The sequence below is a fragment of the Bombyx mori genome, chromosome 22 (genome assembly GCF_030269925.1).
Source record: "Bombyx mori chromosome 22, ASM3026992v2".
Taxonomy (NCBI): Eukaryota; Metazoa; Arthropoda; class Insecta; order Lepidoptera; family Bombycidae; genus Bombyx; species Bombyx mori.
In genome coordinates, this window is record NC_085128.1 from 8,993,786 (window position 1) to 9,137,964 (window position 144,179).

The 144,179-nt window shown below is 38.5% G+C and overlaps 12 protein-coding genes and 3 long non-coding RNA genes across 21 annotated transcripts in view; 12 read left to right on the forward strand and 3 right to left on the reverse strand.

Moving 5' to 3' along the window:
- LOC101744866 (origin recognition complex subunit 3) overlaps positions 1-6,410 on the forward strand; it is a 16,058-nt gene extending 9,648 nt beyond the window's left edge. For both annotated transcript variants that reach the window (XM_004931832.5, XM_021351771.3), the window contains 4 exons: positions 1,105-1,494; positions 2,146-2,379; positions 4,013-4,197; positions 6,240-6,410. In XM_004931832.5, coding sequence (XP_004931889.1) covers positions 1,105-1,494; positions 2,146-2,379; positions 4,013-4,197; positions 6,240-6,336 — 906 coding nt within the window. In that variant the 3' untranslated portion in view covers positions 6,337-6,410. The remainder of the gene's footprint in view (positions 1-1,104; positions 1,495-2,145; positions 2,380-4,012; positions 4,198-6,239) is intronic.
- A 5,578-nt stretch (positions 6,411-11,988) lies between these two features.
- On the forward strand, positions 11,989-13,782 carry CPR46 (cuticular protein RR-1 motif 46). Its single transcript, NM_001043536.1, has 3 exons — positions 11,989-12,026; positions 12,129-12,247; positions 13,391-13,782. The coding sequence occupies exons 1-3, from the start codon at positions 12,018-12,020 to the stop codon at positions 13,605-13,607; spliced, it is 345 nt and encodes a 114-aa protein (NP_001037001.1). The 5' UTR covers positions 11,989-12,017; the 3' UTR covers positions 13,608-13,782.
- A 13,062-nt stretch (positions 13,783-26,844) lies between these two features.
- On the forward strand, positions 26,845-29,002 carry CPR53 (cuticular protein RR-1 motif 53). Its single transcript, NM_001173233.1, has 4 exons — positions 26,845-27,098; positions 27,307-27,397; positions 28,501-28,576; positions 28,683-29,002. Exons 1-4 carry the CDS (start codon positions 26,845-26,847, stop codon positions 29,000-29,002), a joined length of 741 nt encoding a protein of 246 aa, NP_001166704.1.
- Positions 29,003-31,266: 2,264 nt separating this feature from the next.
- On the reverse strand, positions 31,267-32,463 carry LOC134200982 (uncharacterized). The gene is made up of 2 exons (XR_009976121.1): positions 32,275-32,463; positions 31,267-32,203 (listed from the first exon to the last, which is right to left on the reverse strand). It is a non-coding gene; the product is annotated as an uncharacterized LOC134200982 (long non-coding RNA).
- On the forward strand, positions 32,204-39,878 carry CPR45 (cuticular protein RR-1 motif 45). Its single transcript, NM_001043404.1, is given in 4 exon segments — positions 32,204-32,231; positions 33,602-33,828; positions 36,307-36,427; positions 39,541-39,878. Coding segments are annotated over 4 exon segments (525 nt in total). The 5' UTR covers positions 32,204-32,219; the 3' UTR covers positions 39,706-39,878.
- Positions 39,879-43,473: 3,595 nt separating this feature from the next.
- On the forward strand, positions 43,474-45,031 carry CPR44 (cuticular protein RR-1 motif 44). Of its 2 annotated transcripts, XM_038018687.2 has the most exons (3): positions 43,474-43,950; positions 44,067-44,139; positions 44,356-44,843. In XM_038018687.2, the coding sequence occupies exons 2-3, from the start codon at positions 44,128-44,130 to the stop codon at positions 44,737-44,739; spliced, it is 396 nt and encodes a 131-aa protein (XP_037874615.1). In that variant the 5' UTR covers positions 43,474-43,950; positions 44,067-44,127; the 3' UTR covers positions 44,740-44,843. The 2 variants fall into 2 exon arrangements, with proteins under 2 accessions (XP_037874615.1, NP_001166710.1); NM_001173239.1 differs by lacking the exon at positions 43,474-43,950 and having other exon boundaries at positions 44,086-44,139; positions 44,356-45,031.
- Positions 45,032-54,540: 9,509 nt separating this feature from the next.
- Positions 54,541-55,729, forward strand: CPR43 (cuticular protein RR-1 motif 43). The gene is made up of 2 exons (NM_001173240.1): positions 54,541-54,590; positions 55,184-55,729. The coding sequence occupies exons 1-2, from the start codon at positions 54,576-54,578 to the stop codon at positions 55,562-55,564; spliced, it is 396 nt and encodes a 131-aa protein (NP_001166711.1). The 5' UTR covers positions 54,541-54,575; the 3' UTR covers positions 55,565-55,729.
- Positions 55,730-58,435: 2,706 nt separating this feature from the next.
- On the reverse strand, positions 58,436-62,236 carry LOC134200984 (uncharacterized). Its single transcript, XR_009976123.1, has 3 exons — positions 61,433-62,236; positions 59,959-60,740; positions 58,436-58,907 (listed from the first exon to the last, which is right to left on the reverse strand). It is a non-coding gene; the product is annotated as an uncharacterized LOC134200984 (long non-coding RNA).
- Positions 62,237-67,628: 5,392 nt separating this feature from the next.
- CPR42 (cuticular protein RR-1 motif 42) lies at positions 67,629-71,311 on the forward strand. The gene is made up of 5 exons (NM_001173241.1): positions 67,629-67,679; positions 67,964-68,163; positions 69,400-69,472; positions 70,745-70,834; positions 71,071-71,311. The coding sequence occupies exons 1-5, from the start codon at positions 67,668-67,670 to the stop codon at positions 71,173-71,175; spliced, it is 480 nt and encodes a 159-aa protein (NP_001166712.1). The 5' UTR covers positions 67,629-67,667; the 3' UTR covers positions 71,176-71,311.
- LOC134200985 (uncharacterized) lies at positions 70,958-74,299 on the reverse strand. Its single transcript, XR_009976124.1, has 2 exons — positions 73,886-74,299; positions 70,958-72,607 (listed from the first exon to the last, which is right to left on the reverse strand). It is a non-coding gene; the product is annotated as an uncharacterized LOC134200985 (long non-coding RNA).
- A 13,872-nt stretch (positions 74,300-88,171) lies between these two features.
- On the forward strand, positions 88,172-90,993 carry CPR41 (cuticular protein RR-1 motif 41). Its single transcript, NM_001044025.1, is given in 5 exon segments — positions 88,172-88,207; positions 88,517-88,563; positions 89,017-89,163; positions 89,731-89,841; positions 90,423-90,993. Coding segments are annotated over 5 exon segments (720 nt in total). The 5' UTR covers positions 88,172-88,192; the 3' UTR covers positions 90,823-90,993.
- A 7,909-nt stretch (positions 90,994-98,902) lies between these two features.
- CPG21 (cuticular protein glycine-rich 21) lies at positions 98,903-101,465 on the forward strand. Of its 2 annotated transcripts, XM_012695237.4 has the most exons (4): positions 98,903-99,268; positions 99,404-99,505; positions 100,124-100,752; positions 101,214-101,465. In XM_012695237.4, the coding sequence occupies exons 2-4, from the start codon at positions 99,485-99,487 to the stop codon at positions 101,368-101,370; spliced, it is 807 nt and encodes a 268-aa protein (XP_012550691.1). In that variant the 5' UTR covers positions 98,903-99,268; positions 99,404-99,484; the 3' UTR covers positions 101,371-101,465. The 2 variants fall into 2 exon arrangements, with proteins under 2 accessions (XP_012550691.1, NP_001128676.2); NM_001135204.2 differs by lacking the exon at positions 98,903-99,268 and having other exon boundaries at positions 99,488-99,505; positions 101,214-101,370.
- Positions 101,466-109,851: 8,386 nt separating this feature from the next.
- On the forward strand, positions 109,852-119,712 carry CPR40 (cuticular protein RR-1 motif 40). The gene is made up of 3 exons (NM_001173242.1): positions 109,852-109,900; positions 118,508-118,764; positions 119,339-119,712. Exons 1-3 carry the CDS (start codon positions 109,886-109,888, stop codon positions 119,706-119,708), a joined length of 642 nt encoding a protein of 213 aa, NP_001166713.1. The 5' UTR covers positions 109,852-109,885; the 3' UTR covers positions 119,709-119,712.
- A 9,453-nt stretch (positions 119,713-129,165) lies between these two features.
- Positions 129,166-130,567, forward strand: CPR39 (cuticular protein RR-1 motif 39). Its single transcript, NM_001173243.1, has 4 exons — positions 129,166-129,209; positions 129,298-129,518; positions 129,785-129,956; positions 130,235-130,567. Exons 1-4 carry the CDS (start codon positions 129,198-129,200, stop codon positions 130,328-130,330), a joined length of 501 nt encoding a protein of 166 aa, NP_001166714.1. The 5' UTR covers positions 129,166-129,197; the 3' UTR covers positions 130,331-130,567.
- Positions 130,568-137,907: 7,340 nt separating this feature from the next.
- CPR38 (cuticular protein RR-1 motif 38) lies at positions 137,908-139,577 on the forward strand. Of its 4 annotated transcripts, none has more exons than XR_009976031.1 (4): positions 137,908-138,031; positions 138,176-138,426; positions 138,508-139,015; positions 139,222-139,577. XR_009976031.1 is itself a non-coding variant. In NM_001043363.1 (4 exons), exons 1-4 carry the CDS (start codon positions 138,020-138,022, stop codon positions 139,385-139,387), a joined length of 525 nt encoding a protein of 174 aa, NP_001036828.1. In that variant the 5' UTR covers positions 137,976-138,019; the 3' UTR covers positions 139,388-139,573. The 4 variants fall into 4 exon arrangements, 2 of the variants coding, with proteins under 2 accessions (XP_062530812.1, NP_001036828.1); XR_009976030.1 differs by having other exon boundaries at positions 138,508-139,003; positions 139,210-139,577; NM_001043363.1 differs by having other exon boundaries at positions 137,976-138,031; positions 138,508-138,679; positions 139,298-139,573.
- The last annotated feature ends 4,602 nt before the right edge of the window (positions 139,578-144,179 follow it).

Genomic DNA, 144,179 nt, shown 5'->3' on the forward strand with positions numbered 1-144,179 from the left:
TCGAGTAGTTCCGATTGCTAACTGCCTCCGTGCCATCGCTGCAACGCTTTTGTAGTCGATACGACATCCCTAGAATTATCGAGAACAGTCTCGATAAGGCCAGATATGTATTTCCGCTATTTGATAATAGATGGCGTTGTACTTCTCGAACGTTCTCGATTTTACTAGTTCTTTTGATATTCGTTTCTGTTATTCGACGATACATGGCTTGCTCTTACAATATCAAATAAATTAGAATTTCGTTTCACATGGAAAACGAAATTTATTTTCCTTTCATCATAAACATACGCGCTAAAGCTCATCAGCCAATAGTTTACGATATTCCCTATAAAAATTCAAGAAGTAATTTCTAATTAGTTGAATTAGATTATCAATTGGAAAAAATAGCCTTACACATAGTATTTTTAGATATATGTATATACAGTCAAACCTGGATAAGTGAGAGTTCAAGGGAGCACAATCTCATTCTCGCTTATAGAGGTTTCTCACTAACCCGAGTTTCTCGCTAATGCTCCCTCTAAAATTCATTTCGCGATTTTCCGGATTCAAACGCAATAACTATTTTAAGTTTATCACTTAAAGACAGTACTTCAATTTTCCGTTTTGACATGATGCAGAATAGAATTTTCCTTCACAATTGATTAACGATAAACTGAGTAAGTCCGACAAACAGGACGCGTGTCCATTCGAAAATAATGCAACAAAATAACAACGTTATTTAGTTCCACGAAATAGAATAGGTTCAATATTGACGAGAAAACAATACAAAAACAATGGTAGGAAGTTCCATGAAAGTTAAGAATGAGTCATAAAATAGAAGATGTTAAATTTGTAATTTGTTTTGTCATTTGTTCCTCCTAATAATATAAATAAATAAAGCTCGACTGTCGCTTATAGAGGTATAGATAAGTAGCAGTCTCACTTACGGAGGTCCATAAGAGAAAAACGACTCTCTCTTACAGAGGTTTCTGTTTCTCGCTAATAGAGGTTTTGGGAGCTTAAAATGAAGGGTCCTGGTTATTACTCTCACTTATAGAGTTTTCTCACTTATCCAGTTCTCACTTACCCAGGTTTGACTGTATGTATTTTTTTATTAAATTTTAGGTACGCGAAGTCTACACGAAATGTGCCACCGAATGCATCACAGACACGCCCTCGTTTAAGGAATGCATGCAGTTACTCAGTTTCCAGTCTCAAATTAAAATCGTCGATACCATCACTGGTGCGTTGAAGTTGCTCAATTCTCATTTACAATCAGTTTCGCCGATCAAACCCCTTCAGGCGACACCGAAGAAGAATAATAATAACACGGATAAAGTGTTTGCACACCGCGAACTGGGCGAAAGCTTCGCGAAGACAGTTCGCGTTCATTTGATGACATTCTTGAGGCAACTCGAAAATGCGAACACTGAAGCTAGTATTAGCACCGCAATGGATACCGACACGAATGACAACGTTGAAAATGTACCGGGAAGTAGATATAAACTGAAAGAGGTGTGTTTGTGTATATATTTATGTATCATAGTTGAACTCGTCGTGGCCTAAAGGCTAAGACGTTCGGTGCGTTCGTGTTGAGCGATGCACCGGTGTTCGAATCCGGGTACCAATTTATATAATGAAATACATACTTAACAAATGTACACGATTGACTTCTACGGCGAAGGAATAGCATCGTGTAATACAAATCAAAAAGCTATAATTTGCGTAATTATCTATTGGTAGGACATCTTGAAGGGTGGGGCAGCCGTTGTAACTATACTGAGGTCTTAGAACTCATATCTCAAGGTGGGTGGCGGCATTTACGTTATAGATGTCGATGGGCTCCAGTAACCACTTAAAACCAAGCGGGCTGTGAGCTCGTCATCTGAGTGAATCAGTCAGTCAGTGAGGCACCCTCATCTAAGCAATAAAGAAAAATAAAAAGAAATCAAAGTGGAAAAAAAATCACTAAAGTAAACCTAACATGTATGTGGTGTTTCCTTTGTCATTGACTCTAAAATTAATTTCAGTGACATTTTTTGTTGACTTATTTTCATGAAAGGTCAAGTAAATGTTAATACCATAATAATTTCAATAAATTACTAAAAATCACAATGATACGTACTTAAGATCGAGAGATATAATTAATGTGTAACTTTTTTTCAGAAATTGTTAAAAGCGACTCGAGTTGAAAAAATTCAATCGGAATTCGAGATGATACGTTGCAGGTTTATAAGTTACCTCGAAGAAATGTTCGCCAAGGGACTCCAGCCTCCGCACACGCAGACGTTTCACGAAATAATGTTCTTTAGTGACATATCGAATGTTAAAAAACACATAGTAGGGGCTCCGCGGGGCGCCCTGCACACCGCGCTCAGCGACCCCGCGCACTATCTGCAGGTGAGCGAAACACGGAAGTGACGACGCGGTCCGTGGACAGCACTATTATATACTACTAGCTGTATCCAGCCGCTTCCCTGGGCATTTAAAATTAACATTATTATTTCTCACTCCACCACAAACATTATCATCATTAACACCCCCGCAACTGGTGCAGGGAGTCCAACACTCATATAAATATTAGCATATCCATTAAGTACAGGTATGTTCTATATGGATACCAAGTTTCAAGTCAATCGGATGCATGGTTCAGTAGTTATAACGGAACATCCGTAAAAACCACTTTAGATTTATATATTAGTATAGATTACATTATTATTACTACACTATTATATAAAGACAGTAATGTCAAAGATATTTACTTTTTCTCCACCTTATCCAACTAGGTGGGGTTCGCACAGCTAATTTTTCTCTACCATTCTCTTCTATCAGCTGTCATCTCAACACTCACTCCTCTTTCTCTCTCATATCGTCATTCACACATTCCATCCATATCTTCTTTGGTCGACTTCTTCCCCTTCTACATTTTACTACCATTTCCATACATCTCCTAGTCACATGCATCTTCTCTCTACGTATCACATCTCCATACCACGTTAAGCTAATGACAAAGATATATCAGGCACAAAGATTCTTGAGTGGAGACCACGCACTGGCAAGTGCAGTGTGGGTCGACCATCTACCAGATGAACCGACGATCTAATGAAAATCGCTGGGTGACGTTGGATGCAGGTGGCAACGGACCGGCCGCACTGCAGATCGATTGGAGAGGCCTATGGTCAGCAGTGGACACCTATGGGCTGAGATAATGATGATTAAAATAAGTCAAATCACGTATAAAGATTTTTTTGTGAAGTCGCTGAAAAATGTGTAGTGGTGTGTAGGTCCGTGTGTAGGTCACAACGATCTTCAATAATTTGAAGAGTTGAATACTTTATCACTGATTTATTAATTTATTAATAATATATTACGTACCTAGTTTAAATACTGTTACGTGCTGGGGTTCGGGATAAATAAAATTCCACCAAAGTACAACTAAAACTGTATTCAACACTTAGAACACTTCACAAACACTTTAGAATTCTCAATTCGTTTCTTCCGCTTCGCTTCAGGTGATCCGCTCGCTGTTTTGCTTCGAGTAATCCCGATTACTGACTGACTGCGTGCCATGTCTGTAACGCTTTTATAGCCGGTACCACATCCCTAGAATTATCGAGAATATTCCACATATATCTAGTATTGTGTTTTCTCTATCTGACAATAGATGGCGTTGTACTTCTCGAGCGTTCTAGGTGCTACTAGATCCTCCAATATTCGTTCGACTATTTGGCGATAGATGGCGATGCTCTTACCGGCGTAACAATACGATACAAAACTAACAATTAATTTCACGTCTTTTTTTGTCCTGTTGCTACTGGTCCGAATATTAGACAAAAGTTATATATTATTGTGGATATTATCGGTTTCAGACGCGTGTGCAAAATTCCAAGTTAACCGGATGTCTTGAAGTCTTTGAAAATACATGATACAATGATACGTACTAATTTAGCTAATTGAATTTGTATATATAAACATTGTAATCCTCAATCGAAACTACTTTTGTCTAATTGAAGTGACGTCTGTTTATTCTCAGTGCTCGTGCTGTCGGCTTCCGTCGCCGGAGAGCGTGGCCGGAACGCTGCCGGACGTGTGCCTCGCTTACAAGCTGCACCGGGAGTGCGGGAAGCACATCAACCTGTACGACTGGCTGCAAGCCTTCGCAGCCGTCGTCAAGCCCGGGGAAAACGACGAACAACGACATCACGATCCGATCATACAGTAACGTTTTATATATAATTTTAATATTTGTAACCGTCGTGGCTTAAAGGATTAGACGTCCGGTGCATTCGTGTTGAGCGATGCACCGGTGCTCGAATCCGGGTATCAAATTTTACAATGAAATACGTACTTAACAAATGTTCACGATTAGCGTCTACGGTGAAGGAATAACATAGTGTAATAAAAATGAAACCCGCAAAATTATAGTTTGCGTAATTACTGGTGGTAGGACCTCTTGTGGGTCCGCGCGGGTAGGTACCACCACCCTGCCTATTTCTGCCGTGAAGCAGTAATGCGTTTCGGTTTGAAGGGCGGGGCAGCCATTGTAACTATATTGAGACCCTTAGAACTTATATCTCAAGATGGGTGGCGGCATTTACGTTGTAGATGTCTATGGGCTCCACTTAACACCAGGTGGGCTGTGAGCTCGTCCAACCATCTACGCAATAAAAAAAAGAAATTAAAAATAATTTTCGCCAAAAAATGCTGCACGGATTGCGCTGTTCTATTTATGACGCCTACTTGAAGACATAGACTTGTAACAGCTCTGGTAGCCGCTTAACTTCACCAGGTGAATCGTGACCCCATGAACATTCGCGAATGCAACTCACGTTGTTTTATGTATAAACAATATAACAGAGCTTTCTCGCGTAGGTAAAAAAAAACAACCCCGACTCGAGCCGCCTCTAATACACTACCCAGGGGAATTCTCATGATAGGGCCAAACTCTGCTATTTACAAAAGAAATACTTAAAAAAAAGAGCTTTAAAAAGACGTCCAGATTCGAACATACACGACCTTTCGATTGGAATATCATTCATTTAATTCGAATGTTCTCGAACTCGTATCGCAAGGGCTATGCCGATGAACACGGACATAAATAAGTGATGTGTTAGCAAGAAACTAGGAACACGAAACTACTAAGAGCTCATAAATAAAACAAGTCTAGATTTAGATTGAGTTCGTTTTAACAATTTTGCTTAGGAACAGTTAGCAAAAGATTCGATGTTCCCTCTGCATCGTGATCTAACAATGACTAGGGGTCCCCCAGCAGTTGAAATTCCACTATAATTATTTGTAATTATAAGTTTGTCCACTATTATGATTCTATTGTCAAAAACTTATCTATACTAATAATAATAATAATAATAATATAATAATAATATTATAAAGAGGAAAGATTTGTTTGTTTGTTTCGAATAGTCTCTGAAACTACTGGACCGATTTGAAAAATTCTTTTTCCATTAGAAGCCGACATTGTCCCTGATGAACATAGGCTACTTTTGGAATTTTTTTTAATTTTTTTTTTTTTGCTTTCATGTGTGTTTTGATGTTTCCGAAGCGAAGCGAGGGCGGGTCGCTAGTACTTCTATAATCACAGATTTCGCCAAGACTACACTATAGACAAATATTAATAAAGACAAACATTAAATCTTTTTTTAAGGGGTTTTATGACCTGGTAACTAAGACCTTTAGGTCATTTTAATTTTAATAAAAACTTTTGACTTATATGAAAAATGTTATTATGAAATGAAATGAAGTTGATTATTATGAAACATGGCATAAAATGAAAATAAAATGAAATGAGTTGAGTTGAGATGAGATGAGGGTAGTTGATGTAGTGTAGACCGCGGGATCCTCCAACCATCTTGTTCTATGTCGGGCTTCGGGAGAGAGTTATCGATGAGGTTTTTTTTTATTGCTTAGGTTTGTGGACGAGCTCACAGCCCACCTGGTGTTAAGTGGTTACTGGAGCCCATAGACATCTACAACGTAAATGCGCCACCCACCTTGAGATATAAGGTCTCAAGTATAGTTACAACGGCTGCCTTACCCTTCAAACCGAAACGCATTACTGCTTTACGGCAGAAGTAGGCGGGGTGGTGGTGTCTACCCGCGCGGACTCATAAGTGGTCCTACCACTAGTAAATACAACTAGACATATAATACAACTATATAACACACCTAGATATTATGCCTCATGGTTTTGTGGCGGTACCTACCTACCCTTGCGGTGTGTAATGTAATCGTTGGTTTTTCAGGTCGAGGTTCACCCGCGCGGTGGCCGAATTGCAATTTCTCGGATTTATTAAATCATCAAAGCGAAAGACTGATCACGTAATGCGTTTGACTTGGTAATGTTGAATGTACGAAATGTTTTTTTTAAGTGTCATTGTATGTTTTATTTATTTTGATTAAAAGTCTTGTGTTTTTTTGCTTTTCTTTTTTTTTTCTTATAGTTTCGATTAGTTTCATACCTATTTGTGTTTTATTTCCAAGAAATTAGTAATCACTGGGGCGAAATAAAGTAAGTTCTTTTAAATTTACTATTAGTTTATGCGCTCGTGGTGAGGCAGAATGGCATTTGCAGACAAATTAATCTCGAGTAGTTTTTATAGTATCCGAGAATTTCAACACTTAAGATATTTTTTTATTCCTCATGAGAATGATAGCAAGATTAACCGTGACACTGCTTTGATCATAATTAAAGGAGCAGGGTCATGCTTAGCTTCGGTCATTCATCGCTTAATGTAAATGCACCCTGTGACACAGGTTAACTATAGATCGGCTTAGAATATAAAAAAAACAACGTCCAGAAAGTTCTAAGAAGTACCAAAAACCTCATAGGGAAATTTGAAATTATGTAATCGAAAAATCTGATAAAACACTTGGGATACGAACAAACAAATGGTAGGTAATGGTGGTAGGACGGGTCTGTGGTAGTCTGCACGGGTAGGCACCACCTGCCTGCCTATTCCTACCGTGAAGCAGTAATGCGTTTCATTTTGAAAGTTGGGGCAACCGTTGTACTGTAAAAATGGAGCCCTCAGAATTTATGTCTCGAAGTGAGTGGCTGCAGTTAAGTTGATGCCTATGGGCTCTGATAACCAACGAACACCAGGTGGGCTGTGAGCTTGTCCACACATTTAAGCAATAAAATATATATTTTTTTCTAATCGAAGAGATTTCTTCTTCTTAATTTCACATGATTATGTGGCCTTAAAGGGTGCAGATTTAACGCGTCTTACGATGCCCCGCCATTTCTCCATGCTCGAGATGCCATTTTGCTGCATTCATCTAAGGGGCCTGTCTGCCACTATAGTCAATATGGTAGGCTTACCGCATCCCGACCCACTTAGAGGATCCGGCGAAAAACTCAGCGGATTGTGCCTATGGGTTAATTTGTATGTCGACGAGTTCGGCGAGAAAAAACGAAACTGCATTCGGAAATCTAGTTATGAATATCTAATAAATAACTAAAAAGAAGGCTTTTTCCTAAGAGTTGTTACTTCGTTCTCATTCGTAGCTCTGGTTTGAGTGTATTTTGTATGTTGATATGTCTTCCTTATTTTTTTAATGTTTAGTTGTTAATCACGGATCACCTGGTGTTAAGTGGTTAAAAACGTAAATGCCGTCACCCACCTAGAGACATTCTAAGTTTCTGTTCTAAAGTACAGCGGCTGCTTGCCCTTAAAAGCGGCATGAATTACTTGCTCAAGATAGAAACAGGCAGGGTCATGGTATCTTTTTTTTCCCGACGACTTTTGAATGCCGAAACGACTCCCTTAGGGGTGGTGGTAGTACCTATCTATTTTTACGGCGAAGCAGTTAGGCGTTCCGGTTTGAAGAGATTTCGATTTCATGGGCGGGCTGCGTCCAGTCAGTCCTCGCCTTCGCGTTGGCCTCAAAAACTGTTTCACTGAATGTAAACTTATTAAATCTACGAGTATACGTATAACATTTATTGATAACTTAGCTAATGAAGATTGCTATTCTATCAACGTTAAGTAAGTACACTATTTCCTTTTCAAGTATGTTTAATTTCAAATTCGTATAGTTTTAATTACAATCTGAAATATATAGGTATAATTAAAATGGCGAGTCGCGCGATCAATGCGACCGCTGATTACTTACTACAGCAAATCAGCGAACAAGTTAACGGCCCGATGTTGTGTCAATACGAACGTGGACGCTAAAATTCGAACGACCAATCTGGTGTTTGCTTTTTTTTTACTTTTTAGGTCAAGAATGTAGCGTCAAGGTTGTGTCGTTGGTAGTGCCTGCGCTGGGTAATTAAGATATTAGAACCAGGGCTAGATAAAAAAAATACGTTAGGGAATTGCGAACCCGGCCGCGGAGACCAGCGTCGTTGGTTTTCGACGATCGTTTCGACTACCCGTCGGGTCAATCCTCGGGGTGGCGCCGCAAATTTTGTTGTAGTGTTGACCGCGGAGTTTTTGCTCTGCTCGGTTTCTGACCTCAGGCGGAGATCAGACGACGAGTGAGAGATTGCAAGGGGAGTCGTTTGGGTAGGGTCCTAGCAATATTTGCGGACCGTCAAGACCCACACACCTCGCGTGCCCCCTAGGCACGGGAACCTCATATTAGAGGACGAGAGTTCCGCCATCTGATCGAAAAAATAAAATAAAACTACGAATCCGTCTACTTCTTCGATAGTAACTTCCATCCGACCTCTTAAGATAGGTCGGGGCGTTTATATAATATAAAATAAAACCCGCTAGATGGTGAACCAGTCAGCCCGTCAGCCCGTACCGCGTTTTTTAGATTTTAATTAGCTGTTAATAAAACTGCGAGACTTAAACATGCACCCACATAAAAAACACGTTAGCCTTGAATTACAAAACACACACAATTTCACGATGTACAGTACCGAGGTGACCCCTGCAAAGGTTAAGAGCACATCATTTTTATTTGTGTCTTGCATACCGATTCGAGACACGCTTAGCCTACCTGTTTTTTCCCCCGGTTCTATCATACCTGATGCTTTTGTTTTTTGAACAAGATACTTCTTGACCTTTTGAGATCCAATTTTAATGATTTAATAACATTCGTTATATAATTAAGGTTTGAAGGGTGGGATGACCTTCATACAACATCAATGATACTTTGACCTTATGTTTTAAGATGGATGGCGACGTTCACTTTATGATTACTACGAGCTCCGTTGATGAGCTATCATCAGATAGGCCGTGAGCCAATTTATCAACCCATATTGTGTAATAAAAAATATTAAGTGCTCCATATTTTAATGGAGTATTTAATATACTGGGTAAAATAAAGTAATGACAGGAAAAACATTTTCAGGTTGAGATAACTAGATAATGAAATTATGTATTTTAAGAAAAAAAAAAGTTAAAATTACTCTTACAATACATACATAAAAACACTCGGGAGTAAGGTATTTGATAAGTATAAGTACAAATTTCGTAACCGGATTTGAACCCTGGCCCGGCGCATCACTCGGTACAAGTACAGCGGCGTCTTATACTTTGAGCCATTACGACTTTAGCATTATTTTAGAATATTTTTATTTCTTTTCTTCTTATCCATACATCTTCCCGCTGAGTTCCTCGCCGGGTCTTCTCAGCGGGTCGCGATTCCGATCGCTGCTGCCCTAGAGTTGATAGGTTTCCTCCGGAGGCGCACGGGCTGTTGTTAGCAAATCCCAACCCTTCTGGCTGAGAATTTTCTCGCCCACCTGTTCTGATGAAATTCGTAATGCCATAAGGCCACCAGTAATCCTTCCTTCCTATAAAAATATCATTTTTCGTTTCAATAATATTAATATTATATTAACGTGTACGTAACAACGTAAATGCTTAATAAATTTATATATGATAATATACGTACTAAACCAACTATTATAATATGATAATAGGTATTTAAAATTGTCGGTTTAAATAGAACAAATAAGATCACGGATACAATCTGTATTCTCCGCAAATACACACCAAATTGAAATAAGGCTGATTAGTATGTGCACCAACTCATAAGTTGTAGGAATGTAGTAGGTATACCTACATAATGGCTGGTTATAACGATTAGAATTTTTAAATACGAGATTCAAAGTTCATAGTTTAAAATCATTAAAATTCAAAGGATTGCGTTATGCATGTAAAAAATTGCATTTTTGTCAATTTCTCAGCATGAAAACTAGTAGCCGTGATATTTCGTTGATGCTTTGACTTATACTACGAGTATACAAATTTGTATAACTTAAATACAATTTTTCTTCACTAATAATTGAATGATTTTACAGCCGTCTGGTGTAGTGGTAAGTGACATGGTCACTACACAAGGGTGTCGCGGGTTCGAATCCCGCCAAGGGAAGATATTTGTATGATAAATATAAATGTCTTTTCCAGGGTTATGGATGTATATTAAATATATGTATGTGTATAATATAAAAATCTTACATTTATTTCCGTTATCTGGTACCTGTAACACAAGTTCTTTACGAACTTATCACGGGACCAGTTAACGTGGTGTGATTGTTAGTAAATATTTATTTATTTATTTATTTATACGATGTTAAATTGACATTTAAAAGACCAGCTTCAGTTGTTTTCTTAGATCGTTTCTAGATACTATAATTTGACTTGTTACTTTAGATGCAGCGATGTTGACAGAATTCATTTTTAATTGCTCTTAGATTGGAAACAAAACCACAGCTCGCCTGGTATTGAGTAGTTACCGGATGCCGTAGACATTACAACGTTTATGACATCATCCAGCTTGACACATGAAGTCGTTCTCTCCATTTAATTATACAATGGCAGTTTCAAGTAAGCTGGAAGGCATGACTACTTCGCGGGAGAGACCAGCAGGATAATGCGGGTTCTAAATATTTCAAAACTTTAGTAAATACGCAAATTTGTAAAGTTTGGCGAGTTTAATTTTATTAAATGATGTTTGTTTTGTTATTGTGGAAGTCGTACAGGCGAAGTCGCATCACTCGATGTGGGTAAGCCGGCCGGCAAGCTGGAAGGTGCGACTACTCCGCGGGAGAGACCAGCAGGATAATGCGGGTTCTAAATATATAATAACTTTAGTAAATATGCATATTTGTAAATTTTGTCGAGTTTCATTTTATTAGATGATGTTTGTTTTGTTATTGTTGAAGTCGTACAGGCGAAGCCGCATCACTCGATGTGGGTAAGCCGGCCGTCCTTTAGGCCACGGATGTTTTTAAAGTACATAATAGAAATGGTAAATTTTTAAATCTCAAATTCAGCACGTTCAAAGATATTGAGAAGCAATGGGATCACCTAGTACTTGAAAATGCATCCAGTCATCTGTTACAAATTAGTTTTTATTATTGCAATTACATCGAGTGACTGACAGCAGGTTTTACTATGGGCCCGTCAAGCTATTTTCCACCATCATGACAAATTTTTTCAAAACAATCCTACATTTTCGTTGGAAAGGATAGGTTGGTTATCTTAGCACTTAGTTGAGACTACAACCACATACGCCAAGCTAGAGTGGTAAAATTTTTTTTTACATACATTTCCATTGGTACCAGCTTTACACAAGTAGGCCGTAAGAGCGCCTTTACATACAAAGTATAAAATAAACAATAAACTTATTTCAAATGTTGGTTTTGTAAGTTTCCGAAAAAATACCAATATTTTAGGAATTTCCACTAAGTCGTATGCTTAAGTATTAAATATGCAATCAACAATAAAAAATGGCATGATATTTTAAACCAATCATTTCATTAAATTTATAAAAACAAATGAAATTACCATTTAATTATTTATCCTTCACATAATACCAGCATGCAATGGGTACACACACACACACTACACTCCAACGATCAAATATAGTTGTGGTCAATGTGTACACATGTAAGCGTGTGATCATCGGTGACCGAATCCGGTATATCGACATCATATGTTTGCAGACGTTTGACATTACGATAGATCTGCAGTGAAATGTATAAAAGATTTTGTCACAAGCATGCAGGCATCAGTCTGTCATCGGGTACCAGCAGGAACGAACCAAAACTATTAAAAATGAAATTGGTAGGTCCCTAGTTTTAAGCTTTTAGTTCGCGATGCGAATATTTAATTGTTTTTGTTTTAACAATGTAATTGGTATTTAATTTTTAAATATTTTTGCCGCAGATCATCGTTGTAGCTCTCGCCCTTGTGGCTACCGTCATCGCTGCCCCCCCTACAGAGGACTACCCTAAGATCGTTCGGTCTGAATTCGACGCCAGCCCCGATGGAGCTTACAACTACAAGTAAATATTTTAAAATATATTTTTAATAGTACTTATATTTGCAGTTTAGTCATAATAGCTTAATATCTATCTAGCACAAAGCGATTCGGTAACCGCTTAATATCAGTTATCTTCATTTCAAACATGAATATTGACACCTGAATGAAGTTCGGAATCCAAAATTCTCAATATGGTTGTAATAAAGGCTTATACTCTTTAAATCGGAAAACATTACTTCTTTATCAGTGATAAAGAGTTAAAACTATTTACTTTCATAGTTTAATCTCATTTTTAGTGGTCACGGACGACAGCCCTGGGAATTAATGTAATGACAATAAAAATCGCGAGCTTAAACCGTTTAAGTACATAATTTTAATAATATCTACGACTCGCAATTATTATAATGAAAAATACGTTCAGCTTACCTGTCTACCTAATTTACTTAATATCATTTTATTTACCTAATTTCATTATCCAGTAGTCATTCAAGGGCGACGCGGAAAAGATCGTACGTGCATAGGTAATCAAATGGGCGGAATATACACCGTTTTATCTACGGGGCCCGATTGCCACTTAGCACCTGATGTAATGTTAAGTAACCTAAAGCCGTATAAAATTTCAATCTTATCACCAGTAGTGTTTTGTATTTAAGACTGTTATTGTATGATGAATCCGATGAAAGCTATCAATAATTTTTTTGTGTCTTAAAAACCAAAATTGAAGCAGAGGATCCTTCTAGTTCCTTGCTTCTTACACACTTATAAATGGCGTGGCCTACAATAATAATATAAATTAAAAGAACTATTTTTTTATTAGCGGTAGGACCTCTTTGAGCCCGCACGGGTAGGTATCATCTCCCTGCCAATTTCAGCCGTGAAGCAGTAAAACGTTTCGGTTTGAAGGGTGGGGCAGCCGTTGTAACTATACTGAGACCTTAGAACTCATATTTCAAGGTGAGTGGCGGCATTTACGTTGTAGATGTCTATGAGCTCCACTAACCATTTAACAACAGGTGAGCTGTGAGCTCGTTAACCAATGTAAGCAATAAAAAAAACCTACTTATAAATGGCGTATTTGACTCATGCGAAATCACGAGATTTGTGACCTAGAATAATGATATAATAAATTAAAAGAACTATTTTAATACGTTCTTTTTTATTATAGTTTCGAGACTTCCAACGGCATCGTGCGTAGCGAAACTGGTGAGCTGAAGGAGGCTCTCGACGACGACAACAAGCCTCACGTTATTGTTGCTGTGCGTGGAAGCTACAGTTACACGAACACTGACGGCAAACCTGAAACCATTACGTACTTCGCTGACGAGACTGGATACCATGCTCAGGGTGAATCTATTCCTCAGGTCGCCTCCGCCACGAGCTAAACTTCTAAATTCCCTGGATAGATTTAAGTAATGAAGCCTTAATACAGGATTGTGTGGCGAAGCATCCACCACATTCTCTTGTTACTCGTTATTAATTTGATGCTCACTGCCATATTTTTTTGTACGTTTTTTTTTACTATTTGTTGTGTTTTCAATATGTCATGCACAAAGACAATAAAGTTCATTTGATATAAAATGCGTGTGATTTTATTTTATATTCTATATTTGTCATGTAGACTTGTTTTAAATATTGCGATGCGTCCCATTGAGTCGGAAAAGCCTTATCTTAAAAGCTCTTAAAAGTTTAAGGCTATTTGAATGTGGATATTTGAAAATTTGCCTAGCAATAATCGAATTCGATGATTGTTAATAAAATGTATAGTGTCATTACCTTGTTTGTACATTGTGTCGCAATAAGATATGCCTGTTCATATTATAATTTAAGACTGGTAAGTGACATAATAATATATTGATTTAATACGACATGATAATTCAGTAAAATTCTATCAAATTGACACAACCCGTAATCACAGATAATACTATTCTTCTTCTTCTCCATCGCTCCCTCATTGCTGAGGATCGTGACTCCGTTTCAGCTTGTCGACTGCCAGCCTCCATTCCGCTCAGTTTCCTGGTGTAATGCAGCGCTAAGTGGTCCGCTGGTTTGCTCGGAGATCTGGTATATAGATAATACTATATTTAAACTATTATTATTAATGATTAAACTATATGATTAAACTAATACTATATTTATTTATTAAATTAATTATCTTAAACGTTAATATTATAATCATACCTATGCCCGACTACCGGGCTCAAATTCAAGGGTTTCTTAGTTAATATGAATAAGTTTGATAATAAGAAGCTTACAAATGACTTCCACGATGAAGAAAGAATATACATATTTTTATTTTTATTTTTATTTTTTTTATTGCCTTTGTAGGCAGACGAGCATACGGCCCACCTGATGGTGAGTGGTTACCGTCGCCCATGGACTTCAGCAATGCCAAGGGCAGAGCCAAGCCGCTGCCTATGGCAAAATAATTAAAATGAAATAGATATTATGGTACGAGCTCCCAGACTTTGATATTGAGCTCAAATGATGTTGTTGACAATCGTATTCAGGATATTCGTTATAAATCTGTGATCCATTTTCCTCAAGCTACTGCTATATTATTATAAATTTACATATCATCTTCTTCAAAGGCTAGAAAAAAGTCCTCAGTGGTAGGCTGCAGCTAGGTATTATTGCTGATGTCCATAAGCGACGGTGACCACTCATCATCAACTTTGAAGTCATAATGACCTAAAGGATAAGACGCCTGGCGCCCTCGTGTCGAGCGATGTGATTCTCTTAGAATCCCGCAAGCAGGTAACAATTCTTCTAATGAAATACGCACTTGACATAAAATATGTATGCTTACGATTCACTTCCACGATGAAAGAATAACATCGTATAATAAAATCAAGCCCACAAAAAATATAATTTCTGTAATAGCTGGTGGTAGGCGTCCTCTGGGTTCGCTCGGATTATTACCACCACCCCGCCTATTTCTGCCGCAAAGCTCATTACTGCTGAGTAATGAGCAGAAATGCGTTTCGGTTACAAAGCGGGGCAGCCGTTCTACTATGGAACTTAGATTTAAAACTCATGTCTCAAGATGTGTGGCGTCATTTATGTTTTTGATGTCTATCCTCTCCGGTAATGATTTAACACCAGGTGAGGCCGTGAGCTTGTTCATCCGCCTAAACAATGCAATAAATTAAGGAATTAGGGCGTATACCTTCGAAGGTATAAACATAATCAAGTAAACTAGGAAGCTTACCGCAAGGCTTGACTTCAAAACAAGCTTTACGATCAGTATTCCTACTAGAAAAATCTAGTAGGGTACATTATGAAGTGATAATACTGCGATGACTATTTTAGTCCCGAAAATAATTTAGTATAATATATTTTACTTCTTCTTCTTCCAGTGCCTCTTCAATCCTGAAGGTTGGCCGTTAGCTTCCTGTATTCCTTTCTGTCAGCAGCCAGCCGGAACAGCTATTCGACGGAGGCAAATCCGGTCCACTCCCGGATATTCCGGAGCCATGACTTTTTTCTTCGCCCAGCACGTCTCTTTCCGTCCACTTTGCCCATAATTATCAGCTGCAGCAGCATGTATCGATATATATATATATATATATTTTACTAGCAAGTTTATTATTAAACTTAGTTTAGAAAAACTTAGTTTAGATCTTATAAAATTTAGTTTTAGCTTAGGGTAATCCGTAACTTTCTTTAGACAAAACAAAGGGGTGCCGGCTTCCATCTTGATTGATGCCGAAAATAATAAATACTTACGATGGTATCATATGCAGGCGATGAACATGTCATAATATTCTCTGCCTGTGAACGTGTTTCCGAAACGTGTGTCACATCACTGTGTTACTAGCATATATTTTGGCTTACCTTTAGTTAATTTGAAGAGGAAGAAACTGCTCGAGGATTCCAGCATCTTGATTTAATTATTAGATATAGATATCTGTCTACGTTTCCCGCTTAAAATGCATATTACATCATTTTCAAACAATTGTTGTTTGGAATTGTCAGAATTAGGGAGTCATTGTTATTTTAATGATGTCATCGCAACGATTCTTGGTTTATTAAAATTCTGGTACTTTGCAGCTAGTTCACACGAGACTGCGAATATTTAAATATTTTTTATTCTAATGGGTAGAATAACCTAACGGTCAGTCAGGTGTTCATTATGGTTCATTACGTCATTAACGTGAATACCGATGTCCACCCTGACATGAGGTAGGTAGATAGGACCACACACAGTCTAATTGTGATGTTTATGTTCTCCGGTAACTTCTGGATTAAATATGTAAATAGCGAACCCCTATTGACGGGAAGTATTTCTTCAGCAAATAAGCTTCCTTTGCACTAGTTGGGAAGACTAGCTAACGTGCTCAAATGTCCAGGAAGGAATCTAAGTCGGAATCTCAATTGCACTAAAACGACGACTTCTTCTTCATATATCCATAAGCACGATCGCTTTCAAGGTCATGACATATCTATTGCGCAGACGGGTCGACGAGTCTTATCCTTTAGGTCAAAACGATTAGTCCATAAAAGTAGTCATAAAGATAACTATAACATATTGATATTCTGTGCTATAATATTTTACATAGACAAGTACTAGATAAGGAGGCGATAGCATTATAATTTATTTTTCTACGATTTCCTGACGGCAGACATTACATGAACTCGTCTTTACAATTTTTAATTATTTATTTCTTACAGTTATTGTCATTTCAATAGTAAGAGTATTCAAGGAAATTTTGATCGCTTATTACTTTTATTTTGTTTATAATATATGTAATTATTTTTGGATGTTATTGGCAGTCATTCAGAGGACGATTCCGATAGTAATTTTGATATGCGAGTGGCCCCTGCAAACATCAATAGCTCATTTTTTGTCGATCTGTTATCCTATTAGACACAAAAAGATGAATAAAAATACATTCCAAAAACATCATGCTGTAATTTTTGAGATCAATTTGTGGATCTTAAGTGTTTTTTCCTACCTATTATATTAATCTCGAGGGATTATTCTAGATTCACTGAACTATTAGGTGAGCTCACGGGGTCCAAACCGGGAGTGTTGCTGAGACTGGCACTGGGAAGGGCAGTACTTCGTAGAATCTACCACCGGATCGGAAACACGATCCACTGAGAAGATCCGTCGAGAAATTCAGTAAGCTGTGTCTATGGGTTAATTTACTCGTCGAGCCCTTCGTCGCAAGCGACGGGTTTGGCGAGGACGGTGACTGGTGCTTGAGGTACCTAAAAGCACCGTTAATGGATCGGGAGGATCCGTAATGACGTGCTTAGAGCCACGTCGACTGTTTACCGTTCGGTCCACAGGATCGGGTATGTAATTACCGGCGGCCACGACAAGCCGGTTTTCATGTCGTGCCGCCTTCTCAAAGTGGTGCAGTGATGCCGACTGTAAATACTTACTGACTGAGTCAAGCTCCAGGTCGTCATGGAGATTCACACAAAGTTACGGTTGATAAATAATATTTCGCTGAAAATGTTTTATACAAAAATTAAGTTGTATGAAGACATTGTGGCCCAAAGGATAAGACACCCGGTGGATGATTTCGAGCGAGTGTTCAAATCTCGCAAGCAGGTACCAAATTTTTCTAATTAACTTTGTACTTAACACACTTCCATGAAGAAGAAATAGCATCATATTATAAAAAGTAAAACCCGCAAGAACTATAATCTAATTAACATATTATCAAGTTGATTGAAGTTGCGTATATTTATAGTACAGTAACGGTTATAATATTGTTTAAATTTATGTGATGTGATGTGATTATGTGTTAATTCTCTAATCTGTACGATTGCGCTTACGTGGATCTCACACTCATTATTGTCTATAGCATTTTCTTAGCTTTTCGCTGGTTCTAATTAAAACCATTTAACTGTTATTCAACATTAGATGCGATATACGCGACCTCTGAATTTCCAATCGTAATTCGTTCTAATGTATTATAAAAATCCATGAAATGATAGTGGAATATTTTTTGAATAATTTATGCAATCGTCTTTTTTTCCTACCTATGCTTGCCTTGAGAGGCTATATCAGCTTCGCCCTAACGTGTAGGTGAGCTCGCGGAGCTCAAACCGGAGTGGTGCTAATACTGGCCCTAGCAAGAGCCCAATCGTATAATTATCGTTGGATGCAGGTGACAACGGGTCGGCCGCACTGGAACATCAATTGGAGAGGCCTATGTTTATTAGTGGACAGTAGACAGGCTGAGACGATGATAGTTAAGAGGTCGAGATTCTATGATTCTAAGGTGCGCATATGTGAAATGTATTTTTACTAAAATAAATCTTTCTGTTCATTTGTGATACACACATTGTATTGTATGATATGATCAGAAAAAAATCATTATTGTTTTATTGCTTACAAGGTTGGACGAGCTCACGACTCACCTGGAGTTAAGTGGTTACCGGAACTTATAGATAGAACAACGTAAATGCCGCTACCGACCTTGTGACCTGAGTTGTAACTCTCGGTTTTTACAGTACAACAGCTGCCCCACCCTTCACTCTGGAACGCATTACTGCTTCACGACAGAAATAGGCAGGTTGGTCGTTCCTAACCGTGTGAGTTCACAAGGCATCCTATGTATGACCAGAACGACTACCCAAGCATCTCAGAAGGAGGTCTAACAGCTCAGTACAAATTGCTTTGCGAGTAAATATTCCACTGGCTTGGAACTGCGAAGTATTAGTTTGTCTATATCTGTCGAGGCTCTTAAGGTGAATAGCTGGGCAATATTGTTGTGAATCTCTTTATAGTATCAAGATGACTAATAAACTTCCGGGCGCGTGAATTAAATTAAAATAAATTATGATTGAATATTTTAAAATGAGTTTCAACCCGGATCTATTAGAATTTCATTTTTTTAAGTTCGCTAGTAAATCTTAATTTAATAACTACTTATATGTATATATTTAATAATTTGCAAAGTACAATGAAATATTTCGACGGCTACTAAATTTATTTGAAAATTAATTATTATTATTGATTACCATGTTTATAAGGCTGTTCTTCTACATTTTCATCAGTTTTAGTTAAATTATTTTGAGATAGATTTTAATTTTATCGTAAGTATGCTGAAAGACTGCTGCTTTTTTACTGGTGGTAGGACCTCTTGTGAGTCCGCCCTGGTAGGTACCACCACCCCGCCTATTTCTGCCGTGAAGCAGTTACGTGTTTCGGTTTGAAGGGTGGGGCAGCCGTTGTAACTATACTTGAGACCTTAGAACTTATATCTCAAGGTGGGTGGCGTATTTACGTTGTAGATGTCTATGGGCTCCAGTAACCACTTAAAACCAGGTGGGCTATGAGCTCTTCCACCCATCTAAGCAATAAAAAACAAAAAGATTTCTTGAAAAAATAATGAGGGCAATTTTTTCTTATTGCCATATTTTATCATACTGCGTGTACTTATTGATGATTAATAAAGTGAACGAAATGCTGATTGAATTAATTTCGCTTATAGCGTTAGGTGTCTTTAAATCGTAAGATGCGATAAATATACATATATGTATATATGTACATTTATATACTCATATATACATATATGTATATATATGTATATTTATATACTGGGGGCATCCTGTGGTAGTCGCTAACATTGAGTGAGCTGTGAACAAATTTTGCAGCGGATGATTTTGTAACATTTTGTTTCTTACTATATATTTATTATACATACTCGCACTACTAGTACTAGCGACCCGACCTCGCATCGCTTCGGGAACTGTAATGTATTATTGATCTTATTGAATTTTCTTTTATACAAATCTGGCCCTGACAGTAACACAAACAATAAAATGAGGTAACAAATAAAAAATTTAATCTTCCCTCTTCTTATATGCCTAGTTCACTATTTTGGCGATAATGACATACACATAAAACATATATATATATATATATATGCTGTCACGGGCTTTTATGTAGGATTGTTTAAGATAAACATTCCCATAATACATTGTGTAACTCAAAACACTGCGTGCCAGATTAGTTCGCAGATGGCAGATTTTTTCCTACTTACTTGACACTTATCGTTATATTTTGTAATTCACACTATATCTTTATAAATTATAGCCCATGTGTTATTCTGATACGTAAGCTATATTATTATAAAGTTTCATCAAAATCCATTCAGTAGTTTTTGCGTGAAATAGTAACAAACATATATCCATACCTACATACTTACAAACTTTCAGGTTTGTAATAGTAGTAGGAAGGATTTATGTATGTCTTATATCTTTTAACAAACATAACCACGACCACTCCGCCCGGAGTGTACGACTGAGAAGAAGAATGTTTTTTAAACGAAACGTACGACTGTCTTCCGTATCCTCGTTGTTGCAAGTCGAAGATCAGCCCGAAGCGTTGAACTGACTACGTCTGAAAATTACACTTAACATGGTACTAGATAAAGCACAGATCAAGCAATTTTTTTTTTGTTATTTTTTTTTTATTGCCCTTGTAGGCAGACGAGCATACGGCCCACCTGATGGTGAGTGGTTACCGTCGCCCATGGACTTCAGCAATGCCAGGGGCAGAGCCAAGCCGCTGCCTACCGTATAACCATAAATACATAGATACAAGCATCTCAGCAGACGGAAATCGCTCCGAAGTGGTGTTTTGTATGTATTAAGGGTGTTCAAGAAAAGTAATTATACGAGTAGGTATAACGCATTTATATTAACTGTTTTTCTAATTTTTAACGTAGTCTCCTTTCAGGTTTATATATCACATTTTGTATATACTTTTTATAAAGCTAAAATTTCCTTTAAAAAAATTAATCTCCTGATCCCTTAAGAAATCCTATTCCGCGACGATTACTGCGATAATCATTGAAATAATTTTTGAAGTCGTCGTGGCCTAAAGGATAAGATTCCGGTGCATTCGTGTTGAGCGATGCACCAGTGTTCGAATCTCAGGCGGCATATATTGTAGTCGTCGTGGCCTAACGGATAAGACGTCCGGTGCATTCGTGTTGAAGCGATGCACCGGTGTTCGAATCCCGCAGGCGGGTACCAATTTTTCAAATGAAATACGTACTCAACAAATGTTCACGATTGACTTCCACGGTGAAGGAATAACATCGTGTAATAAAAATGAAACCCGCAAAATTATAATTTGCGTAATTACTGGTGGTAGGACCTCTTGTGAGTCCGCGCGGGTGGGTACCACCACCCTGCCTATTTCTGCCGTGAAGCAGTAATGCGTTTCGGTTTGAAGGGTGGGGCAGCCGTTATAACTCTACTTGAGACCTTAGAAGTTGTGTCTCAGGGTGGGTGGCGCATTTACGTTGTGGATGTCTATGGGCTCCAGTAACCACTTAACACCAGGTGGGCTGTGAGCTCATCCACCCATCTAAGCAATAAAAAAAAAAAAAAAGGCGGGTACCAATTGGAGTCGTCGTGGCCTAAAGGATAAGACGTCCGTTGCATTCGTGTTGAGCGATGCACCGGTGTTCGAATCTCAGGCGGGTACCAATTTTTCTAATGAAATACGTACTCAACAACTGTTCACGATCGACTTTCACGGTGAAGGAATAACATCGTGTAATAAAAACCAAACCCGCAAAATTATAATTTGCGTAATTACTGGTGGTAGGACCTCTTGTGGGTCCGCACGGGTAGGTACCACCACCCTGTCTATTTCTGCCGTGAAGCAGTAATGCGTTTCGTTTTCAAGGGTGGGGCAGCCGTTGTAACTATACTTGAGACTTTAGAACTTATATCTCAAGGTGGGTGGCGCATTTACGTTGTAGACGTCTATGAGCTCCGGTAAACACTTAACATCAGGTGGGCTGTGAGCTCGTCCACCTATCTATACATTAAAAAAAAAACATCTTCAAATTTATGGCCCCTGATATGTTCTTTTTACCGCGGAAATGGGTAGAAATCACTAGGAGCTAGGTTCGGTAAATATGGAGGATGTTCTTTCAATTCGAAGCCAGCTTCTTGAATAACAGCCATCGCAACTCTGGACTGGTGCGCGGGAGAGTTATTTGCGCATTTCCTCCCGCAACTTTGTTTTATGTCCTGCGTACTAAGTCCCTGTAATAGTGGCCCCATGATTTAAATGTTCGGTAATTTCTACCCCTTGGCTGTACCAGAAAAAACAACGCATGATCTTACCGGTGGATGGAATCGCCTTTAACATCTTCGGAGTTTGAGATGACGGTCTCTTCCAAGTAAGTCATGGACTTCCAAGTCATGTTATTTCGTTTCCAGGTCATAATGGTGAAGCCATGTTTCGTCCATAGTTTTGAATTGAGCCAAAAGTTAGTCAAAATCTTGTTGTAACAAACCCAAACAGATTTGTGGAATCCCAGTCCCTTTTGTTTCTGCGCGTCAGAAAGCATTCTGAGCATTCAGTACCCTGACACTTTTTGCATACCCACAAGGTTATGTATAACATTATGGAGATTTCCTATAAATATCTTCATTTCCTGTGCCACAAAACAAACAGTAAGATTCGCCAAGAGAATATTTTCAACTTTATTAATAATTTGTTCAGTTACTACTGATGTAGGGCTTTCCGTGCGGGGGTCGTCGTTATTGGAAGTTCTTCCTCACTTGAACTCAGCACACCAACGTACAACCATAGAATATAGGGAGCATGAACTACTAATGTTGCTCTCAAGTTTTGATTTACCAGTTACGTAGTAAAAACTCTTAATTAGGGATATTATACCGCGCGAACTTCAATTTTATCTATTTTTTAGAACACGTTCCGTCACCACGCAAGAAAAATATTTCCACTTAAAAAAACAAAAGGGAATTGGTTGTTTTTTTTATTATATCTAATGTCTTTCCAAGTAGAATGCACCGCATTATTACTATTTATTGTACACCTCTCTTATAGGCAATAGGATATTAGAAATGAAAACAATCCTTAATTTTTTTTAATACTTTCATAAACATGACCTTGAAATGTCTATATTGAAATATTATAGTGAAGATCAACCGAATCACCTTATATTTTATTATCAATTTACTGAGATGAACTCCAGCTAGCCTTGCCAAGTTAATTGTAAATTAAAACAATTAAACCGAGTTCAAACTTCCGTAGAACCATAAATCTGCCATGTAAATAGCCCCTTATTGTGAAACTTACATTACGTATTTATCGAGTTCATTGTAAAAAATGTCTAAAAAACACTCAAGACGTGTAATTTGCTTCGTTAAATTTGATGTAACAGTGGCAATTAAAATTTGATTAGATTTATATCTTTTTGTATGGTATGATAGAAACAAAACATTTAGTATTATTTTGGGAATGATGTCAGTGTTACGATTTCTTTAATTATATTAATGTTTGGTTGATTATGAAAAGTCTTGAGATCCCACGGAACTGCGTTTGGAATGCATCTACATACCCAGAGTACTGCTACTTTTATTAAAATGCGTCGAATTTATTTTGTTTGGAATCTAGTTTGTTCAATTAATTTTCACATGTTGAATATTTTAAATATTTTTTTTAGTTTTGTTCTATTTGTTTTGCACCCTTTGTTGCAAAGCCTTTATGCCTTATTATTATGTTATTTATCGATTTGAGGGTTGGGGCAGCCGTTGTACTGTTACAGCTGAGAACTTAGAACTATTGTCTCGTAGCGGCTCTAGTAGCGGCATTTACGCTGTAGTTGTCTATGGGTTCCGGTAACCACTAAACACCAGGTGAGCCGTGAGCTCGTTAACCTATCTAAGCAATAAATAAATAAAAGCTGCTTAGACAATTCACGGCCCTCCTGGTTTTAATTGATTACCAGAGCCGTACGCAAATGCCGCCACCTTGAAACTTGAAACATGATTGCTGAATCTCAGTTCTAGAGTACAACGGATGCCCTACCGTTCAAACCGGAACGTATTATTGGTTCGCCGCAGAAACAGACAGAGGGTGTTAATACCTAAGCGGGCTCACAACACGCTCTGCGAACAATTATTTTACTAACAGATTTCGGATTTTAGGCGTAATTTCAGTATCAGACGATCTAAATAATCCAAAGACGTTTTGTCTCCTTATAGGACGAAGGTGCAAAGCCCACGGCTTTTTGGCCGAGAGACTTACACTAAAAATGATTCCGTGAAATCTAAATAAATTGACACATTATTGATACTTTCTTACACACCTCTTTTAATTGAAAGATAAATTATTAATACAGGATATTCAGCTAGTTAAGTTATGGCTTACTGAATAGTATGTCTAAGTCCTATGCTGCATAATTTATTTGAAATCGGTAAATGGTAAGCGTTAGTCTTCGAATATGTAAATACGGCCTATTTTGTTCGCGGGGATGCTTGCAGCTAATACACTTCATCAGTTCTAAACTCATTTGCTCATAGTATATTATAGCAAAAAAATTCAACGATTTTATGAATGTTTAACACGTTTTGCAAATTAATTGCAAAAGAAAGCAAAAATATAAAAATGTTTTTTTTAATGCTCACTGACTGACGGTACGTCACCGCCATCCTGCCTATTTTAGCCGCAATGCAATCTTTCGCTATGGTTCGAGAGGTAAAATACTATTATTCCTATAAAAGTCCTATGCTGCCGGCCGCTTCGTTGATCTAGTGGTTAATGACCTTAATTATAACACCATGGAGTCCTATTTCCGGAGCCTTTGTGAAATACATTCGTATTCTACGACATCTACGACATTAATTAAAATAGTTAAAACTATTTACCTTTACAATTTAATCTTTCTTTAATTTTTCCATTTCACTCTGTTCCATGTCCCGGAAACCTTACGATTTTCGTTATCGTAAACGCAAATTAAGTGGTTGAAAGTATGTACCTACAATTATAACTACGACTCGCTAAAGACGAAAAAAAAACTAGGAATCATAAGCTTCAGTAGGGAAATATTCACTAATCAATTCTCGCGTACAACATGCTTTATTTTATGTTTTTTTTCTGTAAGTTTCACTGGTGGTAGGACCTCTTGTGAGTCCGCGCGGGTAGGTACCACCGCCTTGCCTATTTCTGCCGTGAAGCAGTAATGCGTTTCGGTTTGAAGGGTGGGGCAGCCGTTGTAACTATACTGAGATCTTAGAACTTATATCTCAAGGTGGGTGGCGCATTTACGTTGTAGATGTCCATGGGCTCCAGTAACCACTTAACACCAGGTGGGCTGTGAGCTCGTCCATCCATGTAAGCAATAAAAAAAAAGTTTCTCGCCAGATATCTTCAGAGGGTTGCGATATCGATCCGGTGCTCTTAGTTTAGGCCTAGTTAGCAAATTCTCTCAGGTTGAACCCGTGAGCTCACTTACCCGTCCGGACTTCATTGGAATAGCCCCTTAGACTACCAACGAATAGGTAAGGATAAAAAATACATTTGGTGCTGATTGATGCAAATTTTGGGCACTGAACACACGTGAACGAGCTGAACACAGCTGATCTTAGAAAAGCGTGGCATTGGCACGTTTTTTGGAATGTTAGTTATTTTATTTTCGTCTATCTTTCCTGTCTTTTTGTAATACAGACACCATGTAACAATAGGGCGAGTTGGGTACCGATGTCTGACGTCTAAAAATTATCTTTAATACTTCGGGAATAACACTTTTTTTGTTAAAGTGACTATACGTCCTTTTGAGTCACCTGTGAAAAAAGTAAGTAAAATTTTATATGTAGGTATCGGTTGAGTGGTTAAGACGATAAAACGATGAAAATAAAGTTTGTATTTGTTTTGTTTTTATTGAGAAATATATAAATTAACATGAAATTAGGTTATTAATTAAGCCGACAACTTCAGTGGTGACTTTAGAAATTTTCTTGCACTGTTTATAATATTTTCATATTCGTTAATACGATTTAATAATTTGACTATCTATATATTACTAGAATATTTTTAAAACAGTCTATATTTTTTTCACGTTTTGACAAAGTATATTACGATTTGTTTTTGAAAATATCACATAAAAATAATAATAACGATACAACCTTAACGGTTAATGATGTGATCTGATTAATATTATACTATTCTATAATTAAGGCGTCCATATAAAACCAGAAAACTAAAATACTAATCAAATCAAATATAATAAATTAAATTTATTATGAAACCTTGAACTAATGATGAGTAAAAAAAAATCAATCATGGATGATCGAGTTCTAAATTTTAAATTCAAATGAAATCAACGATATTTTCTGTTTTTTAGGCGCAGCGCAATAGGGCAGCTTGTTAGGTTTGCAACATAATTCAGTTGAAATAGTTAAGATATTAACTATAATTTTAGTTCAAAATTGCTAAACAATTTCATCTGGCCGCGTTCGTGTCTTTCGAGCTTTTGAATAACTCCCACTGTCGGTTAATAGGTGTTTGTAGGCGAAAAGGCGTATGTGAGGCTCACGATTGTGCGATAGTATAATCAAAAAATTGAGTTGTAAGCAACCCTACTGGCTATATATAGATTATATATAAACGGTGAGGCAGCAGTAGCAGTTTGAGAACGTATTCCGTTGGATAGCTTTAGGTAAAACTTAAAACTGTATTTTTTTTTTAAATTCAATATTATATTCCATTAAAAGTGATTTTTTTTTAAATTAAATGTTCTTAGTTCTTGAGCTGACTTTTGATGTTGATGGAAATTAGTGCTGGAATTGAAGTACGAGATTTTTTAATATGGCAATTTTTGCAGAATGTTGCGGCTTATTACATTAGCGGTTGTCTGCTGTAGCTTCGCGTGGGGCGAGCCGGAAACCCTGCCCGTTCCAGAAGCAAGTCCTTCAACTGCACCCGTTGTACCGGTTGTGTCTACACCAGTCCCGACTTACGACCCTTACTACAATAACCAGTATTACAATAAAGGATACTATAATGAATATAATGGTGTGAATGTGCCAATATTAACGTACTCCAGCGAGAATGCCGGAGACGGAACTTATTCTTTCAGGTGGGTGTTTGTGAGATTTTTTCTGTGAAGTACTGCTATGATCGAAAACGAATCATAATTTAAAGTTCACATGAAATTCACAATTTTTAACCGCGTGTTTTTAACCGATGCCAAATTCAGAAAATATTATTTAATTACAATCTTTAGCTGTCGTATAAAAATATACAACGGTTATAGCAAACAAGCATTAATGAATTGAAAATTACAGTTTTACTACCGGCGATGGCAAGCAAGTTCAGGAAAACGGATTTTTGAAAGACACATACGTCGACAACGCTGGTGAACCCCAAGGAACGCAGGTAACGTATAATTTTAAAATAGTCTCGAGAAACATTATTTCATGAATGATTCATTAAAAAATTACGTAGATTATTCAATTTATTATAATTTTCTATTAGAATTTGCGAGTGCAACGATTTCAAGTAATTTAGAAGATAAAAAATAATAATAAAGTCTGGTTTAATTTGCTTTAGAAACTCAGACAAGCCCTTCGCCTACCTAGTATTAAATGGTTAGCCACCGCGAGACTTCTGCTGGCTTCGTTTTGATTTATTAGTACAAAATTAAATGAATGTGACCGTGTTTATATGTTATTTGCTTTAAAACGCTGGACTTGTTTATTTACGACTTAATACCACGTGAGCTCATCTGGGCATCTAGAGCAATAGCAAGACTCCTTCAAAACGCTTGACTGGCTTTACGGCGTAAAGCAGTAATTCAAGTCCGTGAGCTATTGTGGTACACAAATAACTCTGAACTAGATGATATCTGAGATTTGCTCGTTTTTTTTTTGATAACGCCATCTTGTTGTGTCTTTAAAGCGGTTAGTTGCCCTCAATTAAGAAAAATGGTATTATTATTCGCCAATAGATGTCGGGAAGAGTCATAAAGTTGATTATCGATAAAGCTGATTATTGAAAACACGAATAAAACAACATTTTCTGAAAATAAATCGTAGCTAGATCGATTTATCGCCCCCGAAATCTCCTGTATACTAAATTTTATGAAAGTCGTTGGAGCCGTTTCCGAGATTCAGATTATCAGATACAAGAATTGCTCGTTTAAAGGTATAAGATATCTCCAATATTTTGTCATCGCGAAAACAATAGTCGCTTTCGCATCGTTGGATACATTTTTTATACAGAAGCGGCGATGCTTTCCTTGTATTTTTCGGATATCGGAGCTCGTAAAGATTTTGGTTGCATTGCAATAACGTTTGTCATGTTCTTATTGGAACCGGGACTAACTCGCGACAGAAATAGGATGGTTACTATAGCCATGTTTTTAGAATTTTGAATTCTTGAATTCTGAATTCACTGATTTTTGAATTCTGCTCTATGATTTTTTTAAATAATATGATTATTAAATTATTATTATTGTTATTATTACATTGTTATTACAGGTTGTCCAAGGAAGTTATTCGTACGTCGCTCCTGATGGCACGCCAGTCCAAGTTTCCTATGTTGCTGATGAAAACGGTACGAATTTTTTGTCCGGTTTTGGTCTGCATGGAAAATCTGACGTCATATTTTCCGTCATTGAAATTGTTTCATTGATATTTTATTTACCCTTTCAATTTCACAGGTTTTAGACCGACCGGTCCCCACATTCCCAGTGATGGTAAAGCACCCGTTGTTGCACCGGTTGTTGTAGACAAGGTTAACGCGGTCTACGAGCCAAACTACAACCGGTACAACCCGACGGACTACCGCAACCAATACAACAACCAATTTGGACAGTACAACCGGCCTTACAACACCAGATACCCTTACGATTCAAGAAATCCCTACAATTCTGGAAGATACAATCCTTACAACAACTACAACAACCAATATTACAACAATTTCAACCCATTCTCTACAGCAGTACCTAGTACCATCCAACCGAAGAGCGAATCCTCGTAATTGATTTTCAACATTGGCCATTGACGAAGCTCCATACAAACCCGTGTTACATAATTTTGTGTATTCAATTATGTATGTTTTGATGAATAAACATTAAGCCTAAAATTTCGATTTGAGAGTTTCAATTATCATTTACCGTTTATCTCTGATTTTGCAAACAGCTTTTGTTTGATGTAGATAATTTAACCGTCATCCAAAGTAAAATATAAAACTGCGAATGACGTTTGATTTAATTATGATTTAAATGAATTTCTTCATTTACGTTTTACATTGTGCACATTGGTGGACTTAATAAACATTCAATTGTTTATGAATTTTCAAATATAGTGAAGCAATCTTATGATTAACTAGAAATGCTACGACAAAAAATACTATTAAAAATAACACCTAAGAAGTTCTACTAAGCTGTTATAAACAATAAAAAGTTTCAATGCATTCATGAATTAGGGAATTTGTTAGGTAATTTAAGGTAAAACAGAGAAGAAGAAATGATTTTATGATTAAAATACTTTAATTTAACTCAAACTATAAATTAATAACGCCATTGAATTTCTTCAATTTAGAGTTTTAATTCTGGTCTCAGTGTCGTTCTTGAAGTGCTAAACTCAATATTAATTAGTCAGTAGGTGAGTAGGACTAATCTTGGTTGTTTTTTCTGAATCTTTTTTGAAATCGGTTATTTAAATAAAAATTTGTGGAAATAGCTCGGTAGTGCAATAGTTAGCGCTCCTGACTATTACGCCGAGGGTCAAGGGTTCGATTTCCACATCGGGCAAAGGTTCGTGTGATGAACAGGTTTGTTTGCTTCTCCGTCAGGGTGTTTATTATTTATATAGCTATGTATATTTTTAAACGTATATATAAATATATGTTTACCAGTCTTTGGTACCCATAACACAGGGAATCCCACTTTAGGGTCGAATGACCATGCTTGATTTGTAAAAAAAAAAACTTGCATCCTACTCTAGAAATGCTGACGAAGATGTACGGTCTTGGAAAATCAGATTTATGCGACTATGAAAGTTCAAAGCTTTACAATCAAATATACTACTATTTACTTACTTTTAATATTTTTGTTGTGGTTATTTATTGCATACACGGGCAAACTTATTACCCTCTTGGTTGGTCATCTCACTTATTAAACCAGAACGCATAACTGCTTAAACGAAGGAAGGAAGGAGAGGGGAAGGTAACACACCCTGTATTTACTCATCATAGACTTTACCTTCAGTAAAACGCAAATTTATTTATTTTACTGTCTGATTTTTATAGCATGGCCTTATTCTACAATCGTGGAAGTCGGTTGTGAACAACGTTTGTAACACACTCGAACACCCTATTAAGGATAGAGGTACTCACGCGTGTTCACTTTGTGCCTTTGTCTACCGTAATATGTTTTTAAATCTAATTTAATAAAATATGGTAAGACGACCTCTAAGACGTAAACATTAAATTTTCAAACGCAAAATCATAATTGTCTCACTGATGTTTAATTAAAATTAATTTTATGTAAATGTCTCAGCAATTAAGATCTGTTTTTCCACTTCATAAAAGGTAAATTTGAATATTTATAATACTGATGATATAATAAACGACAGAAATTTTCATAACTCAAGTTCGGCAGGTGGCTAAAGCATGACTAAGCGTGTGAAATTACATGATTTAAAATCAGTTGCGACATGACACTGCGTGTGAAGCCTTGATGAGAAATTTCTGTATATGTATATATATATATTTTTTCAAGTACCTCGTTGAAGTATGTCACGAGAACATTACTGCAACTGGTTTTGTTCAGATCTGCATGCAGATACCCAACCTTAAGTTTTATAGGGTTATTGTTTATCGGATAACTTGCTCTTTTCACAGTACAATCAAAGAATTCTTTCTTTCGCTAAAAGCTAATCATTAATTTGATCTGTTCGTGTTTTTTTTTAAGTCATACTTTAGCAATTCTGATAACTGCAAGCTAGGATTATAGTTATTATAGATAACGGAAACGATACATATTCCGGGAAAGAAACAAAACACTTCGAATAGTAAATTTCCTTAATAAATTTACGAAACTCTTTCGACCCTGATATTTTTTAATTTAAATAAATCTGTATCTTCAAATTCGTCAATATTTTTAACTTAAAATATGGCTTTGAAAATCTTGGCATGTCATCAATTATATCAAAATTTCAAAACAGATTTCAATCAGTACAAACCATACGTGTACTGTTTAGAGTTATTCGTTTTGATAAATGCGTAATAAAAACAATATATCGTCTTCTCGCATTAAAACTGTATTATCTCAAAACTTACTAATATTACAGGAGAGTGTTTTAAAGGTTTAACATGTGATATTTTTTAATATTAATCATCTTTGCAACATTTATTTTTTATTTTTTACCAGTTACATTATCTGTCTCTTTTAAAGTAAGATAAAATTATGTATTAATTTTGTTATAGTAGTCAAAACATAGAAAAACAAAAAAAACTAAAAGTATACAATTCTTTTTTCTTTTTTTTTTTCCCCTACCTATGCTGATAGCCTTGATAGCTGATAGTCTTGAGAAAAGACGATATCACAAACCCCATTATGACAGCTATTGAATTTCATATCCTCTTCGACGAATCAAATAAAGAACATAATATTATGTATAATTTAATATGTACATATTTACTATTATAGTTATGTTCTCTATTGATTAGAATTTAAAGTTGATCGGTCGCATACTAGTTCCATTAATCGATTTTTGAAGGTAGGGACGAGTCATTTGGACGTAAAATTTTCCATTTAGGTGTATTTATGTATCGGATTTCTAAGATTATGATCAAAATTTATAAATAAGATAGAGTATAAATTGCTTTGATTCGTGTATAAAAATATTTTTGTCACTCAAAATTCTATAAAACCATGTTTGAGAGGCTCACGTAATAGTTAATTTATATTATTGTTCATATTATCATTTTAACTTCAGATTTATAATCTTATACCGTCCTTATGTGTAGAAACATAAAGCACATATTTAATTGTAGTTTGGTTGGCATCGCAATTCAGTAACTGAATAAGGGACATACCACATTGTCCTTGCATAAGTATATACTCATAAAATATGAACAGAATCTGCAACGATGCGTAATTGTCCACAAAAAGCTTTCGTATAAATACCGGGGGTGAATCCGAAATGCATCATTGTGTACTTCGGAATCCTGCAACTGCAGTTGAATCAACATGAAGTACATCGTGAGTTAAAATACCAATTTTTTTGTTGGCACATTCAACAAACCTTTACATAATATGAGTAGTTTTTTCCGGTGGCCGGGCGTATTATAAGCCAGCATGATTGGTTGCCGCCGTTATACCTATTTCTGTCTCGAAATAGTCATAGACTAGTGGTCCCCCAGTAGTCGATATTCGACTATAATTACTAATTTAAACTATAAGTTTGAACAATATTATGGTTCTATTGACAAAACCTATTATACTTCTATAATCACAGATGTCGCCAAGACTACACTATAAACAAATAATATTATAGACAAAAAATACTAATCTATTCTCAATTTGACCACAGATATTAAACAATAAACAAAACAGTTTATAGTATATATGCGTGTCTGTGTCAAATACATGGTACTGTGCGTAATGTTTTTTTTATTGATTTCATGTATTTTTTGCATAATTGTAAAAAAATATTAGCATTGTGCACTCCTCTATATTTTCTATAAGTAGGGGAAATTTCATACTCCTCCGTCCGCACGATATTCGTAAAAAGGGATACAAAGTTTTTACTTCACGTATTAATATATAGATTCTGACTTCAAGGGTGGGACAGTTGTGTAATGAACCAACCCACTGAGTTTCTCGTCGAATCTCTCAGTAAGTCGCGATTGCGATCCAGTAATAGAATCAGCGAAGCAATGTTCTTGCTAGGACTAGAGTTAGCAATTCTCTCAGGTTGAGACTATGAGCTCACCTACCGGTCCGCGCGAAGTTGGAATAACCCCTTAGGCTACCAACTATTAGGTAAGGGAATGTAAAATAAAAATGAAACCCGTAAAATTATAATTTGCGTAATTATTGGTGGTAGGAAGTCTTGCGAGTCCGCACAGGTAGGTACCACCACCCTGCCTGTTTCTGCCGTGAAGTAGTAATGCGTTTCAGTTTGAAGGGCGGGGCAGCCGTAGTTAAAAGTGAGACCTTAGAACTCATGTCTCGAGGTGAGTCGCGGTATTTACTTTGTAGATGTCTATGGCCTCCGGCTACTTAACATCTGGTGGGCCGTGAGCTCATTCACATATCTGAGCAATAAAAAATAAAAATAAAACTTATTTATGATGTAAATATGAAACGAAATAGTGCCTAGCGCTTGAAATAAGCATGAGGTTCCGCTTGTTTTTCCATTACTAATATGATTTCTATCGAGTTCTAAGATGTTTAAGCTTTTCCAAAAGCCATTGTTTGTATAATATGTAATTTGATAGTGTGCACGGCAATCTGGAAGTAATTTACATTGGATAGTTCGAGTAACGGTTTTTAAACGGCTTGTCAATAAGCGTAGGTTAAAAAATCGAAACGTTTGCCATAAACAGTAAAAACAACCCTGTTCTTAGATTATTGTAGCTACCCTGGTGTCCGTGGGCTTAGCTGATGTAAGCAGCTTCCAGCAGTTTCAACATCAACCGAATTATCTACAACAAGTTCAGCCAATCAATTCATTATATGCAAAACAACAACAACTACAGCCAACCTACCAACAACAAACAGTGCATAATACCGAACCTATTCCCATAGTTAATCAGGAACAGGTCATCAACCCCGATGGATCATATAAGTGGAGGTAAGTGTTTTAATATTTCGTGTTTTATTTTTCAGTTTTAAATAATATATAGGTATGTATTTATATGTATAAATATATGTTTGTAAATGTATTTTTTAATTTTAAATTGTAAAAAAATGTATTATTAAATGTCTCGTCGGTCAAGTATTTATACTACGTAGTAGCACGGGAGTCGGGTCCGATTTCCGGTCAGAAGTAGTTCCTTTGTGAACGGTTTTATTACGGATCCTCCTGATCCATTAACGGCGCTTTTAGGTATCTCAAGCACCGGTCACCGTCCTTGCCGAACCTCGACGAAGGGCTCGACGAGTAAATTAACCCATAGACACAGCCCACTGAGTTTCTTGTCGGATCTTCTCAGTGGGTCGCGTTTCTGATCCGATGGTAGATTCTGCGACGCACTGCTCTTGCTAGGGCCAATGCTAGCAACACTCGCGGTTTGAGCACCGTGAGCTCACCTACACGTTAAGGAAAAGCTGAAATAGCCTCTCAAGGCTAGGTAGCATAGGTAGGGAAAAAAACGTGAACGGTGTATGGTGTTTGAGGACTGAGCGAGTTTATATATGTGTTTTAGGCATTTATGACGTAAAAAAATCCCGGATTTTGGACGTCGAATATGGAAAGTTAATTTGCTCTAGGTTTTTTATATTCTAAATTAAAAAAAAACTCCATTTTACTTTAGCACTTTGTTTTGCACTTTACGTATCAATTTTTAAATAGGTAAAGACAAACAGTGAAGTACCATTTCATCTTCTGTTTGTCTATCGATTTACTTTTTAGTAGGCACCAGCTTTAGTGTTATCAAGAAAAACGTTTTTGTATAATAATATTAATTTTTTTTTTTTTCAAATGTAGGTTTCTAATCAAAATCGTAGTAACCTTAATACATAAATTAATATTAGGATGTATTAAAGTATTCTCAAGTATTCTCTTAAATAGTATAAGAGATTATCGAAAATATGGCCGAATTTCGATCATTCGGCGAGCACTGGTGCTTGTTAAATAATAATTGTGATGACAAATTTAATTACGTAATTCAATTAGGTTAAAATAGAATGTAGATAAAGTTTTTTCGAAATATACTTAATTTAAAGTTAGTGTTCTAAAAAAGTATCCGTGCGAATAAAATCTAAACTCCACCAAAATACACAGTCGAAATATGTAGAATATATGTACAAATGCATGTATAGAATATTTATGTTCCAAGTAATATACTAAGTTTTGCCTGACTTAGTTAACATATCACGTGATATGTTAACTGAGTTAACACGCTTTTGTGTTCAATTTATTTAAAATACACGAAGGCAAAATACTTCTGTAAAAATTTCAAAGTGTGCCGCACAACTAATTAATTATTTTTCGGCCGCTGTATGAGAATGCGTTCATGATTAATCGAACGATGTAACATTGAAGTAGCGTTCAATTTATGATTTAGAGACTTTTAATATTTGTTCACCCCATTTACAAATATTTACCATTATAAAATGGTTGCATATAGGCAGCGGCTTGGCTCTGCCCCTGGCATTGCTGACGTTCATGAGCGACGGTGACCACTTACCATCAGGTGGGCCGTATGCTCGTCTGCCTACAAAAGCAATAAAAAAAAGATATATAAATATGTTAACTTAAAATAAATGATATGAAGTAGACGACTTTACTACGCACATACGAGTATACAGTCATTGATAAATTAAAAATCGGTTATTCTGTTCGACAATTTCTTAACATCCTTTTTCATTTTCTTTTATTATGTATGTATTGAGTTTTTTTATTTTCATGCCTGATATATTAATATTCTTCAAGTAATCTTTTGTGTCCCTTTTTGAATCCGTCGCATGATTTGAATTTTTCGCACTCTTCATAGATACTAAGCTTGATTGGCTGGTAGAGAGTGCTTTATGCATTATGTTCACCAGTGTCTTGAAATAGATAAAGTCCAGCTGATATAAAAATAAAACTTGAAAAAAGCTAAACTAAGGTATTATACTTTAGTTGTAGGCAATGGCTTGTCTCTGCCCCTGGCATTGCTGAAGTCCATGGGCGACGTTAACCACTCACCACTGGGTTGGCTGTATGCTCGTCTGCCTACAAGGGCAATAAAAAAAAAGATGGTCATACGTTTGACAAAAAAAAATCATCTAATTTGATGTATTGAAACCAGTATTACATTTTTAATATTAAATTAACATAAATCAACGTGATGATCTAAGAATTATTATAGTTCTACCCATAAACGAGAAAATCCGGTATAAATATTCCATTTTTATGGGATATTGACGTTTCTGTAGTAAATCAATACTTTACTATTAATATTATTTTGCGAATCTCTTTAAACACCTACATAAACTAATATATTTTTAAAATTTTAAATCATCACATTAAGTTAATTGTTGGAATTGAAACAAGGAAAGAATTATTGAATTAATTATTTTCAATCAATCATTATACATACGTTGTGTTTTTGCTCTAAATTTTTAGTTACGAGACAGGAAACGGAATTTCAGCTGAAGAGCAGGGCTACATAAAAAACCAGGGAATACCTGAACAAGAGGCGCAGACGGCACAGGGCCAATATCAATATACTGCGCCTGACGGTCAAGTAAGTTGTTGTCTTAACGAAGCTTTGCAGTATTTATTTGGATAGATCTTTGGACTTTTAGTGTTTTTTTATTCGAAGTTATTATTTTCCTACTTCGGTTTATAGATCAAAGTGTACTAGATAAAAATATGCGGCTACTAACAAATAAGTCGTCGTGACCCAAAGGATAATACGTCCGGTGTATTCGAATCTAGCGATGCAACAGTGTTCGAATACCCGCAGGCGGGACCAAATTTTCTAATGAAATACGTACTTAACAAATGTTCATGACTGACTTCCACGGTGAAGGAATAACATCGTGTAATAAAAATCAAACCCGCAAAATTATAATTTGCGTAATTACTGGTCCTAGGACCTCTTGTGAGTCCGCGCGGGTAGGTACCACCACCCCGCCTATTTCTGCCGCGAAGCAGTATTGGGTTTCGGTTTGAAGGAGGGGGTAGCCGTTGTAACTATACTGAGGTGGGTGGTGCATTTACGTAGTGGATGTCTATAGGCTCCAGTAACCAATTAACACCAGGTGGGCTGTGAGTTCGTCCACCCATATAAGCAAAAAAAAAACAATATCCCGGAAGAGACATAATTCCTTATTTTTTTGCGATAGGATACATTATCCAGCCTAACCAGATGGTGCTACCATTATCCATCCTATCGCGAAGGAGTCATACGTTTTAATTCTTCAGGGATATCTGATTTTGACAGTTGGTTAGGACAGCCATTGCACAATTGAAATGACACTTCAATCTCATTTCTCAATGTGGGTGGTCGTATTTAACATCAGGTCATGCCTCGTTTGCTATCAGAGCAGTAAAAATAAAGAAAGAGGTCAGTCTCTACAATCCTTAGTTCTGTTTATCCGGCTATGAGCTTCCAGTTGAAGGGTGGGGCAGCCGTTGTAACTGGCTATACTGAAACCTAGACTAGACTAGACCTAGACCTTACACTTATATCTCAAGGTGGGTGGTGCATTTATGTTATAGATGTCTATGGGCTCCAGTAACCACTTAATACCGGTGGGCTGTGTGCTCGTCCAACCATCTAAGCAATAAAAAAAAGTTTGGGTAGTTAGTCTGCATTGCAGCAACAATGCCGAAAAAAATAAAAAAATGATCAGGAAAATGAATAAGATCATTTTGCAGACTAGGTTAACTCATTTTACTAGTCATGGGCTTCAAATTTCAAATTGGATGCCGGTATCCACGCTAGGTTGCCTATGGTAGGTTTTATGGCTTCGGCTTAAAAGCTTACAAATATACTCTATATGGGTTGTCGTGTCGGTTCATAATTACATCACGCACACGATTATTGTTTGTTCGAAGTAAATAATGTGTCAACATTTTTCGAATAACATCCTCGGAGCGATCAAGACGAGTAAACTGCTTTATATGCGTCTAGCGAAAGTGCAATCGGGTGACGGAAGATCCCGATCGGTGAGCCACGTTATTTCTGATCCAGCGGCCTATCCCGAAGGTAAAAGTGACGGCATCGACTAGGCGGGCTTTAGATAGTTCGATGACCGAGAGGCCCAGTGTCCTTGGCGGGATATATGGGCTATGGCCCTCATTTTCACACTGCAGAACTTCAAAGTAACTGCTCAAAGGATATTGTGCCGTATTTAATCTCTATAAGAACACATTTTAGTTAGTGTTTTAGAACAGAAGTTAGTAGACCCGTCGTGTATGCCATTTTGTATGGTGAACTATCTTGAACTTAATCTAGCGGACGCCTGCATTATATTGTTGTCAAATTCAAATTCAAAATTCAAATTCAAAATCATTTATTTCAACTTAGATGTCAGTATAACACACTTGTTGAATGTCAAAATATAAATAACAATGTTAACTCTACCACCGGTTCCAAAAAAAGCCACAGTCCTGAAACAAAATCAGCGGGCTTTTTTTTTGTATTTTCTCAATTTTTTTTCTTTTTGTTGTCTTCATATTGTTTTGCAAATCCATGAAACATCTGTTAAACAGGCATCGAAGTGTAAACTAGCATGCCATAATTAAGAATAGTCATATCGTAATTATTAAGAACAACTTATGTATTTAAAACGCAATAGACCAAACTTTGTCAGTCTATGGTAGCATTGAAATCAGGTCTCAACGACTCGAATCGACAATTTAAGATGTAAATATTGTCTGTGTTTTATAATCTACGTATTTATTCTATATGTTGTTGTTTTGTTTCCTTTGTTGACCTTTCGGATTGGTATATTGATATAACCTTTATCTCTGTTAGGTTTTACTAATTAAAGTGTTTATTTTTATAAAGCAATCTTTAGCGTGTTCACTAATCGCGTTTGCCATTGGTTTCGAAACGCTTGCGTTTGAATTCCATTGAACTTGTGAAAGTATATGTTTCAGACCATGATATGCTAATTCAATTTGCGAGATGCAGTAAATTTTACGATTCGACTGGAATTTCTAACATCTGTGCCTTTTTTCCTTTTTCGTATATACATATTATTTAGCACTTCTTTGTTTTAATATGATTGACCTTTAAAGAATTACTATTGTAGTTTGTAAGTAAGATTTCTTAATGCGAAATATAAAAAGCGGTCTCATATTCAAGTTTTTTTTTTTTTTTTATACTTAGCTAAGAATTATTAGCTTTAGTATTGCAGAATATTGAGGAAAATATAAAACTTTAATGTTGGCTTCGCAAAACTACGTCATATCGAAATAAAAATAGTACTTGAAAAATGTATCTCAAAAAAGTAGTTGTGGTCTAAAGGATAAGTCCAGTTTATCAAACGATGCGGCGATTTTATTTGTATCCCGCAGGCAGGTACCATTTTTTCTAAGGAAATACCATATTTAACGCGTTATCACGAATAACCTTAATGGGGAAAAAATACAATATCGTGTAATAAAAATCCAATTTGCCATGTTTTGGAATTTGTTTATTAGTAGCCTATTGGCTATAAGGCATATTACAAACTGATATTATGTCTAGCCTATTTTTATCGCGAAGCATGCATGCATTCCGGATTAAAGGGTGGGTCAGTTATACAGTTACTGAAGATACTGCATACATAAGGTCTTGCCACAGATGAAAGACGTAACGTTATGTATGAATAGAATCGTATCTAAAAATGACTCCTTTTACAGGTTATACACGTCCAATATCTGGCGGATGAAAATGGGTTCCAGCCACAAGGTGCCCACTTGCCAACAGCACCGCCGGTCCCAGCCGAGATACAAAAAGCTCTAGACTTCTTGGCCACGCTACCACCTCCGGCACATGACACTAGAGAATACATCAGACATCCTTGATGAAATACGGATTGTACCTAAACAATTTAAAATATGGCATATTTAAAAATGACGAGAAAAAAAAAAGATTTTACTTTTATTATATTATTATATTTCTTATGACATGTTTTTTTTTAATGTTAGTTGAGTGAGTGTACATTTTAATATTGAATATAAGTTTTTTTACTATTAAACTTGGACTTTGCTTTTATTGAAACTGTTTTTAGACTGAAAAATTATTCACAACGAAATTTTACGTGAAACGAAAAATTTTTATTTTAAAATAATTATATTAATTTAAAAAACGGGAATAAAAAAAATTTAAAGCTATAAAACAGGCTTCAAATTAGCTTCGATGCATCATATTGGATATTTTCTTCCTACCTTCCTACGAGTGGTTTGTGTTCGGAATAGACGTGACGGTGAAATTAATTTGTGGAGGCAGACAATGCATCAGTAATTCAAGAATTATGAGCTATCATTTAAAGCTCGATCACACAAGAACGTCTGATTCGAGATTATTTTTAACAATTATTTGCAACAAATAAAATCTACTAATCTCATTATAAACTATCCTCAACATTATAATAAAAAAATAAAAAAACTTAATTTAAAAAAAAACATTGGAAGATTTTCTGGATAATTACTTTTTACATACGTTTTAAATAGGGTCCTAAGAGTATGAATTACGCACTGCATTTAACAATGACGGATCGGACGTGTGTGAAAGAAGTCGCGTAAATCTTTAGGCCGTACAGACGCTCCACTCCTTGCCTAATATCTTGTCGGTTCACTTTCCCCACCACCCACGTGTCAAGGTTACATTTTACCGCTTTTAATTTTTTCTGTGAATTTATCCTTGTAACACAAAAGGCTACAACGTTTTTTCTATTAATTATTGAAACTAATATCTATCTTAAGAGGCGAGTCCTCTATCTATCTTGTTTATCAATATTTTGCACTTAATTTGCAAATATTGTGATCTGTATTAATGCAAATAAGATATATAACAAATTTTCAGCTTTCATTTTGTTTTATTGTTCGATGTTTGACTTTATACCTCCGCGGTACGGTCAATTGATTTAAATAATTTATTATCATGATAGTGCAGTCATAAACTTTGATAATGGCTGAACATCTAATTTAATTCGACATTTATTTGTTTCTACAAAAAATTTAGCTATTTTTATATTATTTCTTTAACACTACTTGCGTGTTCAATTTGCAATCCTGAGATACTTTGAATCTAATTAAGAATTAATAAACAAATAATTTTAATGTGATTTCAAATCGAATGTTTTTAAGTCTCTTAATGCCCCAATTGACAGATATATAATTATGTGTACTTGTATATATATGCCAGTTATATGTACACACACAGATGTTATACCAAATTTTGCCCGCAGACATTCTATTGAATTAAACTGCTTACAATTTGCCTTACATAACGGACACGAGTGAAATCCTTTGTTGTATGAATACGTATTCATAAAGAAGGCTATTATAACAATTGTGAAACATCAATGACAGTAACGCATATTATTATGTTCGTGTAATAGAATAGACAATTTAACACAAAGGATTTCATCGGTTTCTTCAGCTCAAATATGATTGCTGTCTTGAGTCGTAACAATAGTCTGTAAGTTATCTTCGGCATGTTGCATATAAAAGCAAAAATCTAGAACAACATAAACTTTCGCCTATTAATTTACCAAATCAAAATTATTTTCATCTAATCTAATAAACGATAGAATTTGGTCTAGCCTCGATTTTAATTGTTAATTGGCATGAGCCTAATGAATGTTTTAAAGGGCTTCGTAGTCAGATGCGGTAGGCAGCGGCTTGGCTCTGCCCCTGGCATTGCTAAAGTCCATGGGCAACGGTAACCACTCACCATCAGTTGGGCCGTATGCTCGTCTGCCTACAAGGGCAATAAAAAAAAAGATGGGAAAACTCCAAAAAATATTTTGGACGTGTCTTGATACGGTAGCCGGGTGATGAAGTATCGAACCCTATCCAACATTGGTCCTGACCCAAGGGTGATCCCAGAAGTTTGAGTGAGCAGCCCCGTCTTCGCGTGATTTCGAGAACAGGGGAGACTGGATTACTAGTGGTAGGACCTCTTGTGAGTCCGCACGGGTAGGTACCACCACCCCACCTATTTGTGCCGTGAAGTAGTAATGCGTTTCAGATTGAATGGTGGGGCAGCCGTAGTAACTATAGTGAGACCTTAGAACTTATATCTCAAGGTGGGTGGCGCGTTTACGTTGTAGATGTCTATGGGTTCCAGTAACCACTTAACACTAGGTGGGCTGTGAGCTCGTTCACCCATCTAAGCAGTAAAAACAAAAAACAAAGAAAAAAGATACGGTATGCGTATCTCCCCTGGCCTGGCGTTCTTTAGAGCAATTTTGTGAGAAGAGATGCGTACCAATTCAAGCGCTTCGCCTGACTACTTAAACCGGCTTTGCTTATGGTGGCGATGGAATGCGGGTCCGAGTTCGAAGTTCGGTCTATTAAAAAATAAATTGTTCGTTTATATATTATGTTGTTTAATTTTTAGAATTTAATCCATGGAAGAAATAGTGTCTGTTACTATTTGTGATTTGTAACATTTCGACAAAATGTATTTAAAAAAGCATTTTTAATCAAAACTAATAAAAAATTAAAGTAAAAATAGTTAGTTTAAAGGTTTCATGAGTTTCAAAGAGCAATTGTAAGTTTGCCGAAGTCGAATTCTATTTCTATTTCAAAAAAATATAATTTTTATTTAGTGCTTAGATGGGTGGACGAGCTCACAGCCTACCGGGTGTTAAGTGGTTACGGGAGTCCATAGACATCTACAACGTGAAACGAAACGTGACCCACCTTGAGATATAAGTCCTAAGGTCTCGGTATGGTTACAACGGCTGCTCCGCCCTTCAAACCGAAACGCATTACTGCTCACGGCTCAAAAGTTCCTACCACCAAGCACCAGTAAAAATTATTATTTCTACCGAGAAGACTTGAAGAATCTTTTTTTATTTACAAAAAGTTTACTTGAATCTTCGTTTATTCTGAATTGGTATTATTATAGAATTTATTTTATGGACAATTTCTTAATATATATTACATACGACATAAGCTGGTCGGCACATTCATGCTAATTTTGCTCGTAATATAATTCGTAGTTTAAAATGAAATTCAATGTTTAGGTGATGGTGTTCCCTATGAAGCACGTGAAACGTTCTTGCCGGGTTAGGCAGGGAGATCAAATCAAGTATAGGCGACTATAAGCTCGCTCCGGAGGATATAAGGGGCACGATGATTCGACGGTTAGGTGATGATTCGCGATCAGCTTGTGTTTACATTCATGGTTGAACTTTTTTTTAGGAGAGCATTGAAATAGGACAATGGTGAACCCACATTCATCCCGAGAAAAAAATAGCTCAGTGTGGTTAAGCTTCGTTTGAAACCATATTACTACGCGTCTAAATATCATTGTTTACGTTATATCTAATTATCGACAATCTTAATTCTCCCGTCAATTCATCAATGGATAATATAATTTTTAGCATATTCAGCTGAATGTTTAATTTGAATTAATGCGATTTATATGCGACATTTATATGTAAAAGAATGTATTGTGTATTTCAATTTCAAGATTACACTGATCTTTCTTTACAAACACGCTAATTTAAAAGGTGTTCATAGGAATATTTTTGGCAAGGTGAAAAAAGGCATTATATGTTTTATAAAAATCTTCATTGCGGTGTAGTGTGTAATCGAAAGAATTATGCTGTCACGACTAATACTCGCGAACTTGTCCTCGAAAACACAAAAATACATGTAAATTGCGACGTGATGAAATTTTAATATATTACTATAATAAAATAAAGATTTTAGATAATTGTTTTGAGTCGGTACGGCAAGGATGTACGAATTTGTTTCGGTACTCGTTTTGTTTACAAAATAATCAAGATTAACAATTTTTGTTTTGTTTTAATGTAAATAAAGTAGTGACCTTTGAATTTTCAATATAATATTAATTGAGATTGTCGTCAGATCTAGTTTTATTTCATCCAGTCAATCGAGGTTAGAAAATTCGTGATCAAAAACAGATCATTTTTAAATTGCATTCAGAAGTTTAAAACGCATGCCGAATGAATAAAATGTGTAGTGTAAATACGAATGCTTGTGTTAAGGCCAATAACGGACAAATGGAAAATCCGTTAGGTTTGTTGACAAGCGTTACGTCGCCTGGCAACTTAGCATACACGCGCCGAGGTAATGCATCAAATGTTTACTTATTTCATCGATTTTGCGACATCGCGATGAATTGTGAAATTGGCATTGCAGGGAGATAGTCAAATAGAGCTACCTATAAATACTTAAAATTTCAGGATGTAAAGCATCATTCGACAACAGTCTTCAGCTGTTCCACAACCACCAAACATTGCAAAGATGAAATCTATTGTAAGTGTCAAGTGTATTTTGTGTCTTTTTTTTTCCTCAAACGTGAAACAGTCTATTGATCAGCATTAGTGTACAAGTTCACTTATTTAATTCTAACTATGTGGAGTTATACGTGAAACGTAACATGTACACTGCGTTCTCTATCTAGCTGTAATAATATAAATAATTAATCAATCAATAATCATTTTATAAAAATAAATTTGCTTCGATTCACAGGTGTTGGTTTCTATGCTGGTCGCAGTGGCCTTGGCCGCGCCTCAGGGGCCCACCGAGCCTATCCCAATTGTTCGTGACGACAGCCAAATCAACGGCGACGGGTCATACCAGTACGCTTTCGAAACCGGCAACGGTATTAGCGCTGACCAGAAGGGTGAACTGAAGAAGGTTGGCGACGTTGAGGCTCTCGAAGTTCAGGGCGAATTCAAATATCCCGGAGAAAACGGTCAGGACATCTCTCTGACCTACACGGCTGATGAGAATGGCTTCCATCCATCCGGCAGCCACTTGCCAACCAGTCCCCCAATCCCGGAAGCCATCCAGCGCGCTCTCGACTTCATCGCCACCGCCCCTCCTGCCCCTGCAGCCGCTGCCGCACAATAGATTCAATCTAGTCTAACTTTACAAATAGTTATTGTTTTGTTAATAGTTTTTTTTTTAATTTTGTACCACAGATAAACATTTTAATATAATACTAATTCAATTTATGGCTGATTTTATTGATTAACAACCTTCGGAGTTTGAATACCAAAAAAACACATTTAAAGAATATATGTACCTAAAAGTTTCTAAAATATTATTATGTATTTCTAAATGTTTGTACTGTGGACATTAATTATTAAAAAGAATTATAACAAATCAATCAATATAACTACAAAGTACTCTCTTATACAACAATAAAATGACGGTCCAAAAAAATTTTATCACACGGATACCAGTTTTTCATTTAGGCCTTTAATTATCATCAAAACGTCACTATTAAATGACAAATTAATCACAACATTAAATTGCATTTTGAGCCTATTTTAATACATGCAATAAGTACATTTCAATGAAAGAATTTACAACACAGCACAAACCTATTATTATACAATTTGTATAAACGCATAAGTATCATTCGGTGTAATAATAATTGATAGATTCATGCGTTAACTGACATTTAAATGTAAAATAACAACACAGTTGTTCGTTGTGATTAGCCGACAGTAATGTCCAAGGGCACACCGAATGAACTTTCAAAGGCGTTCGGTTAAAAAAATAATTTAATGACCAAGAGATGGCTAATGAATATGCAGATTATAAATATTAAAATAACAAAATCGTCGATGATACACAGTATTTTTTTTTAAAATATCAGTTGCGACTTGTATGCTAAGCGCATGTTTCATTTTTGGTTCTAGAAATTTTATATTCGCCCTAACCGTCGCACTTTTTCTATGTGAATAGGTTGACTACGTAAAATGAAGTGAATTCGAATAGTCTCAGTTGAGATTTTGACGTCATGTTTCAATTTCAACATCGGCGTTCACAATTCGACTTTGATAAGTTCCGGGAGCCACGTAATACAAACCTGGTTTATGCCCTCGTCTGCTTATCTTATAAAATTCATACGCATGCACGAGATCGACTGATTTACGATTTCCAAGAACATAGAACTGTTTTCGATGCTAATTCTGAAACGTGACGAGCGAGTTCAATGGCTTGATTGCATAGAACTATTCAATTTTTAGATGAAACCATTCATCCTTCGTCTAGTTGGCCTTGAAATTATCCTTTACTGATAGTATCGAGTATGTAATTGTCAAGTAACGTAACTAGGTAGACGAGCGTTCTTTAATGTCATGCATGATTGTCGTTGTAAGTAATGTTGTGTTTTCAAATGTCAAACACATTAGTACATCTGCAGCCTCAATCTTATTGCTTAGCGGTTGTTCGTTTGCTGACCGTTGCACCATTAGGCCAAAACGGTTACGGCTGGTAAAATTCAATGATGAAAAAAACCGCATTAAGAATTTACATGTACTGGTAATAGTAAATTAGTAATAGTAAATAGTAGTACTGTTGGTAGGCATGGGGTGGTCGCTAGGATAAGTACCACCGTCCTGTTAGGGGGTCTACTGATTCTATCTGCGGAGCTAACTCCGAGAATTAGGTGTGTCGAAACATTTCACCGATTACCCCTTTCTTGCCTGTTTTTGTGGCAAAGGAACTCTGCTGTCTGATTTGAAGGAATACAGAACAGGTTTATGGAAAGTACTTTAAGATACAACGGCCAGATTTACCATCATGCATGCATGCTCATCTGATTTCGATGGCTAAGAAAACATTATTAGAAAGAAACGGAGATATTGATTGACCTAAAGTCTTAAAGTAAGCGGTCACTTTATTGTTAATAGAGAGATCATGATCATCATCAAGATCATTCCATGTAATTCTCATGTCGTGTGTGGTTTCATCAAATACAAAAATGTTACACAGATATGATATTAGTTTATTACTATATTTATAACTTGATTATATTTTTCTAAATACACACTATTAATACACACACATATGGCACACCAAATAAAAAATAATACATGATCATACACTGCTGATAATTTTAATATTATATTATGACCAAATATTAATTTTATATTTTGTTACATTAATTTAGGGAAATTGTTAAAGTCAATAAGTTTCTAAGGGAGAATGTAGGGGAAGACGAATGTCACTTGTTTTTCCCCAAAATTTTCTGTTTTACTTGCCATCTGCAATCTACACCTTTTTCGTAATAGATTCGATAGAATTGAGGATTTGAAGAGTGAGAAGAGTCAGAAATATTCTTTTAAAAACATATTCTTCAAAACTCCTAGGCATCCACTTTTCGATTTCCGCTTAATATAGTTATTTTTTTTAGTTAGTGAATAACTCATCCTGTCAAGATTATAAGGGTATTAATCATTTAGAAAAGCTATATAGTAAAAAATAAAATTTAGATAATTTACCGAAGTATGTTAATAAAACACAATAAAAAAGTGACAATGTGCCATATTTTCTAAATTTACGAAAATTTAGTTGCAAAATGAGTAAAGCGCTAACACTATCATAATACATTTTGTAGTCAACTTTTCCTCATATTTTGTGAGCCATCGGTATTGCAGAGTATAACATACCGGATCTTATTTCTTAATAAAATTCTTGAGTCACAAAATCACAATTATTATATTACAACTAACCATTTTCCCTTTGGATGTGTGGTTCACAAAATGTTATTCTACAAAGGCCTTATTTACCAAATGTATATTGTTTTCCGCTTGAATTAAGAGAGCTCATTATTTCCTTATCTTTTGTGAAGATTGATGTTGTGACTAAAACTACAGAAACCCTTTTGATGTATTTGATGGTTTTTTTTATTATTGCTTAGGTGGTTGGACGAGTTCACAGCCCACCTGGTGTTAAGTGGTTACTGGAGCCCATAGACATCTACAACGTAAATGCGCCACCCACCTTGAGATATAAGTTCTAAGGTTTCAAGTATAGTTACAACGGCTGCCCTACCCTTCAAACCGAAACGCATTACTGCTTCACGGCAGAAATAGGCAGGGTGGTGGTACCTACCCGTGCGGACTCACAAGAGGTCCTGCCACCAGTAAAATGAGTAAATTGATGTGCAAAATAAGTGATGGAGCGTTTAGGTAATAGAATTATTTTTTCCCTACCTAATCGCTGGCAGCTTAGGGGGCTATTCTAACTACCCACGGTACGGTAGGTGAGCTCACAGGCTGAGCCTGAGAGAGCTTGTTGACACTGGCCATAACAAGAGCAGTGCTTCGCAGAATCTGCCATTGAGTCACAATCATGACCACCTGAGAAGGAAATAACTTTGCTCCGGCGACAGGCGGAGTAATCGATAAAAACTTCGTCATTAGGCTGTTTGTAATTTTAACATTGTCTAAGATGTAATTAAATTTTGATTTGTTCATCACAACCTTAGCCACCTGTCTTACAGGTGAATTGAATCGCATTTAGACATACCTAGTTGAAGATTTTGAACTTCTGCGATTTTGACACTGCCTTTATCCCAAAAACATATAAATAAATAAATAATAAATAAATAATAAATAAATAAATAATAAATAATAAATAATAAATAATAAATAATAAATAATAAATAATAAATAATAAATAATAAATAATAAATAATAAATAATAAATAATAAATAATAAATAAATAAATAAATAATAAATAAATATAAAATAATAAATAAATAATAAATAAATAATAAATAATAAATAAATAATAAATAAATAATAAATAAATAATAAATAAATAATAAATAATAAATAATAAATAAATAAATAATAAATAAATAATAAATAAATAAATAATAAATAAATAATAAATAAATAATAAATAAATAATAAATAAATAATAAATAAATAATAAATAAATAATAAATAAATAATAAATAAATAATAAATAAATAAATATTTACTAACAATCACGCCACGTTAACTAGTCCCGTGATAAGTTCGTAAAGAACTTGTGTTACAGGTACCAGATAACTGAAATAAATGTAAGATTTTTATTATACACATACATATATTTAATATACATCCATAACCCTGGAAAAGACATTTATATTTATCATACAAATACCTTCCCTTGGCGGGATTCGAACCCGCGACCCCCTTATATAGTGACCATGTCACTTACCACTACACCAGACGGCCGTTCAGTTTTTTTTTTTTTTTTTTTATTGCTTGGATGATTGGACGAGCTCACAGCCCACCTGGTGTTAAGTGGTTACTGGAGCCCATAGACATCTACAACGTAAATGCGCCACCCACCTTGAGATATAAGTTCTAAGGTCTCAATTATAGTTACAACGGCTGCCCCACCCTTCAAACCGAAACGCATTACTGCTTCACGGCAGAAATAGGCAAGGTGGTGGTACCTACCCGTGCGGACTCACAAGAGGTCCTACCACCAGTAATTACGCAAATTATAATTTTGCGGGTTTCATTTTTATTACACGATGTTATTCCTTCACCGTGGAAATCAATCGTGAACATTTGTTGAGTACGTATTTCATTAGAAAAATTGGTACCCGCCTGCGGGATTTGAACACCGGTGCATCGCTTCAACACGAATGCACCGGACGTCTTATCCGTTAGGCCACGACGACTTCAGAAGTTAGTGTAGTTATGTATGTAGTTATGTATGTGACACATTAAAATTTAATACACGTAATCATATAGAACATTTATACTGCTTCGGTATGTAACATTGGATTCTAGTCAGCTGCGCTGCTGAATAAAACTACTTAATATTCTTGTCTAGAGCTAAAGGCATTATAAGTTAAGTAAAATTCGATAGAACTCTTAGGGATAATCTGATCAAGTGTTACTGGGATACAAGAAAACCTTACGACTTATGTATGCATGAATGAATATTTTACAAAGTACTATCGTCATTTTGTTTTTATTGCCGACCTCACATTAAACTGTTTGTGTAATATACATATAAAATTACTAATAGTTTGTGTATTTATTGGTTTATTACCATTTACATTATTTTATATTTATGTGACGGAGGTCAAGACTTTTAATGGGTCGCTGAGTCAGCGTAGTATTTATATATTTGCTTACACTTCATTGTATTTGAAACATTAATATTTTGTCAAGAATCGACTAGAGATGTTTGACATAAAGGGCTAACTCTACAAAGGCTTGAAAATATATTATACAAATGAATCTTTGAAGACCATTTCCATTATAAGTCTTGTAGTAGAGTTTTTAAGACTAAGCTAGGCCTGGCATGCGCTGTACGGCTTAAGCCACATAATCGAAACATTTTTATATTAGGCTAAATAAATAGGTCGAGGGATTTTATACGGGGTATAAGAAGAACATCCCCGAAGACGAACTGCTAATAAAATACTAGTCTTAAAAAAAAAAAAAACTGATCATGAATACGCAACGGAACGCAATTTTCCTTATCTAGCGATCTATCTTGCGATAGTTAATTACGAGCGTCAACCCCACCTCTGAGCTGTTGCTCGCCCACATGTCCTGGTGAAACTGGAAAGGCCTCCGGGCCACCGGTAATCCCACAGTCCTAAAAAAAAAACGAGTGCCAGAGTTAACTTTTAATTGTGATACATTGCGTGCAAAATAAATATGAATAAAGTATGTTTATTTGTGCTTTCGTGTCTGGAACCATTTATTAAACACTAGCGACCCGCCCTCGCTTCGCTTCGGAAACATTAAAACACACATGAAACCAAAAAAAAAAATTAAAAAAAAATTACAAAAAGTAGCCTATGTTCATCAGGGACAATGTCGGCTTCTAATGGAAAAAGAATTTTTCAAATCGGTCCAGTAGTTTCGGAGCCTATTCGAAACAAACAAACAAACAAATCTTTCCTCTTTATAATATTAGTATAGATGCGGTATCTGGTTTTCGTTTTTGGGGTTCGATAGTAGGACGGATATGAAGGACCGGTGTGACTTAATTGTGACAACACTCAATCGAGTCACACGGATTTATTAAACATCTTTTTCCAGATCCAAATCCAGCATGAACTTGACTGCTTTCCTGAGATCGATTTTCTTAACCTTTTTTCAGTGCAGCTAGTATTTTTCACTAACCAAGGAACAATGGTCAAACAGAACGTGAAGAGGCATTTCATTTTCAGAGTCAGTTTTACTTTTCGTCGACTTGCTTGTGCCTTCGCAACTTATAATGTCCAAAACATATCCTTTGTGTACATAAATAACACGCAGTTTTAGTATTTCTGGTTTTAAATAAAATTTGCTTAGAAAATACTTAATTTGTTCTCTCATAAATATTCTTCGTCTCGTTAGTAAAACCAGCTTTTACAAATTAATAATTAAAACAAATCCTATCGATTATTATTCAATATCTATTTTGTGTTCGTCGCGTCCTTGTGTAACCGGTTTCATTTTTGTAAAAATATGTTTGGAAAACCCGTGACTTACTACATTTATATATGGGAATGGTTGGGTTAGTTACAATAATAATAAATTATGATTACTTTACACTTAATTACTACTTAAAGAACTTATTGGATACGTTGGATGTCGTGCTTTTTAATGACTTTTTTGTTTTTGATGTTCCGAATACTTTACAATTTGCTATATCAAATTTATTTTAAAGTAAATATATTAAAAATGATAAAATACAAATCATAGAACAAAAAACGTATGCAGTAAAAGTAATACTCAAGAAGAAACAGAAAAAATCTCTCCCTGTAATACGTGGATTTTCTGAGATATAACCTAAGAAGGATTGACGTCGGGTAGGCGGTTGGTCGTAAAATTCGTACAAAATCCTTGCAGCATCATAAAAGGAAATGCTGCGGCGATCCCGGCCTGTGTTGGATAAGAAGAAGAAGCTTTGAATACTTTAAGGTTTTTATAAGATTACTTATCATAATGAATTATGAACGAGAACACAAGCAGAATTATAGCGCCTACCAGTGCGATCACAATAGGCGCTACCGCAGGTGATTACTATCTATCGGCGGTGATTTGAAATCAATCATTTTCGTTTTCATAACATTTGTCATATCACAGAGTAAGTAGCATTATTTAATAAATACAACTTAAATTTTAATCTCTTATGTTATCATTTATGTAGCCGAATTCAATTAAATATGCATTATTAAGAATAACTCGAAAATAAATGATCAGATCTGAGATCTCATCGAAATCATTTCAAAGGGATTATACCTAAGAAGCATCACTTCGCAAAATAAAAGCATCGGTTCATCTAGAAAAGATTTCTGAGATAAAAAACATATAACAGGCGAATAGCGAAAGCCTTCGTTTTTGACGTCGGTTAAAATGAGGAGCATTTTGAATATTAAAAGATTGAGCTTATGAGCTACTGGGAATTTAAGTTACTAGATTATGGTCCTATTATTCAAAGGTGCTCGATAGTAAGGGGACATTGGTTGAATTAGTGCGTTATTCGAGATTGGCCCACTAAATATGTATGTATGTAACTCATAATTGCAGCTGTCAATCAAAGTTTGTAGCTAATTGCGTGCTCTTGTTAGAAAACAATTAAGTTCTGTTCACGAGCATTTTTTCCCCCTTACTTTATACAAAACAGACAGTAAATTGCGATTTCGTTTAAAACAATTAGCAAAGTGATTTAATACAAAACAATAATATGTTGTGCATTTTTTATGTACGCATTAAAATTTATGTGGTTCCGATTCCGATATTATAACAGCATCCTGAAGACATTAACAGACCGTTATGACTGTCGGTACTTGAACCATTGTACCATGGTTCACTTGCGGACTAAATAATAATAATAATAATAATAATGGTTGGTTCGAAGTAAGTATCAGTGGAATGGAATATTTGAAATGTACTCAACTGATAACTGCTTTTAATATATGTATCTTTTTTATTTGATTGGTTTTGTTAATTTTAAGTATGTTTCAATGATACTATGTACACATATGGACTTATTGTTTTCTGAAATAAAATAAACCATTCATTCATTCATTCATAATCAGATGTGTGGTTTCAAATCTCTTTGAAGAACTTCATTGTCTCAGTGAGAATAGTCCCTGGTCTGTATAAGGGAATCTATGCTCTTGTATGCAGCTTAAGGATATGATAGGTGTCTTAAGGTGATTGAAATAAGTTTGTTGTTGCAGTAGAACTTCCCGTCATGAATAAAAAAACACGTAGAATTAAAGCTTTTTACTGCTTATAATTTCATATACTATATGATTAATTAACTATAAAATACAGAGAGCCTATAATATAACAAGTATATGTAAATGGCTAGCGGATGTACTACTTCAGAAGCTTTAGCATACCTAATTATAAATACAGATAGTTTGTCGCAGTAAATTAAAAACGCATGTAAATCACAATTAACTATAGAATAAGTATGTTCATTGAGTTTTTTATTTTAAAATAATGGTATAGATAGCATTTTCGTCGGTAATATATACAAAAAAAGTCTGAAAAAATCGTTTCTATTCATTGATGGTTTTTTTTATTTTCAGTAGTTTTCAGACTTTTTTAAATGAGTTTTTATCTTTTCGTTTTTATTTTCAAACAGCAAAAGCTGGTAAATACAAGAGTTAAAAGCAAACAAATACATTTACCAATTTATAGAATATTACTAGCTGACCCGGCAAACATTGTTTTGCCATATATAAGATTTCTAGGGAATTTCCAGTGTAGAAAAAAAATATACTTATTGTAAGTGTGTAAGGATGTGGTAAATGAGTGAAAGAGGTATGTAGTGCTGTGAACGATGAGGGAATATATAATAAAAATAACAAAACCTCATTCAACCATATAATACCTCATTATAACAAAAAAAAATGTCCAAATAAAAAAAAATATGTTAGGGGTGGACAACCCTAATCACTTAGGGGTATGAAAAACAGATAGTAGCCGATTCTCAGGCTTACTGAATATGCATAAGAAATTTCATAAGAATCGGTCAAGCGGTTTCGGAGGAGTATGGGAACGAACATTGTGACACGAGAATTTTATATATTAGATTATTATTTTTCTTAATTTAACCATACAAAATAATGAAGCTTCAAACATTGCAATATCTACCAATCGTCCTCCTTTCTTAAGGCTGCTAATTAGTATATTTACTTACCTGCCTACATATTCAATACTTTAAGAATTCACGAGATTATACAACACAGCTTGAGTTTTAGTTGGGTAACGATTTATTGTCAATCACTATAGACAGCTCGTTGCGAATCTTACACAAATCACGTGTCAATCGCATATTGATTTAATCTAATATATAAAATTCTCGTGTCACAATGTTCGTTCCCATACTCCTCCGAAACCGCTTGACCGATTCTCATGAATTTTTTTATGCATATTCAGTAAGCCTGAGAATCGGCTACTATCTATTTTTCATACCCCTAAATGATTAGGGTTGTCCACCCCTAACATATTTTTTTTTATTTTGACATTTTTGTTTTGTTTTAATGAGGTATTATGTGGTTGAATGAGGTTTTGTTATTTTTATTATATATTCCCTCATCGTTCACAGCAATACATACCTCTTTCACTCATTTACCACATCCTTACACACTTACAATAAGTTAGTTTTTTTTCTACACTAGAAATTCCCTAGAAATCTTATATATGGCAAAACAATGTTTACCGGGTCAGCTAGTAACTATATATGCATCCGAATGCGTGAAGAAGCTCAATGAATGGAGTGTAATTAATAAATGACGTTTTCGATCATCACGCAAGCGCACGAGTACGTTAGGAACGCACATATTTTGTTGAATTTATTGTGACGTGCATAATGCTGCAATCATATCCAGAGGTGGTAGGCAGTTGAGACCCGTGCGTATATAAATGCTGATAGTACAGCCTCACATCAACATTGTCTAGTGCCTTCACCGACAAATACAAACATGAAGACCTTTGTTGTAAGTGCTAGTGAACGTGCTTTATTATTAGTATATGTTATTTAAAATAAATAAAAAATTGTGACGCTAGTGAAGTGAAGTCGTTTGTTTGCAAAAGCTATTATAGTGACGCGAAAAGAAAACAACGTTTTTTTTTGGTTAAATATCTGATTTTACGTCCGGTGTTAAGCGAGTACTGGAGCCCATGGAAATCTCTATTATATTAGAAAAAAACTGCCGTTTTAGCTTTAAGGCTGGATTGCATGATTGTTTAGCGGCAGAAATAGACAAAAAAGTAGACCCGTGTAAGCTTATAGTAAGCAGGGAAGTAAGTCTACATATAATACGGACAGCTGGGAAATAAGATGGCGTAATCACTGTTACAATAAAGCGTATTGTGAGTCTGCACGGGCAGGTTCTATTATCCTGCCTCTTCCTGGTTAGAAGTGTGGAACTTCGAAGTCATGTTTGAAAAGGGATTAGGGCATTAGGGTTGTGATGTCTTGTAAGCAATTTATACTAGGTGAACTGTGAAGGTTGTCTACCAATCGATACTTAAAATTGACCACAGGGGACAATTATCATAAAAGATTTTGACGATTGGATTTTTACAGATTCTCTTCGGACTTGTGACGGTCGCGGTAGCTGCACCCCAATCACCTACTGAACCCATCCCGATCCTGAAGCAGGAGAGCAGCATCGAGCCTGATGGGTCCTACCAATACTCTTATGAGACTGGAAATGGTATCTCCGCTGCCGAGCGAGGCGCTCTCAAAAACATCGGCGCTGAAGAACCTGCTTTACAGGTTGAAGGTCAATTCCAGTACCCAAGCGAGGACGGTGGTACTATCCAGTTGTCCTACATCGCCAATGAGAACGGCTTCCAGCCTCAGGGATCACATTTACCCACACCACCCCCAATTCCTGAAGTCATCCAGCGCGCTCTCGCATACCTCGCCACCGCACCCCCACAGCCTGAAAACAACAGGCCATAATTATTCCGTTAATTTGCTTAAAAAAAGAGTTAATTCAGTAATTCTAGTTGAATTTGAGATGCCAATTTATTTCTTAACGTATTTAAGTAATTTCAGATATTCTTTTTTATATTTTTGTACAGAATTGTTCTATTTATGATGTAAGTAATAAAATATTCTAAATTTTAAAAGTATATTATTTATTTATAATACTTACTGTTACATGTACAATAGAATCGTTATTAAATAGGTATCAAGATAAACGTGGTACAAAAGCACTACTTAATTCAAAATGAAATAATTTCAGCAGACACTAAAACGGAGATTGAAATGGAGATTCTAGGGTATACAAAAAATCTTACATAGAATGATATTACATTACAATTTTCAAAGATTTATAATAACTATTTTTAAGTTAAATAAAATATATAGCAACTGCTTAAATGTACATATGTGGGACACACGTATAGTCACGATAGATAAGAGATATTTTTTTTTTTTAATTTGAAATCATGATAAATAATGCAAACCGATGCTTGACATTTTGTATCTTGGTTTAGAATTTCACTCATTACATTCCACAAATTTACATAATATGTCAATTTGTAATTAACAAAATAAATTAAGTAGCTGCGTAGGTAATTGTTAGAATGCTATTTAGTTCTATACAATTTCTAGGATGTATGGTGAGTACGCACGGATAGGTACTACCATCCTGCCTACCATGGCCACAAAGCAGTCACGCATTCCCACGTGATTGGACAGATTAAATTTAAAATCTGACTTCATGTTACAAAGTGAAATTAGGCTATCACAGGCTATCACATTAGGATATCCATACGCTGCGGCAAGGGCGAATCCAGCTTTGGCGCCAGGAGGGGGTCACATAGTCAAATTTTCGATGCGCTCGTTCCCAAACGCTTGCCATCATACAAAGTTATTATATTATATTAAATTAATTAAATATTGAAGGTATGTAGTTACATAAAATCTGAATAGTGACAAAATATATAAATAAAATCATTAGGTTCAATTAGTGGTTCACCTAAGTCCTGGAACCAGCTCAGGGGGGGGTCATGATCCCATGACCCCCCCCCCCCTGGATCCGCCGTTGCGCTGCGGACAGCACTCCTCCCTTATTTCGTCCTGCTCCCACATCACCCCTGCCCTGTGTGGCAGGGAGCTTCGTTCCGGGCAGTGGGGTTTGCCCCAAAGCCCGTTCCGTGCCCCCAAAAGGAGGTACGACGACCTCTCTTGTCTTGTTGTCTTGGGCTCTGTTAATAACTAATATTAGATAACTAATACACTATCTGATTGTTTGCTCACCTAGAACAATAAAAACGCAATTCCTTGAAACTATTTACTATTTGACGGATAGTCCATTTTGAACTAGTGAAACTCTACCACTCTTCGCTTTGACTTTTGCTACACGTATGTATTATGTGTACATAATGTATTGTACTAACGTAGTATTATCATAAACATCTTCCTTGATTTATTGATTTATTGATAAAAAGTTCCAAGACCGTGGGAGAAACGACGAAGGAACGCCTAGAAGATATGCTATTGCTTAGAAGATATGCTAATATCACACATTTATTATCTTTGTTGATTTTATTTCGAGAATGATTTTCATGCATGATGTTAATGCGACCATCTACCTGAGATATATACTCGAAGTTTCAATGGTATTATCGCTTGGTGTATGCTTCAAACTGGAACGCATGAGGGCTTCGTGGCAGATACAGGTAGAGCGATAGTGTCTACGTCGATAGACTTATTTATTATATACATTCCTCTAACAAGTGTAGATTTTTCGGGTCATCGTTTTCGTTGAGCCCGTTGCTTGTGATGAAGGGCTCGGCGAGAGTAAACTAACCCTCAGACACAGCCCACTGAGTTTCTCGCCGGATCTTCTCAGTGGGTCGCGTTTCCGATCCGGTGGTAGATTCTGAGAAGCACGGCTCTTGCTAGGGTTAGTGTTAGCAACGTTTTTAGGTTTGAGCCCCGTGAGCTCACTTACTTGTTAGAGTTACGCTGACATTGCCTCTCAAGGCTATCAGCTTAGGTAGGAAAAAAAAGGTACCAGCGCGCTAGAGAGACGGTAGTGTGCGGCGCAGCCTCAGCCCCCTCAGGTCACCTCGTGAAGGTATAATACCATTCTACCTTAAACGGGCTTGCTTATGCCGGCCTAAAACAAGCCCGTTAATATCCCATGGCATAAATATTATCCATAAATAATCGTCTATTTGAAATTAGATGAATGTGTGTCTTATGTTTATTTAATAAAAATAGGTTAATTTATTATTATCAAATTATTCCTGCTTACATTAGTCAGTAAAAGTAAATGTTTGCCAAAAAGTTGTAAAAAAGTAACGGTAGTTAGCAAAAAATATCGTTTTACAAAACATTGCAAAATTAAGCGCGTTGAAGTCTTTTGTTTCACGCGGGCAGCAATTCTAATTTAACGATTTTTCATTAGTTCCACATTAGTATGCGAATAAATATACCGGGCGTTGCTACATAAGCAATTCGACAATGAAGATTTCCCAATTGATAGTCTGGCTCGAATGGTGAAAGACTTTTGTCTTTAAAATTAACATACAAGGGACAAATCTGTACATTCTCACGGAAACACTATAAAATTAACAGTGGTATCAATTTTTGCTTTACTATCACTTAATGAATGATGTTACGAAACAAGTCCATATTGGTGATAACACTCAGAAATTTTTTTTCGCCAAGTATCCAATGGTAGGAATGTGGTGGGACAACCCTAAAATAATACTATTAAGAGTTTGTCTCCGAATTTCAATATGGTAAGCGTGACTTACCGCATTTAGTAGGTAGGCAATGAGTTCGTCGGCATACCTGTCATAATAAAACAATGAATATTTGTATATGGTATGTACATATTTGCTTCCTTCTTATTGAATTAGTCGATTAATACTACACATATTTTATTTATTAATATATGTTCAAATAGTTGTGGCCCAGTGTGTTTCTCGCTGGTTCTTCTCAGCGGATTGCAATTCCGATCCGGTGGAGTTGTCAGTTCTTCAGAAGCGTTATTTAATGAGTAATCAATTACACGCGTCATTAGGGTTCCTCCCGATCCATTAACGGTGCTTTTAGGTACGTCAAGCACTGGTCACCGTCCTCGCCGAAACCGTCGCTTGTGACGAAGGGCTCGACGAGTAAATTAACCCACAGACAGAGCTCACTGAGTTTCTCGCCGGATCTTCTCAGTGGGTCGCGTTTCCGATCCGGTGGTAGATTCTGCGAAGCACTGCTCTTGCTAGGACCAGTGTTAGCAACACTCCCGGTTTGAGCTCCGTGAGCTCACCTGCACGTCAAGGCGAAGCTGAAATAGTGTTTCAAAGCTATCAGCATAGGTAGGAAAAAAAATACAATTACAGATATACATATATTTATATAGTTAATTAAAATACGGTAGAAGTCTTTAAACCATACATCTAGCGGCGAAAACAGAAACTCCGTTCAACATTAATTGATACAAAATTGTTGACCAGTTGTCCTCTCTCAAAATGTCCTTAGTTCATGATTGCTTCTAATACTTGTAGATGGCGTTAATTTAAAATACTCATCGATTGTTTTCTATGATAAATAAATATAAAATAAATCGCAACACGATTTTTGACGTTAATTTTCATTCATTGAAATTTAATGTAATTTATGTATAATTTTAGCTTATTAATCCAAACTAGTAGGTATATGTTCCTTTTGAATTTCAGTTGCTGATGTTATTTTTATGTCTTTATCGGATCAGCCTAAGCTTAGGACAGTGTTATTTCTTCCTAGTTTAAAATTCTATAGATCAAAGATATAAACAAATATTTCTCGAATGTCTTAAATGCCGAAAATGAATTTATGTAAAGGATATTAAGCATTTACTACTATCACAAGCATTAATAAGTCTATATCTACTGGGAAGTACTATCATTAAATTTCGTTTAGACACGTTAAAACGCCAGGAACATTACCGAGATTATTGTCAGCTCTGTGCGGTACCTATACTTTTTATGTAGTAAAAGAACTGTACTCTGTCACATCGGAAATAGAGTTTTTTTTTCAATGATGAAATCTATTTTTCAAACCGGAAAGCACAGTTGCTGTATGATAAAATTGGCAAACTGTGGGTATAATCTATGATGTACCGACACACCGATATGACATATGGCGCTGAAACGTAGACATTGACCGTTTGGTCCGTAAGTTCAAAGTCGCTCAGCGTGCTATGGAAAGGTGTATGCTCGGAGTTTCTTTGATAGATCGAGTCAGAAATGAGGAAATCCGTCAAAAAACCAAAGTAACCGACATAGACCTAAAGATTAGCTAGCTGAAATGGCAATGGGGCGATGGAGCAGACGCGTTCTGGACTGGAGACCACGTACCGGTAAGCGCAGCGTTGGGCGTCCTCCTGCCTGGTGGACCGATGACTTGCGGCGATATGCTGGGAAAGATTGGATCCGGAAGGCGGAGGATCGTTCATTGTACCGGACTATGGGAGAAGTCTACATCCAGCAATGGAGAGAGAGAGATACGGGCTGATGATGTACCAACATTCTTTACAACTACAATCTTAAAATATATTCAACAAATATACTTTTATGTCAGCATAATGTTGTAAATTTTTATTTAAAAATACAATGATTTTGAATTATACAAGCAACCAATGGAATATGTTTACGAGATTAATTTTAGCGTCATTTAATTTACTTCATTCGGTTTTAAGCATTCAAAGTCTTAGTCTACTTATAAATTAGGTTTAATTACGATTTCCTTTGTAATAAAGAAATTGTTAAACTTAACCTTTATTTACTTTAACTTCTTTACTTAATTTACCTGTAATCACGCTAGTGTTCATTAGAATAATTAAATAAACTTAGTTTGATTAAAAGGAAGTTTTAATCAAAACTATTGCGTCTTGTGAGTCCACTCACGCAGGTACCATCATTCTGTCTATTTCTGTCACATAACAGTAATGCTAAAGGCGTGCGTGCTTACCTCGTGTGCAATAATTACTTTATTGCTCTATAGTAAGCGCACGGTTAAAATGGAATAGTTACTAATGTAATAGTTTCATTAAAAGTGACGAGGCCGGCGCACCCTAACACCATTGCGCCCACACCCCTTGCACCATATGTAAGGCCGCCTCTGAGTAATGCGCTCTGGTCTGAAAGGTGGGGTAGCCGTTATAGACCCTATATAGACCTGAGACTTAGAGATCATATCTCAAGGTGGGTGGAGGTATTTACGTTATTAAAGTTTATGGGCTTCGGTAACTTACTCATCTAAGCAATAAAAACAGCTTTTTGATTTGTGATCTTGTCATCTTATCTATGATTCGCGACAACTTAAAAATAGTTATAAGTCGTTTAAAATAGTTTGTCCGGCTATAAATATGCACGATATGCAAGCTTGACCGTCTAGGACTTCTACGAGTAGCTACTACTTTTTGGGAATTAATCAATAATACCGTCTTTATGAGTAGGGCTCAAGTTTTTCGGTACACGCATAATATAAGATTGGCCGTGATTACTTTTCGCTTACTGTAATTAAAAAAAATGTATTAACCGTATACGATGTGAACACGGTTCAAGTGAATGAAAAATTATTATAATAATGAAAAACGCAAATGCGTTTAATAGGTCCCATTGATGCTATTACGCTTAGAAGAAATTTTATATCGTTTAAATCAAAAGAATTAATGCAAAACTGGCATTACATAAGCTACGTCAAAGCATTGCGCATGTTTCGCTTTCTCAGAAGTTGTATCCATCAGCAATTTCGAATCTTTGATTCAAGTTTCCGTTCGAAATAAATATGAACGTGTGTGATGTTTAAAATAACCTTCGGGCTACTTACATAACTTCCAGATCGAGAAACTCAACATCCCGGCTGAGTTGAAGCTCTACCTCTACTTCTCTAAATCATTGACCGACTTAGTACGCGTGGGCTGAGCTTTCGGTCGCATCGTCTAGTAATTACATTTTTACAAGCGCTAAATCCGTTACAAGATTACTACACGTTGTTACAAAGGTGTTAATGGGTTTTTTTTATATATATTTGGCTTCGCTGTTCACATATCGGGCGTGTCTATAATAAAAGTATTGCGTGATTTGTGACTCGCGGTATTAAGTTTGACCCTGGTGACCCGTGGCTTACTGGTAATAATAGTCGTTGACATTTAACGCCGGAGAACTAGTTTCGCTGAGGCCCGCGCTCGTCTTCACTATTCACGTTATAATATGCTAATTAATATCATGTTTTTAAGATTAGTGACCGTAATCTAATAGTCAAGGTCAGTTTATATGTATGTACATACGTCCTGAACATTAGTGTTTTGGAGTTTTATTTATGATTGGTTATTTTTTATTATATGTATAACAAAAAATGTATTTTAGTTAATAAATATTGAATTAAGTTTATGAAGATTTCATTAAAGAATAATCAATTTTTACTTTACAATATTTATGATCTTAATGTAGACTATTTACGTGCTGATATTGTTACTTTTGTAATTTATTTATACGTAATCTATACATATGAAGATGTTCACTACGTTAAAAGCAGGCGACTCTATTTTTAGGGTTTTATTAACATTTTTTAATAATCTTTTACTTTAAATAAGTATAACTATGTAGTTTGAAAATAAAAACAAGATTAAATAGCACACCGAACTGACAATGAATTTTATTTTATATTTTATCTTTTTATTTATTTACGTTTTATTGTTTCGATGGGTGGACGAGCTCATAGCCCACCTGGTGTTAAGTGGCTACTGGAGCCCATAGACATCTACAACGTAAATGCGCTACCCACCTTGAGATATAAGTTCTAAGGTCTCAGTATAGTTACAACGGCTGCTCACCCTTCAAACCGAAACGCATTACTGCTTCACGGAAGAAATAGGCGGGGTGGTGGTACCTGCCCGTGCGGACTCACAAGATGTCCTACCACCAGTAAATATATCCTGTTGATACTGATCACGGTATTAGAGGGAAGTTTTCAGGTTAATCGGACGTCGTTAAAGTCTGTGAAAATGACGTTCAAAGATTCCGTTACATGGAAACAAACATGGATACATATATACTCGTACACAATAAAATCGTGTTAATAACATATTATGTAGCACATGCCCTTCAAATTCCATAGACTAGGTACGGTTACAATCAAATAAGTTATCTATTACAGAAATTATAAGTTAAGTTTTTAGCTGTATGTTTTTTTAAGTTATTGCATAGCTTTTATCGAATGAAGAAATTCCGTAACGAAAATAAAACCTAACACCCCCACTCCGCCTACCATGTAGCTCACGTTCAACACATTCACACGTTGCGCTTGTGTAGTGTTTGTGAATAAGCGCGCGGCGTGACGTCGCACTGCATGCGCATCATGAATAGTCAGCCCATCTCTCTCTCGCGCGGTCTAGCTTATGAGTGCGAAGAGGACAGTTAATGTTTTGCTTTTTTTAATGTTTATAAATATAGCGTGGTCTTATTTTATTATTGTTTTAATATTAAATTATTATTGTCTAATTATAATTGCATAATTTAATAAAAAATGCTATGCAATAGCTTTACCGCGGTAGTCCCCGAGTTCCACACGTGTTTTTTTTTAATTTGTTTCCAATCAAATTCCAATATACTAATGTATTCAAGAATAATACATAAAGAATATTATTAACTGAACGTTCACAACATTATTAACAGTGAAAGTGATCACGATACGAATGAAAGTGTGTGTATTGCTTCTACCGTCGTTTTTTTTCTTTCCCTTCCCATTCGCTGTTTGCTTAAAGGGTTATTATAGCTACGCTTGGGCGGGGCTACCGTCGGTTCTCGACAGTTGTGTAGTAAAGGTTTAATTGTTTTAACTTTAATTGTCAGTATTTATGTTTATTCCATAAGTTCAAAGGTGCATTACAAGCCACAGACACAGGCCACTGAGTTTCTCACCGGATCTTCTCAGTGGGTCGTGTTTACCATCCGGTGGTAGATTCTGCGAAGCACTGCTTTTGCTAAGGTCAGTGTTAGAATCACTCCGGCTTGAGCCCCGTGAGCTCATCTGCTAGCTAAGGTTACGCTGAAATAGCCTCTCAAGGTTATCATCAGCTTAGGTAGGAAAACAAAAAAAAAAGTAGATACTTTGCTTAATACTATCGGACGACTTTATTTTTGCCTATGTAGACAGACGAGCACACAGCCCGTCTAATGGTCGTCGTTCCTTATGGACATCAGCGATACCAGAACTACAGCCAAGTAGTTGTCTACCACCGAGAGCCTTCCGCAAGCCTCCTTTGAAGGAAAACATGCCTGTCATAGTCCTCGGAAAGCAGATAAAATGTCATCAATGATTATTATCCATTCAGTTCCAACCAAATTCTACATAAACCTTGATTTCATATAAAAATATAAATGATTAGGTCACAGTTGGACGATGTAGCCAATCCATCATCTGTGACTAGAGTGATCAGTCATATATGAATGCCTGTTATTTGATATTTAACGTTAGCAATTGCACTTAAATTGTTGTTGTTATACTATGTGTATTTATTAAAATCTTATTAACTACACTATATTTTTTTTAAAAGCTTAAAAATACCCTTTTGTAAAACAATATACACATAAGAAGTAAATTGCCGCTGATGGCATAGTCTACGAAACTTGAAGGCACAATTAGTTAAAGTTACGGAATGAGAAACTTTCTCATAATACGTGCCGTATCAAGGATAACTGCTTTCTGTACCAGGATCCTAACCCAGCTAGATAATGAAAGTTTCTTAAGGTGTTGATCGAAACTTTTCGCTATCGAACAAGGCTTATTGGCAACAATATACCTATCCGTGATAGTAGATCGGTTCCAGTAGAGCGTAACATGACCATTTTCAAGAACTGGTTGAGGTTGGTATTGGTAATTAGGAACAGCAGAATCAAGAAAACCATATTTCAGAGCAAGTTGTTGATGAATAATCCTAACCACTTGGTTATGTCTATGCAAGTACTCGCCGTTAGCAAAACGAGAACAGCCAAAAACAATATGTCTAATAGACTCTCCCGGACGGTGGCATGCCCGATAAATGTCGACCGTTCCATCCTTTAATATAGGTATACTCGTATTTCCGGTAGTTGTTCGTAATGATAATTTCGCCCATAATTATTAATATTATTATTTTGTATCATTACATGGTACAATTCAGATAAAGACTGACGGGCCGGGAACTGCTCTAATCAACGTTTAGGTGGTTATTTAAATAAAATATTCTGTTAATCTTCTTAATATTAAATTGAAATATACAATATTATTAATTCAGTAATTCAATAATTTAGTAATTTGATATAGAAATAAAAGAATGGAATAAAAAAATACGTGTATTACTTCAGCTCAATATGAATTGGTAATTAGAATTAATTTGATATATTAATGTTTTATGTTTAAATATTATTCCTCATCATTAATATATGTATACACACGAATATTTAAATATGAATATGTAAACATCCTTAAAATTTACTGTACAAATTGTTAAATATTTGTTAAAATTAAAAATGATCGCATTGCTTAAACATACGATCGATATAGTTTAAACTTTAAACCGATATAGAAAATATATTAACAAGATCGTTCCTTTTATTAGTTATGTTATAACATTTAGTTCTCTATAGAGAACTAAATGTTTTTATTTCTCGGATGGGTGAACGAGCTCACAGCCCACCTGGTGTCAAGTGGTTGCCAGAGCCCATATATATCGACATGAATACTGCCCGCCGCCCATTGTGAGAACGTGGTCAATGTATCAATTGAATTGTGTAACAATAGGATTCTCAGACAGGAACCGGTGCCTACGCATGCAGGTCCATAATACGCCTTTGCATAAATAAAGTGTGTGTCTGTTGGTCTACTTCATCATCATCTTTTCATCGCTATAATTATATATGTAATAGTGTTATTGTCTTCAAAAAATACCTGCCTTAGCAGAAACGTCCAAGGTAGAAACTAGAAATTACAGTAAAACTCACATTTATTCATAAATTAGACACCGATTACGTAAGCGAGTGGTAAGAGAGTGTGAACACTTTTTTATGATTTAGGTATTACTGGTGGCCCAGAGGCTCTTCCAGTTTCACTAGGACAGACGGGCGAGCAAAGGCTCAGACAGGAGGGGTGGGATTTGCTAACAGCTCCATTTCCAAAGGAGACCTAACAACTGAAGAGTAGCTGACTCGCGAGTGAATCTACTACCGGATCGTTATTGCGACCCCCTTCAAAAGATCCGGCGAGAAACTCATCGGCCTGATGTTTAGGTTAGGCTGCACGTCGAAATCTTTGCCGAGTTCGACAAGTACGGTTATCGGGGCTCTCTAAGCTTGCTGCTAGTGTTAGGGCTGAAGGGGTGTAATGCAAGAGTTATTGGGTCTGATGGATCCGTAAGGACCTAGTATAGGGCATCGACGGTGATTGAGTCCTGCGTGGGCAGGATTGAGGGAGTAGTCAGCGGCGACAACGATAAGGCGATTGTCATGACGTATATCGAATTACATTTCTGAGGCTGACTTCATGTGTTTGCGGATCGATTCGAGACCCAGTTTGTCGTGTCCGTTCCTCAGGAACCAAGAAGTTTCAACGGTTAACATGCAAAAGCGGGATATTAGGGATTGGAGGGTCACTATGTGTGTGCGGGCTGCGTGAATAAACACCACATTCGCGTAAGTCATGATGGGCCTTATGTATGTTTTGTAAAGTGTCACCTTGTTCCGAAGGGACATTGCAGGATAGGGCAGAATTTCTTGGGTGGTCATCCAGGGTGATTTCCAGGTACTTGATCTTCCTCGCCCAGGGTATAAGTTGGCCGAAGAGGACCATCGGGGGTGTGAGATTTCTCCTCCTAAAGCGGTCCATGTAGGGTTTTCCCTTTGAAATATCACCGCTGTGCTTTTCGCCGGGTTGATGTCTATGCGTCATTTTCGGAACCTCTGTCCGAAGGTTATGGCTGCGCTCTGGAATTTATTCGCGATTAGGGACTTCTTTCTACTCGAAAAGTAAACAGTCGTGTCGTCAGCGAATAAGGCTAAATGGATCGGTTGCGACCAGGGAATGTAGTTGGTAAACAAACTAAAGAGAAGCGAAGAGAAGACGAAGTCTTGCGGGACTCCGGCAAGAGAGGACGCGGTGAGGAGCGAGCTCCCTATACCCGTAAGTCCGGTATGATGAGCGCGAGACTGTCCGGCACGCCCATGTTGAATAGTTTGAAAATCAAACCGTTGCACCAGACTTTTTAGAGTGACTTTAGTCGGTTAAGCCCTAAGAGAATGTGCTCCGTGAGGCGATGCATCTGTTGTACGCTTAAGTGATTTCCACGGATTCGAATTGCTTATAGATGAGAATTCCCTTGGATGAGATGATGTCTCTGAGGCGTTTATAGACCAGACGCTGGTATAGTTAGCCTAGAGACACGAGGAGGCTAATTGGGCCATAACTAAGACAGGAAAGTGTTATATGGAAATGGGACTGTACCTTGCGAAATACGTGAGATATTTAAATTAAACCTATTATTCACATTCGCATAGTATGAAACACGTACATACATTTCCGAATTACATCACATTTTCCAACAACAAATTAGGTGAATTTATCACGAAACTGTCGAGAATCACTGTCAAAGCTTTTTTAAAAGACAAATCCGTTCTCAAATAGATGTTACGTCAAAATTCGAGGTATGCATTTAAAACATTCTGCAAAAAGTACTTGCGGACTGTTTTATTAATAGCCTTAAAATTCTTCCGACGTTCTGCCTACTAAGGCAAGTTACACATTCGCGAGGGGGACACACAAATTAAAAATTCTGAGTGGTCGTGAATTTCATATCTATTTCATTATTCAACACTCATTTTATATTACAAATCTATTTATGGAAATTCTACTGATGACAATGTGAAAACAAAAAAAAAATCGACAAGGACAATCTCGCGTGCCAATACCCTTATAAAAATAAATAGTCATAATTTTTTGTAGTCGTATTTCTATTAGATATAAAAGGACCGTAATCCAATGTTTGTTACCTGTTGATTTTGGAACTCGTGCCCGTACAGATCTCAGCAATATGAAATTCTTGGTGAGATATTAATGATTTTGAATAGATAAGCGCGCGGCTTAGCGGTATCATGCGCGTCTGGAAAAATCGCAGGTTCGAGTCAGAACACGTGCACATTATGTTTTAATATTTCTAAACATTGCATGTACCGTTAAGTATGTTCACCAGTGATCACTACTTGCGCCCTGTTAATTATGTTACCGTCATGAGTGGCGGCTGGTAGACCGCTTGTTCTTGGCAAAAATACTGAATTTAAAATCAGTTTCGTTTATAGAATTCACGAGTTAAATGTTTGTTTTTTGTAGGTTTTGGCTTTATGCGTATGTGCCGTCAGCGCACAAGAATTTCGTGGCTACAAGCCCCTGGGAGTTTTAGCTCAGCCTGCCAAGCCAGTGCCCGTCGTGAAGCCAGTGCCCGTCGTGAAGTCAGTAGTCAGCGGCAGTGAAGCTGATGCCGTCATTCTCCGTTCTGATACTGAAGTGAATCCTGACGGATTCAGCTTTGGGTGAGTTGTTGAATTAAGTGTTTTTTTAGATGTAAATAATATTTTTCCGTTAAAATCGAGCCGAGAAGCGCATGATTGATCTAGTGGTTTATGACTAAGACTTTTGAACCACGGGGTCCATATTTATTTCTCGGTATGAATAACTATCTTAAAAAAACGCGAATATCTGTATGGTTGTCTTCTATAGGCTTATAAGCCGTTCAGCCGATTCTCAAGAGACTTGAACAGCTGTTGTTAGCATTTTATGGAAGGTTTCTGGTATAGTATTATCAACGGTTAATAGTGTTCAAGTAGCTTCAAGAGATCGGAGCTTTTCATACAGTTAGTTACCTATATTCACAGCGAAGCGTGATCGAGTTTAGCTAATTCAAAATATAATGTTTTAAAAATATTTGAGGTTATAGCAGTTGAGGCGTAGAAATATTTGATATAATTTCTTTTTTTCCTGCAGTATTACCACACGAGAAATTATAGTCTAGGGCCATCGAATGTGTCTGATAAAATCCTATTAAAAATAGTGCTCCTTTCAAATTACTAACTCGTGTTATGATAAAAAGATATATCGTGTCGTGGGACACCGGATAGGAACGAAGTTCCTTATTATAAAAATATTAATTTTAATTTCTATTCGAGGTATAAAGAAAATAATTATTCGGGTATACGTTTTTTATTATGAATTTTTTTATTGATAAAAAAAAAACTAATTTACAAAGTTATCAACTTTATTTTATTCACAATGATTTATAAATAAATATATTTTTAACAATATACAATGAAACAGCTATTTATATGAATAATAATATTAACCGTTATCACGTAGACTATGCATTAGACAATGTATAGCCATTTCCCCGGTTAGTGTACCCCTCCACATAGTCCCATAAGGAACTTTGTTCCAAAAATTATTTAAAGGTATTTAAAATTAAAATGAACGTCTTACATTGAGAGTTTAGAAATATATTCCGATAATATAGTCCGAATTCAGATAATGTAATGCTGAGTCAAACTTTAAAGGTCTGTCGTGTAGCTTAAGCAAAATCGCAAAGAAAAATTGCGAAGTCACCGATATGATTTATTATCAATTATTATTTAATGATTTGAACTCGCATTAGCGATACCACGGTCTCTCGTCTATTTTTGTCAGCAGGTGATCAGTGAGCAGTACACATCTTTTTTAAAATAGCAAACAGTGCAAAGATATTTTTCTTCTAATTAATATTTAATTTTGTCCACCAGGTATGAAACTGACAATGGAATCAGCGCTCAATCATCTGGATCCTTGAAGAAAGTTGATAATATCGATGTTCTCGTAAGTAGCCAGTTTGAAAAAAAAACGAATACCTCATATAGTTCATATCATGCATCAGACACGTGCATATATATGATGTTCATTTAATTTTTAATACAATTTTCCTTTATAGAACACGTTCAATGTGCTCGTCGAAATCTGTAAAATAGCTGAATTAGACCAAAGTCGATTAGTGAACTAATAGCTACCAATTACCTGATTCCCGATCAGAACAGTGTTTGAATATTAAACAACAGTAACGTAGTCCAATATAGACACAGAAAATTAAAAAAATTGATACCACGGTGCACAATTTATTAAAACTATATACAATTTATATATGGAATGAACTCCCCTCCACGGTGTTTTCCGAGCGCTATGACATGTCCTTCTTCAAACGAGGCTTGCGGAGAGTACTTTATGGTAGGCAGCGGCTTGGCTCTGCCCCTGGCATTGCTGACGTCCATGAGCGACGGTGACCACTTACCATCAGGTGGGCCGTATGCTCGTCTGCCTACAAAGGCAATAAAAAAAAAATTGATACTATGATCAAGTTAACTAATATCTCAAGGCATGTGACGGCATTTAGTTTTACGATGTCTATGGGGACAAAAACTTTTTACTTTTTTTTTTGCTTGAATGGTTGGACGAGTTCACAGCCCACCTGGTGTTAAGGGGGTACTGGAGCCCACAGACATTTACAACGTAAATGCGCCACCCGCCTTGAGATATAAGTTCTAAGGTCTCAGTATAGTGACAACGGCTGCTCCACTCTTCAAACCGAAACGCATTACTGCTTTACGGCAGAAATAGGCAGAGCGGTGGTACCTACCCGTGCGGACTCACAAGAGAGCCTACCACCAGTAGTCACAAGATGGATAGTACTTAAAACTAGATGGATCGTGAGCTCGTTCGCCTAGTAATGCAATGAAATAAATATGCAATGGGAATTAGCCTCAAATCAACTATAGCGTTTTGTTTGCACTATTACAATGACGAAGTTAGTAAAAGTAGTGTCACATTTGGAACGTAAGAAATATTTTACTACAACACTACAATAAAAAACGCGAAATGAAACCTATAAAAGTAGTTCTCTCTTAATTTTCTACACGACTCGCGAAAACCGAAGAAAATTCTATAGTGTTCGCACATTTAAACTAATGACTACAATTGCATTATTCAAAATCTAATAAAATTTGAATTTGATTAGTAAATTCTTTGTTTTAAGGAATGTCCTTTAATTACATATAAGACCATAGAACATGCTTTCTTAATTATAATATAATTCTACAGGCCATCCAAGGTCAATATGAATACTCTGCGCCTGACGGAACCCCTGTGAAGTTCACGTATACAGCTGACGAGAACGGATACCAACCACAGGTATTTGGGAATTTTAGTTGGATAATGCTTATCTTTGAACTGTAACCAATTATTGCTTCGAATTATAGAAAATTATTCTAGTAGACATTGCGATTTCAGTAATTAAAAAAAAACCATGTTGAGTAAGCTGGAATACTGAGCTTTATTTATCTATAATCTATGTTTCTATGCAATTAATTTAAATTGTTATATTCAAATCTAATACAACACTAAATGTTTGATTTCTTTCCTCGCAGAGTGAGTTACTTCCAGTTGCTCCTCCAATGCCTGAAGCCATCCGTCGCGCTATTGACTACATTCTCGCTCACCCACCTAAGACCGAAACCGTGAAAAAGTTATAAATCCAGAAGATTCAGAGCACAACGACCCCCGCCAAAGAAAAGTGGACTTTATTTCGAGCACCATACGTTATCAATATCAATAACATCGATAGTCAAATGAACTTATAATGTAAATAAAATTTGAAAATGTGCCATATTTATTTAGTTTTTCTTACCTTAAATGTCTTAGCATTTCACATTTAATGACCCTAAGCGAATTTTTTTTTATGTTGTTAATGCGAGAAACAAAGGTTTCAGACAAGCTGGATCAAGAGAGAAGGGAATTTATAATATCATTCTCTTAATTAAAAATGCTCGTAAAATAGTAAATATAAATAGAAAAATATATGAAGTTAATCACTGAAGGCATATCACGTAAAGATATGTGGTAACAATAACTGACTATTACATAATGATATTGCTGGGATAACTAGCTCGTGAATGAGTTACGTATAATTGGCCACTTAAGCACCTGGTAGTGAGGTCTATATCTGTGATATGTGCCCGGTGTGATATGTGCACAGACATATGTACTTACACCCCGTTTGTTAATCTTACCCCTTCTGGCTGTACCTTTGCTGGCCCACTTGTCCTGCCGAAACTGGAAAGGCCTTCGAGCCACCTGTAATCCTTCACAAAAAAAAACTACGCAGACAAACTGGTAGGAACTCTTGTGAGTCCCCATGGGCAGTTACTACCACCCTGTCTATTTCTGCCGTGAAGCAGTAATGCGTTTGGGTTTGAAGGGTGGGGCAGCCGTTGTAACTATACTGAGTTTTTAGAACTCATATCTCAAGGTGGTTGGCGGCATCTACGTTGTAGATATCTATGGGCTTCGGTAACCACTTAACACCAGGTGAGCTATGAGCTCGTCCACCCATCTTAGCAATAAAAAAAATTTGTAGCATCATAAAGTATTACATTAATGTCCATCTTGATTTCTTAAAATATTTTAATTTTAGTTTTATATTAACACAAGGCTTGTCAACAATACATACGTGATTGGAGATATCTATGTAATTAGCCATAAATCGATATATATTTTTTATTCCAGATTTAAATTTATGGTACCAAATCATATGTTATTGTATTATGGTCCGTAAAAGTCATATATGCCAATTTGGTGATGCTGGTATGTTTGATTAGAATTAGGAATAAGTGAACTTGACTTTTTGTGCCAAAGACGACTAGTATTTATTGTCTTTGCCACTAGACCTCAGAAATTCGTTTCTCTGTTTTGTCGATGTTAAAACCTTACAGGCGATTATAGATAAAAGGTGCTTATTATTTGCTTAGAATTTATACGATAAAGGAATAACATTGTGTAATAAAAGAAAATGCGCAACATTTATAAGTTTTATATTTATGTATATTGGGGGTGACGGGGCGTATTGTAAGTCAAAGGAGAGCAATCACCATCCTGCTTATTTCTGCCGCGGAGCAGTCTTGAGATCTGATTTGAATGGTGCCGTATTACAATACAATACAGTTGGGATTTCGATGGCATGTCTCAAGGTAGATAGCGGCATTCTCTCCCGTAACCACTGAACACCTTATATAGCATAACGAATACGAATAAAAAAATTAAAAAAAAATGCTAAATGTCGTTATCATTCAACAAATAAGAATATTTTTTTATTGCGTAGATGGGTGAACGAGTTCACGGTTCACCTAGTGTTAAGTGGTTATCAGAGTTCACAGACATCAATTACGTAAATACCGCCACCCACCTTGAGATATGAGTTTTATTTTTTAGTGCTTAGATGGGTGGATGTGGTCACAGCCCACCTAGTATTAAATGGTTACTAGAGCCCATAGACATCTACAACCTAAATACCGCCGCCTTGTGATATGAGTTCTAAGGTTTCCGTTTTTACAATACGATGGTTGCCCCACCCTTCAAGCTGAAATGCATTACTGCTTAACGGCAGAAATAGGCAGTGGGGATACCTACCCGTCCGGACTTATAAGACGTCTCCTTTTTTAGACGTCCTACCACAAGTCAAAAGCTTAAGTTAAAAAGCTTAAGTTTCAGTTCTATAGTACAACGACTGCCCCAGTCTTTCGTAGAAATAAGAAAGAGGGCTGTAACTACACTCTCGTCATTTAAAGTATTTAGTAAGACTCAGGTCAGAATTAACCGAGTGGACGCCAGAGATAACAGGGTAAATAAGCTTGCAGTTTTTTAAAATACACTTGAGATTGTAAGCAATTCAAATTAAAAAGCTAGCCGATGATTATTGGACGGTTAATGAAATTGTTAATAAATGAAAATTAATCTCCAATGGCGAAGGGAATAGAAAAATTCGCTCGACCCCACCTAGTAGCATAAGGTGGAGACAAAGAAGAAGAAGAATTTCCAATGTTGAATATGTTATATATTTATTAACAATCACGCCTCGTTAACTGGTCCGGTGATAAGTTAGTAAAGAACTTGTGTTACAGGTACCAGATAACGGAAATAAATGCAAGATTTTTATCATACACATACATATATTTAATATACATCCATAACCTTGGAAAATACATTTATATTTATCATTAAAATATCTTCCATTGGCGGGATTCGAACCCGCGACCCCCTTGTGTAGTGACCATGTCACTTACCAGTACACCAGACGGCCGTTAATAGAATACTTAATTCCACGCATTCATATCTACTTGAATCCGTCGAATTTTATGAAAAGTGAAATGTATCGAAATCGCTACAGAGGATATGAATAGCGCTTACCTCATTTGTGAACCCAAAATGGAACAGTTAGAAGTCGTATGAGGAACCCGTGGTGATAGACATATAATCGCATCGTCTATTTCTTCCGCGAAGTCACTATGTGTTCAAATTTAAAGCATGGGACAGTTGTCATACGAAATATTTGAGACTTTAACTTCATGGTTTGAGGTGTGGTGGCATACCATTTTGAGTTCTCTGGGCACTTTTAGCATCTTAGTACTAGATGGGCCGTGAATTCAACTTTTTAAGTAAATAAAAAAGTTCATACTGCCGTTCAAGCTCTGTACAAAGATACAACAAATATTGTTATTTAATAGGCGTCCTGGCGGTCAAAGATGAATTTCTCAGATTTGCTTGAACCTTGGCGTTTCATTTTTGAAGTTCCTACTTCATTTTAAAAGCAAACGTTATCGTTTTCATCGTACGTACTATTTAGATCTTTGTAAGGAGTTCGAATATTTTACCTTAAACTTTTTAATGCTGTTTGTTGCAATTAAAGTACTTGAGTCTTCTAAATATTATGCTAAGGTTTTTGTGGGTCTTTTGTTCTGTGGTCCTCAGTAATAGTCAAGTACTGACCCATTTAATTTAAAATAATTTTTACTTCAAAAGCGCCTTCTTTGTTAATCATACAACCTTACAATGAATTTATCAAAGGTTTTTAGCAGGAGATTTAATAACAGAAAAATGTGGTACTCAACAGCAAACCAAACATTTATATTAACCAGCATTTGCTCCCAGTCCCTGACTATTTATTTGATGATTGAATATAACCATAATCACTAGACATCTCGAGATTTGGACTAGGTAATTTTCCTATTATATTTTGAAGTGAAAACTTCTTTAGAATCGTTGTGATTTCAAACCGGATGCAACGGAAAAAACGACAGGTAAGAGACACAAATACAAAAATGTGTAGGATGAAGCCAGCAAAGAATGAGACAGAAATATACATACTATTTAATACAGCGCCATCTTTGAGATTTTTTAATACTAACGTGTGTATGAAAGCTCTTGTAGTGAATTTTAAGTTAGGATTATACGTGAAATTAAAATATCAATTCACAGAGGGCGCTACCTTACAATTATTTACTAATGACAAAATTTTACATATACTTAAGACGTTTAGGATAATTGTATTTTAATTTTGGAAGGTTTCACTTCTACCACGTGTGAATTGCACACATTTTGTTTTTTTTTTTCTTGATTTCATATTCATATAGAAACGAACAAATTAGGAACTAAAAGATTACATTAATAGCCGCTAAGTAAAGAAGCTACCAATTGACGGCCCATAGGGTAAATTTTCCTTTTTTTTTGTCAGGAGGAAATCGCCGGACTTCCGCCACTGGGGATGGAGGGCGGGGCATGTCAGAGTCAAACTGACTAAAACCTCCTGTCGCTCAACAACCAACGTCCTAACCTCGCATGAGACAGAACTCATGAAAAAGCAAAGAGGGGAAAGTGAAGCGTTTGGTGCGGAGCACATCTCTCCCATCACCCTCCCCCTCAGGACGCCGGACCGGCGGTCGTCGGCCCACAACCACCAGCCCTCTTGGTCGGCAGGCTGTCTGAAGCCCGCCTAGATGGTGCCGGTTAGAGTGAGTTACCCTACGGAATACCCCGCTGGGCCAGAGCCAGCGTGGGTCGAAGATAGCCGGCCTTCCACCCTCCCCGGATGCTCTTGCGTAAAACGCGTGCAGAGCAGCTTGCACGTCGTCTTCTTAGGCCCCCCTAGCCAGTCCCCAGACCAACATGTGAGGGGGACCCGAAACACTTAGAGGGCCAGGGCTTGGGCCGAATCCGCCTCCCTGGCCCCCGCTCGACGGCGGCGGGATTGTGCGTCTCTCACGCGCCCCGCCGCCTCCCTTTGCGAGATGGTGCACTCGCAGAAGTCGAAGGGTAAATTTTACTTAGCATAATTCTACTTTTTAAGAAATAAAAAAAGACTATTTCTAAAACCTTTTATTGATAAAGTCCTAAAGCTTGCAAACGAATATTAAACAAACAGAGAAGACAATGGTACTGAGTAAGTAAGTGATAAGAAAATGGTATTGATATTGTTTTCCCTTTGTCTATCTATGCATCGAATATGTTAACATAAACCGAGCCTTGATCACTTTGAATTTTAATCGAATGGGTATTACTTCTATATACAAGTTTTTACAAATCTATTAAGTGTTGATTAATATCAATAAAGTTCTCAGTTTTCTCAAGTTCTTAGCTCTTAAGTTTTCTTTTATAATTTCGGGCTTCGATATACTTTTGGAAAACAGCGCAGTACTGCGATGAATGGAGTCTCTTTGTGGCCAAGATCAAGTTTAGGTTGCTGCGTCAAGGCACTATTTGTATTAGTAGATATATTCTTTTTTGGTCCCTTGGGACTTACTTAATATATCCACTTCAGCGATAATCAAATTGTATAAAAGTTTCGCGTCAGAGATTTTTATCAGTTCCTTCATATTTTGTAGTAATCCAAGCTCGTTGAGCATTTCGTATAATTTATGTGTGCAGAGAATTACTAATTTAAAACGCTGAACTTTTAGCGAAATACCCTTAAATGTGTTGAAATAAATAAAAACCGGACAAGCACGAATAAGGTACAGTGAAGGATTCCGTAGTAAAGTTAACGCTTCATAATTTTAATAAGCGTCAGTGGCCTGAGAGCAAACACCGGATATAATCGTATAGAGTGATGCGACTATTGTTTTCACATCTTTGTTCAGGAATCAGGAAAGGCAAATATTCGATTGTGCTTTTTTTTTAATTTGTTTCTACAGCGATATTTCTGTCATTTGTGGACCGATTTGAAATTATTTTTAAGGTATATAGATATACTCTTGTGGTAGTTCCATTGTTATGGTTAATTGATTATCTATTAGTGTTTTGTTTTCAATACATCTGTATCTTTCTCATCAATATGGACACAATAAAAATACAGGTAGGTATTATGGAGCACGAACTACAATGCGGTAGCAATACTGGACAATCTGCTTATGACATTAATAGCTTGTTACTCGTTATTGGTTTGAACGTTTCCGGCATAAATTTTTAATCTAAATAATGAATTTCATGGTTTTCCGAAAACTAATGTCAACAACGACGAAGTTGTGTATTTTTATTTCAAATTTCACATCGACGACAAAATTTGCAAAGTCCATATTCAGTGACGATGGTTTCTGTGCAAAATTTATATGGTGTATTGAAGTACAGACGGTGATAACGAATCTTAGGACTGTATCTAGACGGGCAAAAGAAATCGCAGTCTATATGTTGTTAAGTGGTTACAGTTAAACTTTTTTGCCAGTTAGTTACGGAACCCTAAAAAGCCGTCGAATGCAACGTTGCTTTTATACGGAATTACATTTAGTTCGGATGTTGGCCCATCATCCATTGGTAACATTTGAGAAATAACTATCGCAAGGGCTATAAATTGAATGAGATACAAAAATTCATAGAAGTGCTTATTTACATATACTAGTGGTACCTCAGAAGTCGAAACTCGACTATAATTATTAATTTAAATTATAAGTTTGAACATTATTATGTTTCTATTGTCAAAAACTTTACTTCTACGAGTATAATCACATATTTCTACTACACCATAGACACATAATATTAAAAAACAAAAATATTAATCTATTCTCAATTATACCACAGACTTTAACAATAAACAAAAGAGTATATATGCGTGTGTGTGTGTGTTGAATACATGGTAGCGTTTGTAATGTTTTATTTATTAATTTAATATATTTTTATGCATAATTTTAAATACAAAGTTTTTGCTTCATGTGTTAATATATAGATTCTGAAACGGTTGTATTGTATAAGCATCGACTCAACATATTTTAATGAATAAATTTTTAATTGAAATTTCGACTATGTTTATGGCCTCCGGTAAACATTTTAAGTGTAATAAGACAATAAATCATTTGAGACATTAATTTTTTAGTCTGGAGCAAATAAATAATCTTTTATACTGTAGATTTTTTACTGGCGGTAGGACCACTTGTGAGTCCGCGCGGATAGGTACCACCGCCCTGCCTATTTCTGCCGTGAAGCAGTAATGCGTTTCGGTTTGAAGGGTGGGGCAGCCGCTGTAACAATACTGAGACTTTAGAACTTATATCTCAAGGTGGGTGGCGCGTCTACGTTGTAGATGTCTATGGGCTCCAGTAACCACTTAACACCAGGTGGGCTGTGAGCTCGTCTACCCATCTAAGCAATAAAAAAAAAAAAGATGGATTTTTTTTGGAATTGTTGTTTGCACACATTCGTTTTTATTATAATGGATTCTTCGCTTGTCCGTGGGTGTGCTCACCAAAGGTTTTATCATTTTCAATAGGTATGAGCAACTCGTTTGTCAACTGACATATATGTTTTAAGAAGTCTCAAATGTTCTAAATGGTAATGAATCCCGTTTAATTCAACGCATTTACATAATGCATTTAGCTAGCTGGAGGATGTTTGCAGCATCAGCTATAAAATTTAAGTGTTAGTATGTTATGTATTCAAGATTATCATATAACATTCTCAAGCTGTAGTCATTAAGATAGAAATTTATGTTCTATTAATAATCTGGTAATAATGAACTTATCTAAGGCTTACAGTACGCAAAGAATTGAATCCGTTTACGAACTCGCCAATCCACAACAATTTTCTATCTATCATCGGAATTTCAATCGTCTATAGATATTAAAATCTTAACTGGTCCGAAACCGTGGAAAGCTAAAAAAAAATATCATAACAATTCTAGAAAAGAACCCGTCCTGATTTTTTTTTATGTGAAACTGGTTTTTATGGTTCTATAAATTCTTTTAATATAAGTTTCTTTTTGGATTTCGAGTTACGTGTCGCCTTTTACGTATATTATTAAATCACACAGTCGCACACACGTACTGAATTACGTTTATGGCATATGGTAAGAAAATATTGCTGCCTGTTTTAAGGTGCGTCTCTCAAGTAGGTGTTGGGTGCCGCATCATAATGACAATGGTGCTGTGCGGAACGTGGGAAACAAAATCACGTAGAAAATAATATTTACAACAAAAAAAACATACTATAGAAAGACATATCACAATAATTCATAAATAAATTTATAAAAAAAGAAAGGCCAAATTTGTTTTAAAAATAATTCGTGTTTTTGTTATGCATTAGTTCATGTAGTGTACAAATTAATTAATAGGTATACCCTATTCTGCATTTGCTTTAAAACTATGCAAATCGAATTTTTCCTAGTCTCATAAGGTTAAAGTAAAAAAACAAAAACTTTATGTTTATGTATTTTATAGCTTTCGATTATTATTTGTTTCTTACATAATCGCTGGTAGCTTAACAGGTTATTCAAGCTACGCTGTGACTGTTAGGTAGGTTAAGGAGTGCAACACGAGAGAATGTGTTAACAATGGCAGAACAGAGATTCGCAGCATCTACCACCACTTAGGCGAGAAACTCTGTGTATTAAGGTTTCGTGTTTACAGACAATATAAGTAGATAAAATTTTATAGGGTTTTATTTTATGGTACCTATGCGTGGGGGCCCATACCGCCGTGCCCCTATTATCATAATTATTTGGATATCCAATCGAGACATTGCAAGAAAATATATGTATGCAATGTCTCAAGCGGGCAGGAAAGATTGGATGCAGCCATATTATGATTCACCTATGGATTTCGGTAGCCGTTTAACACTTATTAGAGTGTAATCTAACTATTTTAACCGGAATACAAAACGATTACTTAATCAAGTAAGACATTAAATTTTGAATAAAGTTTTCAGAGTAATAATATTCGCTTAGCTAAAATTAGGATGCTAGGTCTAGGCAACTAGCATTAATCTCATTTAAATTATGCCGGTGAACATCTTGGCCTTGAAAACTATCGCCATCTATATCACATTAATGTGTGTAAAATTGATTCACATACATAATTTATAAAGCTGAGCATCGGACTTGCGGAGCGAATCTTGATAAAATTAATTAATTTAACAACGTTTCTCAAACTTCACGCGTGTTTTGCATTAATGCATCCGTGTTACTTTCGTTTGTGTTCAATAAGAAGATGCTGGTTTGATAAAGTATAAAACCTTTCAGAGCCATTTGTTGTTTCTAAGAAGCTTTGATGAGGAGAAATTGTTCAAGGACTAAAAATGACTTGAACTATGGTGGATTAGTAGTCAGCACTGTCGCAGTTTTTTTTATTCCCAATACGAACACAATATTTGCTCTGTCTCTAGGGGTTCAATATGTTTTAAAATCATTCCGATAGAGGCACCCGGCACGTGCGGACGTGCTCATCGACCACTCGATCGCCCGGTCTTTGTTCGCCCGGCTTTTGTTAGCCCGGCCATTGTTCGCGCGGCCTGTGTTCGTGGTACATCTGCCGACTAAGTGCTCTTCCTGGAAGTTTTTATTTGTTTTGTTTCCTTTTGTTGTTTCTGTGTTCGTGGTACATCTGCCGACAAACTGTTTTCCTGGAAGTGGTTAATTGTTCTGTTTCTTTTTGTTATTTCCGTTTTGTTGTGTTTTTTCTTTGTCCTGTAGTAATCGTGCCGCATCGCCACCTGTGTTCAATAGAACCGCTCAGGTCCGAGAAGTTGGGGCCTCGCCGCAAGGCGAGTGTTTTCAAGACCCGGGGCCGCCCCACCTGGGCACTCAGCGATCATGGACGCTGTATTCGCGGAATTCCTCCGACTTCGCCACCCACAGCTCGCCTCAGAGTTTCTGGCCTTCAAGGCCGATCACATCGCGAGCCCTCTCGTGGACTCCGCCGAGCTCGCTGCTCCTGCGTCGCCTGTACCTGCGTGCAAAGCTTCTGCATCGAGCACCGCAGCCTCTGTCGTGCCTGCCGTTCCCGCGTCGCCTATACTGGCGAGTAAAACTGCTGCGTCGTCCACCGTGGCCACCGTTCCAGCAGCGCGATCATCCGCAGCCTCCGTCGTGCCCTCCAAAACACCTGCTCGTAGGTCACCTGCGCCCGCCTCCTTGTCCTCCGACTCTGACTCGGAGATGGAGGTCGACCTCGCTCCCGCCTCATCGACGGATGGATTCACCCTGGTACAAAAGGGTAAGAAACGTGCCACGGAGTCTCGAGCTCCCGCGGCCGCTAAAATTAGCAAAGCCGCGAACGCGTCGCGCCCCCGCCCTCAGACTCCCGTTGCGCCTCCAGCCCGTGCCACTCCGTCGCCGCGTCCGGTGGCACAAAATAAAACCCAGACCCCTCCCCCGGTAATCCTCCAAGAGAAGGCAGCTTGGAATCGAGTTTCCCTGGCCCTTAAGGCCAAAAATATCAACTTCACGAATGCCCGTAACCTCGCGAACGGCATTCAAATTAAGGTTCGAACACCCGACGACCATAGGGCCCTCTCTTCTTACCTCCGTAAGGAGCGTATAAGTTTCCACACGTATACGCTCCAGGAGGAGCGCGAACTCCGTGTCGTCATACGTGGCATCCCTAAAGAGTTGGATGCCGAGCTAGTCAAGGCCGACCTTCTCGAACAAGGCCTACCGGTTAACTCCGTACACCGCATGCACACAGGTCGCGGAAGGGAGCCATATAACATGGTTCTCGTCGCCCTCCAGCCTACCTCCGAGGGTAAGCAAATATTCAACATCCGAACGGTCTGTAGCTTTTCCGGAATCGCCGTCGAAACCCCACACAAGAAAGGCACACCTAGCCAGTGCCATAACTGCCTATTATACGGGCATTCTTCCCGTAACTGTCACGCGCGCCCCCGATGCGTCAAGTGTTTAGGAGATCACGCCACGGCCCTCTGCACTCGCGATCAAAAAACCGCGACGGAACCGCCTAGCTGCGTCCTGTGTCGTACACAGGGTCACCCCGCAAATTACCGCGGATGCCCCCGAGCCCCGAAAATAAATCGCCGCGTCGCCCGCCAAAACCGCCTCCAAGCTTCCGGCCCAGACATCAAAGCCTCGGCACCCTCTGTGTCGCAGGCTAAGCCAGCGTTCGTTCCGGCGCCGGTGCCCAGTGTCTCGGCTTGGGCGAAACCGCTGCCGTACACGAACACGGTTACAACTTCCTCCTCCGCGATTCGTCCCGCCCCCGCAACTCGTCCCTCTCCCGCGACTTGCCCTCCGACCGCGTCCGACAATCTCGCTTTAGCGATCGACTTCTTTCAGTCGATCAACTTTGAGCGCGTTAACGCTTTGGGCGACGCCATTCGCGCTGCCTCCACTGCACAACACTTTATCGCCGTTGTGCAAGAATACGCCGACGTATACGCGTCATTAAATACGTACGTCCTCCCCTCACTCCGCCGGTAATCAATGGCGTATATAAGTAGAATAAAGCCCCTATCCGCAACGATAGGATTTTTTAACGCTTACGGTCTCGCAAATCAACGTGATCAGGTTTCTGACTTTTTGCGTGACCATCAAATTGATATCTTTTTAGTGCAGGAGACCCTACTTAAGCCCGCGCGCCGTGACCCTAAAATCGCGAACTATAACATGGTCAGGAACGACAGGCTCTCTGCTCGTGGTGGTGGTACCGTCATTTACTATAGAAGAGCCCTGCATTGCGTCCCGCTCGATCCTCCCGCGCTCGCTAATATCGAAGCATCAGTGTGCCGAATCTCACTGACGGGACACGCGCCGATCGTTATCGCGTCCGTTTATCTTCCACCGGATAAGATCGTTCTAAGCAGTGATATCGAGGCGCTGCTCGGCATGGGAAGCTCTGTCATTCTGGCGGGCGACCTAAATTGTAAACACATCAGGTGGAACTCACACACCACAACCCCGAATGGCAGGCGGCTTGACGCGTTAGTCGATGATCTCGCCTTCGATATCGTCGCTCCGCTAACACCGACCCACTACCCGCTAAATATCGCGCATCGCCCGGATATACTCGACATAGCGTTATTAAAAAACGTAACTCTGAGCTTACACTCGATCGAAGTAGTTTCAGAGTTAGATTCAGACCACCGTCCCGTCGTTATGAAGCTCGGTCGCGCTCCCGCCTCCGTTCCCGTCACGAGGACTGTGGTGGATTGGCACACGCTGGGCATCAGCCTGGCTGAATCTGATCCACCATCGCTCCCGTTTAACCCGGACTCTACCCCGTTTCCTCAGGATACCGCTGAAGCCATAGACATCTTAACGTCACACATCACCTCAACATTAGATAGATCATCGAAACAAGTTGTATCGGAGGATTTACTTCACCGCTTCAAATTGTCCGATGATATTAGGGAACTCCTTAGAGCTAAGAATGCCTCGATACGCGCCTACGACAGGTATCCTACCGCGGAAAATCGTATTCGAATGCGTGCCCTACAACGCGACGTAAAGTCTCGCATCGCCGAAGTCCGAGATGCCAGATGGTCTGATTTCTTAGAAGGACTCGCGCCCTCCTAAAGGTCTTACTACCGCTTAGCTCGTACTCTCAAATCGGATACGGTTGTAACTATGCCCCCCCTCGTAGGCCCCTCAGGCCGACTCGCGGCGTTTGATGATGACGAAAAAGCAGAGTTGCTGGCCGATACATTGCAAACCCAGTGCACGCCCAGCACTCAATCCGTGGACCCTGTTCATGTAGAATTAGTAGACAGTGAGGTAGAACGCAGAGTCTCCTTGCCACCCTCGGATGCGTTACCACCCGTCACCCCGATGGAAGTTAAAGACTTGATCAAAGACCTACGTCCTCGCAAGGCTCCCGGTTCCGACGGTATATCCAACCGCGTTATTAAACTTCTACCCGTCCAACTCATCGTGATGTTGGCATCTATTTTCAATGCCGCTATGGCGAACTGTATCTTTCCCGTGGTGTGGAAAGAAGCGGACGTTATCGGCATACATAAACCCGTAAACCAAAAAATCATCCGACGAACTACCGCCCGATTAGCCTCCTCATGTCTCTAGGCAAACTGTATGAGCGTCTGCTCTACAAACGCCTCAGAGACTTCGTCTCATCCAAGGGCATTCTCATCGATGAACAATTCGGATTCCGTACAAATCACTCATGCGTTCAACAGGTGCACCGCCTCACGGAGCATATTCTTGTGGGGCTTAATCGACCAAAACCGTTATACACGGGAGCTCACTTCTTCGACGTCGCAAAATTTCGAAGTAGTCAATAGCGTCGAAATTTAATAAAAGTATCTAATAGCTTTAACAAAAAAAAAAAAAAACGTGGGCGTGCCGGATAGTCTCGTGCTCATCATACGGGACTTCTTGTCGAACCGCTCTTTTCGATATCGAGTCGAGGGAACCCGCTCCTCCCCACGACCTCTCACAGCTGGAGTCCCGCAAGGCTCTGTCCTCTCACCCCTCCTATTTAGCTTATTCGTTAACGATATTCCCCGGTCGCCGCCGACCCATTTAGCTTTATTCGCCGACGACACGACTGTTTACTATTCCAGTAGAAACAAGTCCCTAATCGCGAAGAAGCTTCAGAGCGCAGCCCTAGCCCTAGGACAGTGGTTCCGAAAATGGCGCATAGACATCAACCCAGCAAAAAGTACTGCGGTGCTATTTCAGAGGGGAAGCTCCACACGGATTTCCTCCCGTATTAGGAGGAGGAATCTCACACCCCCGATTACTCTCTTTAGTCAATCCATACCCTAGGCCAGGAAGGTAAAGTACCTGGGCGTTACCCTGGATGCATCGATGACATTCCGCCCGCATATAAAATCAGTCCGTGACCGTGCCGCGTTTATTCTCGGTAGACTCTACCCCATGATCTGTAAGCGGAGTAAAATGTCCCTTCGGAACAAGGTGACAATTTACAAAACTTGCATAAGGCCCGTCATGACTTACGCGAGTGTGGTGTTCGCTCACGCGGCCCGCACACACATAGACACCCTTCAATCTCTACAATCCCGCTTTTGCAGGTTAGCCGTCGGAGCTCCGTGGTTCGTGAGGAACGTTGACCTACACGACGACCTGGGCCTCGAATCTATACAGAAATACATGAAGTCAGCGTCGGAACGGTACTTCGATAAGGCTATGCGTCATGATAATCGCCTTATCGTAGCCGCCGCTGACTACTCCCCGAATCCTAATCATGCAGGAGCCAGTCACCGTCGACGCCCTAGACACGTCCTTACGGATCCATCAGATACAATAACCTTTGCACTAGACGCCTTCAGCTCTAGGAGCAGGCTTAGGGACCTCGGTAACCGTACTCGTCGAACTCGACAAAGAGTTCGCCGTGCAACCTAACTCATGCATCAGCCCGCTGAGTTTCTCGCCGGATCTTCTCAGCGGGTCGCGATTCCGATCCGGTAGTAGATTCATTCGCGAAGCAGCTACTCTTGAGTTGTTAGGTCTCCTTCGGAGGCGCTCGGGCAGCTGTTAGCAAATCCCACCCCTCCTGGCTGAGCCTTTGCTCGCCCACCTGTCCTGGTGAAACTGGAAAGGCCTCCGGGCCACCAGTAATCCTTCAATCATAAAAAAAAAAAAAATGTTTTAAAAGATATATTAATGTATACATCAGTCTCTGGTTCCCACATTAGAGGGGATGATAGATCGGAAGTAAGTCACGGTGTTTGATTTGTGTTCAATTTTTTTCACAGGATCCCTATCAGCGTGGCAGATGCAGTATTTGGGAGTTGAACCTCCTAGTTGAGTTAATTTGTTTCCTATTAGTTATTTATTAAAGAATTTGAACACTACAGAGTGACCCCGAGCTACGAATTTCTCCTGTGCTATGGGTACCAGAAAAATATATAGACATATACTATATACAAAATAAGTACACCTAATTCTTGATATCAAAGTATTAGTATCAGAAATACTGATACCCAACTGATGCTCCAATAAGTGATTGAAACTGGTTGCTGCACAGTAGTTAGGTTACTGCACCAATGAGCCTATCTTAGGAATACGGTAGCGCTAAACAGGAAACCATGATTTATCAAAGATTCTAAGGCGGCCATGTGATGCGCTGGTTAGCACGAGATAGGGAGATCACCCTACAGTCTCAGTGAATGCGTCAATTAAAAGAGCATTAAAAGGGCACTATTGCGAAGTGCATTTCTTTAAAGTAGTATTTATTGTAACTGAATAAGTTTTCTTTATTATTTTAATAGGCAACCTAGTAGACGGTTGATATGATCATAAATCGGGGACCTATAATGTATTGCTATCAAAAAATTTTTATTTAAATTTGCAACAAATTGTTACTTAATAAATTTCCTCGGTATCTTACTCATGTAATCATGTACAAAGTAATACTTTGAGTTCTTTTAAATATGATTAAATAACTACTACTTTTCTTACGTTTCTTACCGCCTTAAATAACTAGTATTAATATATAAATAGCTCTTTTTGGTTACTCATTTCGGCGGCTATTGCTGTTGAACTCATCTTGAGTTACGAGAATACCGGACGTATAGAACTATCTTAGTTTTCAAATCCCGCAGGCAGGAGATTATTTTTATTAAGAAATACGAATATGGCACGTGTTCGCCTCTGCTAGGCCGTATTGTGTAAGCCTGTAGGTATAGGTACTATAATGTCTACTGTGATCGTGAAGAAGACATGCATTTCGGGATGAAGGGTGGTATAACAGCCACAAAATCCCAATGAGATTTCGTTCATAATGTGTGCGACGGCATCCACGTATTCATGTTGATGCATTTTAGTAAGTATTTAATGCCAAGTGCACTGCTCGTCTACTTCTGAACACTAAAAAGATTGAAGTAGTTTTGATATTGCAGAAAGCTCCGTTTTGGGCCATGTATACATAAGCAAGCAATACTGATATTTGGAGACATCGTAATAGGGAAGATCTTCCATTGAGTGGCGCGTTGTTGCTCTGTAAATCGACGGTCCGAATGTTATTGTTCGGAACTTGTACATATAAAAATAAAACTGAAATAAAGTATTAATAATAATAATAATAATAATGAAGTGAGCAGAATTTGGCGACAGGAAAAAGTATACATAGTACCCATAGTTCTCTCCACAACAGGCGTCATTCCCAACCATCTTCTCCAAAGCCTAAAAATATTAGACCTCAAAGAAACTCTCTACATGACTATCCAAAAAGCCGCAATCTTGAATACATGTAGAATAGTCAGGAAATTCTTGCAGATAGACGAAAACGAAATTGCCCCTCATAATAACATACCGTCAACATAAATTTTCCTTACTACACGCTGCGTTCACTTGGTTTAGGCCCGTGGATGTGGTTCAGACTAGCCAAAGTGCTAAGAAAAGATTACCTTTCTGAAAAATAATAATAATAATAAAAACATATCATGAAAATATTATTAGCGTGATTCAGGCATTTTTGAAGTATCTTGTGACAGCTACCGTCCAAGATATACCATGCATACACATGTATGTATAAGTTGCCTTTACACAGCAGTTTTAAGACTCAGATTTGTAGTAAAACAGATGCCCTGCCCTTCAAACCGAAAAGCCCTTCTACTTTACGGTAGAAATAGGCAGGGTGGTGGTAGTGCCTACCCGAGCAGGTTCATAAGACACCCTACCACCAACACCAAAATAACAGTATTTTTAAGTCACTGTTAAGGTATGTGTTGATTATTTATATGAATTATTAATAAAGTTTACTAATCTACTAGAAACGTTTTTAAAGCATACTCGACTGCACTACATTTATTAAAATTACTCTCATTTTAATCTTATTTACGCTCAAGGGTTGCTTAGAAGAGATTGTTTTAAGTGACAAGATCGCTTAAGGTGCTTTTATGTTTTAATGTGTTGGTACTATTTTGCTGGTGACAATAAAGCATAATGTACTTAAATGTTGTATCTTATACTGCCAACAACCAACTTTTTCAATAAAAAAATAAAATGAAATACTATTACGTTTTTTTCTTGCTTTTATATACGATGTCAACTTACATCGACAAAGTAAACACTACCCACCCTAACACATAAGTTCTGAGTCTCAATTTTACAGTATTTATTAACATTACAACAGGAATAGTTAGAGTAACAGTTTTTGTCAATTTCTCAAAATACTATGCGCTGCTCTTATGTTGCTTGCCAAATAATAATCTTTACAATATCAACGTAAGATCAGATTAATATATATTGAACGGATAAATATTACCTGCGTCAGTAATCTTAAAGTTCGCAGTAAGATTTTTTATTAGACGTATTATTGCTGTCACCAAACGACGCTTCTGAATTTATCATCGAGTGAAGATTGAGAAACGCCGTATTAATGAATTAGCGTCAAACAACACATTATAAATGAGAGGAACAGGACAGAAGAACATTATAAAATTAGACAAAAAAGGTATAAATAAGCATTGATTTTCTGTAGATCACATTCAGGTTGTTAAGTTTGCTTCATAACGACGGAAATGCGTGTCTTTTTGGTAAGTGCGATCAATACAGTACGGGATACGTTGCAATGTTCGTGTAATCATAATGGTGTTCGGGATAATCGAATTGAAAAGTTAATTAATTTTACAATTATTCTTCTTTGTATTTTTTAAAATTCGTTTAGTGAACAGACAATCTATATACTTTAATTATCACACCCCATAGACATCACGATACAGACGACAAATTTGAATTGGAGTACTTGTCATCTCACCTTCGAAATGGATTATATTGCTTAGTGTTGTAAATTGGTAGTTTTTTTACAGACTGTGTTTAGTGACAACTCAATCATTTATTTCTAGGCAATCTGCCTGTCTCTGACAGTGGCGCTGGCCGCCGAAACTGGAAAGTGAGTACTGATTTTAATTTTAGTGCAAATAAAAGTTACGTGTTTCTTGGAAAGTGTTTAAATGGTTGTTGTGTTTTATTCAAATTGGAGTGACTTATTTTAAAAGGTGTTTCAATCGATTTTATATTTTTAATCAGGTAATCAATAATCAATTTGGATTTCAGTCTTGTAAATTTTGTTTTAGTAATTTCATTATAAATCGGTAATTAGAATAATATATGATACATTCTCCATGCTCTTATTTAAAAAAAAAAAATCTTTTTTCTTTCTATTCAGTTCATATTTTTTTTGGGAAAGATCAGATATGTTCGTTGTTATTTAAGCCCCGCTTTCAATTTTCAGCAGTTATCTTGTTTATTATTGTTAAGTTTTGGCGATTTTTTTTGACGAAAAAACGAGAAAAAAAATCAAAACAATAATTCACGATATCTTTCAATGTTTTTTTTTTCTCAGGTACACTCCTTTCCAGTACAACCGAGTTTACTCTACTGTTTCTCCATTCGTCTATAAGCCAGGCCGCTATGTAGCTGATCCAGGCCGTTATGACCCCAGCCGCGACAACTCTGGCCGTTACATTCCCGACAACTCTGGTGCCTACAAGTACGTTTTCTTATCTTAACTTTTCCTTTCTTGGATTAGTCTACTTATCATAAAGCTATAAGTTATCTACTACTATTAATTAATAGTTAATCGTCAATCTGTAACGTTGAAAATAAAATTAGAGAATAATAATTGAAATCGAATTTTCGTGGAATGACATACCTAATTAAAATCAGAGAAGTAGATTTTCGGTGCAACCAAACAAAATTAAAATAAATATGAACCGTACAAATGTTATAATGTTTTTGGGAAACTATAGAGGAATATTAATTTAGCGAAGGAATTACTCGGAACGCCTCGGCGATATAAATAGTCATAATGCCATTGCTGATATTGAAGTGAACAATTTGCAAGGCGACTTCGTCAAAGTGTACATGCCATGTAATTTAAATTCTAGTACCCAATAGAAAATGATATTAAATTTCATATTGCTTTAAGAATTAATACAACATCATTAAAACGTGAGATTACAATCAATGTACTAGTCGCCCTTATGTATATCATATTACTTTATCGGAGTGTTATCTAAAGGCAAACGTGTATTATTATTTATGTGAATGGTTTTAGCGGTGACCGTGGAGACCGTGGTGCCGCCGGTGGCTTCTACACTGGATCCGGTACTGCTGGAGGTCCCGGAGGAGCCTACGTCGGAACCAAGGAGGACCTCAGCAAATACCTGTCAGTAGTTCTTCTATTAATTTTAATATTAGCTAATTTTGAATTAAATAAAATACCTCTCAGTTCGATTTTAAGCGGTCAGTTAGATGGTTCATCATCAGATCAAAGTTATATACTGTTTTTTATAAATTTGGTGTTAAATGGTCTGGAGTTGTAGGATATTAAAAGTTGAATGTCTTCGCTTAGCTTGAGATATAAGGTATAAGTCTCACTAGACTTAGAACTAACCTACCAATCAAAAATTCGTTTTTACCATCGCACCGCCCGCCACCGGAGCAGAGTTCATCCACACTACCTGGAGCCACTGAGGTCATCCACAATGCGTTTCCAGAGGTCTTTTTTGCCACGTACCATCCGGCTATGGAATGAGCTCCCCTCCACGGTGTTTCTCGAGCGCTATGACATGTCCTTCTTCAAACGAGGCTTGTTGAGAGTATTAAGCAGTAGGCAGGCTTGGCTCTGCCCCTGGCATTGCTGAAGTCCATGGGCGACGGTAACTACTCACCATCAGGTGGGCCGTATGCTCGTCTGCCTACAAAGGCAATAAAAAAAGAGTTATATAATGTTAAATTTTATTACAGTGGTGATGCTTACAAGGGATCCAGCATTGTTCCCCTGCCCGTCGTGAAGCCTACCATTCCCGTGCCAGTCACACCCACATACGTTGCCAGCAAGGTGGTCACACCCACATACGTTGCCAGCAAGGTGGTCCCACCCAGCGGCGCCGGCTACGACTACAAATACGGCATCATCCGTTACGACAATGACGTCGCTCCCGAAGGCTACCACTACTTGTACGAGACCGAGAACAAGATTCTCGCTGAAGAAGCCGGCAAGGTCGAGAATGTCGGCACCGAAAACGAAGGCATCAAGGTCAAGGGATTCTACGAATACGTTGGCCCCGACGGTGTCACCTACAGAGTAGACTACACTGCTGACGAAAACGGTTTCGTTGCTGACGGAGCTCACATCCCTAAGTAAATCTAGTCGAGATCAATATTTTAAGGTTATTTTAGAAAGAAAAGAAAAAAAAACGTACATAAAGCACCACTTTACTTTTACAGCCGTTTGTCTAACCTTCTACCTACAAGATAATTAATCAGGCTATTATTTAATGTGTTTATCATGATAATAAAGATTGCTCTGTGAAAAACACGTTAATTTTACATTCCTTACATATATTACCTAAACGATTTTTTTTAAGGAAAAAAAACAGTATAATTTATTTTTTGTAAAATAAGATAGTGTTTTGTATCAGGAGACGAACTATACATAAGTTCGAGGAATATTATTAATAATATTAATTTATTCTTAGAATTGAGACATTTAAAGTATACATTAAACTTGATACATTTAAGTTGTTGATATTTGCATTTGTGGAGCGTAAATTAGATATTAATGCAGATGTTCCGGATATTCCACGATCACAAATGTCAAATGTGACTGGAAAATATGTTATTGTAATGTTATCTATTGTCATTCCTACGTTATTGCTTTAGGCAGTACATATTATCGTTTTTTTTTTTTTTTTTTTTTTTTTTTTTTTTTTTTTTTTTTTTTTTTTATTGCCCTTGTAGGCAGACGAGCATACGGCCCACCTGATGGTGAGTGGTTACCGTCGCCCATGGACTTCAGCAATGCCAGGGGCAGAGCCAAGCCGCTGCCTACCGTTTTGGATAACAATTCCTTTTTTTTTTATAATTGAAAGATTACTGGTGGCCCGAAGGCTTTTCCAGTTTCACCTTCACCAGGACAGGTGGGCGAGCAAAGGCTCAGCCAGGAGGGATGGGTTTTGCTAACAACTGCCCGAGCGCCTCCGAAGGAGACCTAACAACTCAAGAGCAATTGCTTCGCGAATGAATCTACTACCGGATCGAAATCGCGACCCGCTGAGAAGATCCGGCGAGAAACTCAGCGGGCTGATGCATGGGTTAGGTTGCACGTCGACCTCTTTGTCGAGTTCGATGAGTACGGTTACCGGGGTCCCTAAGCCTTCTCCTAGTATAAGAGCTGAAGGCGTCTAATGTAAAGATTATTGGATCTGATGGATCCGTAAGGACGTGTCTAGGGCGTCGACGGTGACTGGCTCTTGCATGATCAGGATTCGGCGAGTAGTCAGCGGCGGCAACGATAAGGCGATTATCATGACGCATAGCCTTATCGAAGTACTGCTCCGACACTGACTTCATGTATTTCCGAATTGATTCGAGGCCCAGGTCGTCGTGTAGGTCAACGTTCCTCACGAACCGTGGAGTCCCGACGACTAACCTGCCAAAGCAGGATTATAGGGATTAGAGGGTGTCTATGTGTGTGCGGGCCGCGTGAGCGAACATCACACTCGCGTGAGTCATGACGGGCTTTATGCAAGTTTTGTAAAGTGTCAATTTGTTCCCAATGGACATTTTACTCCGTTTAAAGATCATGGGATAGAGTCTGCCGAGAATAAATGCGGCACGGTCGCGGACTGTTTTTACATGCGGGTGGAATGTCATGGATGCATCCAGGGCGACTCCCAGGAACTTGACCTTCCTAGCCCAGGGTATAGGTTGGCCGAAGAGGGTGATCGGGGGTCTGATATTTCTCCTCCTAATGCGTGAGGAAATAAGCGGTGAGGTTTCCCTTTGAAATAACACTGCGGTGCTTTTCGCTGGGTTGATGTCTATGCACCATTTTCGGAACCACTGTCCTAGGGCTACGGCTGCGCTCTGAAGCTTCTTCGCAATAAGGGACTTATTTCTACTCGACATCTAGACTCGAAATCTAACTGATATCAATTCCCTCCTTTAGATCGTTCCTCGTCGAAATATATTCCTGGCGTTGAAGAATTTGATGAGACATGATAACTGATTTGTAAAAATAGGTTTTTTATAGCTTAGATGGGTGGACGAGCTCACAGCCCACCTGGTGTTAAGTGGTTACTGGAGCCCATAGACATCTACAACGTCAATGTGCCATCCACCTTAAGACATAAGTTCTAATGTCTCAGTATAGTTAAAACGGCTGCCCTGCCCTTCAAACGTATTACTGCCACACGGCAGAAATAGGCAGGGTGGTGGTACCTACCCACGCGGACTCACAAGAGGTCCCACCACTAGTAATTTTAAAGACTGTACTCAATATATAGTCGTTACAGTTCTTTTATAAGTTAGTTAATAATTATTGATTGAATTTTGAAGGGTAGCCTAAAGATATAAGATAGCCTAAAGAGGAAACTTCGACTTATACCTATATAATTATGTTTCGTGGTGGGTGATGGCATTCACGTTGTGGTGGAAACCGATTACTATTTAGATTTTGAACACAGACCAAATCTTTGTACTAACTTTTTGAATGTTTCATAGTTAATTATAGCTACAGCGACAACGGTCACAGCTACTTTCATAGTAGGAGAATTGCTATAAACAATTTCGATATTAGATTTCCAACAAAAATCGCCGTTTCTAATGGACTGCTTGTCCCAGTTTACTTAGTTTTTGACAATAAGGATCGAATTGAATGTGTGGCGGGTAGCCATCATACAACGCAAGATAATTGACAGATGCCTGAATCTCGCTTACGACATTTTCAAGATAAAGCGCATATATACAAGTTCCGAACAACAACATTGGGACCGTCGGTCTACCGAGCAATATCACCCGCTCGGTGGAAGATCTTCCCTTTGTTGTATATCTCCCCAAACTGGTGACCTGCGACGTGATGTGAACACGCAACCTTCTGATTCATCATCAGCGCATCAAGAACTTCGGCTACCACGATCCACGCATTCTCGCAGATAAAAGCAAGTCATCGACAGTCGTCCCACAGCAAGCCAGCATCGCAGCCTCAACAGGACCATCGCAGCCGACTCACCGCGCTTCCTGATCCTACGGCACGCACCTACACTGCCTCATCACGCAGCATTCAAGCTCAGTCTCGACTCACCGTAGACTTCGAGCAGCACTGGCGACAATCACGCAGCATTCAAGCTCAGTTTCGACTCACCGCAAACTTCGAGCAGCACTGGCACTTGCAAGCTAATCTCAGCACGGACAACGATAACTAAAAATGACACGACCTCCAGTCTCGGAGGGGAGTGATGTGGCGGGCAGCCATCATGCAACGCAAGATAATTGACAGATGCCTGAATCTCGCTTACGACACTTTCAAGATAAAGCGCATATATACAAGTTCCGAACAACAACATTCGGACCGTCGGTCTACTGAGCAAATATCACCCGCTCGGTGGAAGATCTTCCCTTTGTCGTATATCTCACTAAAAATGTTGGACCTGATGGTAGAGTTCACGCTGGATGTTTCTCCTCCAATTGCAATAAATACAGAGTGAAACCTTTTCGAGCATTAATCCAGGCGTTCGTTTGGGCTGGACAACATTTCAACCGAGTTACTAAGGCTAGTGAGTAAGAGCAGCCTTTCGAGCAAATTATTCATTTTTATTTTTTGACAATCTTTCATTGTAAACGTAATAGAAATTATATTGATCAATTTCCAAAATAATTTAAATACGTAGAAACTACGCTAAAATGCAATATGTATTAGGAAAACATGCTTAAATAGTAAAAAGAACTAACAGGTAAATGGTTTTTTTTCGATAATACTCGCCCGTCAATAACTAGTCGAAGGAAAAACAGAAGAGGAAAAGGCACCGAGCTGTTTTGTCATTCCCATTATATATAGTGTCATCACATTATGTACAAAGGAAGATTATCTTTAATATCCTTTTCACCGACCAGAATGGGCACATTAGACACCGAAAGTTAATGTTTTCTTTCGTTATAGATAAAATAACAGGGTATATCCTTCTAGGTATCTTCAGATCATTGTGGTTGCGACTTGGACACGGCGGAGCACACGCTCGTTGCCTGCCCCGCGTGGGAGGGGTGGCGCCGTGTCCTCGTCGCAAAAATAGGAAACGACTTGTCGTTGCCGAGTGTTGTGGCATCGATGCTCGGCGACGACGAGTCGTGGAAGGCGATGCTCGACTTCTGCGAGTGCACCATCTCGCAGAAGGAGGCGGCGGGGCGCGTGAGAGACGCACAGGCCCGCCGCCGTCGAGCGGGGGCCAGGGAGGCGGATCTCGCCCAAGCCCTGGCCCTCTAAGTGTTTCGGGTCTCCCTCACATGTCGGCCTGGGGACCGACGAAGGGGGCCTAAGAAGACGACGTGCAAGCTGCTCTGCACGCGTTTTATGCATGAGCATCCGGGTGATGGAAGGCCGGCTATCCTCAACCCACGCTGGTTCTGACCCAGCGGGGTATTCCGTAGGATAGACCATTCTAACCGGCGCCATCTAGGCGGGCTTCGGATAGCCTGCCGACCGAGAGGGCTGGTGGTCGTGGCGCCGACGACCGCCAGTCCGGCGTCCCGAGGGAGAGGGTGATGGGAGAGATGTGCTCCGCACTAAACGCTTCACTTTCCCCCCTTGCCATTTCATGAGTTTTGTCTCATGCGAGGTTTGGACGTTGGTTGTTGAGAGACAGGAGGTTTTAGTCGGTTCGACTCCGACATGCCCCGCCCTCCATCCCCAGTGAAGGGCGGAAGTCCGGCGATTTCCTATTGACAAAAAAAAAAAAAAAAGGTATCTTCAGATGTGAGCTTAAATCCTCAGTTAATCTTTTTTCTCCATTTATTGGCTGATAGCCTAAGAGGCTATTCCAGCTACGCCCGAACGGGTAGGTAAGCTCACGGGCTCAATCTGAGAGAATTTGCTAACACTAGCTCCAGCAAGAGCAGTGCTTCGCAGTAGCTACCACCGGATCTACTATGGAAAAAATCAGCGTTCTGATGTTTAGGTTAAGTTGCACGTCGAAATCTTTGCCGAGTTCGACGAGTACGGTTACCGGGGTTCCTAAGCCTGCTCCTAGTGTTATAGCTAAAGCCATCTAATGCAAGGGTTATTGGATATAATGGATCCGTAAGGACGTCTCTAGGGTGTCAAAGCTGGCTGGCTCCTGCGTGATCAGGATTCGGGCAGTAGTTAGTTGCGGCAACGATAAGGCGATTATCATGCCACATAATTTTATCGAAGTACCGTTTCAACACTGACTTCGTGTGTTTCCGGATTGATTCGAGGCCCAGGTCGTAGTGTAGGTCAACGTTCCTCACGAACCGTGGAGCTCCGACGCTAATCTTCAAAAGCGGGATTGCAGGGATCGGACGGCTGCGTGAGCGAACACCACATTCGCGTAGGTCATGACGGCCCTTATGCAAGATTTGTAAAGCGTCACCTAGTTCCGAATCCACATTTTACTCCGCTTACAAATCATGGGGTTGAGTCTGCTGAGAATAAGCGCGGCACGGTCGCGGACTAATTTTATATGCGAACGGAATGTCATTGGTGCATCCAGGGTGACTCCCAGGTACTTGACCTTCCTGACCCGGGGTATAGGTTGGCCGAAGGGGGATCGGGGGTGTGATATTTTTCCTCCTAATGCGGAAGGAAATGCGCTTTGAGTTTCCCTCCTTTGAAATAGCACTGCTGTGCTTTTCGCTGGGTTGATATCTATGCGCACATTTTTGAAACCACTGTCCGAGGGTTACGGCTGCGCTCTGGAGTTTACTAGCGATTAGGGACTTGTTTCCACTCGAGTAGTAAACGATTGTGTCGTTGGCGAATAAGGCTAGCTGGGTCGGTGGCGACCGGGGAATTATCAAATTTAGCAGTCGTCAGTGGCTTAGCCGTGACGTTGGCAATGCTGAAGTCTATGAGCGACGGTGAGCGTTCACTCTCAGAGTCGTCTTCGATAACTTATCATAGCTACTTGGTTAAAATCATAATTTAGATACTGCTTTTCATTAATATACTACAGTGGGGAAAAACATGAATAACGTTTTAGGGTGATTTATTTACTGGCGTTTTCAGAACTCCGTGTTACAATTTATTTATTTAAAGAAAAAAAAACACTCTTTTCTTGTTTCCGTATAATTTTATATAACTAAGATGAGTTTTGATAACTTCTAAATGTTGATCGAAGCTCAAGAGAAGGTACATTAATTATGACAGCAACCGTACCATACAATAGCCGGTGGGCCGTGTCATGGCCCATGCTAGTGTATTGTTCGCTTACAAAGCCCGTACACACGTTAACTCTCTCCAGGTCATCCAATTCCATTTCGGCAGTGTATCATAACATATTGGTATGTAAGGAATCTTGATCTTCACGACGACTTAAATCTAGAACCGACACGTAAGTAATTTAAGGAAGTGTTAGAACGCTACTTTAAAAAAGCGGCGCGGCACGATAATCCTGGCTTATCGTGGTCACCGCTAACTATACATCACTGTCGCTATATGTCGCCGAAAACATACCTTGTCGAGTCCCCTGGATCCACTCTCGGTGCTTTTAAGCTTTTCAAGCACCGGTCACCGTCCTCGTCGAACTCGTCAATTACGACGAAGATTTGAACGTGCGAATTAGCCCATATACACAACCCACTGAGCTTTTCACCGGATTTTCTCAGTGGGTCGCGATTCCGATCCGGTAGTAGATTCAGCGAAGCATTTCTCTAGTGTTAGCAATTCTCTCAGGTGGAGCTCGTGAGCTCACCTACCGGTCCTCGCGAAGTTAGAGTAGCCCCTTAGACTGCCAATGATAAGGTAGGGAAAAAAGTAGGCTGAGATCGACTGGTAATCAATAAAATAAACTTTTCAAATGTAAAAAGAATGCGTTCAAGTATAATCTTATGTAATCTTGTGCAAGCACAAATTGAAAAACATTTTTCTCATTCAAAGTAATGAAAAAGAAATAGAAATACCAGTATGTTCCTTTAAAAAATATGTATAAAATAATAGGAAGAACTAGTAAAAATGTATCGCAAACAACATAATTAAAGCAACAAATATTTAAATGCTAGATTAGGTAGATTTATAAATATAAAAATTTAAATATAGAAATTTTATAAAACGATATTTCCTTATTGAATAGTGTATAGCCTGTGATCGCTAGAATTAGTTAGCCTAAATATCATTCCTGAAAATAATCGTTCCAAATTTAAATAAAACATGATCATGAGTGGGATCAACGCACATTGTAATATGTACCTAGATAGGCCGTAATGTAAACTGTTAGTGATGGTCGTAGGAATTCGCTGAAAACGGGCAACACAGGACCGACCATTGCGGCGAACCTTGATGAACATTATGGCCAGCAACTAGATAGTTTTATTATAGTGAATCACACAGATCATGTTTTAGGAATAATTAAATGACTAATCGTTGAATTCCGCAGAACTACTAAGTAAAATAGTGTAAAATTTATATATCAATAACAAAAAACCAGGTGCTCATTTGTTTTTCCTTAGTGGGGCATACTAGTTCTAGATGCAAATTAACTTGAGATCCGTAATTATTGTGCGTGCATGAAATCCTTAAAATTTGTTAGAAATATTCATAAAAATAATTCAGATTTTTTCACACGCATGGTCAACTTTGAAGTCGTCGTGGCCTAAGGGATAAGATGTCCGGTGTATTCGTGTTGAGCGATGCACCGGTGTTCGAATCCCAGGCGGGTACCAATTCTTGTAATGAAATCCGTACTCAACAAATGTTCACGATTGACTTCCGGATTGACGGTGAAGGAATAAGGCATGTCCTCGTGTAATAAAAATGAAACCCGCAAAATTATAATTTGCGTAATTACTGGTGGTAGGACCTAATGTGTTGACAACATTGTTGATCGAAGTGTTAGAACTTGGTGAATTCAAAACAGTAACCAATGTCTTTTTAAGGAACTTACTTTGCCAAATTTATGTTATTAATTTTAACATAGATATTTTAGCCAATAATTTTCTTGTGAATATGAAAAGTGTATGAAATATTTGCAATTGCATTACCGAAATTTCTTGAACGACGAATATTAATAATTACTTCTTCGAAGCTGTGGGTTATTTACGAAAGAATTATTAAGTTAATACAATTCATTTTGCAATAATATTTGTAAAATATTTTTGTTATTTTATATTTAAAAAAAAAAAAAAAGTAGATTACCGTCATTTAAATCACCACAGATAGACTTTATGACTCCTACTCTATATGAAGTTGGAGGACGCGCCTTTGTATGTCAACCAAATCAAGAGAGTCAACTATCTACTCAGACGTAAACGGAATAAGGTCTTCAGATTGCAGTGGGCTATATATTGTTTGCATTTTAATCATTTTTGTTTTATGCAAATCGATGTGTGAAGTGGAGCCTCAAGCATTCCATAAGAAAAATACGACTCTCTTACAAGTCGGTCGTCTCGGAAATATCCGAGCCTTCGTCGGCTGTAACTTTTTAAATTAAATTACTAAATGTTAAAGTGCAAACTCAGGTGATTGATGCTTCTCATCCACTAATAGAGTCACAACGGAACTATTATAATTTTATAATCTATGCTAATTCATCGGTTTGACCTCGTCGCGCCTTGATTTAAGGATCTTGTTCCACTTTTTGGTATGTTTAATTTTAAATTTATTATTAATTTAAATGCTAATCAAATGTCATTGAAAAATGAGACGAATTTGATGCTTTATATCGATTTCCTAAAGGTTGCTTCCCCGTGTGTCATGCTCACAGAATGTGATCTAGTTTCAGATCCTGCACATTATTTGCGGCGTCAACAGGCTCTGTGTGACTGAAGACTTCATTAAGTCAGTTACATTAATCATTATGATGCCGATGATTAAATTAGTAAGTACCTATTGATTATATAATATATAAATAATATTATGCAAATTTTTATAAAATATGCCTAAGTGATTGTTTTTTTTTTGTATTTTTTTTTGTTTCGGTGTGCCAGCTCATTTTTATAGTGTTTGTGTTCACTTCCGATGAAATACTTCGAAAAAAAATGTGATGTTTGTGAGGTGCTAGCGCTCGCCTGGGATATAATATGGTGAAATTATAATTTGAAATGTTTTTAAGGATGAGCAACACGTGGTCCACGGTCTTTTGCGGCCCGCCAAGCATTTCTAAAATTGAATATTTTTTATCGACTTTCTCCCATTAATTCGTTTTTCTGTTCTTTTCTTGTTTGTTTATAAAAAAGAAATAAGGTTTCGTAAATTATTAATTAGAGTTAGTGTATGGGCGGCCCCGACAAAAAAATAAATAAATTTAAATTGTCCTATTGATTAAAAAGGTTGCTCACTCCTGGGCTAGATTTAATTTCAATGAAAATAACGTTTTAATAATATGTTATTTTTTCTATAAAATAATGCTTTCTGCTACGGTTTTGAAACGTAATGGACTCAATGCAGCTTTTATTTTTATCTTTTTTTTTGTTATTTTGAATCTTGTCATTTTTAGATACTGCTATTGTTCCTGTGGTCTGCGGTTCAAAGTTCACCCTATGATGATGGCAAATATAAACCGAAAAAATATGATTTTTACGATGATGGAAAATATTATAGACCTTTAGATGAAGGAAAATACATTCCAGGAGATGAAGGACGATACACCTATATTTATCAACAGGGCTTATATCCATTCGATGATGGGGACTATCGATACGTGCATCAGGTTGGCCCTAATGGTGGTTTTGGTGGTAATGGAGGCTTTGGAGGTAACGGAGGCTTTGGAGGTAACGGAGGAGAAGGAGGTTTTGGACCTGGTGGTCCAGGAGGGCCAAATGGCCCTAATGGCCTTAACGGACCCGGTGGACCTCCTGGGCCTGATGGCAGAGACCCTGGCTTTAGAGAACGTCCTAGTAAATATAGTGGAATTAGAATTTACGCTAGTAGATATCCTTATATTCACAAAGTCATCAAGGGACTGGTTGAAAAATATGTGTCTTTCGATGGCTTACACTTTGGAAATGAATACGATAGCAGTTCCAATCATTTCAAGAAAGTTTATGCGGACAAAGAAATTGCGGTTAAGTGCAAATATCTAACACCGAATTTCAAAGTCAACGAGACATCCGAATTCGTAACTCAGTGAGTACCAATTGAAAATTCATTGCCTTTTTACAGATTGGGTGACATGATTATCTCATGTTAACGGTAGGCAGCGGCTTGGCTCTGTCTCTGGCGTTGCTGACGTCCATGGGCGACAGTAACCATTCACCCTCAGGTGGGCCGTATACTTGTCTGCATATCAAGACAATAAATTAAAAAAATACTGGCACTATTTACATATTACTTATAGTTATAGTAAAGCATAGATATATATTTTCCAGCCATATATGTTGACAGGCCCGTTAATTTTAAACCATTATCGAAGTATAAGAAGAAGAAGAAGATAGTTAGATAGTTATACAGAAATAAGATCGAAATCTCAGTTGCACTGAAATAACGGTTATTTTAAAACTCAGACAGTACGGTATAAGACTAATATGGTGTACCTTTTGAAGTTATGTTTAGTCCCATTAGAGACACATGATAAATTCTTCTTGCAGATACCCACCAACAGTGAACCTTCCAAACGGTGAGAAGTTCGGATCATACTATAGTTTCAGAGGAACAAAGATTTTGGATACTGTTGCGAATTCACTTAAAAATAAACTGAAATTAGAATACGAGGTGTTTGTAAGGGTCGTCGACGAAGTATCTTAATGAAAATAAAATATATTTATTCACTGCGATTTCTTCAGACTTTAACTTAAAATGGATGTTTTAAATTTTACCTTGTCAATAAAACTTAAAGCTGACTTCATTGTCTTATTAATAATGTTCCCCGACGACAACTGGAAAATACGAACGAAAGAACATGGTAGGGTAATAACTTGAAGGGAAAAAACTGGATAAGATTGTGATCATGTTGAATACTGTTGAAATTGAACTTTATTGTTTAACTTTAAATGAAGTTGGCATATAAATCAGATGAATTAAAATTAAGTAAGGCAGTAAAAAGGTAATCTTCATAGTTTGTAAGCTAGTTACCTAAGTATTTGTACTGCTAAAGCGAACATAATATCAAATCTTTGTCTTAAAAGTTATTAAATCAGAGAATTGTAACAATAAAACCGATAAGCTCACGGTCCATGTGGTATTAAGTGAATATCGGAATTTACATTTATTATGACCAGAGAGCTGCCATCTTATCTACGGCCACTTTGCGATAAAAATCGGTTGGATGGTGATACTTACTCCCTTTTTTTGGCAGGGGGCCGAACCTCCTACGCCCTCCTAGGTCCCTGCGCCTAGGAGGCACGCGGAGTATATGCGACTAGACGTTCCGTAGATGTTGGGAGCGGATCGCGGGTTCAAGAATGGTATTTAGGGCCCTGGCCACTAAACAACTCCCCTGCACTCTCGCTTAAGAGTCCAATCCTCCGAGGTCAGAATCCAGGAGGGTAAGGTATTACCGCCGTCAACACTGCAACCAGACGCACGGCTCATGCCAAGGACGCACGGCCGACGGAGCGTTGGAGGCGAAAAGAAGGCTCTGGAACGTCGACGTCACGGTATGGCGGCCCGTCAGGCCACCCAGGCGGTACCACTTGTGTCCCGGGATACCGTGCTCTGTCGGAACCAGTTTGGCGGGTCGGGACCAGATACACCACCAACCGGTCCCTATTATGATGTCACTCCTGAGCGGCATGCTAGAAGTGCTAGTAGCACGTCGCTCGGCCTCGACCCCCTCAGGTCACTCCTTCACGAAGGTTAGGTGATGAAGGTGCTACCCACCCCTGCTTACTAACATAGCTTTATTTTTAACACAATACGCCTACAGTCATGCATTATGCAAACGCAAGTTTGCTGGTGTGAATTTTATTACAAGTGAAATTCAGCGTGGAATTCATTCGTGAACCGGCAAAGGTTTAAAAGCTACGGTATAGTCACATCACACATTACAGGCCCACCGGGTGTCTTAGGTGAAGGGATAAGATCGTATATTAAAAATTAAACCTACAAAAATTATAATTTGCATAATTACTGGTGGTAGGGTGTCTTGTGAGTCCACACGGGTACCTGCTTATTTCTGTCGTGAAACAGTAATACGTTTCGGTTAGAAGGGTGAGGCTTACATTGTTCTGTAAAAGGACAATGCCCAAAAGTGGGCCAACTTTATGTCAAAACTATTTGTACTTGAAAAACTATGCCTTATTTTTTCACGTTGTTTAGCTTATGTATCAACATTTCTTTCAACCTGGCATTGTTTTACAAAATAATTTACTTATTTGATAACATCCCAAAACTGAATGCCATAGTTTTTAAATTCGCCAATAGGCAAAGGGCTTAGCCCATAAAGCCTTATAGTAAACCTTTAAGCGGCCAAACGAAAGCGTTGACTGTGACTTGAACAACAAATTAAAAAAAAATAGCTAATGGTTATAATTCAGACTTTTTAGTTTATTTTTGTTCAATTCAACATTGTAATAATAATTATTACTTAAAACCATGAATTATTTAATATTTTTAGATATTATTGATTCCATTAGTAAAAATCTCAATGGCCTACCATTACTCTATTCTTATTTTAATAATATATGATCAGAGTTTTGGCAGCAACCCGAGTGAAGCGTCACTTGAAGTTTTATTTTAATGTTTTTTTAATAGTTTATTGTGATGTATAATATATAAATTGGGTGTTGTTTTGTGTATTAAACGTCAATAATCGTTGTTCACGATTATTGAGGCATTGGAATAAAACTGAAGTCGACTTTGAAGTCGTCGTGGCCTAAAGGATAAGACGTCCGGTGCATTCGTATCGAGCGATGCACTGGTGTTCGAATCTCGCTGGCGGGTACCAATTTTTCTAATGAAATACGTACTCAACAAATGTTCACGATTGACTTCCACGGTGAAGGAATAGCATCGTGCAATAAAAATCAAACCCGCAAAATTATAATTTGCGTAATTACTGGTGATAGGACCTCTTGTGAGTCCGCACGGGTAGGTACCACCGCCCCGCCTATTTCTGCCGTGAAGCAGTAATGCGTTTCGGTTTGAAGGGTGGGTCAGCCGTTGTGACTATACTGAGACCTTAGAACTATATCTCAAGGTGTGTGGCGCATTTACGTTGTAGATGTCTATGGGCTCCAGTAACCACTTAACACCAGGTGGACTGTGAGCTCGTCCACACATATAAGCAATAAAAAAAATAAAAAAAACTGTGGCTAACATAGCAGTGACTGTTTTTTTTTCAAAATAAAAGGTCTCCGGAAATTCACGCTCCCTCAATGTGCTATTCATCGAGTTGACGTCAAAACTGCCAAAAAGCAATAAAAAGAGATAAACCAGCTTTTTATTGAAAAAAATAATAATATAACTACGACAGAATAGGCTGTATAGGCTACGCTCTTTGCCTGCTTATTGGCGAATTTAAAAACAACAGCGACAATATCGTTGCCGGCTTCCGGATTTTCATTTCATTTTATTATTATTATGAGGATATAATAATAATAAAATGTACGTAAGGGCTTATTTCTAGCAACATTAACCACAATTAATTTATTGAATACTGTAAATAATGATGAGAGCGATTATTGATTTCGAAGAAAACAATTAACAACTTAATTTTAGCTGCAGAAAAAAACAGATTTCTCTTAAACCTGGGTGAGAATATAAAAATCGTTTTCTGATTATGAAACGATATTTCTTTGTCTATCAAATTAAGTTAAAACCATCATGACCCGACAACTTTTTTTAAGGGCCCAAACGCCCTAAGAAAATGGGCATTGTGCTTTAAACTTATAGTTCATGTCTGAATACTGGTGGCGTCATTGATATTTACTTCGTTGATGTTTATGAGCTCCAGTAACCACTGCACACTAGATTGGCTGTGAGTTTGTAGACCCAACTAAGAAATAAAAGAAATACTATTGAATTTCGGCTACGCGTCGCTGTCACTGTGTTGGATCCAATTTTCATGCTTTACGCTCTATAGATTATAAGAATTTACTACACTGCTAGTGTACTGTTGAGAATCAATGTGTGAGATTCTTGAGTGGAGATCACGTACTGGAAAGCGCAGTTTGAGACGGACAACTACCAGATGGACTACCAGATCTAGTAAATATCGCTGGGTCACGTTTGATGCAGGTGAAAACGGACCGGGCGCTTTTTTTTTCCTACCTATGCTGCAAGCCTAGAGAGACTATTTCAGCTTCTCCTTCACGTGTAGTTGAGCTCACGGAGCTCAAATCGGGCGTTGCTTACATTGGCCCTAGAAAGAGCAGTGTTTCGTAGAATCTACCTTCGTATTGGAAAACGCGACCCACGGAGAAGATCCGGCGACAATCTCAGTGGGTTGTGTTTATGGGTTAATTTATTTGCCGAGCCCTTCGTCGCAAGCGACGGGTTCGACGGGAAATATGACTTGAGGTGCTTGTGGTACCTAAAAGCACCGTTAATGGATTGGGAGGGTCCGTAATGACCTGCTTAGGGCGACGTCGACTGTTTACCATTTGGTCCACAGGATGGGGTATGTAATTACCGGCGGCCACGACAAGAGGATTTTCATGTCGTGCCGCCTTCTCAAAGTGGCGCAATGATGTCGACAGTAAATACTTACTCACTAAGTCAAGGTCATCATGGAGATCCACATTCCTTAGGAACCATGGTGCTCCGATGGCTAACCTGCAAAAACAGGATTGAATGACTTGAAGGGGCTTCAAGTTGGCGCGGGCCGCGTGAGCGAACACTACGCTTACATAGGCCATGACGGGGCGTATGCAATTTTTGTAGATTGTCACCTTATTACGAAGGGACAATTTACTTCGCTTGTAAACCATAGAATAGAGGCGTTCTAATATAAAGGCGGTGCGGTCGCGTAGCGTTTTAATGTGGGGTCGGAATGTCATCCCTCTGTCGAGGGTGACCCCTATATATTTGACCTTTGAGGTCCTACGGTATGGGCTGACCAAAGAGTGATGGGGCTAATGGCGGAGGTGTTAACCCGCCTATTAGCGGGTGGGCTGCTCGAAGTAGTATTCGGAGGGCAACCCCTTTAGAAGAGCACCGTTGTGCTTTTCGTGGGGTTTATGTCAATGCGCTACTTCCGGAACCACTGTTCCATGGTGGCTACTGCGATTTGGAGTCGAGACCGGGCGCACTGGAGATTTATTGGAGAGGCCTATCCTCAACAGTGAGCAGCTATAGGCCGAGATGATGATGCGAATAAGATAAGTAATCCATAAATATTGTAGGTACACATGGACAAGAACCACTGAAGAGATTCTTATTTACACTTAAGTACAGTTAGGTACAAAAAGGCTCAAGAATTTATCGAACATATTTCGTGCATAGCAATAAACTCAGATATAATGTGATCGCCCTGACTTTTATTGAATACGAAACGACCGAAAAATTTATATGGAACCTTAATTTTCCTCCTCATTGGACAGCGGTGAACTCACCAGGTCCCGATAAGTATCCGGTTAGATGTGTATTGGATGAATCATAATCTTAGCGGGTTCGGAATGTGTCATTGAAAAAATGACCTTTGGTGCTTTAAAAATCTTGTTCAACTGACAAGTATTTAAGCAGAGCAAGAAAAAAATATGTTTTTTTTTAATTCCATAAATTGTACCATATTGTAAAGTTGTTTAAAAGTGGTTGGTTTTTTTTGTTCATTGGATTGATCGTAAAACTGCATCTTTCAAAATAATATGTGGATAAAGGCTGTAGAAATCACAATGAATATCTCCGCCTACGTTTTTACTGAAGGTTGAAGTATTTTTGCTCGAAGAGACATATTATTATTCATTTAATCGAGTATAGTGTCGTGCCATATTATATTCATACATTTACATGCAGTATGCACAATAAATACTAAACTGGAATGTTACAATAATTATAATTAGTGTGTAAAATAAATAAAACTACACAAGTTACTTGTTTTGCAGTGAATTGATGAGTTTATCTCTGAACAAAAAGACGATTTTTTCTTAATTCGCTTTGAATGTCCGACGAGAGTCCTTATGTTAAGTGAATACACAGAAAAAGTCGAGTGCTTGCGTAATTTGTGAAAATAGAATATCGTTTCTTTTAAGCGTACTACAGCTATCGATATTAGGACGTATTGTAAGCCGGCATGCTCAGAAACTGTTATACAAAAAAATTGAGACTTCGGTCACATATTCCAAAATGCGGACGACATACACGATATGAAGTGATCCGATGATCTAAGGATGTGTTTGTCTACTAATACATTTTTCTAAGGATATACTAGGTATTTCATTAGTGTTCTAACCCTGCTACCGTGGCCGCGTCGCTAATTAAATACCTGAACCAGGGGATGCAGCAAAGCATAGAGTAACAAAAAATGACTTTGCATAATTACTGGTTCTAGGACATATTGCAAGCCCAGCCCGTACGGGTAGGTACCTCCATTCGTACCTATTTGTAGAGAAGCACTCATGGGTTCAGGTTCAAAGTGCGGACAGTCGTATTAGGTGGGCCGTAACTTTGTATAAGAGTAAATGTAACACGATATTACTAAACAGTCACAGACTTCGAATATCGTCCCAGGGCTGATTGTTTTTTTAAGCATAGATGGATGGACGAGCTTATAGCCCACCTGGTGTTAAGCGCTTACTGGAGTGTTTTACGGCAGAAATAAGCGGGGCGGTGGTACCTACCCGTGCGGACTTACAAGACCTCTTACCACCAGTAAAAATAAAAAGTAGCCGTAAAACTCATGTTGTTATGTATCTGAATTACAGTAACCACAAAGCAACTAGTGAACCGTAATCCACTGATATGCAGCATAAAAAATAGAATATTTTATGATATGCCAACGAAATGTATAAAAGTAAGAAATAAAATCAAAAAGGTGTCCAAATCTACTGTATGTTGTCAGATTTAAAATTCAATATTAAGTATGTATGTGTATAATTTAGTTGGAATTACGCAGTTGACCTGATCAATAAAACGAAGATAAAAGATTCGTACCCTTTAAGTATGTTGAACTCATTGGATGCATACAGGTCACTAACATTCGCTCGATCGAATAAAAAATATCTGTGTCATGGGCGACAACTCATCCGCATGATGGTGCACGTTATATTTATTGAACCTTTGCTTTTTGTTCATTTAATGTTTGTTTCAAATCTTTACTTCTTTTATATTTTAGAATAACTACGTTCCAAAAATCCGAAATACAACAACAACAAAAATATACCGCATATTATTTTATTGATACTGGATTTTGTTATTGTCGTATTGTTTTAAGGAAAAAGTTTTTTATGAGTATAACCTGGAGCGGTCACAAATGTAATAGACTGATCATATTAATTTTACTTTGGGAATTTCGAATTATGAGTAGATGTAGAAGCAGATCGTTAGACGACGTGGTACTTTGGCAGCGAGGGGACATCAGAACTTAAAATTCTTCAAGAAAACTGCCACCGCTTTGGAAACCGCGGAACGTCTGAGAAGAGAAATATTGATAAAGGTTGGTTGATGTCAGCCTAGATCGTCATCATCATCATCATCAGCCCATAGGCGTCCATTTCTGCACTTAGGCCTCCACCAAGATTTTAGGGAATGATTGTGAACTCGCTGGGCTTAGGTACCATCTTGCCTATTCTTGCTGCGAAGTAGCAAGGCTTTCTGGTTTGAAAGGTGAGATAGCCGTTCTACAATGCAATTGAGAGGTCGAGCCCACAGTTTCAATAATCACCTAAGACCAGGTGAACTGCGATCTCGTCCACCCCGAGAATGGGCACCAATGTTATTGCTATTATTACGTCATGGTGCTTCATATCCTACAAATTATGAGCGTCAAGAGGGTGTGCGGTTTATTTGGGATTTCGCAAAGCTGATCCGGGTCACCGAAGTCGCAACGAGGTTCAAGCGAACCAATAAGCTGTTCGCCTAAGTGTCTGAGTTCTGACCGCAGTGACCGCACGGGTACGTGCACGACACGTGGGTGGCGTAATTTACGTTGTAGATATCTATGGCCTCCGGTAACCACTTAACACCAGGTGGGCTGTGAGCTCGTTCGCCAATCTATGCAATAAAAATGGCCATCACGAAGGTAACTGTAGCTTCCACTACAGATTATGGAGCAAAGCCTGCTGAGAATGGTGTTTTACGTCTCAATCGATAGGACTTTCGCGTCAAGCTTTTTCCTTTGTAAGAGCTGTAGGAAAAAAAAAAAAGCTGACAAACGAATGACTTTTTTATTTTTATTTTTTTTATTGCTTAGGTGTGTGGACGAGCTCACAGCCCACCTGATGTTAAGTGGTTACTGGAGCCCATAGACATATACAACGTAAATGCGCCACACACCTTGAGATATAGTTCTAAGGTCTCAGTATAGTCACAACGGCTGCCCCACCTTTCAAACCGAAACGCATTACTGCTTCGCCGCAGAAATAAGCGGGGCGGCGGTACCTACCCGTGCGGACTCACAAGAGGTCCTACCACCAGTAATTACGCAAATTATAATTTTGCGGGTTTCATTTTTATTACACGATGTTATTCCTTTACCGTGGAAGTCAATCGTGAACATTTGTTGAGTACGTCTTTCATTAGAAAAATTGGTACCCGCCTGTGGGATTCGAACACCGGTGCATCGCTTCAACACGAATGCACCGCACGTCTTATCCGTTAGGCCACGACGACTTCAAAACTTTACTTACTTGACTTATCATTTGAATCGGAAAGGTTTGTGGCAGAAGTATATTATAAGGGATCAGAGTATGTATGTATTTGTGTGGGTCTTCAGGCCGCTCCGCTAGTAATTTCTGAAAATAAAATTGCGGGTTTTGATTTTCATTCCTGGATGTTATTCCTTCACCATTGAACCCGTTTGTGGGCAAGAGTCCATTTACAAGGACATCACACTATAAAAAAATAATTTCCATTAATTGCTACCACTAGGTACTGATAGCAGTAAAATCGCTAGTTTACGAACAAATTATACAACCGTCTTGCAAGTAGGCGTAAAGTTACCAAAAGGCTTGGTATGGCTGCGTCGTCTCGTGTAATATATATCGGACCAGCCCAAATAAGTATCCTTGAATGCCAACCTAAAACTAAAATTAGCATTTACACAATTAAGATCGATGGATTGTTGCAATAAATACTCCATTTTAGAATTTGATGGTCGTATATAAGAAACGAGAGGCGTTACGAACTATCATTCTTTTTTTTTAGTTCACAGTAAGCTAGAGACATGAAAGTGATATTGGTAAGTCTACATTGATTTAAAGTAGAATGCTTGAAATTATATTTCTTAATATTATGATGTTTTATTACGACAAATATACAATATATAAAAGACATACAAGTTGTAGCCTGACATGATAGTTATTGAGTTAATGAATATGAAATAAATGATTTCAATAATTCTAATTTGAACTATATTATCTTAAATCCAATCCAACGCTTAGTTATTTTAAATGTACCTTCGAAAGTGAACCCTGGTTTGATGCGATTAAAATTGTTGAATTTATATTGGAAACAATGTTTCTCCATAAATGGAGAAGCATCTCTATTATTATTACGGGGTCGTCGTACTCCCTTACGGGGGCACGGAGCGGGCCTCGGGGTAAACCCCACTACCCGGGCAGACGCTCCCTGCCACATAGGGCAGGGGTGAAATAGATGCAGGACTGGATTGGGGGGAGGGCTGTTCGCAGCGTGCCTCGGCACACTCACATCGACAAAAATACATACATATATATAATACGATGGGCAGTCTGGTGACGGCTCGATGCCCGCGGCGATGACACCCCGGCGCCGGCTGCTGTCCTCTGCTTCCTTACAGCTATAATATATTTTTTTTTTTTTTTTTTTTTTTTTTTTTTTTTTTTTTTTTTTTTTTTTTTTTTTTTTTTTTTTCCTTATTATCTAACTACAACTAACTACTAACTAAACTAACTAAACTACTATATACAACAGGGACAACAGTCAGCAACCGTGGGGCCCGCCACCGGCCCCATGCCGCGGCCCCACCTCTACAAACCAGAGGAGGAGCCGCGGCACTAGTTTGGCGCTCACCCGTTCTGGGCTCCCCAAAAGGGGAAGACCATCGCGGGGAGGGACCGATGTTAAACACTCCCCAGACGGGGGAGTGGTCCACCCAACGGGGGTGGGAAATGGGTCCCCATAAGGGGGCACCCCAACGATGTGGGGGGAAGTGAAGAGTGTGGACAGCTCAGTCCCATGGGGGCACTCATTATGAGCACTCCCATATCACTCCGGTTAAGCCGACTATCTTACCATAGCCGGGGGTTCCAGTAGCTCCCTTGGTAGCGCCCGACCATCAGGTGGTCTGGCGTGCAAGGGAGCTATATTGTGGAGGTGCTCGTGGGGTCCACCGTCAGCCCGCTCGTAAAGATTACGAGCTAGCCTCCGGATGAACTCCTCGAGCGACTCCACATCCAGATCCCGGGCGATTACGTCATTTCTGACGTAACGCCCTGCTCCGACTATCGTGCGAAGAGCCAGATTTTGCTGGACCTGTAACCTCGCCCGCATACCCTGCGGGATGAGGTGATACCAGGCCTCAGCTGCGTACGTGATACGGGAACGGACATACGTCTTATAAATGCCGAGCTTAGTCCTGACCGGCAACCTGGAGGCCAACACCGGCCGGAGGAGGAATCTCGCACAGCGAGCGGCCGCCAACGCCTTATTGGCGTGGGCGGTCATCCTCAAACTCCGGTCGATATCGACCCCCAAGTACCGGACGCTGGACCTAAACTCGACATTAGCGCCATGGAGACTGAGCTGTCCCGGGACGACTGTTGTGCGGACCGGACCGAAGAGGATAGCCGCAGTCTTCCCCACGTTGACCGCGACCCTCCATCGATCCAGCCACTGGGGCAGTAAGTCCAAGAGCCTCTGCATCCTCAAAATGGCCGCAGAGGGGACGTTGGATGACGAGAAGTAGGCGCTGTCGTCGGCAAACAGCGCCAACTTCACGTCTACTTCCCACGCTTGGAGGTTACCCTCGAGCGTGGGAATGTCGTTTGTGTAGAGAGCGTAGAGGAGTGGAGCCAGGACGCTTCCCTGCGGAACTCCGGCCGTGACTGGGCGCACCGACGACTTGGCGCCCTCGACCGCGACAAAGAAGGATCTTCCCTCCAGGTACGACCCCAGCAGTCGCACGTAGGCGTGCTGGAGGTCCGTGTTCTGCACCAGCTTGTGGATCAGTCCCGCATGCCAGACACGGTCGAAGGCTTTCTCGATATCGAGAAAGACTGCGGCCGTGTACTGGCGCGCGTTGGACCGATCCGCCAAGTGATGCATGACGCGGACCAATTGCAGCGTTGTCGAGTGACCGCTGCGAAACCCGAACTGCTCGGGTCTGGGAAGGATGTGCGGCGACACAGCCGTGTCATGTATGACACGACCGTTTCAGGGAAGTGGAAGAATGCGAGGGAGGGAATACCGTCCTCTCCCGGCGCCTTGCGCCTCTTCATCCGCTTGATGGAGAGGCGCAATTCACTGGGAGTGATGAAAACATCATCTCCCAACGGTGGCACCGGGGAGGAGAGTAGGTTCGCTACGCTCTCTTCCACCGATTGGTGGAATGCGGCCTCTGAGGGTGCAGAGTCATTCGGAACGAACTGCCGCTCCAGCATTGCGGCCAGGACATCGGCGCGGGCCTGAGCCGAGAAGCATCGGTTGCCCCTCTCGTCCACGAGTGGACAAGTCGGGGCAGGCCGATTTGAGAGCTGGCGGCAAAGTCGGTGGAGGGACACGGAAGAGGGGTCCTCACGGGCCTCCTCAATCCGTTCCTCCCACGCATAGCCCCGAAAGGAGCTAATCTTCGCCGCCAACTCCGCTTCCAACTCATTAAGCTCGCGCTTGATCCTGGGACAACGAGTTGTCGCCCAGAGCCTCCTCAGGCCCCTCTTCCGGCGAATAATCGCCTTCAGATGGGCCGGGAGTCTACCTCTGGGCCCGCCGCTGGGCACAAGAGTCGTCGCCTGGTCAATCGCTCCCCTGATGGAGTCGACAAGGCGGACTGCCGCGTCGTCGACCCCCTCAGGGGTGTTGGGGTCCTGAATTACGGGAAGGTCGACTAGTCGTCTCTTAAAGAGCTCCCAGTCGACCTTCGGTCGTAGGGGCGAAGTCGCAACCCGGGTGAGCCCCATTCCCAGTGTCACCAGGACAGGGAGATGTGGGGTACCCAGGTCGTACAGTGCCTCGATCGTTACGGGGCACCGTAGCCCCTTATGAACACACACGTCCAGCACATCGGGCTGGTATCGCGCGGCGGTCGGGACGTGCGTGGGTTCATCAGGGCCGACCACAGAGTAGTCGCCCCTATCGGCATCTTCTAACAGCCGCCTGCCCACTGCTGTGTTAAGTCGGGAACCCCACGCGACGTGCTTCGCGTTGAGGTCCCCGACCAGCAGAGCTGGGCGGCTGTCGTAATTCAGGGCCCGTCTTATATCCTCAGGATGGAATTCAGGCCCCGGGGGTCTATACGCGGCATAAATCCGCATATCTCCCCCCGCGGTGTGTACCCTCACACCGACTGACCTTGTCGATGTGAAGGACAGCAAATCCAACTGATCATGCACCACGTCCCGCCTGACAAGGGCCGCAGTGCCCCTGAACGGCCGCCCGGCAGGGGTAAGCTCGTCACGTCGGTACATGAAATAGTTGGGAATCCTGAACACATCCTGAGGTTTTAACAAGGTCTCCCCCAGCAGCAGAACCTCAGGGTTGTACTCCTGGGCGAGAACCAAGAGATCGTTTTTTCGGGATCTTATCCCATCGGGGTTCCAATAGATGATGCGAAGCTCCTGGCTAGCCATTGAGCCTCGCTATCAACTGGTAGAACCCCGACAGGATAGCCCCGATAGGGCTAGCGCCAGAGGCGATCTCGCGGATGACTCCGGAGATCACCTCGGCCAAGTTCTCCCAGAGTGCCAGCAGCCATGCAGCAAAGCCGGCAGGCTGAGAGGCCTGTCGACCGCTGCGGCGCTCGCGCTGAGGGCGGGGGGGAAGGGGGGGCTGACTATTTAAATTATCTATATTACCTTCGACCGGATGGGCCGAAGGCAATTGCGGGCTTGTTGTCAATAATTGGGCTGGTGGGGAGGCCTCAGCGACCTCCATGGTTTCGATATGGGTTCTCGATGGGGGATCCGGCACTATAGGCTCTGGTATGCCCCTTCTTGCTTTTTCTTCCTTTTTCCTTGCCTTTTTTTTCAATTTTTTGCGTCTATTCTTTTCCCTGTTTTTTGTTGTCGTACGACCGCTAGTCGGGCAAGGTATTTGTTGTGGCAATGGAGCAGCAGTAGTTCGACCACGGGGAGCAGGAGTAGGCTTGGATTTGGTTGTCTGCCGTGGCGGGTTGGCCTGTGCCATCAGTGTAGACGCCGATGGCGACGCCTCCACCACCACAGCAGACGGAGCGGAGTGGGAAGGGGGAGGGGGCTGGGAAGATTTCCCTTTCCCCTTCCCCTTCCATATTGCTACTGGTTCAGATGCCGGAAGAGCTGCACCCCCGGCTCGAGGCGCCTGAGGCGCAGGAGGAGGGACGGTTACTCCCATCATCCTGGCCCGTTTGCGGTAGACCGCACACCGTCTGTCGACGGCGGAATGGTCCTTCCCGCAATTAGCACAGGAGAATGGGCCGTCTCTCGGCCTCGGGCAGTCCGCTACGATGTGCTCCCCGGCACACCTTACGCAACGGACCGCGCGATGACAGTTGTAGGAGGCGTGTCCGAAGGCCTGGCAGCGATGACACTGCGCAGGTCCTCGGGTTGGACGCCATCCTTCAACCGTCACCCCCGGCAGGTACAGCAGTTCGTTGACTGCGTACAAGCGGGCGAGACCGTCCTTCGAGAGGTGATCCAGGGCTACGTGAAACACGCAGCCCGGACGCCCTCTCTGGGACCTAATGCACCTGGCATATCGAGCCGGGAATCCCAGCTCCTTCAGGGCATTGACGATCTCTGCCTCGTCGGTGTCGGCAGGGAGGCCCCGGACCGCCACCTTCGAAGGCATCTCCTCCGCCAGGGCGTAACAGTACCATTTAATGGCACCGTCCCTGGCAGAGGCCTCCGACAGGTAGGCCTGGACCGCCCTATACTCCTCCACCGACGTCGGCAGAAATCTAAAACCGGCGCCGAAGGGTCGCGCCGAGGGGGCGCGGCCTAGGCGCTCCCTTATGGCCGCCATGTGGCGGGACCAATTTGGAAGGGCCTCCACCATAATTGGCGGGTGTCGGCGCAGTACCTCCTGGGCACGACCCTTCGGCCTCGGGGGAGGGACTTGTGAGGATTGGGAAGTCCTCTGGGTGGTGGGAGCACCTGGCCTAGCTGCCATGGCAGCATAGGAGGTAGAAGGGATGGGATTGGGCTTTGGGACGTGTGGTCTGGTAGACTCGAGGTCCATATACCTGGTCGAATCCAGGTTACCCGCCGTGCCGCTTAGGGCGGGGGCACCTCGGGTTGAGTCTACCGGGATAGGGGAAAGCGTTGGGGAGGGAGAACGAGGAGGGGATCGTTGTTGCCTTAGGGCTATCCCTGTCCTGGCGGGAGCCCTAGGTTTCGGAATGGGTTTAGCTGGGATTGGACTCCCAGAGGGGGACGAAGATCTGGACGAGGAGGGAGTGACTGATTCTGTCGAGGAATGAGCTGAGGACGTGGTCGAACTATCCTCCCCCTCCGATCTGGAGGAAGGGCCTAGTCTGGGACGCTTGTCCTTATCGCTCGATGAGCCTCGGTCAGACTCGGACCTGGCCTTCTTCCGCGGCCGAGAGGGCCCAGAGGGATCGGTCAACGAGGGAAGATTATCTTCCTCCGGTTCGATCCTCAGAGTCCTCTGGGCCGCGACCGAAGGCCCGGGCAGACTGTCCGTCCCGAGTCCCATCGAGCCTATACGAGCTGCTGGCGTTGGTTGGTATCTGCTTGATTGAGGCATCACCTGTCGTCCCTTGTGAGACGGGCCGGGAGTGCTGATGAGCGGGGGTGAATTTCCCCCAGACATGATATCAAGGTCTAGCAGGCTTAATTGGTCATTGGATCCCCAGGGAAATCAGTTCGGTCAAGCTGAATGTTTTTGCTAGCTACCGACCGACCATATAGTTGTCGGTATTCAAAATAAATTGGTAACAGTAAACAAAAATTGAATTAGAATAACTAAATTCAATATTAAATAATAAGATTAAAAGACTGTAATTTAAATGGACTAATAACTATTTATGGGTAATGATAATCAAATGTACATTAAAAGATATGGAACAATAGTGGGGTCAGTGAGTATCCACCGCTATAATAATATACAATATAATAAATGAATTCAAAAACTACTAATAATACTAATAATACCAATTCTATAAAACAACATTTAATTAAGCTACTATAAATCAATAAATGAATAAGAAGTATACGTGTGTAAATATATATGTAGTTATATCTATTCCTCTTCCCGGCCAACACGGATTACCCCAGCGTATGCCGACAGACCGGTGGCCCCAGATTTGGCGGTTCCGAAAAAATATTCAGGACCGTGAAATCCCCACCTTCCGGTCAGCCACACCACACCCTGCAGCAACCCAGACAACCAAGTAATTAAAATAGAACAATAAATAAAATATACTACAACCTAGACAAAATTCCATAAAACTTGAAAAACCTGTAAACAAAAGGACGGCGGGAACACCCTACCAGAACCCTACTAAACTACAAAATAACAAAAGAAAACTAAATAATTAACTGAATCTAAAAGTGGCCACTTAAGAAGGTCGGCCGGTATACCAGAATTACTATCTACGTAAAATTAAATGCTAAAAAAATATTATGCTAAAAGTGGGTAGATATGAAAAAAATTTTTTATAAAGCTACAGCAGCGCCAATTATTTACACAGTACTATATTACAAAAATCTAAATTAATTTAATTTAATTTAATCTAAATTGTAAAAAATAATGAATAAAACTAATCTAAACTATTCTAAATTTTAACTGAGCTAAACTGGTATTATAGGGGTTCCAGCGCCATCAAACCTTAATAACTAGACCAATTTACCGGGTTTAGCGACCGCCCCGCCTAACCCCGAGGGGTAGGAGAGGACTGGGAGTGACACAGGGAGGCCAGACTCGATGGCGCTAACGTTCGCCGGTTTTATATCCAAATAAAACGGCGACGCAGCTTTCACAGGCTGGTCGACACCTACCCGTATTAAACTGGTGTTTAAAGAAAGAAGTGTCGATCCACTTACCTGGTCCCGGGTCCCGCGTTTCACTGCTCGGAATGTCTCCACCCCGAAACAGCACCGCTAGATTCAACACACGCACTTTGGGCACACACTGACTGCACAGCACAACACAGCAAGGGGCCACTTAGCCTGGTGTCCCGGGCATCGAGAAGCATCTCATTTCACGCTAAGCGATTACTTAAGCTCAAAGTCACCACATTGTAATGTTGATGCTCAGATGACTTTTGAGCTTTAGCGGTAACTTTCATCAAAAAACCGCATCCTAAACCTACAAAACAAACGATGCTTATGAGCCATGATCTGAATAGCGCTATAGGTCCAATGTATTTCGTACATTCTTAAATTATCAATAGAGTGTACCGGTCACCGCCCTCGTCGAACCCGTCGCTTGCAACGAGGGCTCAACGAGCGAATTAACCCATAGACACAGCCCACTGAGTTTCTCGCCGGATATTCTCAGTGGGTTGCGTTTCCGATCCGGTGGTAGATTCTGCGAAGCACTGCTTTTGCTAGGGCCAGTGTTAGCATCACTCCGGTTTGAGCCCCGCGAGCTCACCTACACGTTATGGTGAAGCCGAAATATCCTCTCAAGGCTATCAGCATAGGGAGGAAAAAAAATAGAGTGTTAATACATTTTTCAAGAAACCTTTTATACATTTTTAAGTGAAAACTACTTAGGCAGCGTTCTTTCTGATTTAAAAATTAATGAAACAGAAATAACATAATTTTTCGGAAACGAAAATGTTAATCGCAAAACAATACTAAAAGTACTGCAGGCTTCACTTCTGCTACATGTGAACTTCACGTATGTTTTTTCAACTGACAATGTAATGCGTTAGGGATTTCGCAGGTGTTGAAACTGTAACGTATGTTTGCTATGCGCAAAAATAGGCCGGGTGGTGACATCTCGTCAACTCGAAATTGTTGGCAGTCGGACTTAAAATAGGCCCTATCATTGCTACGCTGCTAGTTCACCCTCCTGGCCGAACCGGTCGCTTGCGACGAAGGGCTCGACGAGTAAATTAACCCATAGACACAGCCCACTGTGTTTCTCGCCGGATCTCCTCAGTAGGTCGCGTTTCCGATCCGGTGGTAGATTCTGCGAAGTACTGCTCTTGCTAGGGCCAGTGTTAGCAACACTCCCGCTTGCCCCGGTGAGCCCCGTGAGCTCACCTACACGTCAATGCGAAGCTGAAATAGCCTCCCAAGGCTATCAGCATAGGTAAGAAAAAGAAACGCTGCTATAGTGCGGTGCGGTACTGCTGTTGTTCAGAGAATACCTTAGTTGCCTTCACTAGATCCACGGCAAGAGATGTGGTGGTGCAATTTTAATATTCTAAATAGATATATAATAGAAACCATAGCAACAGTCATATCCTAAAAAAATGCTCGTTGAAAAAACGACTCAATCATTTCAAAGAATAAAGATAAGCTGAAGCTTTCGCTTCAATACTCCAATATTGGTGGAGTGCTTAAAAAAATACATTTGTACGAGTTTAGGTCATAAACTTTTTTAATAAATTTTAATGGCAATAAAATGCCAATTAAATTAAATTTTTTGAGTTTCGAGTTGCCAAACAGAATTTTGTTATTTTGATATTTTGTTACAGTTCGTAGTGGCTACCTGCTCACTCTTGGTATCCAGGAGTCAAGCTCAAGACGATGGAAAATACAGGCCAGAGATTTACGGCGACGGGAGTTATTACCCAACGAACGATGGAAAGTACATCAATAGTTTTGATGGACGGTACAGGAGCCTACTCAACAGAAATAGCAAATACCAATCGATCTACAACGCGTATCAGCCATATTACGCTAAGGCGCTGAATCAACAACTGTTGACTCCTTTCGTCAAGTACGGAAATGGGTAAGCTATTGTATTCTTTTGACTTTACTTATTATTAAGAGTTTTTGTTCTATTTACATAAACATATTAAACACAAATAATCTTCGTTGGATTACTGAAATAAAAGAGATATGAATTGCTAATTAACAATTTTTCTAACATATTGAACGTATCAAAACTATTTTAGCAAAAACGACTGTTCTAATGATATTCCTTTAGAATATTCTAAACAAAATTGGTAAACATAACTGATTTGAAAAGCTTAAAAGATCAAGACAATCATTACGTGAGCATCGAAATTGTGGTACTATATACTTAGTCCATGGTATTATTAATAAATAAGGGGAATTCAACTTATAAAATTCCAATAATACGCACTGTTTAGATGTGCACAAAAAATCAAGTAACCAATAATTTAAGCACTTTGTGTAAGCTGCTTTATTTTATTGCCAAATAGCAGCTACATGCCTTTGTTTTACAAAATTTGTCATCGACGATTATCTTAGTTTTCTTTTCTTAAATTTGTTGTTTTGAAATACGAATTTCAGTTTTGTTTCTTAGAGACGTAAATAAAACTTTGATTCTAATTTTTCAGTATTGAACAGACCGCAGAACCTTCTGTTGCTACTGTAACCTATCGCCCTCCAGTCGTATCGACATACCGTCCCTTAGTCTACTCATCGACCGTCAAGCCATTGGCTTACAGAACTCAATATGTGAACGACGGATCAGCAAATATAATACGGCAAGATAACGATGTTGACGTCAATGCATATCATTTCGCTTATGAAACGGATAATGGGATCGCTGCTGAAGAATCTGGGAGCGTTGAACCGACAGTAAACGGTGGTGGTACCAGAACAAGGGGTTTTTACGAGTACGTTGGCGATGATGGTTTGAAGTACAGGGTCGACTATACCGCCGACGAGAACGGCTTCAAGCCCGTCGGCGCGCATTTACCTTGAAAAGTATTAATAGTTATTAAATGAAACGACAATAATAAATTCGATCGATATTTAGAAGCCAATTTTTTTATTCATTTTTTTTTCGCATCACAGATAATATGTTCCTTCCTTTCCTTAATTTCAGTTTTCTTAAAATTCCTTAAATCCGTAAAAACTGAACTTACATACTATTGTGATGTTCAGTGCTATCAGTTTTTAGGTGCGAAAATAGCTGGTTAGATTCGAGCTGAACTAGTGTGGCACGATTTCCCTTGTTTTAAATTTTGTTTATTGTGAAAATTTAAATATTTTAACTTTGTTTTCTCTGGAAAGGGCCATTGGACCAAGGTGCAAGGAGCGTACTATTTACACACAATTCCAAAAAAAATATCTTTTGAAGTTGTAAAATTCAAAGATGTATGTATCTTTGTGCCAGTCATAATGAGCCTCGTGTGTGATGAAAATGTTATGTGATGAAAATACTTGAACAATTTTTTTTTGTATCTAGAATTTAGATTCCGAGAATTTCACAGAGATAAACGGTGGTAATAGACTTATAAAGGAATGTGCTATTAACTTAGATGTACGAAGCGTCAAAATGATATATCATTATCTAAGTTAATGTCTACTCGGACGGGTTCGCAATCCACACAACTATCCTAAATAATCTATCAACCGTGAGAGACTCATAAATGGTTTATATGATACTAATATATAATACATACGTATGTATGCATTAGCAGTAATACTAATTTCTAAGGAAATACCTATTTACGCAAGTTTTCACGAATTACTTTCCACGAGGAAGTGATAGATAGCACCGTAATCGACACTCCCAGATGATCTCAAGGTTCATCATCATCATCATTATCTTGCCCTTCTCCCAGTCACCTAGGGTCGGCGCAACATGTTTTCTCCTTCCATACCCTTCTATAATATACCATTTCTTTGCTCACTCTCCTCTTACCCATATCGTCTTTCACGTAATCCATCCATTCTTCTTAGGTCTACCTCTTCCTCTACATCCTTCCACATTCATAGTTAACACTCTCTTACCAACCTCATTTTCATTTCGTCTCATCACATGTTCATACCGTCCCAAGCGCGCACTTCTCAGCTACTCTGTCACAGGTGCCACTTTCAGACTTCCTCTAACATATTCATTCCGTATTCTATCCATTCTCGTTACTCCAGACATCCATCGCAACATTCGCGTCTCTACTGCATGCAATCGCCTTTCAGCCACAGATCTCAAGGTTCTTAGCAGTAATAATGATGTGTCTATAGACTTAGTATCAAACGGACCGTGAGTTCATTGAGGGCTTAATACAATTATATATAAAAAAAGATGTGATGTCGTGGGACACCAGGTAGGAACGAAGTTCCTTCGGCTAATGTAGAATCGACACAATTTGCAAAAAAAAAATGGTGCTCAATTTTATGTAGGTTTTCTTGGTTTTTCTCTTAAATTTTGCTGATTAGTTTTTATTTAAGTACAGGAAAGTATTTAGGAAATTCAGTATTTTAGGAAATAATAAATTACGTAAAATAAAAAAAATAGTAATTCAAATTATTAATTAAAATAACAAAATATATCTCTTTATTTTTGGTTGACAACATAAAATCACATAGAAATAGAAATAATTACTAAATAGAGAGAGGAGGGAGGGGAACGAAAAGAAAGAAGGAGAAAGAGAAAGGTATTATACACTACTCGCTTGTGTATACGACTGTCGCGCCTGCGCACGTCTCATTTAACGGTTTTATTCCACGGACTTTTTCTTACGGTTTTACTATCACATTTTTTTCAGTTCGGTCGCGCAGCAAAATCCCTATCTCCTCCAAGCCTGCCGTAAGGAACTTCATTCCAAAAAATATAAAAAATCTATGCATACAAGGTACGCGTGATGTCTCGAGCCAAGATCACGTTATGTATTAAGCGGATGACATTAAGCCACGTCTTTCGTCATTATTCAAAATGGAAGGCCGAACGGCGTTGTAAATTTTTCATAAGCTGTGTTCACAGTTTGTGTTAAAAATAGATTAATGCTTTAGTTGAAATCATCTTGAATCGGTACAGCTCTATGAATATCTCGCTCAAAATCGTTTTTACCTACCCAATTTTAGTACAACGACATTTTTAAGTAAGACGACTACTAACTTATGTTTAGGTATAAATGATATTTAGTTTCTTGTTTTTATTTAATAATAAACAAAATCTTTGGGCTCGACCTTGACAATTATATTTAGTGTAAGATTAAAATTTTTCAATAACAATAACTCTGTATCGTACTTTATTTATTCAAGTCTTTGATATCCTTCGAATTTTAATTTAAGCATCAAGAACATGTCATTCTTTTGAAGGATTTGTTTTCCAATTTTTAATAAACAAGTTTCAATTAAGTTTCATTTAAGTATCAATAAACAAAACCTTTGTGCTCGACCTTGATAATTATATTTAGTGTTAGATTAAAAAATTTCAATAACAAGAAATCTGTATCGTACTTTATTTATTCAAGTCTTTGATATCCTCCGAATTTTAATCAAAGCATCAAGAAAATGTTATTGTTTTGAAGGATTTGTTTTCCAATTTTTAGCGATTAAAATACGTTCATAGATCACTAAAATCATTCGTATCGCTTACTGAAGGGGTTGTCCGTACGTGACTCTGTCTGTTGATTATCAAAAGTGGTAGTTAAACTTTAACAGAGATATTACAAATTTGCTAGTGATAGGGCATTTTATGAGCCCGCACTGGTGGGTAACACCATCCTGCTTATTTCAGTTGAGGAGTAGTAATGTGATTCGGTTTAAAGGGACGCTATTGCATTATGAGATCTGCGACTTGTAATTCATGTCTCGGGGTGGGTAATGGTTACTGCTACTATTACTAACTCCACTAACTCCAGGTGGGCCCTGAGCTGTTCCACAATATAAGCAATAAAAAAAAATCTTGGTCAAGTAGTAAATGATCTTGACTATCGTAGCCTGGGTCCCATTTAAATTTCTGGTCAGAATCTGTTACTGTGCTTAGCGTCAGCGTGTACTCGTTTTTGTCATGCATGTGCGACTCTCGTAACATAAGTGACAATGCTGTGCTTACTGGTGGTAGGACCTCTTGTGAGTCCGCACGGGTAGGTACTACAACCCTGCCTATTTCTGCCGTGAAGCAGTAATGCGTTTCAGTTTGAAGGGTGGGGTAGCCGTTGTAACTATACTGAGACCTTAGAACTCATATCTCAAGGTGAGTGGCAGCATTTACGTTGTAGATGACTATGGGCTCCGGTAACTACTTAACACCAAGTGGGCTGTGAGCTCGTCCACCCATACATGCAATAAAAATAAAAAATAGCTTGAAGTCGTTAACATGGAATAATTTGATAAAAAAATCCAATATTGGCAGCATTAAAGCGGCATCTGTAGACCATCAAAAGCCATAGACATACCTCACGCGCCCGCTAGGCGTAGAAATCTTACATGAGGCTCGGTCCCCTGCCCGAAAAAAACACTAGTATTATATCGGTAACTAACATAGAATCAGAAGACGTTTGACAAAAAACATGAATCGTATTAATAAAATTATCAACATATATTTACCTACATATAAGTTTCAAGAACAAACAGCATTTGGACCGTCGATAAAGAATGCAAAAATACCCTCTCAGTGGAAGGTTTGCCTTTTTCGTTTCATTAAACTAACGTTAAAAGATTGTATAATACAGCAGTCGTGAAGCATTATAATTATAATTTACACATTTTATTCGGTGATAGAAAAATTGTCGAGTTTTGCGCTATTTTTGTTCCGTTGTTGCGTATAAATCGTTAACTTGTAAAGAGGTCAACGCAAAAGCTTACTAAGGAGTATTTGTATAACTACGTCCATCACGGAAAATTCATAATTCCTAAAAGAAAGAAAATTACTTAGTGGTGCATATTGTTTTAATAGCATATTAAATTTAGCGTTGGGAAACTACTGGGCATATCTAATTCTTATAATAATGGAAACCTATTACAAGGTCTTTGTTAAGAGCTTTAATAAAACTACCCATTAAAATAAATGATCAAAACGGTTATACATTCGGTACAATGCTTCACGACTGCTGTATTAAACAATCTTCGAACGTTAATTTTGAAACGACAAAATTTTGTCGTTTCGTAAATTAGCCAGGACAAACAAACAGAAATATATTATAATTCATGTTTTGGTCTCGGTCAACTACAAATAAATTTATGACCTTAAAAGCCTTTAGTCCGAAATCGGTGACAAATACTTCAATTTATTTTTATTTCGATTGTAATCTACATACATTGAAACCCGTTAAAGTTAATCTTTTATAATAATAGGCTATTTGGAATTTTTGGTGTTTTGTATGTTGCACGGGTTTTTTTTTCTGAATTGTTCCGCCCACCACCCACCGTCGGCGTAAAGTTCACCATGGATACATTGTACCCATCTTCAATGCGTTTCTAGAGATATTTATTTATTATTTAGCTCCCCAGTGTTTCCCGAGCGCTACGGTATGTACTACTTCAAACGAGGTTTGAAAACAGTCCTTAGGAGCAAGGTTGTTCCCCTAGCATTGTTAATATCGTTGATCGATAAGTAATTTTTTTTTCTACCTATCCTGATACTGATAGCCTTGAGAGGTGTTTTGCAGAATCTACTACCGGATCGGAAACGCGACCCATTGAGAAGATCCGGCAAGAAACCAGTGGGCTGTGTCTATGGGTTAATTTATTCGTCGAGTCCTTCGTTGTAAGCGAAGGGTTCGGCCAGGATGGTAATCGGTGCTTGACGTACCTAAAAGCACTGTTAATGGATCGAGAGGATCCGTAATGACGTGTTTAGGGCGACGTCGACTGTTTACCGATAAGCCAAGAGGTGTTGTATATGCTTACTAGGCTGCACTAAAAGTACCGGGAATGGAATATTTCCACTGTCCCTGTCATATTAAAATCTTCTTAATTGAAAACTCCTTGGTTTTAAAAATCGAATACCATTTATTTATTTAAAAAAAGATTCTCAGTCTTGTCACGAGGTTTTGTCAAACTTGTTTAGTCGTTGAGAAAATGGAATTGACTCGAGAAAATTCAAGAGCGATGATTTATTATGACTTTCAAAGTGGTTTAACACAAAAATAGTGTGTTGACAGGATGATTTCTGCATTTGGTGATGAAGCCCCATCCAAAACCACAATTTATCGCTGGTTTGCTGAGTTTCAACGTGGACGTGTCAAGCTCAGTGATGATCCCCGTCAAGGTCGTCCAAAAACTGCAGTCACCCAAGAAGACGTTGACGCTGTGCGTAAGCTGATTGAGGAAGATCGACATGTGACATACTGCGAAATTCAGGCAACTTTAGACATTGGCATGAGTCAAATACAAATAATCTTGCACGAACAATTAGGTGTAAAAAAATTGTTTTCCCGATGGATACCGCATTCGCTCTGTGAAGAGCAAAAAGCGGCTCGCGTTACTTGGTGCGTCAGAACTCTCGAAAGATTCCACGCAGGATCCTCAAATGCTGTATACAACATTGTATCAGGTGACGAATCCTGGATATACGCGTACGAACCCGAAACAAAAAACCAGTCACGAGTTTGGGTGTTCGAAAATGAGTTAAAGCCAACAAAAATTGTTCGTTCACGGAGTGTTGCAAAAAAAATGGTGGCCACGTTTGTCTCCAAAGCCGGCCATGTTACGACTATTCCTCTTGAGGGACAAAGAACGGTTAATGCAGAATGGTATGCTAGCATTTGTTTGCCACAGGTCGTTTCTGAACTCCGCAAAGAGAGCTGCAACCGCCGCATCATCCTCCATCACGACAATGCGAGTTCTCACACCGCGCACAGAACAAAAGAGTTTTTAGAGCAAGAAAACATAGAATTATTAGACCATCCGCCGTACAGCCCCGACCTAAGCCCTAATGATTTCTATACTTTCCCTAAAATAAAGAATAAATTGCGTGGACAGAGATTTTCATCACCTGAAGAAGCTGTGGACGCCTACAAAACGGCCATTTTTGTAGGCGTCCACAGCTTCTACTAAACCTACTAAACTAGCCTACAAAACCCCAACTTCCGAATGGAATGGTTGCTTCAATGATTGGTTCCATCGTATGGAAAAATGTGTCAAATTTCGCGGAGAATACTTCGAAAAGCAATAAATACATTTTGAAATAGTAATGTTGTGTCACTTCGTTAAATCCCGAAATTTTCAGTGCCGCCCTCGTATGTGACTAAAATAGTCCTTGACATATTCATTAAAATTGGTATGAAACCCGACCTCCTTTAGAATCTACTCCTATTTTGTAGTAGTGTGCTATAGAGTTCGCCTGTAATCTAGGCTTAATAAATAACTAGACGTGTTCTGCAGTTTTACCCGCATTCAATTTGTAATTCATAAATAATAAAATACACTGCATTTTTCCGTATTAAAAAAGGTTGCTTGTGTCACTCTCTTGTTCATAAACCAGCTAATTTATTACGAACCCGCGAACACTCTCGTATTTATTATGGCATATATACACGTCGTCGCCTGGGTCACGTCATTTACCGCGATAAAAATTATCCTGTTTGTTAATCCAGGCTATAAACTGTCTTTGTGCACATTACAACTCAAACATGCACCGATATTAATAAAATTTATATAGATAGAGTAGATTGTTCAAACCTACTGCGATATTCTTGATTTTACTTAATTAATTATTTAATTACTATTACTGATTAAACTATATATTTAATTAAATGATCAAAATAGTTGTTATGAAACTAATCCTGATACCAGAAGCGTAAAGTCGTATGTACTCTTTGTTAAAATCGCTAGCATTTTTATTAAGTGTTTTCTAAAGTTTCAAATACTAGGTTATGGATTTCAGATGAAGTATTTGAAGAAATCGTGTTACGAATGATAATGCTTACTATAATAAGCCTGTAAAGCAGTCATCCGTACCGGTTCGAGGAACAAGAGATAGTCGTTATGTAATAAAACTGAAACCTTGAAATGTCTCAAATTTGGTGACATTTACGTGGTCTATGGATATTAGTAGCCAGTTGTAAAAAAATTATACTATGAACGATTCATTTCTTCACTTTGTATAAGAAATAACAATAAAAATATTTAAATTAAAAAACTTAACTGTCGTGCAAAAACCAAAATAAATGTCACTCGGGACAATGGAAGGATTCTAATGGTACCACACATCGAAATCTCGTCAGAAATTTAAGAGTTTTGGTGCAATTAAGGAATTTACATAAATACCGTGATAAATTACTTTCATTTTGGGATAGTTGTCTAAAAACCCAGTTTTTTTTATATTTAATATTCGCCCGGGTAACGAGAATCTAATTTAATTATACCTTATATTACGTTTGTTGTCAATTGTTTCTCACTGAATCTCGATAAATTCTTCAAGCAATACTTATAATACTTCAATGCACCCGTGATTCAAATGTCGAAATATACACGTAAAATAATTTACTTATTATGAAAATTTATTTTAAGTGTCTTAGAACCAGATCACGGGTTATTTGGGCAAATTTCATTCGTTCCGAAAGGTCGCTTACATTAAAATGAAATAAAATTCTACAAGGAGCTGAATAGTTATTTCTAAATGTCTCATTTTATGTGTGTTCAATAAGGTCACGATTATTTTGAATTCAATTTTGGTAGTGATCCGTGATCATTCAGTTCCTAAGCGCTATGACATTTTCTGGTTTAGTGGCTTATCTATAGCCCTGGCTTTGTCCACGTCGATTAGCGATGGTCACCGGTTTCCGTAAATCTGCCGGTACGATTGACTGTCTTCGTGAGTAATAGAAGATGCAGGAATTGAATATGCGATTAGGAAGCGAATTACTACACATTTTGTTGACTTTATTTTGTTTGATTTTCCTCAGATCGCCAGTCTCTCTTCTTCAACCTGTATTGCCACCCAATGCTGCGTGTAGGTCTCTTCATATGCACTTCATACCTTTCGGTCTCTTGCCCTTCGCATCCAGACCTTATCAGTTATTTTGGTTGTCTGTTCGACGGTTTGGTTGTTACGACGTCCAGTAAGAGGTCTCCACTCCAGTACTTTTGTGGCCCACTGATTGTCAGTGCGACGGCATATGTGGTCAGCCCTCTTTCACTTTCTCCGAGCAATCATTTTGGTTATGCCAGTCAAACCAGTTCTTCGGCGAGTTTCGGCGTTGCGCACCATATCTCACAGACAAATGCCTAACATAGCTCCAGTAACTATTGATTTCCAGATCGCCAGTCTATATTTGTTATCGCATTATTTATGAAATACACTTTTAATATGATTGATAAAGGAGGTTCTAGTCATTTTTTAAATTTTCTTAAGAAATAAACAATATATTGGTTAGATCGGCTTACTGAATTTTGGGGATAATTTTTTATTCAGATTTATATATTTATCATAAATTTGGTATGAAATTACTAATGATAGTCGTCGTCGTCCTTTGGGATCTTCCCGGAGATGAAATCTCGACCTATCATCAGGACGGGTACCAACGAAGTCGGGGTTTCGGTGCATATTATCCGGTACCGTAAGTTTCGTCTAAGCCGTAAGCCGGTGTGGTGGAGCTTGATGGAGCTTAGTCGGTAGTGCTGAGGGCGGGCTTTGCGCGACCCAAGCCACTTGTCTCCTCACGTGCCTTTATCAAGACGTAGTCTCCTAGGAGGAATTGGGGAAAAGAAGGATCTCGGTCTTCTCTCTTTTCTCTGGAGGCACCGTAGTCCGACCTAATTCGGTCTAGTACCACCCTCGACCGGGCGTTAAAAAAAAGAACGTTATTGTTCCAAGTGGAAGCGGAGTGCTATACATGTAACTAACAAATCAGGCCTCTGTTATCTTTTGAAAGAAAGGCCGAACGGGAATGTACCTATGGGTGAGTGGCGTGTTATGGCCTTTATTCAAAGTATAATTCATTAAAAAAAATCTACAATTGAAAATCTAAATAGGTATTGCATTTCACCCCGCAATAGGCCCGACCAAAAAGACATGAATTCTGATACTGGTAGCCCATTTGCGCATTTAAGCCCTTGAAAAGTCATCAAATTTTCTGCCTTACTGCCAGTAAAGTTTGTGTTGATCAATCCTTTCTCGAACACAAATATGTAACGCGAATATTGATATATTGTTTGTTGAATAAAATATATTATACAGACTGATGTTTGTGCCGGTGTGCTAGGTTACTTTGTTGATTATAATACAAATGTATAATATGTTTTTACGTGCTACAAAATGTGTAACGAGAAAAAGACAGTGAAAAAGCTTACTGAACCAGATTCAAATCAATGCATGTCAAACGAGGCGTGAAAATTTTGCAACATGATGTTTTTGGACGATAAGAATGTTGTCGACCACAGTAATTAATATACAAATGCAAACATATTATGACAATATCAATGCCGTATTGCGTAAAATTGTTCGATGAAACGGTATAAATATAAAAAAATCTCATCAAACTACATCAGTTAACCAGCGCATCTTCTCTAGTCAAAATGAAATTCTTTGTGAGTTATTTCAATAACCATATATTGATACAACAAAAAAAAAATTGTTAATTTTAAAATTGTTATTAAATTTTGAATTTTATTGCAGGTGGTATTCGCAGCTGTTGTAGCTGTTTCGGCTGCTCAGTTTGGAGGATTTATCCAGTCAACTCGGATCCCTGGCTTCCCTCGGCCTACTATACCACCACCTCCACCACCCAGACCGACCATTCAGGCTATTCTTCCTAACCGTGTCGCAACTAATGAGCAGGCTGCTGAAACTATCAGTTATCAGAACGAGATCCTCCCTGACGGCAGCTACAGCCATGGGTAAGTGATCTCCTCCTGTAAACTGAATTGTTGATATAACAAATTAAAAAAAAATATATAGTGTTATCAGTAATTTGTTAAATACTAAAAGCTATTCAGTTAAATCAAGGCTTTGGTGATTTAGTAAATAATAACCTAGAGGTTGTATTTGTTCTAAGTTATTCTAATAATAGAAAAATCGATTATGATCAAGAATGATAAGAAATGATAATATGGTATGCTCTCAAAGATCTTTGTTAAATGGTTTAATTGAAAATTCTTTTAAGGTTTGAGACTAACAACGGAATCTCAGCTCAAGCACAAGGAACTCCTCGTGACTTCGGAGGCAATCCTCCCGTTGTGCCTGTAGTATCCCAGGGATCGTTCGCCTGGACATCTCCCGAAGGTCAACCAATCGTAATTACCTACATCGCTGACGAGAACGGCTACCAACCTCAGGTAAAAGTTTGATCCATAATATTTAAAGGAGCATTTGTTTGGTTTTTGCGAGTATAATAAACACAAGATTAACTAGTGAATGAAATTTTAATTGTAATTATGAAAAGTATTGAGAAACACTTATTTAGTTATTTTTATTACAGAATGTCAGTTTCTTAAATATTGCACAATGATCGATTGATTTCATCTCATCGCTGATGACGCAATTTTTTTTTGAATAAGTTAAATTTTCGTGACTTAATCTTTAAATGTGTTTATTAAAACATCTTTTGTTTCAGGGTGATGCTATCCCCACTCCACCTCCAATCCCAGAAGCCATCCTCAGGGCTCTGGACTTCATCGCAAGAAACCCACCAGCGCCCCAGAAGAAGTGAATTAACCTTAACTGAAATGAATCTTAGAATTTAGTTAATTTAAGTGTAGTCATCAATCAATTGAATTCTATTGCCATATTTGAAAATGTATCGTTATAGTTCTCTAGTTTGATCAGGTCAAACATATTGGCCTTTGTAAATGTGATATATTAAAGTAAATAAAAGTACTCGTTGAAAGATGTTTAAAATAATTATAAAAATATTAAATCCGCGAATAAAGTTTATTATACAAAATTATGTTTTTTGGTGTTTATTCTTATCATTTTTACAAGCTTGTCTTTTATATTATATAAAAAAGTAAATTATAAATAATAAGAAAATATATATTTAAAAACTGGGCTACAAAATTATGACTCAACACTTAATTTGACAGATTTAATTTTTTCACAAAATGTTCATTAAAATACTATTCATTCATTATTAATAGCATTATTCTATTATGATTAATTCAAGTTTTTCTTGGGAATTATTACGTTTCTATCGGTGTATCTATAATAAGTAAATTTAAATTTATTTGTAGGTAATTTTTTTGGTATTTATTACTCATGGCTTGTAAGTGGGAACGAGCTGACGGCCCTAATGTTGGTAAGTGGTTACCCACAAACATCATAGCTGAAATCCTTAAGATGAATAATAAGATAACAAGTCCAGCTTTTAATTTTATTGTATTACGACTGTCCCGCCTACTATGGATGACTGCTTCGCAACATAGGCATATTTGTTGTAACTACCCGTAAATATGATATCGCGATACGCCCTGCGATAGTGGTCAGTAAGTATTAATGTTATTGGTAAGGATATATTCACATTGTGATGACTATAGGCTCCTGTAACCACTGGACATTTGCGGGCTGAAAGCTGCTTCATTTAGATGTTCAGCTAGTGGTCAGTAAATACTAATGTTATTGGTAAAGGTATATTCACATTGTGATGACTATAGACTCCTGTAACCACTGGACATTTGTGGGCTGAAAGATGCTTCACTTAGATGTTTAGCTAGTGGTCAGTAAATACTAATGTTATTGGTAAAGGTATATTCACATTGTGATGACTATAGACTCCTGTAACCACTGGGCATTTGTGGGCTGAAAGATGCTTCACTTAGATATTTAGCTAGTGGTCAGTAAATACTAATGTTATTGGTAAAGGTATATTCACATTGTGATGACTATATACTCCTGTAACCACTGGACATTTGTGGGCTGAAAGATGCTTCACTTAGATGTTTAGCTAGTGGTCAGTAAATACTAATGTTATTGGTAAAGGTATATTCACATTGTGATGACTATAGACTCCTGTAACCACTGGACATTTGTGGGCTGAAAGATGCTTCACTTAGATATTTAGCTAGTGGTCAGTAAATACTAATGTTATTGGTAAAGGTATATTCACATTGTGATGACTATATACTCCTGTAACCACTGGACATTTGTGGGCTGAAAGATGCTTCACTTAGATGTTTAGCTAGTGGTCAGTAAATACTAATGTTATTGGTAAAGGTATATTCACATTGTGATGACTATAGACTCCTGTAACCACTGGACATTTGTGGGCTGAAAGATACTTCACTTAGATGTTTAGCTAGTGGTCAGTAAATACTAATGTTATTGGTAAAGGTATATTCACATTGTGATGACTATAGACTCCTGTAACCACTGGACATTTGTGGGCTGAAAGATGCTTCACTTAGATGTTTAGCTAGTGGTCAGTAAATACTAATGTTATTGGTAAAGGTATATTCACATTGTGATGACTATAGACTCCTGTGACCACTGGACATTTGTGGGCTGAAAGATGCTTCACTTAGATGTTTAGCTAGTGGTCAGTAAATACTAATGTTATTGGTAAAGGTATATTCACATTGTGATGACTATAGACTCCTGTAACCACTGGACATTTGTGGGCTGAAAGATGCTTCACTTAGATGTTTAGCTAGTGGTCAGTAAATACTAATGTTATTGGTAAAGGTATATTCACATTGTGATGACTATAGACTCCTGTGACCACTGGACATTTGTGGGCTGAAAGATGCTTCACTTAGATGTTTAGCTAGTGGTCAGTAAATACTAATGTTATTGGTAAAGGTATATTCACATTGTGATGACTATAGACTCCTGTAACCACTGGACATTTGTGAGCTGAAAGATGCTTCACTTAGATGTTTAGCTAGTGGTCAGTAAATACTAATGTTATTGGTAAGGATATATTCACATTATGATGACTATAAGCTCCTATAAAGGCTGGACATTTGTGGTCCGAAAAAGGCTTAATATATTGATTTTATTTTTACCACGTGCCACCTGGACCTAGAATGAATTCCTCTCCATTTGTGTTTCACGAGAGATAAGTCGTTTTTAACGAAGCTTAAAAAGTCCCCTCGTTAGTTTATAAGGTGGGCAGTATGTTTTTTCTATTGCATAGACGGGTTAATGAGCTTACCGATTACCTGTTGTTAAGTGGTTGCAAAACCTCATGAATAGCATATTAACTTATGTATATATATAAAACAACAATATCTTCAACCATCTTGAGCTCTTTGGTAAATCATAACGGCTGCTCTAAATACTTAAAACCGGAACGCAATACTGATCCACATCAGAAACTCAGAAACAGGACTGTGGTATCTACACGTGTACAAATACACGTGGTGTCGACACAAAAAAAATGGGTACCTGCGGGATTTGCTCTTCGGCTTACCAAGGTCCTATTCATTACTGGTGGTGTGTTGAATTGAAAGTTCAAAGAAACGAAGCTTCCACTTGTGCGATTTGTAGGGCAGGGTTCCTATTATTCTGATGGAACTGAAACTTTTACTTTACCGTTTTGAAGGTGGGTGGCAGCATTTTGAAATCCATTTAAGACCAGGCGGGCCGTGAGCACGTTTGGTTAGAAAATGACAGGTTCAAATGATTGAATTAACTACGGACCTATTTTTTCAATCAGCAAATCATTTCTATATAAGAAACATCGTTTAAGGTAATTAAATAAAATTAGGACAGGTACAAAATTTACTTAACGGAAAACAGTTAACTGTTAAGTCCTGCATCCCGACGAAACTTGAGATTGTAACTGTAACCTTTGGAGGTTTCGGAAGTGGCGCTTCTATATGAATCTGACGAGTACGGCCGTGCTCATTCAAAGAGAGTCCCCCCGAATCGATTTTTGTGTGCTCCGGTATCTTCTTAACATCAGGTGGGCTGGTAGTTTGTTCACCCATCAAGTTCTATGAAAACAATCACAAAAAAAAACAAAAAGTAAGATACTAAACTTAAAATAGATTACCTTTAAAAATATCAATCTAAATATTTTATTACTTAGACCTTGCATTGTTACCTCATAAAACAGGATCTTAAATGAAAGATGCTGTCAATATTAACATTTAACTTTTCGTCTCGACGAACGAAATATTTATGTAAATCGGAATACCAGATTTCGCAGATAATAATAATTATGCGATCACGCTAGACCGTCAATTTATTGCCTGATTATTAGTAAGTTATGTTTCATCGATGATTCGCCAAAACATTTTCTTTTTCTTTTCGGAACTATTTTAAAGATTTAAGTTATCTATTATAATTTTATTTTACTAACGATGAAAAACTCTATGCTATGATAATTTGGAGTCCCTAAAACAATCTGTACGATTGGCAGTGAAAAATTTTCCCATGGAAAGAGTGCGTGCTGCTATTGATAACTGGCCTCAACGTTTAAAGGACTGTATTGCAGCCAATGGAGACCACTTCGAATAAGCTTTTTATACTTTAATTTTTTTTTGGAACGAAGTTCCTTATCGCGCGTTGTGAAAGGGGGCTAGACGGAAAAAATTCTTACGAAAAGTTGTCACGACACTTTTTTCTATTTAGTTTGTTATCAACAGATGTCGCTGCACGTAAATTCAACAATTCCTGAATCGCGGTGACGAGATGTTACACAGTTGATAGACGTTCTCGTATTACCCTTGCTAAATCATACTTACCTGGCGTAGGGGATACCGTGATCATGCAGGCGGTTCCCCCAGGGCGAGACTGTTCCAGTGTACTGCAGAGTGGTTGAGCCATGCGATTAATTTTATTTTATCAATAAAACATCATAATAAAAAATGTGTACCCGAATAATTATTTTCTTTATACCTCGGATAGAACTTAAATTTTTTTTATTTTTTATTATAAGGAACTTCGTTCCTATCCGGTGTCCCACGACACCACACAATTTTTTATATTTATGTATTAACACGTTAACAGTCCCTATACAAGCGTTCCGAAACACGCCATATGTGCGATTATATATTTTTTGGCCATTATTAGGTGTCCACCTATCGGCTGATGCATTAAAAGTAACAAAATATGGTCGTTGACCCCGGATATACCCGTGTACAGCGGGCGGTACACGGACTTATGAATTAAATTACCGTGTACCTTTAACGTGTACCACATCCTCATGAGTGTTCCAGTAGACGTATGTATGGTTAGTTTATTACCATATCGATGGTTCACTTCCGCGGCAGAGTACCTTTCCGCCAATACATACCCTCGAACACATAAATATAACATGAAGATCTATAAACAATGGTCTGCTTGGGGATACCAAATTTACAATGGTCAAAATGTGCAAGTTTTTGGTTTGGATACCTACGGAAGTATAGTAGTAACATTGGCAGAAGGTTTACTTGATGAAGGTCGCTGCATGATAACTGACTACTACTACTTACACGAGCGACCCTTTGACAGAATTTATGCTTTCTCGCAATACAGACGTCTGTGGCACAGTCGATAAAAAGAGAAGAGGTTTACCGAAAGAGAGAAGGAGAGAAAAGCATTCTAGCAGCACATGAAACGTTCAAGTTCAAGTTACGCCGCTGAGAAAGACACATTTTTTGGAGTTTTAGGGCAAGAAAGAATCTCGATTCATCCGAAGACGATGCGTGGGATGCTGCCCAAGCCTCCTTGATGAAGGTCGACTTGCTTCATATGCACGGGCCAAAGCCAAAGGGTATCAACGCAATGTAAAATTTGCAAAACAGCAGATTGCGTTGTTTGTTTTTCTAAGCTTTTAGTTCACCAATTAAAACTTGTATCTTTTTTTCTAAGTTTTTTTATATCGTGTTGCTATACTAAGAATTTTAAAAAAATATGACATGTTTTAGACTTTTTCCATTTATTAGATCCTTGGCCACAAGTCCACAAAGAAAACACTAACTAATTTGACAAGTCTGTGGATCTAGGCCCCGTAGAGAAACACATCGGCTCGTGTACCTCATAGGGTACACGAACTCGGCGGCACCGCTCACCGTGTACCACATACGTAAGACCGGACTGTTAAACTAACACACTGTAAAAGTAATAAATGTTATTTGTTTATTTTTAATTGTAACAGTATTTATGGCCAGACTAAGTATATAATGACGATATCACGTAATTACGGTGGTAGGGTGTCATGTGAGTCCGCATGGTGGTGGGTCATTCTGCCTACTTCTGCTGCTAAGCAGTAATTGTCAGTCAACAGTTATGGTCACTTGACACCAGGTAGGTCGTGGGCTCGTTCATCCACCAAAATAAAAAAGTATGCAGTTTTCAATAAATTCCCGCAAAAATTGGGGTCCATGACACGCCTATCAAAAAAATAGCAGCTTTAATTGACAATTTATGTTGGTTTTAAAGTGACGAAGCACGTGATCTGAATAAATATTTTATAAAATCTGTATGAACTTTTTCTGCTGGCAAGTCGAGCCCAATAATAGTATTATCTATATATTTCGTGTCGCTATATACGGACCAGCAACTAATCATCGCTGCCCCGTGTAAGTATGCCCCGTTTTGCGTGAATTTTACGCATCCTACCCATGGGGGCGGTTATTATTTTCCTTTGGTTATCCTGACGTCTGTGCGGACCGTGTTAAAGACGTGGTACTCCAGGGGATGGAATTGTTTATTCCCTCCTCTGAAGTCGCGGCAGACCTTGGTATAATAATACCAATAGGGATGCTGCACACCTTAAGCGGTCCGCATACGCGGTATGGGATGATGCCAGGAGACGTCGGGATTCTAACGTCTCAGGGAAAAGGCGGAATATAACACTGCTTCCAGGTCTTACAAGAAGGCTATTACCAAGGGGAAGTCAGAGCACGTTACTAGAGTTGGCGAGCGACTAAAGAGCTATCCTTCCGGGAGCCGTGCTTTTTGGTTGCTCGGCAAACCTGCAGAAGGTACCTTTTGCAGGTCTAGTCTCCCACCACCGCGCAAGTCCGATTACAGTATGGCCCATAGTGCGAAAGAGAAGGCTGACCTTTTGGTCAATCTCTTCGCCTCGAACTCGACTATGGACGACGGAGGTGCCACACCACCGAACCCAATGTGATAGCTCTCTGCCGGAGAACTGTTTCACACAGTGTGCAGTCAGGCGAGAATTTCGACTCCTGGACGTCCATAAGTCGAGTGAACCAGATTGCATCCCCGCAGTAGTTCTGAAAACGTGCGCCCCTGAGCTTTCACCTGCGCTAACGCGTTTGTATTATATTTGTTGAAATGATCCCATCATCTCGTTTTTACCATCGCACCGCCCCCGGCATCAGGTGGGCCGTACGCTCGTCTGCCTACTAGGGAAATGAGTACTTCAGCTAACGAACGCGGTAGCAGCGCATTCAAATTTTGTACCACAGCCGGCTCAATAACAAACTAAAATATACTGTATTATTGATATGCTTACTACGAAACATACTTTATTAACAAAAAAATATATAATTAAATTTGTGCATATTAATAAGATCGTATGTAGTTATATAGGGACACCAGATCGAAGCCGTATGTTTGTTAAAGTGGCCTAAATAGGGTCTTAGCTCAAAGCCAGTTTTATTTGAAAATGGACATGTCGCAGACCGGATCTCATACCCGATCCTGTAGACCGAATGGTAAACAGTTGACGTCGCCCAAAACACGTCATTACGGATCCTCCCGATCCATTAACGGTGCTTTTAGGCACAACAAGCACCGATCACCGTCCTCGTCGAACCCGTCGCTTGCGACCAAGGGCTCGACAAGCGAATTAATCTATAGACACAGCCCACTGAGTTTCTCGCCGAACCTTCTCAGTGGGTCGCGTTTCCGATCCGGTGGTAGATTATGTGAAACACGGCTCTCGTTAGGGTTCGTGTTAGTAACAACGTCAGGTTTGAGCCTCGTGAGCTCACCTATTCGCCCGGTTACGCTGACATAGCCTCTCAAGGCTATCAGCTTAGGTAGGATAAAAAAAAATTGACGATACCTACGGGATGAGCTGGGATACAGATCGTAGTAACCACCCAGATAACTGGATCACAGTGCGCCCAACCCCAATTTTAAAGTCGTAATTCATTTAATTGATTAACAGTATATCGTAATTGTAAATGTTTAAAAACTTTTAAATAAGTAAATAATCATGAACAAATCGCTCCAGGTACGTGGCCCCAAACTAAGACTACAACAAACAAATATAACGATTCGCAAATTTTCAGAGGCATAAAAAACACTGTATTATTATTAGTTTGAATAGTTCCAAGCTTTATACATAATTTCTAGTTTCACGTCAAATTATTCAAATGCTAATGCAGTTCTCGTTTTAAAGTGGGTGGTTCCTAGATCAATATAAAAGCATGAGCGGATTTTTTAGCCGCATTCGAACTAGTCCAACGTAGCTTGTCTTACTTGAATAGCAAAAATGAAATTCGCAGTAAGTAAAAATTATATTATAAAATTTAAAAAAAAAAACAAAAAAAAAACACGATCTATCAAATTCGGAGAATAAATGTTGAAATGTAGTTTAAAAAAAACGCCCTTAAGTTATTTATATTTTGATAATATTTTTGTCGAACAGGTAGTATTCGCTTGCATGGTGGCAGCGGTTGCCGCCCAAGTCCGGTATGAAAATGAATTCTACAAGAAGAACCCATACCGGTACAGCACATACCGGCCGTTCGTTTCCGTGACCACTCCTACTCCGTTTCTGCCTATCCCGATCTCCTCTGTTGCCCCCGTCAGAGTAGTACCCAAGGTATCTGAGGGTTACGGCGCTGAGACTGTCAAATTCGGAAATGAAATCAACCCCGACGGTTCCTACACCTACTTGTAAGTTTAAAAAAAATCTCGTACATTTACGGAGAACCCGTTATCAAGTTCGTTCCGGAATTAATATTTTGTTGCTTGTAGCTACGAAACCAACAACGGTATCGCTGCCCAAGAACAGGGAGTTCCCCGTAACCTTGGTGGAAACCCCCCTGCTGTTCCCGTCGTTGCACAGGGCTCATTCTCCTGGACATCTCCTGAAGGTGTTCCCATCAGCGTCAATTACGTCGCCGACGAGAATGGATACCAGCCCACTGTAAGTTTAAACATTATTCTTTGTAGAGATACTGTTCTTATAACTAACTTAGCTATTACTGGTGGTAGGACCTCTTGCGAGTACGCACGGGTAGGTACCACCACCCTGCCTATTTAAGCCGTGAAGCAGTAATGCGTTTCGGTTTGAAGGGTGGGGCAGCCACGTTGTAGATGTCTATGGGCTCCAGTAACCACTTAACACCAGGTGGGCTGTGAGCTCGTCCACCCATCTAAGCAACAAGAAAAAAGTGCAAAGTAACGCTTACAGTTTTGCTAAGCAGTATTGATGCAAACAACACTACACGAGTTGAATAAGCGATTCGTGGTTCCTTATCCGGTCACCGTTCTCGTCGAACCCGTCGCTTGCGACGAAGGGCTCGACGAGTAAATTAACTCTCAGACACAGCCCACTGAGTTTCTCGCCGGGTCTTCTCAGTGGGTCGCGTTTCCGATCTGGTACGTTAGGGCGAAGCTGAAATAGCCTCTCAAGGCTATCAGCATAGGTAGGACGAAAAAAAAAAAAAAAAAAAGGTTCCTTAACAGTGTTACCTTGCTGTAATTCCATAATCAAGTATTTATCAGACTTAATTTGGCCTGTAACCGTGCTCTTTTGTTTCAGGGTAATGCTATCCCCACTTCCCCACCAGTGCCTGAGCAGATCGCTCGTGCTCTTGCCTACATCGCCAAGAACATTCCTCTCAAGAAGTAAGCGATAAATCTCACAGACGTATTTTGGATTAGGTTTACACCGAATGAATAAGAATAAATGAAAACAATACTGGCGCTGTCAGTAATTCCATGCTAATTGTGATATAAATACGTTTTAAACGTCAAATTGCCGTTATACTCGTAGTGTGTAATTTGGATGCAAGTGTAAATAAAGTACAGTTTTAACAAGACTGTGATTGTTTCAATGAATTAAAACCCATTCCCAAGTTATCGTCAATGACATGACTGAAGCTACCTAGCAGTTATATGCAGACAATAGTTAGCGAAACATAAAAAAAGATACAAAGATGTAGGTGATAAAAGTTTTGATAACATTCCAATGGCCATCCCAATAACAGATTCACAGCTATTTATATACAGGTTAATACAAAAAAAAAACAAAAAACTTGACTGATTATACTATATTTGCTATATTATAAGATTTTTGTAAGCGGTCCTCTGTAGCGAAGACATTATAAGTACTAAAATTAAATTTATCACTGTCTGCTTATCACTTTTTTGAAGTCGTCCTGGACTAAAGGATAAGACGTCCGATGCATTCGTATATAGCGATGCAACGTAGGTGTTCGAATCCCGCAGGCGGGTGGGTACCAATTTTTCTAATGAAATACTTTCTTAACAATTGTTCACGATTGACTACCACGGTGAAGGAATAACATCGTGGAATAAAAATCAAACCCGCAAAATTATAATTTGCGTAATTACTGGTGGTAGGTCCTCTTGTGAGTCCGCACGGGTAAGTACCACCGCCCCGCCTATTTCTGCCGTGAAGCAGTAATGCGTTTCGGTTTGAAGGGTGGGGCAGCCGTTGTAAATATACTGAGACCTAAGAACTTATATCTCAAGGTGTGTGGCGCATTAACGTTGTAGATGTCTATGGGTTACAGTAACCACTTAACACCACGTGGGCTGTGAGCTCGTCCACACATCTAGGCAATAAAAATAAAAAAAAACTTTACAAAAAAAAGACAACCGATGAAGATGAAAATACATAAAAGTGCGGCTACATCTTGAAAGCTAATGGTTGTTATTTGGCAATAAGAATCCATAATTAAATTAAGTCGCGTTGTGAATAATCAGAATGATATATACAAAAACACAAACAGAAATACATTATCGATTACAGAGGATCAGGTTTTTGAAATTTAAAGTATTTTAATAATATTTTAAGAAAAAACAATACTAATATACATATAAAATAAAAAGTATAAATAGCTGTATTTCATATTATGGAATTTATATTCTGTAGTCGATTATCTTACATTTATTCAGAAGATATAAAGACCTTACCTCTTTTGTACGAAAAGAATAGCTACGCATGCATGTGGAGCTACTTTTTAAATTTACAAATACCTTAACTCGAATGTTGGTAGGTAATTTGCTTGTTAATAGTCTTGGGAGATACACCGATTTTGTCCTTGATTTTTATAGATGTCATATCAGTTCGTTTTTGTAGATGAACCAACCCACGCATTGCGTTGTGTTCACTCTTCATTACGTAATACAATCAAAATTTATTAACTCGTTTTAAAGCATTAATCTTCCCGGTGACCTTAGAAGACATTTTAAACGGATATTTGTAAGCACTTTTCGAGTCATATTTTATTTATTTATTTCTCGGATCGTTGAAGTTTTATTATTGGATTCTTTGGATTTAAACGTGGATACCGCTCAGCGTATGATCGATTTTGATTTTCAGCCAAATTGTAAATTATTTTATAAATGTTATTGAAATTAATTTTAATGATAAATCATATTTTATTGACTTTTATGGTCCAATTTGACGCGGATGTCTGAATAGTAATGACCTTCGAGATCAGAGCTGGTTTGGCTTCCGTTAAAATGAATCTATTTTGTCTCATCATTATTATTATAAGTGGCCTTCATTTCGGACTCTTTATTCGTCAGTAGTACTGTCTAAAAATAATTCTTAGAGGTGAATAGCGGCCTCTTCAAGAAAGGAAGGTTGATGGGTAACAAACAGGCAGATACACCAGAAAGTAGGGAAGGTTTTTATTTTATTTTATTACTTCGACAGATGAGTGAGCCATGGCCCAGCTAATGCTAATATACTAGCGGAGCTTATAGATATCACAACGTGCATGTTGTCACTACCTTCAGACTTGAGATCTATTTCTCTATTAGTTGTTAATGACGTAACAATTTCAGCGGTTTTGATTTTTATTACACGATGCAATTAATTTCTTCTGGAAGTCTTCTTCGCGGAAGTTCTTAAGATGAAGTACGTTTTTCATTAGAAACATTTGGTACCTGCCTGCGAGATTTGAACACCGTCATAATCAATAATAATTTGATAAGAGTACACTGGTCGTCTTATCTTTTAAGCCACGTTGACTTTGTATTTTTGTTTTAGTTCGAATTGTGTGATGTGGATCAGCGTAGTATCATCTTCATGCATGTTTCTCTCTTTAAGTAATCATCTCTTCCTTTTTGAATGGGATTACATGTAGTTGCCATACATATGAAATTATTTTGATACAATGTAGAGTTTCGCTATGTAGCTCAAGCAGTTGTTCCATGCAGGAGACGTTGAGCTTATCGCCTATTTACAAACGATAAAATTTGTACTCATAAATAAGGAAAACTTCTTCTTCTTCTTCCTATTCGTACACTCTTGACAGAGTGGTCGTGGTCATGCATCAGTCGGATCCTGTGGTACCGATGCTCTCGCGATGCGACGCCATGTGGCACGATGTTTCGCAGAGTGAGAGCAATCATTTATGTTGGAGTGAGTCACAGATTTTATGAGGTCGGTCCATAGTGTTGGAGATCGTCCGCAAGATCTTTTGCCCTCGACTTTAAACTAAATAAATTAAAAATGTTCGAGTGCATTTAGTGCATTTGATTTGTTCTTGAATTTCCTAAAGAAAGTGAAACTAAAATAATCACATTCGGTATTCTCGAATAGGAAATTTAGGCCATCTTGTTACTTTTATTTTTTCACCTTTTATTCGAAACCTAATTAAGTTTAAATTTAAGAAGAATACCGTGTTCAATAGATTTCTTATTGGTTTTTAGCTGTAATGTCATAAATCATGTCAAAGCAGTCATTTATATTCGTAAAAACGAAGAACGTTTTTAATTAAATCATAATTATACGTTCACAACTTCAGACTACTATTTGAAATTATTTTATTGATATCTCACCACAACATTTGGATATCTGTGTGAATTTTAAATACAGTTATTAGCTCACGCGGACATAAGTCCGACGATGGTTTTTAATATTTGTATTGATTACTATCTACTAACTAGCAGAAGGTACTACGTAGTATTTCCACTACGAATATTTTCCTGTTATCCCGTGTAGTTTGTCTTAGTCTGCCCTTTATATCAATTAATATATTACAGATCTATATCTATAATACAGATAACTATAATATACTATATCTATAATACAGATAACTATATCTATAATACAGATAACTATATCTATAATACAGATAACTATATCTATAATACAAATAACAAAGTGATCATATAAAACCTTAAGATTAAAACCAGTCAAAATGTTTTCGTCATGAAGCGATCTTCCTTAAAAGGACTTTGTTTTATCTATATCTATATCTATACTAATATTATAAAGAGGAAAGATTTGTTTGTTTGTTTGTTGTCGAATAGGCTCCGAAACTACTGGACCGATTTGAAAAATTCTTTTTCCATTAGAAGCCGACATTGTCCCTGATGAACATAGGCTACTTTTTTAAATTTTTTTTTTAATTTTTTTTTTTTGGTTTCGTGTGTGTTTTAATGTTTCCGAAGCGAAGCGAGGGCGGGTCGCTCGTAATATATAATTGCTTAAACGGATGAACGAGCTTACGGCCTGTCTAGTGTCAAGTGGTTACCGGACCTTCATAATAACCAACGATATAAATGCCGTCTGTCGAATATATAATCGAATTAATATATCATTATTTAAATCCTCCTATTAAAGTACTTAAAACGATAATTCTGCTCAATGATATATCGAATAAATATGTACATACGATAAATGTGATTTTATAACAAGAATCGATGTGATGTTACGCCGTCCGCTCCGATTCGACCTTAGCATTTGTCGTCTAAAATTACCAGTGGATGAAGTAAGTACCATTATAAAGTTCACGATTATTACAAATTCCAATAGCTTTATGATCTTTTTAATAGCTGGATTAAAATATGGATAGCTCTTGAAGTGTGTCTTCGTACATTTTGAGTGTTATAGTTATAGTTTTTCAATAGAAAATTGACAAATTTTGTTAAGGGACATCCATGACATTTCAGGTCAATCAACTTTTTTTTTTTTTTTTTTTTTTTTTTTTTTTTTTTTTTTTTTTTTTTTTTTTTTTTTTTTTTTTTTTTTTTTTTTTTTTTTTTTTTTTTCCACAGGAGAAAATCGCCGGATCCCCACCCGCGCGGCAGGTGGGGTATGTGGGAGTTGAACCTCACTAAAAACTCCTGCCGCTCACAACCGGCGCCCTACCTCGGACCGCTCAGTCGGGGCTATTGAAACGGCGGGACAGGGTTGACGCAGAGCACATTACATCCATCCCACCGTCCCACGGACGCCGGACCGGTGGCCGCCAGCGAAACGACCACCGGTTCCCTCGTTCAGCGGGCCGAGAGCCCGCTTTGATGGCGCCGCGTTACACCTTCCCCCAGAGCGGTCGGGGGAACGCGGTCTACCATCACCCGGCTTCCTATTGCGGGTGGCGTGCAGAGCACGCCACCCCTCGTCTGGGTCCCTCCCCGCACAAAACGGGTGGGACCCC

What these genes read in the sequence shown, in the direction of transcription:
- CPR46 (NM_001043536.1), top strand. An exon ending in GATGGAGCTTACAACTACAA is followed by an intron (nt 12,248 to 13,390) that starts GTAAATATTTTA and finishes TTTTTATTATAG; the next exon opens with TTTCGAGACTTCCAACGGCA.
- CPR53 (NM_001173233.1), top strand. Translation starts at nt 26,845, where the DNA reads ATGTTGCGGCTTATTACATTAGCGGTTGTCTGCTGTAGCTTCGCGTGG. An exon ending in GTGAACCCCAAGGAACGCAG is followed by an intron (nt 27,398 to 28,500) that starts GTAACGTATAAT and finishes TTGTTATTACAG; the next exon opens with GTTGTCCAAGGAAGTTATTC. An exon ending in CTATGTTGCTGATGAAAACG is followed by an intron (nt 28,577 to 28,682) that starts GTACGAATTTTT and finishes TCAATTTCACAG; the next exon opens with GTTTTAGACCGACCGGTCCC.
- CPR42 (NM_001173241.1), top strand. An exon ending in CCTGACGGATTCAGCTTTGG is followed by an intron (nt 68,164 to 69,399) that starts GTGAGTTGTTGA and finishes TTTGTCCACCAG; the next exon opens with GTATGAAACTGACAATGGAA. An exon ending in AGAACGGATACCAACCACAG is followed by an intron (nt 70,835 to 71,070) that starts GTATTTGGGAAT and finishes CTTTCCTCGCAG; the next exon opens with AGTGAGTTACTTCCAGTTGC.
- CPG21 (XM_012695237.4), top strand. Translation starts at nt 99,485, where the DNA reads ATGATGCCGATGATTAAATTA. An exon ending in TGATGCCGATGATTAAATTA is followed by an intron (nt 99,506 to 100,123) that starts GTAAGTACCTAT and finishes TGTCATTTTTAG; the next exon opens with ATACTGCTATTGTTCCTGTG. An exon ending in ACATCCGAATTCGTAACTCA is followed by an intron (nt 100,753 to 101,213) that starts GTGAGTACCAAT and finishes TTCTTCTTGCAG; the next exon opens with ATACCCACCAACAGTGAACC.
- CPR40 (NM_001173242.1), top strand. An exon ending in TTCGTCAAGTACGGAAATGG is followed by an intron (nt 118,765 to 119,338) that starts GTAAGCTATTGT and finishes CTAATTTTTCAG; the next exon opens with TATTGAACAGACCGCAGAAC.
- CPR39 (NM_001173243.1), top strand. An exon ending in GACGGCAGCTACAGCCATGG is followed by an intron (nt 129,519 to 129,784) that starts GTAAGTGATCTC and finishes AATTCTTTTAAG; the next exon opens with GTTTGAGACTAACAACGGAA. An exon ending in AGAACGGCTACCAACCTCAG is followed by an intron (nt 129,957 to 130,234) that starts GTAAAAGTTTGA and finishes CTTTTGTTTCAG; the next exon opens with GGTGATGCTATCCCCACTCC.
- CPR38 (XM_062674828.1), top strand. An exon ending in GACGGTTCCTACACCTACTT is followed by an intron (nt 138,427 to 138,507) that starts GTAAGTTTAAAA and finishes TGTTGCTTGTAG; the next exon opens with CTACGAAACCAACAACGGTA.